The 125,000-nt window shown below is 40.6% G+C and overlaps 4 protein-coding genes across 4 annotated transcripts; 2 read left to right on the top strand and 2 right to left on the bottom strand.

The window, feature by feature from the left end:
* Positions 1-19,884: 19,884 nt before the first annotated feature.
* LOC143277914 (putative methyltransferase-like protein 24) lies at positions 19,885-34,627 on the top strand. The gene is made up of 7 exons (XM_076582884.1): positions 19,885-19,971; positions 21,466-21,759; positions 23,199-23,305; positions 24,988-25,116; positions 27,153-27,227; positions 28,856-28,994; positions 29,729-34,627. Exons 2-7 carry the CDS (start codon positions 21,571-21,573, stop codon positions 30,104-30,106), a joined length of 1,017 nt encoding a protein of 338 aa, XP_076438999.1. The 5' UTR covers positions 19,885-19,971; positions 21,466-21,570; the 3' UTR covers positions 30,107-34,627.
* A 699-nt stretch (positions 34,628-35,326) lies between these two features.
* LOC143277836 (uncharacterized) lies at positions 35,327-46,160 on the top strand. Its single transcript, XM_076582746.1, has 10 exons — positions 35,327-35,403; positions 36,940-36,967; positions 37,852-37,963; positions 38,443-38,528; positions 39,395-39,630; positions 41,113-41,206; positions 42,658-42,751; positions 43,723-43,815; positions 44,313-44,391; positions 45,580-46,160. Exons 1-10 carry the CDS (start codon positions 35,395-35,397, stop codon positions 45,667-45,669), a joined length of 921 nt encoding a protein of 306 aa, XP_076438861.1. The 5' UTR covers positions 35,327-35,394; the 3' UTR covers positions 45,670-46,160.
* An 11,660-nt stretch (positions 46,161-57,820) lies between these two features.
* On the bottom strand, positions 57,821-82,966 carry LOC143278092 (TBC1 domain family member 15-like). The gene is made up of 12 exons (XM_076583126.1): positions 82,940-82,966; positions 81,617-81,813; positions 78,427-78,502; positions 75,730-75,824; positions 74,367-74,623; positions 72,870-72,973; positions 70,756-70,888; positions 68,608-68,689; positions 64,366-64,456; positions 60,980-61,128; positions 60,144-60,285; positions 57,821-59,095 (listed from the first exon to the last, which is right to left on the bottom strand). The coding sequence occupies exons 1-12, from the start codon at positions 82,960-82,962 to the stop codon at positions 58,936-58,938; spliced, it is 1,509 nt and encodes a 502-aa protein (XP_076439241.1). The 5' UTR covers positions 82,963-82,966; the 3' UTR covers positions 57,821-58,935.
* Positions 82,967-103,240: 20,274 nt separating this feature from the next.
* On the bottom strand, positions 103,241-120,900 carry LOC143278003 (fasciclin-1-like). The gene is made up of 10 exons (XM_076583015.1): positions 120,689-120,900; positions 115,737-115,914; positions 113,850-113,956; positions 110,382-110,560; positions 109,418-109,598; positions 108,087-108,210; positions 106,425-106,569; positions 105,819-105,972; positions 104,322-104,454; positions 103,241-103,392 (listed from the first exon to the last, which is right to left on the bottom strand). The coding sequence occupies exons 1-10, from the start codon at positions 120,794-120,796 to the stop codon at positions 103,241-103,243; spliced, it is 1,461 nt and encodes a 486-aa protein (XP_076439130.1). The 5' UTR covers positions 120,797-120,900.
* Positions 120,901-125,000: the final 4,100 nt, after the last annotated feature.

Raw genomic sequence — 125,000 nt, forward strand, 5'->3', positions numbered from 1 at the left:
GAGGTAAGACAGCTTGCACGTCAGGATTTCATGTCACCATTCTCATGGGACCGCATTGCCTTTGTTCAGCATGATCAGTTACATCACTGCAATGCACACCAAAAAACATGCACTGCACTTCAACCTTGAACCACACTGACCTCATTTCACCTAGGTTGAGCAGTAAAAGGGTGTTAATGTGGTGCTGTCACAGGGTGTGGAATTAAGGTGTAGAATTTCTGTGATGTGCAAGCCTGCAGAAAGTGACGCCACTTCGTTCTCCACCCTCTTGCTTCTCCCCTTTCACTGTCTCCTCCCACAAACCTCCCCATCGCCCCTTCTTTTTCCTTTTTCTCTACTGCTGCACTATTTCCAAAACACAAAAATGACACAAAACAAGAGCACAAGTTTGATTTCTATATTATTGATCAGTTCTCTGGTTCTCCTGTCCCGGGATTCTGTATCAATTCTACACTACTCTCCTGTCCCAGAATAGCAGAATTCTGTATAAGATCACTTATATGATTCTGCAATCCCAGAATGGCAGAATTCTGCATGACTTCTGTGCCTTCTGTGCTACTGACCAGATCTCCAATTCTGTGATCTCATGACTGCAGAATTATGTTTGAAATTTGTTTCATCAGTTCCGTGATGCTGCTCTCCCAGAATGATGGATGAGTTCTGTACTGTATATAAATTCTCTGATTCTGCTGTCACTAAATGTCAGAGTTCAGGATAAATTCAATGCTGTCAATCAGTTCTGTGATTCTGCTATCCCACATAGGCAGAATTATGTATAAATTCTGTATTATCAGTTCTCTGAATCTTCTGTCCTAGGACTGTGTATGAATTCTGTACAATTATACTACAATACTATCAGTTCTGAGATTCTGTTATCAAAGAATGGTAGAATTCTCTATGAATCTTCTATACTGTCAACCAGTTCTCATATTCTGCTATCCCATAATAGCAGAAGTATGTCTGAATTCTGTATTTTCAGTTCTCTGATTCTGCTATCCTAGAATTCTGTTTGAATTATAAGTTCTCAGATTATGCTGTCCCGGATTTTCAGTAACATGTATTCATTCTGTATTATTAGCTCCCTAGTTCTGCTATGTCAGCAGAACAAACTTAACACCCTGACTCGAGGAGGGAAAAATGAAGGCTCACATTACATTTTATTGTTTCTAAGGTCAGTGCACTGCAGGGATTTTGTTTTAAATCTTTTTCTCCATCAGCAGCTGTGATGCAGTACTTTCTGTCACAGACTGATCTGGTTTCACAGATTGGTAATGCACCTAACTATTCTGCCGAAGTGAATCTACTTGTGTTACTTCCCCTTACCTAAACCCATCAGATCAGTACTGTCAGTCAGCATTGTTATGACAGACATTCGAGTAACATGCTCAGATCATATGCAGATCAAACGTGGATGGAAATACCACAGTATTTTGCCTTTATCAGAAGGTTGAAGTCACAGAAAATGCTTTCATGTTTACAGTGAGGAGTGAAACAAGTGGACCACATGTCACAAAATCCTTGTGCTGCACACTACGTGACAAGCATGGTCCCATGAAATTTGTGGCGCAGGTGGAAATGGGTTAATGTCCATTCTGTTCATAATGTGTCAAGCATTTTGTTCATGTCATGCATTCTATTCAGCATGTCATGTGCATAGGTTGTCATGTGCTCTATTCATGTCATGCCTTCTATTCATGTGTCATGCATTCTATGTCATGTTTCCTATTAATACCATGCATTCTATTCGTCATACATTCTATTCATGTGTCATAATTCTATTCATGTCATGTGTGTCATGCACTCTGCCTTGCTGGTTTAAGTTCCCAGAAATAACCATTTACTGCTAACTTTCTTACGACTGAATCAATCATGCCTTCTGATGATGCACAAGTATGTGTTCCTGATATTCTGAAAATGTAAAGAATGCATTACATGTTCACTGAGTGGGTCCCTGGGACATTATAAAAACTTCTACAGTGAACACATCATAGCACATTGCAAAACACCTTGCAAGCAATCATCTCCTCTTTACACAAATCTGACCTTGAGTTAGTGGTGGGCACTTACTGGGTATGATACCCTTTGCCTCAGGCCATACCCTTACTTAATCACAAGGTTAATTTTAGGTTTTGTGTCGGTCTTTGGTCACTGACACATGCAATTTTGAAAACCCACTGATGTGGCAGCCAGTCATTAACTTGATTTATGCATTTTCCATATTAAAATGGTTTTTGTAGTATTCTCTTTATTCTCCTACAAAACAATCATGATTTTAAAATTTCTAACTTTGAAAAATTCAAATATGATCGTAACTGTTGTTGCTCTGCAGTTCCACATCAAGCAGAAGAATATTGTGAGAAAAAAAATATCAGATCTTGTACCTAACCAGGAAAGGAAATGAGTACACTTACACAAAGGTATCGTCACTTGTGTATTGTGAACTGTGGCTGAATACCATGCCAGTTTAGCTTTATACTTTTCCACCAGTTTCCTTCATTGGGGATGGCTTCAAAAGATGTATTAAATTTCGCTGTAATAAATCATCCCCATTGCTGAGCATATTGCCAAATCGGCAAATGGAGCTGCCTAATGACAAGAAAGAGTGTTCAGAACAGTTGCAATCTCTTCCTTTCTGAAAATGTCCAGTCAGTCAGAATCGAAAGATTTCTTCAGTGTTTGTGGTAAACTTATGGGTTTACTTCGTTGATGTTATCAAAGAGTGTGGTAGATTTCCGTAAATCGAGATCCCATCAAGACACACACAAGCACACTTTCTGAGTTTTCCTGATTGACAGTTTTTATTTAGTCATTTACACAACCATACTTCATTTTCTGGATGTGTTCATATTCCCAACTTACAAGTATTGGCATAGGTAACAACATTATCTTTAAAGTGCATCATGACTTCTTCCTGTGTATACACAAGAATGGAATTAAAGAGGTCTACACATTATGCTGACAAGGTACTTGAGGAAATTTTAGAGACATTTTGCAGCTATGGAGTTGTGGATTTCCACAAAACAGAGGACATCTATATCCTAAAACACTGGTATTTGTCTAATGCATGTGACACACATTGTAGATCTGATATCTTTCAAATAAACCGCTTTGCTTTTGTTTCTACATTTTCCTGTGTATTAATTGGACCATAATGCCAGTCAGAATAATTCAGTGTCCCAGCATTGCACAGAGAGTTCATTAATGACGATGTATTTTCAGTGTTCATCATGACACAGCAAACATTAGCACTTATATACTTATGTATATTTATAACCATTATTTCACACACCGAGTGTGTTGGACGAAGCACAAAGTCAATTACAAATTTTGGGTGTTTGGGTGTGAGTGGCCTGATGGGGGTCTGGGGGCAGGAATAAGGAGTTGTTTTTCCTGACCCATTCATTTTAAAAATGACCCATTACTTTGTGGTGAAATGACCAATGGTGTCCTGAACCAAACCTAAACCCTGTCATTTAGTTTCACCGGGCGTTTCACTGGGCATTTTCAATATCTTCTTCTTCTTCTGCGTTCACTCGTACGCACACGAGTGGGCTTTTACGTGTATGACCGTTTTTACCCCGCCATGTAGGCAGCCATACTCCGTTTTCGGGGGTGTGCATGCTGGGTATGTTCATGTTTCCATAACCCACCGAACGCTGACATGGATTACAGGATCTTTAACGTGCGTATTTGATCTTCTGCTTGCATATACACACGAAGGGGGTTCAGGCACTAGCAGGTCTGCACATATGTTGACCTGGGAGATCGTAAAAATCTCCACCCTTTACCCACCAGGCGCCGTCACCGTGATTCGAACCCGGGACCCTCAGATCAAAAGTCCAACGCTTTAACCATTCGGCTATGGCGCCCGTCGGCGTTTTCAATATGTATGAGAAGTCTTCTGGTGATATCAATAGGAAACTGTTCAAATTGGATGTTTCTTTACTCATTGCTCCTCTTTCTCCTACATTCCTTCATCAATTTTTTTTCTTCTTGTCGGTCTCCCACCCACCCACCTGCAATATTACCACCTCCCTCCCCCCTCACATTATTAATTATTATTACTATACTGTTACTATCATCATCATCACTAACACTAAATCATCACTATTACCATCATCATCATTTTTCTACCCACTGTTGTGCTTCATCTATGGTGGTATTTTCCCTTCTTCTCAATCTACTCATCATTATGACTTCCTGAAAAAATGTCACTGAAGAAACGAGACCCACTCCTCCCAATCTGTCTTCCTTTTTTTTTTTTTTTTTTTTTTTAAACTGTGGGTGGTCCTAACCTCTAAAAGCTTATTTCCATGCAAGAACACACACACACACACACACAGTAGTGTCAGACATACTATCAATCAGGGAGAGGACAGAAGGGTATTAGTGCACATGGTGGCAGACTTTTGAGAAAGCAGCTGGGGATCCCAGACTGTCTGCACCTGACGGCGACATTCTTTTCCTGTATGCTGAATTACGTCCTATTTCTTGCTTCTCATTAGTGTACCTTCCCCCTTGAAAAAAAAAAGAGTTAGATTTGTTTTCAAACATTGTGAATGTGAGCCTTAAAAAACAACAACAAACGAAAGTACAGAACAGGAAAATATATAAACACACGCACACACACACACACACACAAAAGATACAGAATTAAAAGTGTGGGATTTGTAAGCAAACCTACATTACTGCTCTCTCTCCATCCCTCCGTTACCCCCCCCCCCCTACATCTAAATGTGTGTGTGTTTGTGTGTGTGTCACTGTGTGGGGCAGGGAGGGGGGAAGGGTGGAGAGAGAGACAGAGAGAGACAGGCAGAGAGAGACAGACAGAGGGAGAGAGACAGACAGACAGACAGACAGTTTACTCAAGTCTCAGCCAAGGGCAGGCAAAAATTGCTAAGGTTGGTTGAGTGACCCCAAACTGAAAAACTATCCAGCTCCTACTTTGCCTCACAATGAATCAATCCTCCACTGGTCTTTATATCAAGCAGGGTCTTTGTTACCACTGGGACACTGCAAGATCATGGTCCATCCAGAAAACACTCCACAAGGGCACATGAAAACATGGATGCAGATTTTGACCAAATTCATCAGAAAGCACTTCCATTTTATGCCAAATTCCACATAATAAAATGATAAGTCTACTACTCAGGAAAACTTTGTTGCGTGTGTGTGTGTGTGTCTGTGTGTGTGCGTGTTACACACACAACACACACAATTGTAAAGGGCACGTTTGTCTTTCAGCTCCTTGGATTGGATCATAAATTGTTTGTTTTTTTGTTGTTTTGCTTTGTCTTGTTTGCAGCTCCTTGGATTGGATCATAAATTGTTGTTTTTTTGTTGTTGTTGTTTTGCTTTGTCTTGTTTGTTGTTTTGATTCTCCAGTATGAAAAGATGGGTGCTTACTATTCAACAATTAACTACACCAGCCACCCCACCCCCACCTCCACCCCCCATGCCCGTTTCTTTCTCTAGGTTCTGCTCATTTCAAGACTCTCAAGAAATGCACAAGTGTGCCTCTCTTCTCTGATGCCTTGGAATTCCAAATCACCCCCTGATTGTGCATCAAGCGCAAATGATTCACTCACTATCAATACTGTTTTTTAAAGGTTCAGATTCCCTTGAAAAGTCTTTCTCAGGGCCTGCTGTATTTCTTTCCTTCCCTCCAAAGCTCTCTCAATGGTCGGATCGTCCTACAAACTGGATGAAATAGGTCAGCAGTTCACAGGTACGAGTGACTGATTTTTGTAATGCTGAGAAGTGTCATGGGGCCACTTAATAACAGGACTAAGTGTCTTAATACCAAAACTAAGTAAAATAAAGGATACTTTAAAATCTAATCGCTAAAATGCCAATACAGAAATCTGTATATATGGAAATGGAAATACTCCCACAGTAAACCCAACTACTACAGTGCTACTGCCACCATCTTTTCTACTGCAACAATGCTCTAACTTGTGTCTGTCTGTCAGTGCACAGATTATTTGGTTAGCTGCTTGGAAAGAGGTTTAGAAATGATTTATAGTGACCATCCTTCAAGTTTCCATGATATGGGTTGACAGAAATATAATAGTTTCAAGTTTCCATGATATGAGCTAACAGAAATAATAATAATTTCACACAATCTTAACTCACTTTTAAGTTATATTCACATCCCAGTAAAGGAATGTTATATATAGTCACTAAATCTGATAATAAACTTTTAAAGTGGTTTTTTTTTTTTTTTTCCCTCCTCTTTTTGTTTTGTTTTTGTTTTTCATTTTAAGAGCCTCTCTCTTGATGCTTTCAGCAGTTGCTTGTTATTCATTGTATTTTTTACATGCATTCTTGTTGGTCATTCTTGATGAATTGTATTAAACTGTATTGTACTTTATCATATTGTATTGTGCTACTTTTTGTTATAAGCGATTTTTCTGTGTGGATTTCAGGCTTTCTCAAAGAGTCAGCGCCACCTTTTATTTCTTTTTTTTCTTCTACCTTTTATTCTTTTTTTTCTGTCTGGTAGTGTACTCTTTGATTACCAGTGAAATTTTCTACAGAATTTTGGACAGGAACAACCCTTTTCTGGTTGTGGGTTCTATCAAGTGTGTAAATGCACGCTGCAAACAAGACCTCATTTTAAGTTTCATCTGAATGACTAGCACCCAGACTACCACGCAAGGTCTAGTGTAGGGGGCACTAGAAATCATGGTCCATACATATATATTGGGGTCTTTTATTTCCTGATAAACACTGCTTTAAAAACATGTGCTTTTGAGAACAGGTGATGTCATCACCTTAGTAGGGGACATATGTATTGGGCTCTTTTATTTCCTGGTAAACAATGCTTTAAAAACATGTGCTTTTGAGAACAGGTGATGTCATCACCTCAGTTGGGGGTGATCTGTGGAAGTTACATTTAACCACCTTTTGGGATTTGCCCTTGAAGGTCATCCTTGTATCCACTTGTCATGTTGTTTTTGTGCTGACAGCCAGACAAAACATGTACAGATACAGTCTGGTTTCTTTTAGTTTTCTTCTCCAATTCTGGAGTTGAGATTTTAATATTCTTTAAGAAAGGAAGCTATCTATTACAGAATCTAGGAGAGGTGTTAACTGTATGAAGATATGAGAACTGTATGCCCAGACTGCCTTGTGGTGGGAAGACAATGACTAAGAAAAGAAGGGATTTATCTGAATAGATCAGAATGGATCTGGCGGCCTTGGCAGGATGGTTAGCTCTGGAATTACATAGGCACCTGAAAACATTACATTTGTATACAGGCGTTGCATAATAATTCCTAAATGATTATCAGCAGTTCAGTGATGGGGTCTTGGTGTCTCACTAAAACAGCCATATATATATATATATATATATATATATATATATATATATATATATATATATAATGCATTCATGTCCTACCTCTCCCTTACCCTCTCCATCTTTCTTTCTTCCACACTCCCCCCCCCCTCCCCAACCTCCCCTTACCTTTAAATGTTGTGACAAAGCACCTGTATATTCAATACAGAATATGCATAACAATAATATGCATACAAGGTATGTAAAATAATAAAAATTTCAAAATGGATAAAATTATACAGCAAAGGTTTCAACATTTACAATGCAGATTTTTAAAATAAAATAATGTTGACAAATAAAATGGATCTGAAAAAAAAACCCATGAATTAAAAAACAACAACAAAAACATAAAAAGATAAAGGAGAAAAAAATACTAAAACACATCTCTTAATGTATGTACATTTTTTGTGAGTGAAACTGTAACTTTCTTTTTCAATATGAGAAAGTACTAATGCTATATATGCACAACTTAAACTGATTCAAATGTAGAAGAAAAAAAGTTGCCAAAATACATGCATGTGTGACTATTTGAAATATTACATTTCATCAAACTTTTTCTCAGACAACATGATACTTTTCAGCTATTTCTTTTGAAAGACAATGGATATGGCATTTATCAATCATATATAAATCATACTACCTTTAAAAAACACCTCTTAAAATAGAACACAATATAGTAACAAATAATATTTGAAGATTACATAATTTATGTAAATCAGAAACAACCTGTTTTTATTAACAATTACTTTATTCAACATTTCTTGATGCTCCACAGTGAAATGTAATGAATTACATTCTAATAAAATAAGATTGTTGCATATTATGAGAAAAATATATGTGCAAACCAATCTTCTAATTGTTCAATTGGAAAAAAAAGAAACATTAACATGATTAATACAAGCAACTTTTTCCTCAATAAAAGAAGAAAAAACCACCACAGTGCATGTTTTGTTTTTGTTGTCTTCTCATAGAAAAGACAATTAAAAAAACAGAAATAAACACATCAAGTATACAGGTTATGAAACATGCCGGCTTGGGTTGTGCACAAGGCCGCACAGACCACGGGAAAGACATCCCTTCGTAGGGAAATTAGAACTTGTTAGAGGAAAGGCTACAAGTACCTCCGCCTCCATCGGCTCGTCATAATCTTCGCATCGATTCTCAACAAAAACAAACGCACTATGGTACTCATCGCGCACTTAAAACCAACACCAACCTTTTCTTTTCGTTGTTCTGTTCACACATCTCGCCTCCTCGCCTTGCATTGCACTAATTTTTGCAGTTCAACGAACCTGCCCTGAAGTTAGTGCAAATGGAATCGGCTAAGCGCTAACTCTCTACACTTAATATTGCTTCCGCGCTGTACTCGAGTCCCCGTTTCTTCAGCTGAGTCTGCACTGGCGCAAAAAAGAGAAAAAGAAAAGGAAAAAAAAAAAAGTCTGTCTGCGCTTACGTCATTTTGTTTGGGTTCGCATGCGCGAGCCGACAAGTGTTTCAGAGTAGAATATCTTTTAACACTGACCTACGCAAACTGAAACTACGATAAAATAAAGACAAAAAGGCATCCCTCTACCTGTTTCAGCCGTTTTTTCTGGTCACCAACAGCATTTTCTGCCATTTCTGGGCCCGGCAGACTAAGGCTAACGACCCGGCGACCTCGCTATTTTTAGAACCCAAAGTTGATCTCATCGTCTGCAAAGGTTATCGGCTGCAAATTTCCAACATCAAATAACAGTTTCTTTCATGTTCTAAGAACGAGTGCATATTGTTATATAACTTTTACTACTTACGTTCAGCGTTCTTTGCCTTTTCTCAGTCTGTTGAGAAGTTCATAAGTTGCTTTCGAAAAAAATAATAGCAGACAGCAAATGTCTTCAAAAGTTGCGACGATGCGCCATCTTTTGTTGCATGCAAGGGGCGTTACTCGTGTGCTGTCGCAAACCGCGTCCAGCGATAGGCCCACTGGCAACCGAGATTGACTCGCGGCGTGCACGCGCTCAGAGAACTTCGAATGATAATTTTATTTTTCTGCAAACGACCAGATTTATTGTCTGCTGTTAGACCGATAACCTATCCATTACCTGTTTGTAGGAATATATATTTTTTACCATAAGAAACGAACCTTATTTAAAACATGCTCATTTCTGGATCGACAGTCAGAAAACGAGAAGTAGGCCCTAGTAACGAAGGAGTTGAAGAGAGCTATTGATTTTCAGTGTGGGTAAATAGGATCACTAGAAAACAAAATAAAATAAGATAAAAGGAAATAAAATGAAATAAAATAAAAACAGAGCCTGCTTATGCGGCATGGGGCTTTTCTTCACTTATTTCGAAAACGTCGATCGCCGGTCAGTCCGCGGCGATCAGTTTTTGCTCTGGTCAGTTTCACTGACGTACTGAAGTCAGTCAAGGAATGAGTCACGGCCCCAAGATAGATACATATGACCTTCAACTTGAACTTACTGAACATTTGTTTTATTATGCATTTATTTCTTACAAGCCTCAGAATTTTTACTGACATCACACGCGGCCCCACACATAACTAATTATCTGCATTAGCGTACAGTACACACACGCGCGCCATGCGTTCCCCTCCGTCCGTGTTTCTCATCATCACCAGAAATCCAAACTGACGTCGTCATGATGACAACATTGCAACCGCTGAGTCCCCGGTATCATCCTCCCGCACCCCTACCCCCTCCAGTCCGTCCGCTCCTCTCTCTCTCACACACACGCTGACACACACGCACACACGGCACACACACATACACTGACACACATATGTAAAAATATGCATGCATATATATTCATATATATCCTACATAGTGGCAGTGCCGCGTGTAGGGGTGTGTGGGTGTGTGTGTGGGTGTGCCGGTGGGAGGGATATCCCGGGAAAAAAATGTGAGGACTGGCGACTACTAGGCCACCTATATATAGCACACTGCCGCTCCGGCAGAACGACAGCACGCATCCCCAATCCTGGCTGTTGCCGGTGTCCATTCCACGTCTCTCTCTCTCTCTCTCTCTCTCTCTCTCTCATTCGATTTAACTGACTTGTAGTATGATTTCTGGTGTTTTTTTTCTTCTTCTTCTTTTCTGTTTATCTTATTATTACCATACTTACTAGACGAATATATGTAATATTGTGTCAGTGGTGGAGGTCCTGTTCAGGGCGAGGACTAGATGCAAAAAAGCGCGCCAGTGCTTTTCGGTATTATCCTCGAAAATATTGTCTTTCTTGTCTTATCTTGTCTTATCTTGTCTAATCTCTCTCTCTCTCTCTCTCTCTGACTCTCTCTCTCTCCCTGGGCGAACAGCAAAGTGAGAGCAGTATGATCAATGGTTTCTCCACTGTAACTTGATGGGAAGTCATTTAGGCCAGAGGCAAGATTGCACTGGCTCTTAGTGCTGCAACCTTCCTTCCTTCCTTCCTTCACTAAAATCCTGTATAGTGACCACAATCACATTTTGATTATTCTGTCACTGTATAGGGGATCTGCAGGAAAAGGCAATACGTCGACAAACCAAAAAGAAAAAGAAAAAAAAAAGAAGAAAAAAAAAAGAAAAGAAAAAAAAGGACCTTTGTTTTGCATATCTTGGGTGCTAGTTGGCCTTTGGGAACCTGATCCCAACGCCGACTGTCCTAAAACCCTCTTGGCCGAGAGTGTGTGGGTGTAATTTGGGCAAGACACTCTCCACTACAAACACATTCTAGACCAGATAGTCAGGACAGCAGATACCTCCTCTTCTGCTCTGGTGGTCATAGTCGGACACTGATAACTGACTATCATACAATACAATCCTTGGTTTATAATGTGCATGCTGGTTTTGATTTCTTTTATCCTTTCGAGGGCTGGATTAAAATTTAAAAAAAAGGCAATGTCTTGCTTACTGTATTCACAGGCTCAGAAAATAAATAAGATTTAATCATTTCAATTTCAGTATTCTCTCTCTCTCTCTCTCTCTCTCTCTCTCTCAGTCAAGTCCGTCTGTAACACCTCTTACCTATTTCAGTCGTCCTCACACCTGGACATAAAATGACCACCGTGACCGGACATCAGTCTTGATCGAGCCGATATCTTTCCTAATTGAAGCCATATCGAGTGTCAAAGATTCGAACTTCTGACCTTCAGTTGCTGTCGTATGGCCTCCAAGATCTGTGCTGCCATGTCTGGAGAGACGCCGAATGGGTATCAAGTGGCAGCCTGGCCGTGGTCAACATCAACGTTGTCACTGCCTGTCGTCCTGTTTGCTGTGCCACACTTCTGACGGCTGGAGGTATCACCCGAGGCTGTCCACGGGACCAGGGTACAGCTCCACATCGCCACCCGTGACAGCGGAGAAAGTATGAAGCCACAAACACGAACAACTGAACTTCCAGTTTGCTCCGCACACGGTGGTAACTCCTTTGTACATTTTCATCACAGACAGCACGCGTTTCGCCATGAAGCTGCAGTGAACGCCAAAAAGCAGTCCGCATGTTGCACAAAAACACAGATTGTTCGCAGGCATGGTCACTTTCAGTTTAAAATTTGACACCACTTTGATCATCATAACGTAGGAAATCCAGGTATACAGAAAGCAACTCGTAAAAATCCAATGATTAATGAACTAATTAAACAATAAATCCCAAAAGTGACCAACGCTTGGATCACACGTCCTTTCACCTCAGTGACTCGAGGAACTCATCCCTCACGGGATGTACGGGGCGCACGTGGTGGTTATCAAGGCAGTGTGAGGGGGGTGGGGTGGACAGGGACACAGACGTGAAGGTGAGAACCAATTCATAGCCAGTCTTCCCCTCCCGTCAACAAGAGTTCCGGCAACAAACTCCCCTGATCTAAAATTAGGCTATTTTTAGATAAGTGAGCAACCCCTCCCAGCTACGGCGATCTACAAAATATTTCCCACTAGGACAGGCAGAGTCATGTTGATTCTATTCATTTTCCGCAGTTGTTTATAATATAAAAAGCCTTTATTCGAAATTAAACGACTTTTCTTTCATAACCTATGTTTCCAAATTTGATTTTGTTTGTCCTTCTGAAACTTTTGTTGACTTTGATTTCAATATTTTCCCTGATCCTGTAAAATTCGCTGCTCCGGTTAGAAAACTATCCCGACAGTAACGAAATTCAGGTGGTGTTCTTCTATTGATTAAAAAATCGTTTGTTAGTTTTGTAACATCTATTAAGATTGACTGTTAAAATACTGTCGCTGTAAAAGTTAACAGGTGTCTCTTCAACTGTGGTAAAATATTCTCTTAATTGCGCGTTATGTTTTTCAAGAAAATGGACCTTTGTATGATCGGATTGAAACCAAAGGCAGCATTGTTAATTTAGAGGAAAGTGTTCTGCAAATAACACAAAATCAAGATCTACATTTAATGATACTTGGTGACCTTAATGCTGGAAATGCTAATAAACAATCTAGAACTGAACGAATGAAAATATACTGTCCATATTCTGATGATGATGATGAAGATGACAGCGATGATGGTGGTTGTGATGGTGTCGGTGGCGTTGACGGGAATATATGTTTTAACGGTGTGCAAAAGAATTCAAAGGATGAATGTCATGTGCTAATAATTTTGGAAAATCATTTCTGAATTTATGTTTCTGTTGAACTGTGTTATATCCAATGAATGTTGTCATAACGATGTTAATGGTGAATTCATCTACATTTCTGCTCAAGGCTGTAGTGTCATAGATTACGTGATTTTGTCAGAAGGTATGTTTTCCACACAGTATTGTGATCTGACTGCTGGTAATAGGATAGACTCATAGCATTTACCTGTTGAGTTTAAATGGAAGAATGTTTTCTGTGGCAATAATGTCCTGTTGTTGAAACAGTTAACGTTGAAGAACGTTTTGTTTGGTCTGATGAGTATGCGTCTCAGCATACCGATGATTCTAAACACAACATACAGAATAAGTATGCAGAACTCAACACAGACATTAACACGTGTTTTGAAATGATAAGATCACTGTCCGGAGCTGCAACTTGTATGATCAGAACAGTAGAGAAAGAGAAAATGAAGAAAAATGACTGGTTTGACGAAGAGTGTCGTTACAAAAAGAAAATGGCCAAGACATTGTTAAAAAAAGCCAAACGATCAGAGAAATATCTTAAAGAAAAGAGAGAAACTTACGTCAAAGAAAGAAGATGATATAAACATCTTACGCAGAAAGAAAAATGATTTCAATCAGATAAGACTAACAAAACTGAAACGAGCATCTAACGACCCGAAATTATTTTGGCAAACAATCAGATCAGAACAAAAAACATACAATAAAAGTATTATAACAACATCACTTCCGAACAATGGTACAAGCATTTTATCAATGTATTTAATGAAATGAATTCAATAACACAACCAAAAGAAATTGATGTTACAGAAGGATTAAGAGAAGAAACATCTGATGTTTTGTTTAATGACATGATTTCCAGGCAAGAGGTTCTTGCCAGCATTGGCAACCTCAAACCTAGAAAAAGTGCAGGACCGACAAAATAGTGGATAAAATGTTAAAACATGCAGATGCTTCAGTTACAGATGTCCTTAAAGTGAACTTCATTAGAATATTTGATCTAGATGTTTTCTCTGTAGAATGGTTGAAATCCATCATAGTACCCTTATACAAGAAAGGAGATACAAACCCACTAGATAATTACAGAGGTATAGCTTTATCAAGTGTTATCAGTAAAGTATATACACATATTTTAAATAAAAGACTCACAAAATGGGCAGAACAAGAGCAGAAAATAATTGAAAAGCAAGCAGGTTTCAGAGCAGGTTACAGTGCAATAGATCAACATTAATTTTCACATTGTATGCAATCGTTAGTAAGTTTCTAGCTAAAAACACAAAATTATATGTAGCTTTTGTTAATTTCAGAAAGGCTTTTGACTCAGTCAACAGAAATGTACTTCGGGCGATCTTGAGGAAAAATGGTGATAAAGGTGAAGTTCATAACGCGCTAAGAGGTGTTCATGATAACGTGCTGGCTTGCGTACGTGATAAATGTTGCTGTTCTGATTCCTCTGACTGTCTTAGAGGAGTTAAACAAGGTTGCTTATTCAGCCCTCAACTGTTTTCTTTTTTTAATTTTATATATATATATATATATTGTTGGACCACAAAATCAACTGAAGCGTTTAAAAGGGAATCAGACAGATTGTGTTTGACAGTTAACCTTGAAAGGACGAATGTACTGGTATTTAGAAAGGGGGGACACTTGGCTGGCAAGGAAAGGTGGTTCTATGGGGATGAATAATACGTTAAAGTAACAAACTCGTACGCATATTTTGGAATGATTTTTACGACAAAAATGAGTATAGGTGCTGCTTTGTCTGAGACCTGCAGAAAGGGGAGGAAAGGTTTTATAAAAATAATGAAGTCTCTTAGAAAACTTGGAATTTTAAATCTTGCCCTGTTTTGGAAACTGATTCACAAACTGAACCCATCTTAACATATGCAGCTGAAGCGTTGGATATGGAAGAAGAATGCACACAAACTGAAGTCACCATACGTTTGCCATGAAAAGATTCTTAAAGGTCCCCCTGTATGCCTCAAAAAACACTTTACGAAGAAACAGGAAGATACCCACTGCATATGAGAACATCAGTGATATGCATTAGATATTTGTTAAAACTGACTTGTTTCACTTCCTACGTCAAGACTGTGTAGACAGACATACGAAATGCTACTGCTGCAACATGAATTAATGTGGCCATTACAGTTGAGTGTCAATATTCAAGACGTTTAAAAAAAAAAATCTGTTAAAGGCTTCGGAATTGTATGGATGATCCAGGGCATCGAGTGTGAGTCCAGTTTTATCGCTGAATTCAAAGATAGACTTATTTCATGTGGACACATGGAGCTCAACCCGCGTATCACACCGCCACTTGTCTCTTGCAGTCTCAGCCGCGCGGCCAGCTGTCCACAGAGAGAGAGAGAGAGAGAGACGGAGAGAGAGAGAGCTTAGTATTGGTGTTAAGTCGCCAGCAATCCGCGCACCAATGGAGAGACTGCTTCCGAGTCATTTCGGTGGTGTTCAGTAACAGTGCTGCTGCTGGACACCACTGGGGATGCACATCAGTACTAATAATATGATCGTTTTGTTGCGGCGGAACCGGACTGTGAGCGTATAATTTCCAGCCGAGTACACTGACCGCGGCCACCACTGACTCGGACGTCCCTCCAGCAACTTCTGTTGACACCTAAGACGATGTTGATAACGCACCCTAACTCATATTATTATGCCTTGCGTCCCAATATGGGGACACTATCATTTTCACGGTTTTGTTCTACTAAGTCAGCACATAGAGCTTAGATGAGTGAGAATGTGGTAGAAGGTGATTACACTTATCTGATAAAAGCCACCAAAGGCTTGCTTAGTTTTGTTTCAAGATGGCGGAGTTGCAGTTAGCGCGTGGCGGTTTTCACACCACAATGGCCAACCGAAATAACTTGAGTAAGTGATTACACATTGAACTAAGAACAAATTTATATATGCTATTGAAGCAAGCATTAAGCTTGGAACATAATCTAAAATGTGTTTTGAGAATTTTCTGCTGTGACTCATAGTTTTCTTGCTAAGTGTGCAGAAAGTGCTGTCCTCATATGGAGACGCCAGGCACGAGAGGACACAGGTTTTTCGCATTAGTCGTACTATTTATTATTATTCATACTGACGTTTGTGTTCAAAATCCATAGACTAGTGGTTTCCTGTGAACATGCTTTGCATTTAGCATACTTATTGTAAGTATTTATGAAGAGCCTAAGGTTTGGGAGAGCAAAGAGTAAGAGGGTGAGAGGAGGTTCGAGGTCTGAGGGGGGCGGGGATCGTCAAGGCTGTAAATGAAGAGAGAAATAAAAGAGGTTGGTTCTTTTTATTGTCTACTCAACAACAACAAAATACTGATCGAAACATTACTTCACAACTCATCATCTTTCTTTAAAATTGATTTCTGCATGTTATATAATGTAAGTAAGTATGCATGTATGTATGCATGTATGTACGTACGTGTGTTTGTATGTACATATGCTTTTATTTATTTGACTTTATTTTTCAGGTATTTCCATGTCAACGAAATGCTTGGCGTTCTGGAAGATGACGCATTCTTTCAATGGCCTGCATTGTTATTGACCTGCCATTGTTGTTGACCCTGATAGATAAAGACATTGGAGAAGATACTGAAGGTAATGGTTCCGTTGGTGCCTCCACCCATCCTGAAGAACTAATAGCAGTCAGCACGCACAGTCTCCAAACGAAGAAGCTTATGGACTCTACAAAACGAAGTGGCTGTAATAACACTATTTGATCAAATCATATGAAAACTTGCTCTCTGACACCACCAAAGTAGACGCAGAAGATAACAAGAGGCATATGGTATTATCATACAGATGCAAGCACTGGTCTCACTGCGATTCCTGGAATGGCAATGGTGTGGTAAACGGGATCTCCAAAAAGGGTGTGAACCCCATCCAAACAGCTAGAAGATGGTCAAGAACAGCAACAGAACCCAATTACACCCCCAGCCATTTCTAATTACCATCTTGAAGGCAAAGAACCAGAACATTACAAACACAGAGTGGCCATCATGTCCAAGAAGTGGTGGTGGGTCATCTTCTCGAGTGGGTGTCTAGTGGGTCACAATTTCAACCCTGACCGAAGAATTCCGCCGGAGTTTCACTAAATGACGGGGATCACCTCATGGAGAACATGCAGAACCAGCTGAAGCATAGTGTGCAAATTGTGAGATACATTTTGCCAGAAGTGCCGCGAGTGTGGTATTGGTTTATTTCCACACAAAATGATCACCTTGAAAAACAAACCTAAAATTCAAAACCGGAAAATGGAAACCAGACATAGAAAAACTGACAATAGACAATCATGAACCTGTTACTATTTGTATTTTCACAAATTTGATAAATTTGTATTAACTGGACATTGACAAGATATCCCTGTATCGCCCTTTCTTATAAGTTTGGCTGGAAAATCAAAATGAGCGTCATGTCATTCTGATGAGGTCCCGTCAGTGTGCGTCACGCGCTTGGCGCACTAAAGAAAAACACAGACCCCCCACCCCACCCTCCTCCCTCCCCACACACTAAAACATAGCAACGTACGTGTTGTCTTCTGGGAAAATTATGCTGACGAAATCCTCTCTGATAGATACACAGATATATACATATGCATACGCATAAACGCCCAAGGCCTGCCAGACAAGCGGTGGTGTAGCGTATATGGATTTGTCTGAATGCAGTGACACGTATTTGAGAAATTGAAACTGAACTTTTAAGATGTTACAATCATTTTAATCTGAATATATGGTACATTGAATCGTTGTATTCTACATGTTATGAGCTAATTCCCTTTGGTTGTGTGACACAAAAACCTAAAACCTCTCGTGCCTAGTGTCCCCATATGGGGACAGTACTTCAATCACTTCGAAAACAAACAAACAAACAAAACTCAATTTTTTTTTAACAGGAAATCAATCTTCACTTCTGACATTATTTCCATCATTAATAATCATGTAAACCCAAAAGATAAAATTCAGGCATAAAAAAACAACAACAACAAATGGGCTAAGCATGGAAGTGAAGGAAACTCGAAACTGAGGTCACCATATGAGTGGCTGGGGCATACATGGCAACACTGATTCCCCCTCCAATCCCCCTACCTCCGCAGTATTAATGCTAAATGAAGATGGGGATGATATCATATCACAGTGTTGGTTTGGAACTAAATTTGAGCAATGTGAATTTGAAATGCTATAGTAGATAATACTCGACTGTGTGGCCCAACTGAGTTTTCCAATAGTTGAGCCCACAGTGCACACTGTCTAAACTTGACTAACTTGAATCCTCCAATACAGTTGTCAGCGGCTAACCACTACGCCACGACGGCTTGTTACGCATGCAATATATTTAATCACTGAGCTTGATGTAACCTATCTTAAAGTTGCATGGTGAATGAGAAAGGTTGGCATGTTTCTTTTCTTTTTCTTCTTCTTGTGTGTGTGTGTGTGTGTGTGTGTGTGTGTGTGTGTGTGTGTGTGTGTGTGTGTGTGTGTGTGTGTGTGTTTAAAGAAAGAAAATCGAGCGATACACGTACTTTTTCTTCTTCATCCTCCTTTCTTTCATTAGGTCCTCACTGCTATGGTATTTAAACCACAAAGAGAAAGTCAATGGGGTGAAGCATGGCTTTCGTCAGTGAAAGAAGTCACTCTCTTCTCACGAGGACCACGCAGGGTGGAGGCAAGGCAAGGCAAGGCAAGGAGTTTATTTCGTGTGCCCCAGGGGGCATTGAAACATTACGTTCGTTCATCCTTTACACATATCCAATAAATACAAAAAGAGTGATGTCAAAAACAAGAAGTAAGCTCATTCGTACAATCACTTAATATACACATTGACAAGTACTATTTCACTCATAATACAAACAAAAAACAACAACAAATCAATTAAAAAAAACCGTATCAACAGACAAAACATTAATAAAGAGAGCTACGAATAGCAGAAACCAAGGATTTAAGTTTAAACAGTATTCTTTTGTGTGTGTTTTTTTTCACTGAGAAAATAATAGGTCGATTTTAATGGTAGAATCGGTTAACCCAGTGTTGGATTCCGAGTCCAGTATTTAGCAGTGGTCAGGGTTCGAGGCCCTGTTTCGGCATGGTGCTAGCTCTGTCATCGGGAAAGGCACCTAACTCAAGTCGTCAAGTTGCATCAAGGAAGGTTAAATGCGGCGAAACTTGATGAGATGAGAGGATTCTCGGGCTATGGCCGTAGGAGGCCTACGGGGACCCGCTTTGATTCTTTATCCGTTTGTATGGCGGAAAACCACACTAAGGTGTGTTGTAGAGGATGCTCTATGCATGGCCTCAAATAATAAGGTAGGTATATTCTTTCAGTTCAAACTGCTGACTTAATATCGATGTGCATCTGTAATTATTTCTTTATATCAGTCCCATGTCAGGCAAATCAGAGTAGGAAAACACAAAAAGAAGATGACAGTATTAAGTGAAACTGAGTATTTGACCCTGTACTAAAATCAGTAAATGTTTGTGTTGCATTTGTATACATCTGTAACGTAAACATCACAGCCCATTAGTAAATCTTCTGATGACCCCCCACCCCTCACCCCTATGCTCCCCCCCGGCCCTCCCCCCACAAGAAAACAACCAAACCCAAAAACAACAACAACAAAACCTGACAAAACGGTGACCACTTATGTTTCAGCTCCATTGCGTCAACGATTTTTTTCCTTCATTATTTTTTTTGTACAAAGGATATCTTAAACATAGTTTTTGATTAAATAAAAAAAAAAAAAGAAGAAGAAGAGGGAATGGGCAAATGAGCTGAAGGTGGAGGATGAGATTTGGGGTGTGGGTTGGGGCCTGGCGGGTTGAAGTGGGGGTGTATAACCACCGATCTAAAAATAGATCAGTAGGGGGAGACATGGTTATTTTGTACTTTTGCTTTCGCAACTTTGATGACCTTCATTTTTTTTCATTCGGAGTGCTTCCCCTTCCTCAAAGGGCGGTCACTCTGTGGCACTAGTTGCTTTGCGCAGTGTGCGAAAGGCGAAATGCCCAACTTTGTCACCCGTTCCATGATGCGTGTGAGTTTCTCCCACGGTTTATTATCTTTTGTATGTTTTAGATAAAGATTAAAAAAAAAAATTACATAGGTACAGTCAAGTGTTTTGGAATGGACAGAATCAGCATTTGCTGACAACGTGAAAGTAATTCAGGCTTCGACAGTTGTTTGAAGTAGAAACAGACGCACTAAGACGAAATGTCAACAAACTTGCTTTTTGAAAACGGGTTGGACTGGTCAGAGACTCGAGTACCTGGAGTTGTGAGTTACTGGACTTGGAATCGTTTGACGTTGGAAGAGTTCGGAGATTGGACATTGTCGATTCCTTTGCGTTGCCTGAATTAGTCTCGGTTTCTCTCTCTCGCTTTTATTGCTCACATCGACATATAGACGACTGAACGAGACACAGACATAGAGAGAGAGGGGTAAATATATTATACATGTATAAATATATATACACATGTGTTGTACTGTAGGTTATCATCAGTTTCAGGGTCAAAATTCCCAAGACATATTTATTTAGTGATATTAAGTGCTTATTAAAACCAAAGCAGTTATTTATAACCACTCACATATACACACACACGGGCACTCACACACACACACACACACACACACACACACACACACACACACACACAAACAAACACACACTCCTTTCTCTCACACAGACACATATGTTCACACAGACACACACACACACACACACACACACACACACACACACACACTGCTATAAAATGAAATAAGAAAGAAGAGAAAATGTATTACATACTGTCAGGTAGACAGACAGACAGACACTGTCAGACACACACACACACACACACACACACACACACACACACACACACACACACACTGTATACATACATACAGCACACAGCACACACACACACACACACACACACACACACACACATGCAATCAGTCATGCAGGTTTCCCTAGAGAGCTTTAAGGGGAAAGCACAAAAAACAAAACAAAAAACAACGAGAAAACATGACACTCTTCCGTCAGCATCCCTGTCCTGCAGACGAAAAAACAACTCCACTGTCTTGGAAATAAACAAATGAATAATGCACAGCTGGTGGCGTAATCTTTCCCAACTTTATCTCATTCCTGTTGTATTTGAGTCAACCAGACCCAACTGGTGGGAAAAACAATTCAGTCAGATTTAAAGAATCTGTTGAGTTGAGAGTGTTGAAAAGTGATTGGAATGAGAGGTCTGAAGAGAAAATTACCTCTGACAATGTGTTTTTCTCAGTATTTTTTTATTATATTTTTTTTTAATTGATTTTAAGATTGCTATTATTTAATTAAATAAAAGTAAACAAATATATTCATATTCCTATTATTTTCATTTTTTTATATTATTTTTTTTCAAATTTAATGATGTTGATAATAAGATTATTGTTATTATTTTTGTTGTATTATTATTATCATTTATTGATGTTATCGTTGCTTTTATTGTTAATGATATACTTTCACTTAAATCTTTTTTACAATTTCTTGTTACAGTCCACATTTTTCAACCAGTGGTGAAACTTCACCATTGCTCTCAGTGAATCAAAGAGTACAGAATTCACAACTGCAGATCAAGGCTCCGTCGTCTCCAAGTCCAACATGCGTCGTCTGCGAACACGGCAGTGTGTGTATCTGTGTACCACCATCATTTTTGTGTTCCTCGTGGTCTATGTGTTCCTGTACACAGACCTGTCCAAGAAGAGGATGTCTGTTTCAATGGACACATTGCCTCAAATGGACGTTGAGATGGCTGGCCTTGGTCTGCCAATAGCAACAGTTAAGCCAAAGGTTAGTGGAATTTTTTTTGGTCACATATTGAACACAGCATTAAGTCCACAGAAACATAGAAAAACTAAAATTTCCATGAAATCAGTATTGATTGAATAGTTATCATTCAGATGAGATGATAAACCAAGATACCATGTGCAGCATGCTCTTAATGCATATAATATAAAATAACCCACAAAAAACAGAGGGTTGTCCTTGGAAAAATTCTTTAGAAGAATTCGTTTTGATAGTTAAACAATCACATTGTACACTTGCAGACAGAAAAAAACAGTAACAAATATAGGTGGTGATGTATTCTGGTGACATGTTGTCCCCAGGGAGAGCAGTGAGAATTTCACTCAGAGAAATCTGTTGTGACAAAAAAGAAATACACAATGCAAATTTCAATACAACACAGTACAGTAGAATACAATACAGTACATTGCAGGTTTCACAGTATCTGGGTCAGAGATTGCTCTTGACGTATGTGGCGTCAATCTTGCAAGATTATGTCAATTATGTGTATGTTTCATAATTCAAATGTATGAATGTTAATAAGAAAAACAGAATACTTAATATTTATTGCAAGGACTTAACTTGTGGTAATGATATTCAAATTAATAAGGCCGTTGAGTTCATATGCTTGAACAGTTATTTTTAGTAAGTTACCTGTGCCAGCAAAAATATCTTTTTGTAACATACACATATTTTGAAGAAATCGGAACTATGGTAATGATAATAATGATAATGAGGATGATGATCTTTTTATCATAAACAAAACTTCTATTGCAACAATATTTCTGTTATTGATACATGTTTCAGTATTTTTCAAATACAGTAGTAATGATGATACTGAGGAGGATGGTAGTAACATCAGTGGCTATTTCTTCTTGATACTGGTACTGGTAGCTGCATAAACTACTATTTCTGCATGATTAACAATGTTTAAAAAGTCATGTTAAATGAAGATGATTAGAACAATACAAGTAAAATCAAACTGCACAAATGTGAGTGCTTGCATCTTATGTCAGTCTGACATGTTTCGTGGAATTATAAGAATGAAATGAATGTATCATTTACATGTTTCAAGAATTTTTACATTTGGACCTCAGAAATCTTTTTGGACTGTAAGTATCAATTAGATTTGTTTTTGGACATAATGGTTTCAGAGTATTCTTCTGTTAGGTGCTTCTGTGTATATTTTTATTGCCTATGTGATAAAAGAAAGTGTTGCATACATTTTTCTATATTTTCAATATCTTGCATACATTTTTCTATATTTGGAATACCTATACCTCCATTTCAGCAATCTGTACAGAGTGTTTTCTTTAAATCTTGTCATTTATTTGGTTTATTATCCCATACGAACTGGTAAAATACTGGTGGTGTAAGTTTGTGTATGCATCAGGTTTGGTGTGGAGTCGTATTGAGATTGGTTGTGGTCAGAGTCTCTTTTTCAGGATCCGCCCAAACCACTGTTCATCCCCCAGATCCACGTGAAGACCTTGCCACAGCCCCGGGTCCTGATGAACATGACAGAGACTGAAGCTGAGCACAACTTCTTCAAGTGAGGCCTTTTGTGGTTTTCATCCTGAATAATTTGTCTCAGCAGTTTGTTGCTTTGAGCCCTTTTAAGTTAAGGCAGTTTGAGGATTTGATCCTAATCAAGATATTTCAGCAGTTTGTAGTAATTTTCAGCAGTTTGCTGTTTTGAACCTTGTTAAGTTTGAGGTTTTGATCCTAATTGTGTTTAGGAAGTTTGAGGTTATGAACCTGACCTAGTGAAGGCAGCAGTTTGGTGTCAATTTTTAGAAGTTTCTTGCTTTGAGCAGTGTTTAAGTTTAGACAGTTTGAAGAATTTATCTCAGTTCTATTTTTGACAGTTCAAGATTTTGATACTTATAATGTTTAGCCAATTTGAGATTCTGACCATATATAAGTTTAGGCAGTTGATCCTATGTTTTGACAGTTTGTTGTTTTGAGCCTTGCTAAGTTTGGCTATTTGAAGTTTTGATCTTAAGCGTGGACAATTGTTTTGATTTTACTTACATGTAGATAATTTGGGTTTTTTTTTCTTCAGGTTTAGGCAGTTTGAGTTTTTGAATCTGGTTCATGCATTATGAGTACTTATTCAGGTTATTGAATAGTTTTAGGTTTTTATAAAAAGATTTTTTTTTTTAGGCAGTTTTAGCTTTTGAGCTGTTTATATTTAGGCAGTTTAAGGTTTTGAGCATTTTAAGTTAGGCACTTTTAGGTTTTGAGTTTAAGTTTAGTCAGTTTTAGGTTTTGAGCTAATTAAGTATGCACATTTAAAAAAATTTTTTTACTTCAAATGTTTGGGTTAGGCAGTTTTAAGTTCTGAGCCTAAATGTTAAACTCTAATATATATATATATATATATATATATATATATATATATATATATTCAGATTCAGCAAGCATAATATTCAAATTCATTTGATGTAATGTCTGACTGTCATGTAGTTAATGGATATTTTCTTGCATGTCTCAGTGCTCAGAGTATGTAATGGCATATCATTATCAGGATTCAGATTGACCTGGAGTGCTTGTGTACAGCACTACATGTATGTCATTTACACAAGTGCATTTGTAAACAACCTAAAGCATACAAGTGATGGATATATCTCATAGTGTTAACATTTAAAATCAATAAATGTATGCAGGATGAGGTTTTAATTCTAACTTTCTTAATTTGAGGATTTGATGCATATGAAGTCTGGGATATTTCAGGTCTCATCCTAATCAAGTTTTATTCTAAATGTAACTAGTTTAAACTATATTTTTATGCCAAGAATATATGTACACTTCTATATTTGTATGGACATCCATACACTGTTTCTCACATTTGCATGCACATGCACACACACCACATACACTCACACACTCACACACTCACTCAACACACACACACACACACACACACAGAATTCATGCTTCTTGAAAAAACAACATTATATGAGATATAAACTGTCCTCTTGATATTCAAATTGTAAACGGATTACACAATCTTTAATCTGTGCATGATCTTCTGCATGCGTATACACAAGAATGGAGTTCAGACTCTAGTGGATCTGTATATCTATTGACCTGGGAGATCAGAAAAAGCTCGACACTTTAACATACCTGGACCCATGACAGGGAATTGAACTTGGAACCCTCAGTCTAGTCCTTTCACCACTCAGCTGTTGTGTGCATCAAACAGTGATGGAAGCTGTGTGTGAATTTCAGATACCTGGAGAACAAAGACGTACGATGCAACAACGATATGCGGCTGGGTCATCCGCACGATGGAGGGTGGAACGTCTGCTTGTCTCCCCCTTTCTCTCTCCTCCGACCGTGTGTTGTCATGTCGTTTGGGTCAGTGTTTCTGTCTGTATTCGTGTGTTGTCATGTCGTTTGGGTCAGTGTTTCTGTCTGTATTCGTGTGTTGTCATGTCGTTTGGGTCAGTGTTTCTTTCTGGCTGTATTCGTGTGTTGTCATGTCGTTTGGGTCAGTGTTTCTGTCTGTATTCGTGTGTTGTCATGTCGTTTGGGTCAGTGTTTCTTTCTGGCTGTATTCGTGTGTTGTCATGTTGTTTGGGTCAATGTTTCTTTCTGGCTGTATCCGTGTGTTGTCATGTCGTTTGGGTCAGTGTTTCTTTCTGACTGTATTCGTGTGTTGTCATGTTGTTTGGGTCAGTGTTTCTTTCTGACTGTATTCGTGTGTTGTCATGTTGTTTGGGTCAGTGTTTCTTTCTGGCTGTATTCGTGTGTTGTCTTGTTGTTTGGGTCAGTGTTTCTGGCTGTATTCGTGTGTTGTCATGTTGTTTTGGTCAGTGTTTCTTTCTGGCTGTATTCGTGTGTTGTCTTGTTGTTTGGGTCAGTGTTTCTTTCTGTCTGTGTTTGTAGGCTGCAATTCCTCTGTTCACTTGTATAGATCTGTGATTGGGCTTTTACATGTGTGACTGTTTTTAATCCCTCCATTTAGGCAACCACACTTTGTGTGTGTGTGTGTGTGTGTGTGTGTGTGTGTGCAGAAGTACCAGTAGTAGCAGCAGTAGTAGATGTTATAGTAGCTGTTGTAGTATTACTACTTTCATTTAATATCTTTTCACAAATGTGATATCAGAAGAAATGTTTGTGTGCATGCATGTTTGAAAGAAAGTGAATGTGCATGTTGTTTATGAGTTTTTGTACATGTGTGTATGTGATCTGCATTATAATGTTGTTATACATTGTTCTTGAGTGGACCCCAATTTTTTTTTTTTTTTACATGATAGTCAGTCATGCCCGACTATGACCATCAGAACAACAGAGGAGGCAACTGCTGTCCTGACTATCTGGGCTAGAACTTAATTATAGTGCAGTGTATTTGTATTACTGTTTTTGTCACAACAAATTTCTCAGTGTGAAATTTGGGCTCCTCTCCCCAGGGAAAGTGCGTCGCTACACTGACAGTGCCACCCTTTTTTTTAAAATTTTTTTTTTTTCTGCTTGCAATTTGTTTTCCTATGGAAGTGGATTTTTCTACAGGATTTTGCCAGGGACAACCCTTTAGTTACCATATGATGGGTTCTTTTTACATGTGCTAAATGCATGCTGCACATGGGACCATGGTTTATCATCTCATCTGAATGACTTGCCCAAGTTACATCCCCACTGTTTCAGCCAAGAGGGTTTTAGGACAGTTGGTGTTGAAATAGTTCCCAAAGGCCAGTTAATCCCCAAGGTTGCAGCACTAAGAGCTACTGCAATCTTGCCTCCTGGTTTAAGAGTCATAGTCCTTCACAAAAGACTAAGCTGTAAATGACTTCCCATTGCAGTGGAGAAACCATTGATCATACAGCTCTCACTTTGGTTTTGGCCCAACTAAATTACCAGCTGGTGTATACATAAACTCATGATGTGTTGGCTTTATGTTCGGAATTATGATAATGACTTTTCTGTGTAGCCTTTTCCTACATCTGTAACTGATACAACCAATTCTGGAATAATTAAAAAGTAAAAACTCACTATCCATAAAGTCAGCTAATGAGAGTGAAGGATTAACATCTGGTGTGTCCAGAGTTGTGATAATGATTTTTCTTTTTTGATCTTCATTTGGTCCAAAACTATGTGAGTGAGTGAGTGAGTGAGTGAGTGTGTGTGTGTGTGTGTGTGTGTGTGTGTGTGTGTGTGCCTGAGTGCATGCGTGTGTGCATGTGTGTGTTTAACTTTAAGCATATCTGTCACATATGGATAGATATATATGAATGGATGTATGAGTAGAGGAGTAGATATATGAATGGCTGTATATATTTTTTCATATTGTTTTGCAAAATGAACAGTTTTTTAAAGTAAAAAAGAACACACACACACACAGAGGACGTCATACAATGATCAGTACCTGTCAAGCTTTCCCCTCTTTCTGACAGGATTGGGAGGGACTGGCAGTTTGACGATTCTGTCGCCAAGATATATGGCTGCAAAGTGTTGGCCTATGACCCCAGGTAATGCAGGTCTTCTTCACATATATTGTTTCTTGCTTTTTCTGCTGCAGCAAAACATTTCCATGTATTGATTTTTTTTTTTTCTTATTCTTATAATCTTGTAATGGTAGTCTTCAATTTCACATCTTTCCACTTCCAGTGATAGAAGATTAGGGGGCGGAGGGGAAAGCGGGTGATAGTGAGTATATTCATGTGTGTCTGTGTGTGTTGAGGGGTGGGGGTTGAGGGGGAAGGGGAGAAATGTTTGCAGAATAAAAAAACAACAACAAAAATTGATAACATCTGTCAACTGTAACAAATGTGCTTTGGAACTGTTCATCAGTACGCAATGCAATATCAGCAGACATCTTGATTTTTTAAAAATTTTGGTAACATTCAAGAGTGCTCTTAGAATAAAAAAAAAAGATTTTGTGGTTGCCAGAATTAGGTTGTAGATAAAGGTGTTTAATATCTGTGCTAAATTTAGTAATGAAGGTGTTCAGTTTTATCCTGTAGTATAATGTGTGAGTTTGTCTCAGTTGGATGAAATCACTGCCTATTTTTGAGTCACTTGTGTAAGCAAAGTGAGTATGTTTCAACCAGGTGTTCGATTGTCTGTGTGTGTGTGTCTGTGTGTTTGTGGTAAACTTTAACATTGCCATTTTCTGTGGAAACACTTTGTCTGCCAATATGAAATTTAACTTGAACATAGTATGAAAAAAAATCTTCACAGTCATACCAGTAAATGTTGTAAGTCTCCCAAATTAAGCAGTTTTTTCTGACTCATTAATGGTTTATTTCGTTGAGGTTTGTTCCGAAATCCGAAAGTTCTAAAAACTGTTTCCCACTGAGTTAGGCCTGCTAGCAGGTAGGTTGTCTTCGAAGACATGTCCTCGTTTTTCTTGTTCACAATTAAAAGGAAAGAAATACAAATTCTGGACAGAACACATGCAGTGATACTAACTACACCATCAACATGTTTACTGCATATAAATATTCTAGAGTAGACACTGAATTAACTGGAATGAACATAAAAAAAAAATTGAATCAATCGTCTCTTTCAGCTCGTTGTAGGCCTCGACTGGTTCATGCAGATCTAGAGATTTACCTTGTGTTGCTTGTGCTTCAAGGGATAGCAAAGTCTCCTTTACTGCTGAAATAAAAGAACAATTGAGATATAATAAAACACACAAAAAACATGATTTAATTTGCGTTATTACGTTCTCTACAATCATATCTATTTGTCACACGAGAAAGAAAAGGTCAATATTCTTTTAAGTATTAAATTTAGTTGAATGACGCCAGATGCGTCGCAGTAGTGGGGATTAGTCTGCTTGCTTTGGAACTGAACATGCATGGTTTGATCCCGCTTGCAGACCCCCTTTTTTTTTCATCTTTGAATCTTATTTTAAATATCATATTTGATACAGAGCACTTTTCAACGATTTTTTAAATATCTTTTTTTTTCTCCTCATGATCCCTTGACTGGATAAAGTGCGAAGCACAAGTGAGTCTTGAAGGCTTTGCCTCTTGTTCTTTTATTAACGAAGCAGTTCAAAACTTCAATTTTCTCTTGTCAGATGATGTATGAAATTGTCTTAATTTAATCAAATTGCCGTATATATCTCTTTGTTTTTATTATCATGTAGCATTGTAGAAATGAGCAACAAGAGAAGCTCCCTGATCGAGTTCAAGAGGATTGGCATAGGTCCTAAAAACATGGTGAACACGGCCGGGTGGAAACTGAAGACACTGGGTACCCTGATTCGTGAGGAGGGACTGGAAGGGGTAAGTTATAGATGGATGGATAATCAGGTGGATAGATTAGTTGGTTGATGAGTAATTGAACAGACAGATCATGAGATGAAAGGTAAACAGGCTCGCTGATGATGTTCATACAGGTGAGAGTACTAATGTATTATACATATTTCCGCATTGGCATTATGAAAATTGTTTGTTTGTTTGTTTGTTTTTGTCTTTATTTTACTTTTAATGATTTTTTTTTTGCTTTTACTTTGTTCTGGTATTAAGACATGCACTTTGGTTAAGCAGCCCATGTGCCCTGGCCGTAAACTTTTTAGTAAAACAGAAATCAGTCATTTCCATCCATGCGTTCACTGTACTCGTTTCTTAAATGTGTAGCTTCATTATTCTTTAGTTTGTTTTTGATTTACTCCAAGAGGGATAAATGAAGTATTACTCTCATGCTGACCTCAGTTTAGATCCCTATCCACTTCCATGCTTGGGATGAGTTCTTGTCAAGGTCTTTGGTTTTGGCAGATTCATGGTGGGACTGTCATTGTACAGGGTTGTGGCGGTCTCCACTCTAGAAGAGACTGTGCCTCAATTGTGCTCCATGACTAAGTGATTGTTGTCATCAGTGCAGGGCTTTGTAGATTGTGTCCTACGTATGTTGGATCAGAACAGGTACTACCTGATATGTGTCTCGCATTTTTGGTGTTAACTGTAATCATTATGAATGTGTTACACTGTTATCATTATTTATTGTTTGTCTGTTACAGCGTCTGATCAACTATGTGAAAATCGACATTGAATATTCCGAGTGGGACGTTTTGAAAACCATCTATGAGGAAGAATCTCTGCGTAATGTTCAGCAATTTGGGTTTGAAATGCACACCAGGGAACTGTTTAGGGTTTCTAACATCAATATGCCGACCAAGAAGAAAGATTTTGTCAAGATGTACAAGCTTCTTCGACCCTTAGAGGAGAAGTTTAACTTTAGGAAGTTCAATTATCGGAGGAATCCATTCGGCGATTACAAATCAAACATCACAGGAATGTCTCGGTCGTGTTGCTATGAACTTCACTACTTGAACATGAACCTGGTGAATAAAACTGACATGATTGAGCATCATAAGGATTCTAAACTGTTCCACTGACACACACAGATTATTCTGTGGGGAAAGGAGGGTGATTTTTTCAAAATGAAAACAATAATGTGCATTTATATATTGCTTGCCCTGCTGATCTAAGAGCTTATAAAAATGCTTGTAGCATGAATAATGTACAGGAATATAAAAAGCATTAAAGATGCATATTCACAACAACAACAGAAACATTTTCAAACAGCGTAACATCACTTTTAACCCCCCTCTTCCACCTAACCCTCCTCTCTCTCTCTCTCTCTCACACATGCATCACACCCATGTACACACACACAGATGGCTTGAGGTTGGGGGAGATCTATAGTTAAAGATATTGTTCGAACAAATGTGTGTTTAGATTTCTGGAACTGATATTATTGTGGAGGAGATTTACAGAACCAATGTGAAGGAAAAGTACTTTTTTTATTTTTAAATTCATTCTTTTTCTGACATTTATTGTTTTAACTGTTCTGCCAGAGTCGATGTGAGATTGGGGGGGGGGGGGGCTGCAGTTTGGTATTTTTGGAAGCTGCTATGTTTTGTGGAATTTGAGGATGGCTTTTATCTTTCCGTGAAAAACCTATAAAAGTAGGTAAATGTATTTTTTGCAGGACTGTATTTAACTTGAGCTTCATTTTGAAAGGAGGTGTAAATGTAAGTGCTTTTGGTTTTTGTAAAGTGCATGCACATACATACATACTCATGCACCAACATGTACACATGCATATCATGTGTGCAGGCATGCATGCATACACATATGAACAATGTGCAAATATTTGTGTGTATTTATAGGGTGGCTGTCAACGCATTTAGCACGTTTGAATCTGTATGCTTGAATTTTACTTATTAGATGTAATAGTCTTTTTTCTTTAATATTGAAAACATTGATGTGTGTATGGTTTGTGTGTCTGTTGATGTGTGTGTTTGTTTAAGAAGTATTCACATTCCTTTTTTATACAGTTTTTTTGTTGTTGTTTTTTTTGGGTTTTTTTTGCACAGTGTGATATTTTTCTGAAAGAAAATGGAAGGTCCTTTTCCAGGGCTTAAAAAGAGCTGGAAAACTGCACAGGCCAAAAGAGTTAAGGGAAAGTCCTGGGTTTTTCAAAAAAACATGTTGACTGTAAAAAAAAAATGAGGGCGCAAGTCAGGGTGGCAAAGGGGAGCAGATGACCTCACACTGCTTGCTTGCTGCTTAGGTTATTTTCCTTGCATTACTTTCTTTTATGCCAATATCAAATTTGTTACTTGAGTTTTCCTGTTAACATTGGAACAACATCATTTATAGTCCATGAATTTTTATAACAAAGCCCTGGGAAAGTACCTATGTTTGTTTGTTTTTCAGAAAAAACCCCCTATGACATTGTGGATGATTCATTTTGTCTAACGAACCAGTGTTTACAAATAGGTTATTGTTTACCTCCATGACTTTCTTTCCCTATGCATTGTGATAATTTATATGATAAATTTATGGAGAGACCATGATCTGATAGGTAAACATATTCCTAAATGATTGTTTTGTTAACAGACCATATTTTGACGTGTTTTCATGCAAATCATGACAATGTTATTTTAGTAAATGAATATAAGCTGGGATCAGGTGGATATTTTTATTGTGACATGAGCTGAATATGGGGGTGTTTACAGGTACATGATTTTCTAACATATTTACAGATAAACCATGATGTTATCATCAACATACAGAGACGTATATTCATGGCATAGAACATAATTTAACAGATATTTACATACAAACCATGCCAGAAATGATTTAACAGTTATTTACTTACAAACCATGCTGTTGATTATGACTTTACAGATATTTCACAAACATACCATGACTTTACTGTTGGAAAAAAATCACACTTATATGGACTTTTCTATTTTACGTTGATAATAATGATGAAGAGATGTTTTCATGGAAACCTGTGACCTGATTATTGAGTTAATCATACCATGGTTGTGCTGCCGTCTTCTATATCATAATTTTGCGAGTGTCTGCATGCTGCTGACCTATGACCAACTGTTGAGGTAATGAAATGAATCTTGGTCCTGTAGTCAAAAGAAAGCTTGAATCATATTTGCATCCAGGGCTTTTGTCCTGTCCTTTGTCCTGTTTTTTCATCAGTAGTAATTGGCTGCATCCAATATTCTCTGCATCTTTAAGTGATTATACAAGTGGAAATGCTATTTTGTGTGTGTGTGTGTGTGTATGTATGTGTATGTGTGTGTGTGTGTGTGTGTGTGTTGTCTTCCCGCGTTCCACTTTTTAAAATGATATTATAATGAGCTTATTCTGAACACAATATTCCTTGTGACTCTGGTACACTTGGTAATAAAGACATAATTATTCTATTCTATGGTTCAGATTTCTATAAATAGAAAGATTGTGATTATTTGCTTGTGACAATTGATGAGTTTGAAAAAGGAAGAAAAAGAAAGGAATGTAAATAAGTAAATTGATGAAGACTGACAGAAATGAATGAAGAAATAATTTAAAGGCATGAAATAAACTGCAAAGGATGTGTGCGTATATTGATAATAAAGGTGTTTTTTGTTGTTGTTGTTGTTGTTGTTTTGTTCAAAAGTGAAAAGTGGTAGTTCACAAGTTAAAAAATCTTACTAACGCCAGTATGTACATGACCGTTTTATCCTGTCATTTGATATCAGTAGCAATGCTATGCTTTTTGAGATGTGCATATTCTGGGTATGAATGTATTTCCATAATCTCCAAACATGGAATGTATCGAAGAGTCTTAAATGTATGTATTTGCTCTTATGGTCATGTATGTACACATTAAGGAGGTTAAGGCACTGACTGGTCTGGACACTTAAACCTGAGAGATTGGAAAAAGACAAAACAACAACCATATCTGAAAAAAAATCTCCTCCCTTACCTGCCAGACACTGTCATGATTTGAGTGATGGGTTTCACAAACTCTTAGAATAGTCTCAGAAGTCTAGCGCCACTTGGCCATGGCAATAATTTGCAGCCTGTTATATTTAATCAACTGTGTGCACATGGAGAATTTAAAGTATTTTACCCTATTCTGTGACAACAAGTGTAAATAAATGAAGCAATTCCAGTAAAATGTTTTCTTTTTGTTTGTTGGAAACCCATTTACCATGTCATGAAATTTTATTCACCAGAGTTTTTAAATGTTTTGTGGCACATTGGAAGAACATTTAAGTAATGAATATCTTGTGATGTATTTGTCTTCATGTGTTGGTTTGTTTTATTAATATTTGATAATTGTAACATTCCAAAGTATACACAACATATTTGATTACAAACTGTATCATACCCATTTAACTTGATATTCATCCTAGATCTCAGTCTTTTTATCATGAAAACGGACATGACTAATAAAGTTCTATTTCTCAATGTTATGTTTTCTAGAGGAAGAAAAATGATTCCTTTTAGACTGAAAATGAGGCTATCAGAGAAAAAAATTGTTTGAGGAAATTGAAATGTATTAAAAGCTGTGTGTGTGTGTGTGTGTGTGTGTGTGTGTGTGTGTGAGAGAGAGAGAGAGAGGTTGTTGTTTTTTTTCCTGGAAAATTTGACAGTCAAGAATATGTTTGTCCCAGTTTCTTTCAATTTTTAAGAGTGGATCATGACCTTATTTAAAACAAAGAAACAAATATTCAAACATAAAACCTATCAGAAAAAAAACATATCATTGACTGGTTAGTGAAACCATAAACTGACCATTCATGGCACATTTTTGTTGTGATGTATGACACCGCACCAGTAAGTTATCCTGATATATATTATAAAAAAAAAGAGAAGATTTTGGGAATAATGTCATCAGTGGCATGCTTTAGTACATCAACTGAATGTGCTGGCACAAAATTTTAAAAGAAAGAAAGAAAAGAAATACACATTTTATGCACATTCAGCCCAGTGGACAAGTTCTCTATTGTTTTATTTTTTTAGTGTGGACACAAATTCTGGCTGTAATTAACCCTTTCACTGCCCATCAGTTTGGAGTACAAAATTCCCTTGTGGTATAAACACAGAAAAGACAGTGGCTAAGAATAGCTGGGGATTCTCCCTGCGATGTATAGAAAATATGGTCTACCCTACCACCGAACATTATGAGCAGTAGGTTCATGGATAACAGACCAATGAATGGTCACCTTTCAGTGACATGGGTCCTCTACCACGCCTGTGCATAAATGCAAGCTTGGCGGTGAAAGGGTTAAGACTGGGTTCTGTTCTTTTCCTTTCTGTTTGTTTTTATTTCAGTTCATTTGCTTTGTTATTGTAGAAGCTTTGTTTGAAACAGATATTATTATTTTTGAAGATAGGGAAAAAAATCATGATGTGCCATGACAGGTCATGCATTTTGATTCTTTTTCATTTTCTCTTTCCTGAAAAAAAAAAGAGAAGTGATTATTAAATTATTCAATTATCTATTTGAATGAATAAGGAGTGTGTGTTCAGATTAAGAATGTTAAGCTTTTAAGGCTTTTATGCGCAGGTTGTGTTTGTGACACGTGTATCATAATCATACAAGAATAAAACATGACAGAACAGAAGCATTTTTTGCTTTTTGCGTGTGTGAGAATGTGTGTATGTGTGTGTGTGTGAGCATGTGTGTGTGTGTGTGTGTGTGTGTGAACATGTGTGTGTGTGTGAACAAATGCATGCATGTTTGTGATGAGATATGATATTAAGAAACACAAACCCACACACACACAAATCAGCAAAGCCTGTGAAATCCATGTTAGTTGGAAACACTGAGCCTGCGATAATTACACTGGTCAGTGAAATCTCCAGGATGATTCATTGACAAATTCAACAATTTGTGCACACCCGAAAAAAGTTAACTTTCTCAGGGTTATGTATGCATAAACTGATGCAGATAATATGCATAATTCATCAACCAACCTGCAAAGAAAGCACAGGACAACATGCACTTTGCACAAAAAACTCATTGATAATCCATCACCAACAACAACACCAATGCTAATTATGTACTTGTGTACACACACACACACACACACACACACTGTGGCTTGGAGACAGTTTGAAAATATTTTTCAACTGATATGAATGGGAAGGGGAGAGCAAACAACGCGTGTCATAAACGTACTCATGAATAAAAACAGAAGAAACGCATATTAATTAATACAACACGTCCACTTTCACAACTGAAAGAAAATGGAGAGTCCGATTGGCCGAAAGAACTATGACGTCATTGAATATTGAACATTTCTGCTCAATACAGGGTAAGAAACTGTGCAAGGAAGTGACGACAACAGACATCCGGTGTTCTGGGCAGCATCGCAACAACACGATGAGCGGGGTAAGACTTCTTTCAAAAGACGAACGTACTGTGTACTTTTCACTAATTTCAGTATGTGTTGATATTGAATGCAGCTTCCGAGATGGTTAATTCAAAAATGTGCGGAAAGAGTGTCTGCATCAGACTTCTTTCAAAAGACAAACATACTGTGTACTTTTCACTAATTTTAGTATGCGTTGATATTGAAAGCAGTTTCCGAGATTGTTAGTTAAAAAATATGCTGAAAGAGTATCTGCATCAGACTGAATGACAGGCTACGATTGATTCGTTAGTCTGACAGTCATTGCTTAGTGGGACACGCTTCGAGCAGAAACACTTTGTCAACAAAAGGGACACACGTTTCGTTAGACTACACACACACACACACACACACACACACACACACACACACACACACACCCTCCCTCCCTCCCTCCCTCCCTCCCTCTCTTACACACGCACGCACACATCGCTTTTTATATGTTACACTTCTCTCTCTCAGTCTCTGTGGCTAGTCTTACATGCGCATTGATATATTATTCACACTATTTGATTCATTATGTAATATTTTTGTTAGTGGCCCACTCCTTTGTTATGGGCAGGAGGCCTAGCAAATAAACCATTGTCTTGTCTTGTCTTGTCTGTGGCTAGTCTTGAGTCTCTCTCTCTGTGTCTCTCTTTTCTCTCATACCCCCCCCCCCTCCCCTCAACCCCCCTCCACTGCCCAGTGCTTCTGTTAGTTTTCCTCTGCCCTCTACATTTCTAAATGCATTGGGTTACGCTGCTGGTCAGACATCTGCTTAGCAGATGTGGTGTAGCGAATGTATGGATTTGTCCGAATGCAGTGACGCCTCCTTCAGTTTCAGATACTGATACCTGTACATTTGTCCTTCATTTTAACCCAACAATATTCTTATATTTTGATAAATGTGTGCTTTGTGTATGTGTTTTGTGTGTGTGTGTATGTGTGAAGGTATGACTTCATTTAGTATTGTGTAGTGTAGATCCAGTGGTATTATCCCCAGTTTTTTCCCCTTGACATGGAATTAATAGTGTTTTCAACAAGACATAGACATTCACTTCACCAGTGAATGAGAGGATTGGAAGGATAGAAATGTGGATATAGTCAACCCTGTTTAGGGCAAGGATTCGATCTAAAAAAAAAGAAAAAAGTACACCAGTGCTTAGATTGATTATCCTTGTAAATAAAGAATTCAGTTTTTGTCTTTGCACTCTCTGTCTGTCTGTCTGTCTCTCTGAGTCTCTCTCATGTATATCATAAGGTTTATGAAGGAAGCAATGAATGAAAAAAAAGAAAAAAGAAATAAATCTTGCAAATTTCTCTTTGCTTCCCCCTCTGTCTGTCTGTCTCTCTCATCTTTCCATCTTTCTTTCCTATAACTTATTATTAGGAAGAATGCTTTATGTGAAATAGCTCCATATGTCATTATATGTTATCATTTTTCATGTGTACGTTTATGATTTAGAGAAAAAAAAATGTTAGTATTATAAGCCATTGAAGAAACATACATGAAAAAGCAGTTTGTTTTGTTTCAGCATTCTATTATTTTCAAGCAAGAAGCTGGTAAGTTTTTCATTGTGATATTTCTTGATGAACTTTTCATATGATTTATGTTATGTTTAACTTCAGCAACAATGAAATGAAAAAGAAATTATTATTATTTTCATCTCTGCCCCATTGGGGATGCAAGGGTCACTTTGCAGTCACGTGTTATGAATGATATTCCTGCCTTCTCAAAATGTTATGCTAGAATTTTCCTTTTTTGGTGTTAGTTATTGACAATCACATACTGGAGCAAGCTGTTGTTTGTTGCTTTGCTCTGTTACAATGTTTGTCACCTTCTGTGGTTAATGTAGAACTACAATGGTCCATTTTTATTGATGTCTTGTTTTCTCTGTCATCAGCTGAGTTATGTAGTCTTGATTTACTCACCTGATCAACCTTTATCTACCTGTTTTCAGTGTACACTGCTGGGCTACTAATCAGTGGCCAGATAATTTGTTTTTCAGCTTGGACTAGTTGGAGTTCTCTGCCCTTGTCAGTCTGTCACATTTTGATATTTGTATGATGAACCATTTTTGTTGATGAAGAAATACCTGTATGTGTTATTTAATCAGTGTTATGGACTCCGTGCTCGGTTTAAAAAAGGTAAATTTTAACTTCAGGCCAGTGTAATAGGCAGTGTTTTGATAGACCTCAAAACTTTCTTCTCTCTCTCTTTTTTTTATTTTATAATTTTTTTTATTTACGAACTATTTGTGTATGTTCATCATTCCTTTGTTCTGTAGTATAATGTCTTTTCACTGTAAAAGCACAAGCATTATATGATGACATAGTAGTTGTACTTGTAGTGTGGTGGTGGTTTTCACTGTTGAGCTTGTCCTTTTGCTTGTATCCATTCATGACTATAAAATGAGTTTGAAATGATCAGTACATTGTTTTGGCAGCCCATGATGACAGTATCTGGGCATGTGCGTGGGGCCGCAATGACAAGGACCCACTGGGGGCAGAGGTCATCGTCACAGGGTCTGTTGACGACACTGTCAAAGTGTGGAAATGGTCAGTAATTACTGTGCACATCTGTGGAGCTGTATCCTTTAGTGTATGTGTGTGTGTGTGTGTGTTTGTGTGTGTGTGTTTGTGTGTGTATGTTTGTGTGTGTGTGTGTTTGTTGAGGAAATAATGGCTTTAGACTTATTGATTGATGTTCCAGAATTACAAATAAAAAAAAAGTTTTCGTGCGAGAGCACATGCTCTTATGTGTATATGAGTGTATGCTCTTCTTTGTTTGCTTTAAAAAAAGAAAAAAAGAAAAAAAAAAGGTGGTGGTAGCCTGAGTCTGCAGTGTTCTGAAAGGGTTCATAAAGAAATGTGTGTTGTGTTCTGAAAGGGTTAATAAAGAAATGTGTGTTGTGTTCTGAAAGGGTTAATAAAGAAGTGTGTGCTGTATTCTGAAATTATTATTTATTAAAGAAATGTGTGTTGTGTTCTGAATGAGTTAATGATAAAGAACATTATGTGATGTGTCTGGCCTTCAGGCAGGAGGACAGACTAGAACTGCGTCACACCCTGGAGGGACACCAGCTGGGGGTGGTGTCTGTCGACATCAACTCTAATGGCACCTGTATCCTTTAGCCTCTGTGTGGATGGACGTGTTTAGGTGTGTATGTGCATCTGTTTTAGAAAACAACAACAAATCATTTAAACAGATGCGTTTTCTGAAAATTTAGCCCTTGCTGTTGATATGGTGCATGGAAAGAAAGAAACAAAAAAGAAAAGAAAAGGAAAAAAAAAGGAAGAAATAATTCATTATCTGTTGACACGGAAAGCCGACTACAGCCAATGTGAAGAAATATAAGTTTTTAGTTTGTCAGAGGACTTGAGTTTAGAGTTGTCTTATGAAGGACAGTTTGAAGCATTTCAGATCCACAGCATGGTGTTGCCTGTGCACCTCACCGGCGCCTTTACACTATAATCACTTCCACTCATGTTGATATACAGTGAGGGGGAAGGGAGGGAGTCAGATGTCCAAAAGTCCATTCAAAATGGCCAGTCAGAATCAACCAATTAAACATTCAATCCAAACAAACATCCAGTACAGTTAAATCCCACAAGCTTCCAACCAATAGATGCAATCATAATGTCCAGTCAGAAGAGAAGTCTTTTTAAAAAGTCCAATCAAAGTGTCCTATCAAAAGGAATGGCCATCAAAATTTCCAGTGAAAACTTACAAATGTCTGATACAAATGTCAAATCAAAATGAACGTACAATCAAATTATACAATCATAACATAAAAATATCTAATGGAATTGTAAGTCAAACTGACCAATCTAACTGTTCATCAGTAAAAAAGAACATCCAGTAAAACGCACAATGAAAACAAAGATCCAACCAAAATGTACAATATATAAAAACAAACAGAAACGTCCAACCAAAAACGTTCAGTCAAACCGTCCAGTCAAAATGCCTGACCCTTAACAGCTTGTGAGTGGCTGCATCGAGCAGCCTGGACAGCCAGGTGAAGGTGTGGGATGTAGAGAACGGCAAGCAGGCCAAGTCCATCGATGCGGGGCCTGTGGACGCCTGGACCATTGCCTTCTCCCCCGATTCCCGCTTCCTGGCGTCTGGTAGCCACACGGGGAAAATCAACCTCTTCGGCGTGGACTCCGGGCGTCGGGAAACCTCTCTTGACACCCGTGGAAAGTTCACGCTGAGTATCGCTTATGTGAGTAGACCAGAATCAGATTCTGTTTGTTCTGAGATTCCCCTGAAAATGGAGTATTGCTGTCTACATGGCAAAGTACATACACATAAATGCCCACTCACGTATATACAAGTGAATGTGGGAGTTGCAGCCCATGAACAGAGGAGAAGAAGAAATTCTCAAACCCAGCAGGTTTACAAAATGCAGTCACAAATTGAACATTTAATGTCGTCTTAAACAGTTTGAGTTTGAGAACTAGGTCCATACTGTGCCATACTGCTCTATGCATGGTTGTTTATGTGTCTGTTGTTCCTTGATCAGCATTGCTGTAGAATTGAAGACAGCAGGTTCATGTCTGAGTGGGTCAGACAGAGACATCGGTCACCAGCTGTTTTAAACTAAAGTTTGGTGTAAAGACTGGCGCAGCTGTCGAGGGATTAGAGCATTGGACTTTCAATCTTTCAGTCTGAGTGTCCTGGGTTGAAATCATGTTTTCAGCACCTGATGGGTTAAAGGTGATCTTCCAGGTCAACAGATGTGCAGACCTGCAAGTGTTTGAACCTTCTGCGTAAGTTTATGCACGCAGAAGATCAAATGTGCAGAACAAAGCTGTGTTAGTTTTCTGTGGGTTATATATAGAAACATGAAAATACCCAACATGAACCAGTGTCATCAGATTCATCAGCATTTTGGTGATGGTTGTTCATTGAAAGAATGATCGGAACATGCCTTTGATATTTCAGAGGTTGGAGAGTAATGATGGTATTTTTTAGGTTGGAGAGTACCTGTGATATTTGAGATGTTTGAAAGTAACTCGCTAACTGTGATATTTTGGAGTTTATAGAGTACCTGTGATATTTCAGAAGTTGGAGAGTAATTGTGATATTTCAGAGGTTGGAGAATAATTGATAGTTCAGAGGTTGGAGAGTACCTGTGATATTCCGGATGTTGGAGAGTACCCTTGATATTCCGAAGGTTGGAGAGTACCAGTGATGTTTTTGATGCTGACGATTGCAGAACTTGCCGTGTGTGGTGTTGGAGTTTGGAGAGTACCTGTGATGTTGTTGATGCTGACGATGACAGAACTGGCTGTGTGTGGTGTTGGAGTTTGGAGAGTACCTGTGATGTTGTTGATGCTGACGATGACAGAACTGGCTGTGTGTGGTGTTGGAGTTTGGAGAGTACCTGTGATGTTGTTGATGCTGACGATGACAGAACTGGCTGTGTGTGGTGTTGGAGTTTAGAGAGTACCTGTGATGTTGTTGATGCTGACAACAACAGAACTGGCCGTGTGTGGTGTTGGAGTTTGGAGAGTACCTGTGATGTTGTTGATGCTGACGATGACAGAACTGGCTGTGTGTGGTGTTGGAGTTTGGAGAGTACCTGTGATGTTGTTGATGCTGACGATGACAGAACTGGCTGTGTGTGGTGTTGGAGTTTGGAGAGTACCTGTGATGTTGTTGATGCTGACGATGACAGAACTGGCTGTGTGTGGTGTCACAGAGTCCTGACGGGAAGTACATCGCCTCTGGTGCTCTGGACGGAATTGTCAACGTGTTCGACATAACTACCGGAAAACTTATCCACACACTGGAAGGTGAGCGTCCCTGTGTTGGTGGAGTGTCTTAGCAGGTGTGTAAGGATTTCATTTTTAACCTAAATTGGAGGGGAGAAAAATGTGAATGACAGAAGAAGCATCGAATATATAAACATTGCGATGTGCTTGATTGCTGTTTTGTTCTGAAGAACATAAGAAGTTTTGTTTGTTTTGTAACTATTATTGACACTCTAGTACTGAAAGGTCATTGAAGCTTCAAACTCTTTTATTATGTATATTTATTGAATTCCTAATCTTCTTCCGTACCCACCTTTTCTCCAGTTGGAGTAATGCACAGGGTGATAAACAAACAAAATGCAGCATTAACTTTTTCCCTGCATGTTGCCTCAGCACTGGGCTCAGTGCCTGACGACAGAGCCACACCAGCTGCAGGCAGTGTGTTCACTGGAATTCTCCTGCTTTCATTGCTGAGGGCTGGTAGATGTATATGGTACTATAGCCATCTGGTACTTTCATTGTTAAGTGGTGGCAGATGTATATGGTACTATATTCATCTGGGACTTTCATTGTTAAGAGTTGGCAGATGTATATGGTATGCATCCATCTGGTACTTTCATTGTTATGGGGTGGCAGATGTATATGGTACTATATCCATCTGGTACTTTCATTGTTAAGGGTTGGTAGATGTATATGGTACTATATCCATCTGGGACTTTCATTGTTAAGGGTTGGTAGATGTATATGGTACTATATCCATCTGGTACTTTCATTGTTAAGTGGTGGCAGATGTATATGGTACTATATCCATCTGGGACTTTCATTGTTAAGGGTTGGTAGATGTATATGGTACTATATCCATCTGGTACTTTCATTGTTGAGGGGTGGTAGATGTATATGGTACTATATCCATCTGGTACTTTCATTGTTAAGTGGTGGCAGATGTATATGGTACTATATCCATCTGGGACTTTCATTGTTAAGGGTTGGTAGATGTATATGGTACTATATCCATCTGGTACTTTCATTGTTAAGTGGTGGCAGATGTATATGGTACTATATCCATCTGGTACTTTCATTGTTAAGGGGTGGTAGATGTATATGGTACTATATCCATCTGGTACTTTCATTGTTAAGGGTTGGTAGATGTATATGGTACTATATCCATCTGGTACTTTCATTGTTAAGGGTTGGTAGATGTAAAGAGGAGTGAGTGGTAGATGTATATGGAACTGTTGTCATCTGAGATTTGTACTATCAATGTTGGCTTATTGGGTTGTTCTGAGGTCAGTGGTTCATTGTATTATTAGCTGGGAGCTGGAGATATTGACTTTAACAAAGAACTATGGACCAAGGTGTGCATTGTCGTCATGACCTTAGTGTTGTCATGATCATTGTCATTACCACTGTCAGTATCATCCTCTTTACCCTTCTCATTATCATTGTTGTGGTTATCAAGGTTGTTGATTGATGGGTGATTGATGTTTCAACAGGTCATGCCATGCCGATTCGTTCCCTGTGTTTCTCCCCAGACTCTCAGCTGCTGGTCACGGCCTCTGATGACTGTCACATCAAGATCTATGACGTGTCAGTGATTCCTGTTGTGTTGTGTGGTGTGTTGTTCTGGAGTTGTGTTACAGTGTGTTGTGTTTGGCTTGTTCATTGTGGTGTTGATGTGTTGTGTCATGTTTTCTTGTGTTCTGTTGTTTTATGGTGTGTTTTGGTGGTGTTGTATTGTGGTGGTATTGTTGTGTTGTGGTGTTGTATTGTGGTGGTGTTTTGTTGTGTTGTGGTGTTGCGTTGTGTTGTGGCATCATGTTTTTTGTGGTGTGTTGTCCTGTGATGTGTTGTTCCATACAGTATTTTGCTGTGTGGTGTTTGGTTGTGTTGTGTGGTGTGCTGTATATGCTGCGTGGTGTTTGGTTGTGTTGTGTGGTGTGCTGTGTTGTGTGGTGTGCTGTGTTGTGGTGGTGTCTGGCTATCCCATGATTTCTACAGCGTTACGTCCGTGTCTGAATCACACAAAGATCTGTGATGCGTCAGTGGTGCCTTTGTGTTCTGGTGTGGTGTGTTTTGCTGTCACATGAGTTGTGTGGCGTTTTGTCCGTCACTGTCAATCCTGAATCAGTCATGTGTAGCTGGAGTGTTCTGCCACAGTTTGGGTGATGTGTTGCTGGTGGTGTTTTCTGTGTGAGAGTGTGTGTGTCAGTATGTGTGTGTGTGTGTGCTCGTGTATGTGATTGTGTGAGTGAGAGTGTGTGTGTGTGCTCATTTGTGTGTGTGTGTGTGTGCTTGTGTGTGTGTGAGAAAGAGAATGAGTATATATGTGAGAGAGTGAGTGAGTATTAAGAGAGAGTGAGTCAGTGTGTGTATTTGTGTTTGTGAGATGGAAGAGTATGTGAGAGAAAAAGTGTGTGTGTATGTGTGTGTGTGAACCAGAATCAGTATTAATTGTCATTAGATTTTACAGTGTGTATGTATACGTGCGTCTGTGTAATGTGTTAACCCTTCAAGCCAGTCACGACTCTCACGTTTCGTTGTCGCATGGTTCATTGCAGGCAGCACGCCAACTTGGCAGGGACACTGTCAGGTCATGGGTCATGGGTCCTGAGTGTGGACTTCTGTCCTGACAACACGCACTTTGTGTCAGCGTGAGTAGCGCCATTTTTCTCCTGTTTTTTTAATAATAATTATTATTTATTATTTTTTAGTGGCTAATCAGTAATCCTTTGTTGTAAAAATGTCAAATTCTGTCTTGACAAAGTTTTGTGATTTTATGACTAGTTTAAAAAAAAAAGGGTTCAGTTGCTTACTCTTTTTGTTATTTATGACAACTTTTTGTCTTGATACACATTTTGTGTATGCTTAAGTAGCTTATTTTTCAACTTCAGAATTTCGGTTGGTTATGAGTTGAGACAATTGTCCAGACAAAATGCGTTTTGTGTATGCATTAGTGGCTGTGTTTAAAAAAAAAGTTTGCTTATTTTTTGCTATAGTGTCTAGTTCTGTCTTGACAATATACATTTTGTTTCTGTGTGAGTAGCTATACTGTTTTTAGTTTTTAAATTTTGATGACTATTGTTTTATCATTACAAGCATGGATATACGTGATGATGTATGTGTGTGTGTGTATGTTTGTGTGCAACAGATCGTCAGACAAGTCAGTGAAGATCTGGGATGCAGGGTCCAGGCAGTGTGTGCACACCTTTTATGAACACCTGGATCAGGTAATTTATTTGTACCTGGGATCATGGTAGTGATTGTTGTTATGATTTGTCATTGACGCTGACCGTTCACTGGCTAAGCAACATCTTTTTATTAAAAAAAAGAGTGCAGGTTTTTTTTTTTTTGTCTCACATGTTTTTCCCTGTGTTCTGTATATCTGTGTGTCTGTATGTGTGTTTTTCTGTCATAAGCATTAACAAATTCATTTTCTCTGGAAATACTTTGTCTGTCTACACCAATTCTGGCTCAAGAATTGGAAAACATCAGTTCTTTCTGAAACATTTGAGTTATTTGTTTGGTGTTTTCACTTTTATTGTTGTTGTGCAGCAGGAATCATACATGAACTGTGGTTTGCCTCTTGTTTGATTTTGTATGAGTGCATTCGTATGCCCACAGGTCGCATGTATATATATATTTGTATTTGTATTTCTTTTTATCACAACAGATTTCTCTGTGTGAAATTTGGGCTGCTCTCCCCAGGGAGAGCGTGTCGCTATACTACAGCGCCACCTTTTTTTTTCTTTTTTTTTTCCTGCGTGCAGTTTTATTTGTTGTTTCCTATCGAAGTGTATTTTTCTACAGAATTTTGCCAGGAACAACCCTTTTGTTGCTGTGGGTTCTTTTATGTGCGCTAAGTGCATGCTGCACACGGGACCTCGGTTTATCGTCTCATTCGAATGACTAGCGTCCAGACCACCACTCAAAGTCTAGTGGAGGGGGAGAAAATATCGGCGGCTGAGCTGTGATTTGAACCAGCGCGCTCAGATTCTCTCACTTCCTAGGTGGATGCGTTACCTCTAGGCCATCACTCCACATTAGGATATATTATGTAAATCTGTAGCATTAAATATGGATTCCATCCCAACAAACTGGGGTTTTTATCATCATCCGACATGTAATGATATGGTTGTCTGTGTCAAAAAATAATTCAAAATAGTTCATAAAATGTACTGCCTAACGTTCTGTAATCAGGGTAATACAGATTATTTTTCCATCTGACAGCAGTGTTTTAAGAGTGTAACAGTGTAGCAAAAGACAGTAGACCCGTAGCAGATTCTGTTCAGTAACAGTTGGCAGGTGGCAGGTCTGTGAGCATGACCTGAATGAAAAGCAGATTGATAAATCTTCCCTCTCTTTTTGCCTTGAATTTTGTATTTCAACTCCTGTATATGTGTGTGTGTGTTTTTCAGGCATGGAGCGCACGTTACAGTCCATCTGGAGCACGAATCGTTTCTGTGTCTGACGATCGCGGGATTCATGTCTATGATTGTTCCTTATAACAGAGGGGAAAAACTGTTGAGCTATAAATAGATCTATCTAATTTTAAAACTATTTTTAGCTCATTGGGAAAACCGGGAGGAAAGCTTTTAGAGCGTCTGAACTCTGGGACATTCAGTATTCCTGCTGTTTGTGTGTGTATGTGGAGAGGAGGGTCAGTGGCATCACCCTGCCATGAATATTGGAAGACATTGTTTCATTCTTTGTCTGGCCTGTGTGTACACACACACACACACACACACAGAGTGAGACACACAGTCACACACCTCTGCACACATATACATACAGTATACACACAGTGTGACACGCATACACACACATACATATGACTGGAGAAAGTGTTAAGATTTTCTAATTATTCTTTTTTGTTGTTGTAACTCTTCTAAACACCACAAACACAGGCATCAAGAATGTTACACAAATTATATCTGAAATGTCAGATTTTTTTTTCTTCTGATTATCCGTTTTTGTAAATAAAATGTGAAACAAGAAGTGTTTGATTGTTTTATTATGCTTCTTTATGACGTGTGTATGTTCATGACAAATATTCTGTGAACACTGTGTACCATTGTCAGTGAAAAAACTTTTTCCTTGTAGTTGTACTCAAACAAAGACAACACAGGTTTGGCCAAACATGCACACAGTTTTCCTCCCCCTCACTCTCTCTCTCTCTTTCACACGGACACAGACACAAGCACTCTCATCTAATATCACTTTAAAAGAGTGGAAAAACATAAAATTGAAGACCTATTATACTCACACACATACACATCAAATACCACTAAGTGTAAATAAAGATATAGTGAAAAGATGTTAAAGAAAGAACAAACACACAGACACTCCTTGGATCGTTTTTTATTGGGCACACTCACACTCTTAAAACACTCAGGAGCAAATGTGATGAAATATATAAATAAAGAATAGATGTATAATTCATCATCTTGGCACAAGTGAACCTTTGTCCAAGTACAAAGGAACCTTTGTCCAAGAACAGATGATCCTTTGTCAAAGTGCAGATGAACCTTGTGCTCAAGGAATGTCTGCGTACCCTTTCATCAACACTGTTGACACAATCATTCAATCAGGACTTTTTCACACTTTCTGCTTCAATCTCGTTGTGTCATCACATATGTGAGTTATGTCTTTTCATCTGTGTATGTGAGAGACAAAGAGATATTAGGATAAACAAGAAAAGAAGAAGAATAAAGAAAATACGAGAAATAATGGAATTTGAACACCACTGCACCATCATAAAGCCCTTGACATGCAGCATGCACCCTATGTAGCGTGGTCTAAAGCCAGGCTGCTGGTTACAATCTGAAGTGGCTCAAGAACTCACCATCATTCAAACTAAGCTTTAAAAAAGCCGCTGAAAATTGCATGAGAGTTGGTTCAACAATGAGAAGGATACTTTGGTATATGTGGCAGGAAGTGCTGGCTAAGTTTGGTGTTATTCATTAAGAGTAGCGCAAGTTTGTTAACTGTTAAGTAAAATTTACAGATACTAAAAGAATAAATAAATATATCTGCTTAGAAGGATGTTTCCTGTATGATTGAATTCTTCATGTTACAAAACTGATAACATATTTCCTTAATTTTTTTCCATCCAAAGTGAAAACACTTTTCACTTCAAAAACGAAAGTAAAAAGTAAAGCAAACCAGTACAGAAAGAAAACAAATAATCTGTGAAAATAAAAAGCCTTACAATTTAGAAATGTTGACTAAGATAATTTCAGTCAAATCATACACAAATACACTCATGCATGCAAACATACACATACACACACAAACATGCATGCATGCACATACACTACACAACACACACACACACTACACACGAGAACACGCACAAATATTCACCTGAACTAACGATTTCAAAGAAAGCGTGAGAAAACATGAGCATTAAAATGACTGCTTCACCTGTGTAAGACAATCAGCCCTTATCCATGGCTTGGTTAGCACAAGGGCAAAGAGAACACGAAGAGCGTATTATAATGTGGAAATGCTGCCACGTTCATACAACTGAAAACCACCATAAAACTGAATACGGGTTGTACTACTGAAAGGTATTTGGGGGCCTGGGCAGGTCTCACACACACACATATGCATGTCATAAACACAGGCACACACAAGCAAATAACAGTTACAAACAAATATGCCTAACTATCACTCAGTCTAGCTCCGCGACTAAGCCATTATTGTTGTTAGTAGGGGGCTTAGTAGGTGGTGTCCTAAGTACGTTAAAACAGAACAGGCATCACTGAACACCACCGAAGTGACTCAGCAGCAGTGCAGGGTCTCCTCTGGTGTGTGGCCTGCAGGCGACCTAACATCATGGTTCCCTGTGGACTGCCGACGTTGGAACTGCGACGGACGAACCTGGGTGTGGCTGTGTATGGGGGAATCTAAATGAGCGGCGTGGGAGTAAAGCCACTGAAACGGCGCAGATGATGGGGCAGCCAAAAAAAAAAAAAAAAAAAAAAGAACCAAAAAAAAAAAGCCTAACTACCATTGCTTCAAAACAAAATCCAAAGAAAACAACAACAACAACAAAAATGGGTGTGTGACCTGGACAAAAGTAGAGACAGAATTTGGTCAGCAAACATCCACAGAAACACTCACACATCCATGTCAATAACCTGTTTTCAATATATCTTAGCAGATGTGTAGATGACAGAGACACAATATGATGGATGCGTAGAAAAACTTAAGTTCATTAAACATCAAATTACCACAGTAAGACAGTCCAATAAATAAAAAACAACAACAAAAAAACCTAACCAACAGCAGTTAAACAATTCACCCTCCCTGCTCCACATATGAGTATCTGTTTAACATTAGCACATGCATGATAGGTGCATGCAATCTTGAATGCACATAAACACAAAATACATACAGGTAAGTAATATACCAAACTGGTATATTTGTGAAGGGTGTCAAGTCTTACAAAGCTTCCATCAGTAATGTAACAGACTGGAATGACATAACAGTGACTGGTTCATGCATCAAAGTCATAAAAATTAATAAATAATACCGGGTAGTTACCCTGTGGTTTCGGAAAATGAACACACCCACTATTCACACTCACAACACTGGGCAAGAGCAAAGCAAAGCATGACTTAAATGGGGTAAAGTTTCTGTTTCATGTTAGATTTTAACAAGTAAAAGGTCCTACTGACTTTTCTTACAGTCATCAGAACTGAGAATTCATATTCACTGTGTCTAGGGCTCGACATGTGAAGGTGGGGCCCAGTCCTCGCAATCCATCATTCTAACCTTCTGCAACACAAGTCAGGTATGCATTCACACCTGGGTGGAGCGAGGAACATCGAAAGAGCTTTTCCCAAGGACACAAAACCATGCTGGGCCTTGAACCCTGACCACTGGTGGACACTGGATCGGGTCACCAAACCATGCTGGGCCTTGAACCCTGACCACTGGTGGACACTGGATCGGGTCACCAAACCGATCCTGCCACGATGCCTTCATCCTGTTTCAAGTGCTGTCACTAAAGAATGAACATACAGGTAAACATCATCCATTCTTTTAGTTCCAACGTCTTCACAGATCACACCTAATGTGTCTGGGCGCGCGCGTGCGTGCATGTGTGTGTGTGTGTGTGTGTGTGTGTGTGTGAGTGTGTGCGCGCATGTATGTGTGTGTGTAAAAAAAAATGTGTGTTTTTAAGGAATGTATTTCTTTTTAATCTAAGCATTATTTACTTGATATTTTTATTGTTTGGTGGATCATGCTTTTTTATTCGTTCTGTGAATGCATTGGATTGAGCTGTTGTAATATTTTCATGTTATATCTGGCTCAATGATGTAAGGTGCTTTGAGCACCATTAGTACTGGATATCGCGCCATTAGAAAAGTTATGAATTATTATCATTATTATTTACCTAAAATCCCAGCCAGAATGAGCATTGATGGGGACATTTAACAACCGTATTCAATTTAAAAAGAAACTTGTTTTTACATTCCTAAACAATATTAAGACCTCTTTGACACTGGGTAGGTGGGTGCAAAGCTTCGTGGGATATCATTATTTTGATCATTTTAAAACAGTTTTCACAGTGCTGTGACCCCATGACCCTAGAGTGTCACAGGGTCAAGGTCAGTGATGTCATGTTCATGGATTCATGTGCTCAATATGGATGACTCAATGAATATCATGAGCTTTGACACAAAAGATTTGTCAGATGTATGTCAGTTTTTGATGTTTTAAAACATTCACACAGCCATTATTTGATTGTTCTAAAAACATTTATAAATCATATGCCATAGAAGTTTTCATCATCAAAAACCTTAATCACCGAAGATGGGTCAAAAGTTTCTCGTTATTTTGATAATTCTAACTCTTAAGCCGCAATAAGTGACTTTAGTTGACCAGACACTTCACTACCATAGGTGACTTTCATTGACATGGAGAGGTCATGTTAAATTAACTGTTGTTCACATTTAACAGCAACTAACTTTTCAGCGCAATAGGAAATTGACAAACCTTCCCCCTTGACCATGTTTGAAATGAAAAAGTCCACTGTGTTCATTTGACATGAATCAGGTTGTGTGACTGAGAGCAACCAGTCTAAAATATTTGGAGCTGGGGAGTTCTTCACATAGAATCTTGGTGGCCACAGAATCAAGACATTTACACATCACAGACATTTTTTTTCTATCAAACCTTTACCACAAAAGGCAAATCAAATGTTTGTCATTATTTGATCATTTTGCAACATTTACACACCAGTGAAGTTTTCTTTACTTCAACCTTTACCATGAAAGACAAGTAAAACATCTGTCATTATTTTGATCATTTTAAAACATTTATATCCCAGAGAACGTTTATTTGATACCACGAAAGATGAATCAATTCTTTATCATTATTTTGATAATTTATAAAACATTTATACTCCACAGACGTTTTCTTTAATGAAGCTTTTGCAACAAATGATGAGTCAGTTGCTGTGACATCGTGATCATTCTGCAACATTTACACAACATAGAAAAATCCTTCCTTTACCACAAAAGACAAAACAAATGTTTGTCATTATTTGATCATTTTAAAACATTTACACACCATGGATTTCTCTTCAATCAAACATTTACCATGAAGGACTAAACAAATGTTTGTCATTTTTAAACCATTTTAAAACATTTACATGCCAAAGAAGTTCTCCTCACTCAAATCTTTACCATGAAACATGAGGAGCAGAATGTCTGTCACAATTTTGTTATTTTACAAAACAACACACCATCATGGGTGGGAATGGCGATTTTTGTAACACTGAAAAATTGGCAGCCGGGGACCAGAGGCTGTGTGACCAAACAGTGTGTCTTAATACCAAAACAAGTGACCAAATGTGTCTTAATACCAAAACAAGTGATCAAAATGTGTCTTAATACCAAAACAAGTGACCAAAATGACAAAAACAAAAATTAAATAAAAAAATAAGAGAGACAGAGAGAGAGAGAGAGAGAGAGAGAGAGAGAGAGAGAGAGAGAACTTCACATTCATGTACTATGAAAGCTTTCTTCAATCATTTTTTAAATTTTTATTTTGCTGGATTGGTTACAAAAGTTAAAGGTCCAATAGTCTATCATGGCCATTTGGGCAGTGAATTTCATGACCACTGTGTCGAGGGTTCAGATCAGGAAGGCAGGGCCCAGTCCTCTCGTTCTGTAGGCAGCAAGTCACAAAGTGGTGGAATGAGGAAAATCACTCTGAAGGATACAACACCATGCCCAAATAAGGCATGGAACCCTGAACACTGGAACAGAAGTGAATCCCTCACCAATTCGGCCATGGCACCGCTCTGAGGGACATGTTTGCAATACTGCTCACACTCATCGGTGAGCAATAACAATAATAATATGATAATCATACAATTTACGATAATAATAATTAATTTTTATATAGCGCTAAATCTTGTGCAGAGACAACCTGATGTTTGACTACTGATGATTGAATATTTTGATCATTGCATGTTCATCTTTGATATAAAACATGAAAATCTCTTTATAAATCCCCATTCCTGAAACAAAATAATGAGGGGATGGGGTGGGGGGGGGGGGGTGGGGGGGGGAGGGTGTGCAGTGGGTGGGTGTGTGTGCAGGGGGTGGGACAGATATAGGGAAAAAAAAGACGGGGCAAAAAGTACAACTCTAAAGGTTTCTCTGAACAAGATAAAGTGCTTAAAAAAAAAAAAAAAAAATCAATCTCAAAACATTCAAAACGTATTGGCACTCGGAAATTCACTACACAGAATACACGCTGGCACTGAGAAGGATCTGAGGTAACTAATGATTCATAATCATTTCTCAAGGCCTGACTAAGCATGTTGGGTTACGCTGCTGGTCAGGCATCTGCTTGGCAGATGTGGTGTAGTGTATATGGATTTGTCTGAACACAGTGACGCCTCCTTGAGCTACTGAAACTGAAACTGAATCACCGAGAACAAGGGAAGTAACTGATAGTAACAGAGTTGTGTTTCATTCCCAATCATCTAAGCAAAAAAGCACAAAGAAACAAATAAGTTGTTGTTTTTTTTGTTTTTTTTATAAGCAAAAAATCTTGTATCAAACAAACAAAATGTTTTTTTTCTGAATGTCCAAAACTGACAAATGACACAATAATAAAATTGTATTTGCCACACTGGATAGCAAAACACTGTAACTTAGAAAATAATGTTGTCTTACTGGACAGCAAAACACTGTAACTTAGAAAATAATGTTGTCTTACTGGACAGCAAAACACTGTAACTTAGAAAATTATGTTGTCTTACTGGACAGCAAAACACTGTAACTTAGAAAATAATGTTGTCTTACTGGACAGCAAAACACTGTAACTTAGAAAATTATGTTGTCTTACTGGACAGCAAAACACTGTAACTTAGAAAATTATGTTGTCTTACTGGACAGCAAAACACTGTAACTTAGAAAATTCTGTTGTCTTACTGGACAGCAAAACACTGTAACTTAGAAAATTCTGTTGTCTTACTGGACAGCAAAACACTGTAACTTAGAAAATTCTGTTGTCTTACTGGACAGCAAAACACTGTAACTTAGAAAATTCTGTTGTCTTACTGGACAGCAAAACACTGTAACTTAGAAAATTATGTTGTCTTACTGGACAGCAAAACACTGTAACTTAGAAAATTATGTTGTCTTTTCTTTCTTTTCTGTCTCTCTCTCTTGATTAAGCTTTACAAATATTAGTGGGAAAAAAGAGGAATGTGTATTTCTACTCAGCCAAACCACCAGAGAAAAAAAAGCAATCATTTTCCTAAAGTGTCTGGTGATTTTTTTTTTTTTTTCTGAAGGGGATTAATGTTTCATTCAGAAATTACAGTTTGAGCACATTTGTTGATAGAGTGAGCTTTTTTTTTTTTTTTTCCAATCATGTTCTTACAGAAATTACATAGCAGAGGAACATGTTTGAAAATGAAATAAAAACCATTTCCAATCATGTTCAAACTGTTAAGTGTCTGTAAGTTTTGTACAGTAATACTGCACTAGAATTGATGTAGTCATGTCAAGATAGAGGTCTCGATAATTTTCAGTTGTTTTTTTTCTCCATGAAGTATTGTATTGTATTGCATTGCATTGCATTGCATTGCATTGTATTGTATTGTGTTGCATTGCATTGTATGGTATGGTTTGGTACTGCACTGTATTGTATTGTATTGTATTGTATTGCATTGTATTGTATTGTATTGCATTGTATTGCATTGTATGGTATGGTTTGGTACTGCACTGTATTGTATTGTATTGCATTGTATTGCATTGTATTGTATTGTATTGCATTGCATTGTATTGCATTGTATTGCATTGCATTGTATTGTATTGTATGGTATGGTTTGGTACTGTACTGCACTGTGCTGTTTTGTATTCATCAACATACAGAAAGACACATATATACACATAAATCAAGTCTTCAGCCTGTTTAAAAATGGACAAATCCTGAACCCTGATTCAACCACAGTCAAACATAGTTAGCTCTTCATAAAATGATATTTGCATTAAACGGCGAGCACTCCAATCATCCAATACACGTGATCACATCATGACATGTCAAAATCGATAAATGCCATTTGATCAGACTGAATGTATACTTCACTGACATATTTTGTATTACGTACAATATTTTGCACACTGTACAATAGTGCATGAATGACAGTTGGAAGATGACCCATGAAAGCAGTATATGAATGACAAAATATTAAAAGCATGAGCTAGAAAAAAACAAACAAACAAACAACACACACACACAAAACCCAACACTTTTCATATTCAAAACAATGACTGACAAAGTAGAGCTGAACTTCAACAACAAATATTCATACCATAAAATCTACCTCAGAGCAAATTCTTATAGAATAACCTATCAAACAAGATTAAAAAAAATAAACACCCTTTTTTTTTTAAAGCCCTGTGAGTATGATTGAAACAAATCCAAAACAATCCCATTTCTCCTATACACAGTTCATGTCATCACCACCGTCCTTCCTACCTCCCCCCACAGCCATTTTTTTTAACTTGTCTGACATTGCTTTAAGTGAAAACATGTTAAATAATAATAATAATCATCATCATCATAATTATAATAATAATGATAATAATGGATTGTACTTATATGGCGCAAACTCCCCATGTACTGGGCTCTAAGAGGAAAAACAAATAAAACTGCACGCAGGAAAATATACACAAAAAAAAAAGAAAAAAAAAAAAGAAAAAAAAAAAGGGTGGCGCTGTAGTGCAGCGACGTGCTCTCCCAAGGGAGAGCAGCCCGAATTTCACACAGAGAAATCTGTTGTGATAAAAAGACAAATACAACTACAAATACATGAAACAACACATATAAAATAGTGCATAAAAACATACATCTGCACATGAAAAAACAACACATATATGTGCATCTTTACACCAAGAGAATAATGCGAATTGCAGGTATGAACAATCACACTCACACACACATACACAAAACAAAAAACACCAAGAGAATAATGCGAATTGCAGGTGTGAACAATCACACTCACACACACATACACACAACAAAAAACACCTGACACATGCACACACATGCTTATGCCCACACACGCGCCCGCACACACACAAACGTCCACCCCCCCCCCCCCCCCCCCCCACAAATCATTTATATTGAACTCTTATCCTGTTATAGTCTGTGTTTGTGGTGTCAGGGTGTTAGCTGGGTTGGGTGGGGGTTATTCATCTGGTCTCATATAGAGCGTGACAAAATATATGTCGTCCAAATGCAAGGCCTAGTGAATTGATCCTTCTAACAGAAATACAGCCAAGGCTGGCGAAATTTGTTCATGAATGTTTCTGTTCTTAATATGCTCATGTTTATGTTTCATTGTGTCTTATAAACTTAAAGGTTTTATGACAATAAAAAGTATTCTATTCTATTCTATTCACACACTGTATGATGATTTCAGTAGAGGGTAAAGTGGGGTGGGTAGGAGGAGGAAGAATGCAGACAGTTAGCTATGCTTCATCACACCCAAAGGCCTGTTTGAATAGGTGGGTTTTCAAGTTTGTTTTTAAAGAGGACAGCATTGGTAAGTGATGGAGATCCAGAGGAAGAGAATTCCAGACAGAACAAACACAAACACACCCACAAGCACACCCATACACCCTCCCCCCACCCAACAGGAGTACACACACACAAACACACTCACACACACACACAAACACACCCACAAGCACACCCATACACCCTCCCCCCACCCAACAGGAGTACACACACGCATACACACTCACACACATGCACACACACACACACACAAACACAAGCACACCCATACAGGAGTACACTCACACACATACGCACACACACACACAAGCACACCCAATAAATCTCCCCCCACCCAACAGGAGTACACACACACACAAACACACACACATACACACTCACACACACGCTCACACACATACACGCGCACACACACACACACTCATATCCTCAGACCTTTCATCCCTGTCAAGTCTTCTGCCTGTACGGCCTTACCAGCCTGGCATGTTTTGTCCTGGCTACATCAACGGGGAGGAGTGATTTACTTCAGTCGTAATTTTATGACAACTGCTCAACCAACAGCTACCAAACTTCACAAGATGACTGAAAAACAGTACTGACACAAACTGCAAAAGTTGCAAGAAAACGGATGCAATATCTCATCTGCACCTTTAAATTAAAGCACCAAACACTTGTTATGCAGTAAGCCTGTGACATTCTACCATAGCCGTGCGGAAAACTGGATAAAAAACAAAACACGCTAATCGTTCAAATTACTCAGTGAAACTTTGCTGAGCAAGGAAGTGCTGTTCCAGTTACTTCCCCTCCCTAGAAATTCAATGATTACTTTTGATCCGATGATGTCAGACCCCTGCCGGAGTCTGCTCTGCACTAGTGGGTCACGGTTAACTCAATCATGTTGCAGTCAAAATGACCGGGTTTCCACTGATAATCTCACTATTTTAAGCAGTTTTTAAAAAATCACAAAAAATCAACCACTCACCCTACAAACAATACCAGTGGACAGATATAACAATGAATTTGCTAAAAATGCTCACCTTAAGTGAAGGAACCACATGGCTTTGATGATACAGGTAATCCAATATGATACACATTGGCAGGAAAACAAAAAATTTTTTTAACACAGATAATCCACTTTTCATGCTCTGAATCCTCCTACACTGGTTCAGTCACACTCCTGAACTCTTGGTTTGATGTGCTTATGATACTATTTAATTTATGCATGCTGCATAAAAAAAAGATATTTGATTAGAATATATTGGAAAAAAATTAACAAAAAACTGATTGCTGCTTGCAGTCTTGAAACACACTGAAAAACATTTGCCGGACTGTACAATCATAGGAAAAAACACCACACATACACTTTTTTTTACACAATGCACAGATTGTCCTCATCTATTTCCATCTCCTCGGATTCTTCTCCATTAGCTGGAGAATCAGCCACTGCAACAAGCGCATGTGTTGGTGTCGAGTTTTGCTGACCGGTCATTCCGCCTTCGTCATCGTCAGTGTCTGCCACTTCGTCGTCGATTTTATCAGGAATATAGTTGGAATCAGAGTCCAAAATTTTGTCACCTGCATTGTCGAACAATTCAACAACAGCATCTTCATCATCAGACCCGGTTTCATGAATCAATTCAAGTGCTTGAGCCATTCTTATGCTCTGCACGAATCGGTTTCGCCTTGGTGCCGCCATGTTGAAAACCATGTGCTGTTGTGATTTCGGGTTGTCCGGTTCACGAACAAAGAAAACAATGACAGAACGAACGGACAACGGTCTAAGGGAAAGAACTCGCAAGAAAAGTGTCTGAGTTATCTAGAAATTGTGAGTTATCACCCTTAAAGTAAGATTAGTAACGTTAAAAAAAGATCAAAATCTGTTGTAACAATGCGTCTGACATGCTTTCAAGTGAGCTGAATAGCGTCGGAAATCGGCAGCCGACCAGACGTTGTTAAGTATGTGTAATTAAACAGGTTTCTTAGCCCAAATGCTGTTTGGGTTCAGGCAGAGAATAACGATCTGCAGTACCCACCAAGCTTCTGAGCACAAGATTAAACGAGTTAAAATGAATGAGAAAATGAAGAAAAAAGAGAGGAAAATTTACATCTAAAACTGTCTAGAAAGCATGCACAACCACTATAAAACAAGAAGGTATGTGGCCCCTCAGAAAAACTGCATCACTACTAACACACCTAAAAATCCAAGGATTTCTCAAACGTCAGTTTCAGTTTCAAGGAGGTGTCAAAGTGTGTGTGATGATCCATACATGCTACACCACATATGCTTCGGATAAAAAAAGAAAAAAGGAGCAGACGCTGAACTTTGGCTTTAACCACAGAAAGTGGGCAGGCCTTGAGAGCCTACCCTTGGTTGTTGTTTTTTAAAGTTGACGTAGTGGAGTGATGGCCTGGAGGTAACGCGTCCGCCTGGGCAGCGAGAGAATCTGAGCGTGCTGGTTGGAATCACGGCTCAGCCACTGATATTTTCTCCCCCTCCACTAGACCTTGAGTGGTGGTCTGGACGCTAGTCATTCGGATGAGATGATAAACCGAGGTCCTGTGTGCAGCATGCACTTAGCGCACGTAAAAGAACCCAAGGCAACAAAAGGGTGGTTCCTGGCAAAATTCTGTAGAAAAACCCACTTTGATAGGCAAATCAAATAAAACTGCACGCAGGAAAAAATACAAAAAAATGGGTGGCGACGCGCTCTCCCTGGGGAGAGCCGCCTGAATTTCACAAAGAGAAATCTGTTGTAATAAAAAGAAATACAAATACAAAAAAAAGAAAAAAAAGAAAAAAAAAAAAGAAAGACAAAATAAACCAATACAAGCAGAGCGGAGGCCCAGTGGTGACACGCTTGCTCAGAAAACACGAGAATCTGAGCATGCCACACCAAACACCACAATCGCCTGAATTTTCTTCCCCTCAGCTTGACCCTGAGTGGTGGTCTGGACACTCGTCATCCTGATGAGACAATAAACCGTAGTCCCATGTGCAGCATTCAACTGGCGCATGTAAAAGAACCTACAGCAACAAAAGGGCTGCCCCTGGCAACATTCTGTAGAAAAATCCACTTTGATAGTAAAACAAATACACTTGCAGACAGATAAAAAAAAAAAAAAAAAAAAAAGAAAAGAAAAGAAAGAAAACGAGAGTGGCACTGCACTGCGATGACTTGCTCTCCTGGGGAAAGCAGCCCACATTTCACACAGAGAAATCTGTTGTGACAAAATCGCACAAATATATGCTGTAAAATATCATGAAGGTAAACGTTGAGGACACAGCACTCTGCCAGTTCCTGTCTCATCCTTAGCACATGTAAAAGAACCCATGACAACAACAGAGTTGTCCCTGACAAAATTTTGGAGTAAAACCCACTCTAATACACATGTATGTGCGTGAAAGTGTGGGTAAGTGTGCATTTGTGTATGTGTGTGTGTGTGTGTGTGTGTGTGTATGTGCGTGCACACATGACTGAAATTTGACTGAATCAGTGAATGACACAAGAAACGAATGATGAGCACCGAAAGGCAGCTGTCAGATGGGCAGGCAGCGTGTCGGGGAAAATCACTCTGTGTCTGTAAACCACTTACAGGGTTTGGTCTCTGACTGAAGATAGGCGCTGTATAAGTATCAACGACAACAACATCAAAAACAACAACGATAAAGCGGGACGTCAAGAGCACAGCACTCTGCCGGTTTTCCTGTGTGGTCATGACGCCTTGCTGAGCAGGGAGCTGAAGGGAGAGCCGCTTCGTTTGGTGAGATCGTCCGTGTCGACCAGCTGAAAACTCTCGCTGACCGTCTTCTTGCAGTAGGTGAAGAACAGCTTCTCCGCCTTCGACAGCGTGTCGTCTAGGTCAAAGGTCAGGCTGTGGAGAGAAAGACACAGTCGAAAGGTTCAAAGTTTATTCCTTTTGGTCCCATTCAGAGGGATGTGGTGGGGGATTTATTTTCATTTCTCTTCCTTATCTGTTGATGATCATTTGAATAAGCCCAAAGAACATTTTCTAATTGTTTTCAAGCAGACAATAAAGTCTTCTGAATCTCAACTGAATTGAAACCAAATGGAAGTGACTATCAAAGTGGAGTGATGGCCCAGAGGTAACGCATCCGCCTAGGAAGTGAGAGAATCTGAGCATGCTGGTTCGAATCTTGGCTCAGCCGCTGATAATTTCTTCCCCTCCACTAGACCTTGAGTGGTGGTCTGGATGCTAGTTATTCAGATGAGACGATAAACCGAGGTCCTGTATGCAGCATGCACTTAGCGCACGTAAAAGAACCCACGGCAACAAAAGGGTTGTTCCTGGCAAAATTCTGCAGAAAAATCCACTTCCATAGGAAAAACAAATAAAACTGCACGAAGGAAAAAATATACACAAAAAAAAGGTGGCAATGTAGTATAGCGACGCGCTCTCCCTGGGGAGAGCAGCCCGAATTTCACACAGAGATATCTGTTGTGATAAAAAGAAATACAAAATACCAAACCAACTCTCCTCCCTAAAGTACTTTTCATCTATCTGAAACGAATCCAGTGTAAAACAGAATGAGTTCCAACTATCTGGGGCTCGCTCACTCAGTCTGGCTCCGCAACGAAGCAATTATTGTCATCAGTATGGGGCTTAGTAGGGGGTGTCCTGCGTATGTTAAGTCCATACAGGCACTACTGAACACCACCAACGTGACTCAGCAACAGTGCAGGGTCTCTTCTGGTGTGTGGCCTCATGGCGACCTGACATCAATGGTTCCCTGTGCACTGCCGACTCAGAGACTGGCTGACAAACAGGGGTGTGGCTGTGTGTGGGGGACGAGGAATGAGCAGTGTGGGAGTAATGCCACTGGAATGGTTCACATGGTGGGGCAGCCAGAAAAAAACAAGAAAAACAAAACAAAACCATAACAAAAATAACCAGCACTGACCTGTTGATGAAGGAGAAGATCATGCCGGTATCGGTACACTTTGCTAACTCGTCTCGACACTCCATCAGAATGGCGGCACACATGAACACCTCAAAGGTGTACTCTTTGGCATACGCCAGGTTGGTGGATCGCACATCACCACCTGGTGGGAAAAACGAAAAAACAACAACAAAACACGTGGATTACTGATCGTCATGATGACATTCGATTTTCTTTCCACCTGAAATTCACTAATAAATCAGCATTTGTTCCAAGCTTCATCAGTTGATGATTAATGCATATTAACTCAGAACTTGTAAGTGGCCCAGAACTCAAGAATCATAATCAATGAGTTATTAACCAAGAACTCATGAGTTATAAGCCGATAATCTATGACTTATTAACTAAAAACCTATGAGTTATTAACCCTACAACTTAAAAAGCTATCAATCAGAATTTATGAATTATTAGCACAGAAATCACAATATATTAACTCAGAACTCAAGAGTGTTGGGAAACTGACCCAGACCTCACAAGCCATGAGCCGAAGAACTCACGCGAGTTGGCAAACTGATGCAGAACTCACAAACCATGAGCCCGGAACTCACGAGAGTTGGCAAACTGACCCAGAACTCACAAACCGCGAGCCCTGAACTCACGAGTGTTGGCATACTGACACAGAACTCACAAACCATGAGGCCGGAACTCACGAGTGCTGGCAAAACTGACCCAGACCCCACAAACCCTGAGCGAAGAACTCACGAGTGTTGGCAAACTGACCCAGACCCCTCAAACCCTGAGCGAAGAACTCACGAGTGCTGGCAAACTGACTCGCAAACCCTGAGCGAAGAACTCACGAGTGTTGGCAAACTCCTTCATCTCCTCCATCATGAGGGCACGCTCAGCGGTGATGCTGTGCAGCTCCAGGTGGTGACTGGAGAGGATCTCAAAGCAGCGCAGGGAGTCCATGAAGCTGAACTCACGCTTGAAGCCCAGCAACATCCACCTGCACACAGACATGTCAACCCCTGTCAGGTGAAGCTAACATCCACCTGTACACCGACATGTCAACCCCTGTCAGGTGAAGCTAACATCCACCTGTACACCGACATGTCAACCCCTGTCAGGTGAAGCTAACATCCACCTGCACACAGACATGTCAACCCCTGTCAGGTGAAGCTAACATCCACCTGCACACAGACATGTCAACCCCTGTCAGGTGAAGCTAACATCCACCTGCACACAGACACACCAACCCCTGTCAGGTGAAGCTAACATCCACCTGCACACAGACATGTCAATCCCTGTCAGGTTTTTGTAGGAACAACGGGTACAATAGCCAAGTGGTTAAAGTGTTGAACTTTCAATCTGAGGGTTCCAGGTTCGAATCTCGGCAACGGTGCCCAGTGGGTAAAGGGTGGAGATTTTTCCAATCTCCCAGGTCAACATAAGTACAGACCTGCTTCTGCCCGAACGTTAAAGATCCTGTAATCCATGTCAGTGTTCGGTGCATTATGGAAACAAGAACATACCCAGCATGCACACCCTTGAAAACAGAGTATGGCTGCCTACATGGCAGGGTAAAAATGGTCATACAAGTAAAAGCCCACCTGTGTACATTTGAGTGAATGTGGGAGTTGCAGCCCATGAACGAAGAAGAAGAAGGTTGGAACATTCTGAATTTGACAGGACCACCCAGACTCTGAGCCACATCAGCAAAAGTACATTTTATCTACAAGGCATACAAACCAAAAGTGCATTTTATCTACAAGGCATACAAACCAAAAGTGCATTTTATCTACAAAGCATACAAACCAAAAGTACATTTTATCTACAAGGCATACAAACCAAAAGTGCATTTTATCTACAAGGCATACAAACCAAAAGTGCATTTTATCTACAAGGCATACAAACCAAAAGTACATTTTATCTACAAGGCATACAAACCAAAAGTGCATTTTATCTACAAGGCATACAAACCAAAAGTACATTTTATCTACAAAGCATACAAACCAAAAGTACATTTTATCTAAAAGGCATACAAACCAAGTGCATTTTATCTACAAGGCATACAAACCAAAAGTGCATTTTATCTACAAGGCATACAAACACTTCATAGCTTAATCCACCAGGCACACACTGTTTGACCGAGACGCAACTTGATTCAGCCACGTTCTCTCTTGTCCGGGCAAACGATTAAGCTGACTGGTCCATTCAATGCTGTTTCAATGTTAACACGCGCGCGATTACCTGAGCATCATCATGTGAGAAGTTAGAAGTGACTGTCCTGGCCTCATGATCGATAGGTCCAGAGCGTATGGGTAATGTTACGACAGGAAAGCATGTGACCATGCTATGTAGTCAAAAATGAACTTATCAGAACTATTTTGACGTTGGCGTAACGTCGGAACAAACTGCTATCGAGTGTAACAAAATACGGTAAAATTGTAACATTTGGCATCTCTATGCACAGAGCCATCACCACTTGCTTTCAAAACAGGACATTTTTTCCTGAAATCATCTGTCATCCAACACACAGGATGGACCCAGCACTAATGTGCCTGTCTGGGAAGCAAGTGTCCATGGATTTGAATCCCATAAACAGACTGGGATTCTTACTCCCTCCCCCCTCCACCAGACCTTCAGTGGTGGTCTGGACTCTAGTCATTTGGATGAGACAGTAAACTGAAGTCCTGAGTGCAGCATGCACTTGGCACACGTAAAAGAGCCAATAGCAAGAAAAAGGCTGTCCCTGGCAAAATTCTGTAGAAAAATCCACTTTGATATTAAAGCAAAATAAAAACTGAAATTGCAGATTGGGTAAAAAACGAAACAAAAAACCCCAAAAAACAAAAGGGGGTTACATGACATCGTGGCGGCCACAAATTCACACAGAGAAATCTGTTGTGACACAACATAATACAGTACAGTACCACAACTGTACAGCAATGAATGACGTTGTACAAGGCCTTGCTAAAACAATCCTCCATGGATCTGACGTGTGAGGGAGATGGAAAGAAAGACAGAAAAAAACCCCAAAGGACTGAAATTAGTGAAAACATTTCGTAATGGACAGGGAACCATTTGTAGAGACCCAGGCTTTGACACAAAACCCACAGACCTGGAGGAATCTGGTGAAACCCTCCAGGTGAAACCTTCAATAATAATAATGGTATTTATATAGCGCTGAATCTTGTGCAGAGAAAAATCAAAGCGCTTACGCACCAGTCATTCACACGCATGCATAACTCTAAAACTGGAGAAACTGAAGGCAAGGAAGAGGCAGGGAAGGGAGCTGAAATATTACTGACAGTGAGCTTTTGTGCTGAAATATTCTGTGATAGTGACTGTGGGTGTTTGGGTGGGAGGGTGTGCGTGTGGGTGTATGTGAGTGGTTACATATAGTATTGGGTTGTATTGTGGTTTTCTCGAGCCAATGTGTTGCATCATGTTATACTATGGTGTACAGCACAGTACGAACTGTACCACACTCTATTAAACTGCAACCTATCACATCACACCATACAATACTGTATCGCATCACACCACACCATACAATACTGTATCGCATCACACCACACCATACAATACTGTATCGCATCACATCACACCATACAATACTGTATCGCATCACACCACACCATACAATACTGTATCGCATCACACCACACTGTATCGCATCACACCACACCATACAATACTGTATCGCATCACACCACACCATACAATACTGTATCGCATCACACCACACCATACAATACTGTATCGCATCACATCACACCATACAATACTGTATCGCATCACACCACACCATACAATACTGTATCGCATCACACCACACCATACAATACTGTATCGCATCACACCACACCATACAATACTGTATCGCATCACATCACACCATACAATACTGTATCGCATCACACCACACCATACAATACTGTATCGCATCACACCACACCATACAATACTGTATCGCATCACACCACACCATACAATACTGTATCGCATCACATCACACCATACAATACTGTATCGCATCACACCACACCATACAATACTGTATCGCATCACATCACACTGTATCGCATCACACCACACCATACAATACTGTATCGCATCACATCACACCATACAATACTGTATCGCATCACACCACACCATACAATACTGTATCGCATCACACCACACCATACAATACTGTATCGCATCACATCACACAGCAGCACACAGAGTCACAGACCTGTGACAGAAGAAGAGATTTCCCAGTTCCTGTTCCTCCAGACGTTTCAACAGACCTGAGTCGGTCTCCGTCATCAGATGACGCACCAGCTCTGGAAAAAGACACACACACCAAGATGCCACACACAGTTCACTGACTTCAGCACATGTGGAAGTACTGGCTTGAGAAAAGACTCACATGAAATATGCATGTTAAAGATCACATATTACAATATTACAGTGTGCGTGCGTGCATGTGTGTGTGCGTGGTGTGGTGTGGTGTGGTGTTGTGTGGTGTTGTGTGGTGTTGTGTTGTGTTGTTGTGTTGTGTGTGTGTGTGTGTGTGAAAGCTGTCTTAAAGTCTTTCCATCAACAGTGCTAAGAGAAAATAAAAGTGTAAGGGGGGATGGGTGGGGGGTGGGGAGGGGGGTGGGAGGTGGTGAACAGGAGAAAAGGAGAGTGGAGGAGGGAAGTGTGACTATGTATACATGTCCGTGTGCACACATGCAGTGTGTGTGTGTGTGTGTGTGTGTGTGTGTGTGTGTGTGTGTGTGTGCATACTTGCATGTGCATGCGTGCACACGTGCGTGTGCGTGCATGTGTGTGTGTGTGCGTGTGAGTGTGCATTTGTGCGTGTATGCATGCATGTGCATGCGCGCCAGTGAACTTTTATGAGGGAGTGATAGAGAGAGAGGTGAGGAGAAGAAATAGAGGAGACACAGTGAACAGCAGAGATCAGGATGCTACATGACAGATGGTCAGGCAATGGACGCATGATGCAGTGTTCACCAGTGATCAGGATGCTACATGACAGATGGTCAGGCAATGGACGCATGATGCAGTGTTCACCAGAGATCAGGATGCTACATGACAGATGGTCAGGCAATGGACACATGATGCAGTGTTCACCAGTGATCAGGATGCTACATGACAGATGGTCAGGCAATGGACGCATGATGCAGTGTTCACCAGTGATCAGGATGCTACATGACAGATGGTCAGGCAATGGACGCATGATGCAGTGTTCACCAGTGATCAGGATGCTACATGACAGATGGTCAGGCAATGGACGCATGATGCAGTGTTCACCAGAGATCAGGATGCTACATGACAGATGGTCAGGCAATGGACGCATGATGCAGTGTTCACCAGAGATCAGGATGCTACATGACAGATGGTCAGGCAATGGACGCATGATGCAGTGTTCACCAGTGATCAGGATGCTACATGACAGATGGTCAGGCAATGGACGCATGATGCAGTGTTCACCAGTGATCAGGATGCTACATGACAGATGGTCAGGCAATGGACGCATGATGCAGTGTTCACCAGTGATCAGGATGCTACATGACAGATGGTCAGGCAATGGACGCATGATGCAGTGTTCACCAGTGATCAGGATGCTACATGACAGATGGTCAGGCAATGGACGCATGATGCAGTGTTCACCAGTGATCAGGATGCTACATGACAGATGGTCACGCAATGGACGCATGATGCAGTGTTCACCAGTGATCAGGATGCTACATGACAGATGGTCAGGCAATGGACGCATGATGCAGTGTTCACCAGTGATCAGGATGCTACATGACAGATGGTCAGGCAATGGACGCATGATGCAGTGTTCACCAGTGATCAGGATGCTACATGACAGATGGTCAGGCAATGGACGCATGATGCAGTGTTCACCAGTGATCAGGATGCTACATGACAGATGGTCAGGCAATGGACGCATGATGCGGTGTTCACCAGTGATCAGGATGCTACATGACAGATGGTCAGGCAATGGACGCATGATGCAGTGTTCACCAGTGATCAGGATGCTACATGACAGATGGTCAGGCAATGGACGCATGATGCAGTGTTCACCAGTGATCAGGATGCTACATGACAGATGGTCAGGCAATGGACGCATGATGCAGTGTTCACCAGTGATCAGGATGCTACATGACAGATGGTCAGGCAATGGACGCATGATGCAGTGTTCACCAGTGATCAGGATGCTACATGACAGATGGTCAGGCAATGGACGCATGATGCAGTGTTCACCAGTGATCAGGATGCTACATGACAGATGGTCAGGCAATGGACGCATGATGCAGTGTTCACCAGTGATCAGGATGCTACATGACAGATGGTCAGGCAATGGACGCATGATGCGGTGTTCACCAGTGATCAGGATGCTACATGACAGATGGTCAGGCAATGGACGCATGATGCAGTGTTCACCAGTGATCAGGATGCTACATGACAGATGGTCAGGCAATGGACGCATGATGCAGTGTTCACCAGTGATCAGGGTTTGAGGCCCTGCTTCAGCATGGTGTTGTGTCACGGCCATCAGAGGCTTTGAGACCTTTAACCTTTGTATTTGTATTTCTTTTTACCACAACAGATTTCTCTGTGTAAAATTCGGACTGCTCTCCCCAGGGAGAGTGCGTTGCTACACTACAGCGGCACCCATTTTTTTGTATTTTTTCCTGCATGCAGTTTTATTTGTTTTTCCTATGGAAGTGGATTTTTCTACAGAATTTTGCCAGGAACAACCCTTTTGTTGCCGTTGGTTGTTTTATGTGCGCTAAGTGCATGCTGCACATGGGACCTCGGTTTATCGTCTCATCCGAATGACTAGCGTCCAGACCACCACTCAAGGTCTAGTGGAGGGGGAGAAAATATCAGCAGCTGACCCGTGATTTGAACAAGCATGCTCAGATTCTCTCGCTTCCTAGGTGGACGTGTTACCTCTAGGCCATCACTCCACATTTTAAATCAATGGAGTGGTGACTGGGAGGGATGGCGGGGTGGAGGGAAAGACGGAATGAGACTGAGACAAAGCAGGATGGGGGGGGGGGGGGGGAGACGGAATGAGACTGAGACAAAGCAGGATGGGGGGGGGGGTGGGGAGACGGAATGAGACTGAGACAAAGCAGGATGGGGAGGGGGGGGGGAGACGGAATGAGACTGAGACAAAGCAGGATGGGGAGGGGGGGGGGGGAGACGGAATGAGACTGAGACAAAGCAGGATGGGGGGGGGGGAGGGAAAGACGGAATGAGACTGAGACAAAGCAGGATGGGGGGGGGGGGGAGGGAAAGACGGAATGAGACTGAGACAAAGCAGGATGGGGGGGGGGAGGGAAAGACGGAATGAGACTGAGACAAAGCAGGATGGGGGTGGTGGTGGAGGGAAAGACGGAATGAGACTGAGACAAAGCAGGATGGGGGGGGGGAGGGAAAGACGGAATGAGACTGAGACAAAGCAGGATGGGGGGGGGGGAGGGAAAGACGGAATGAGACAAAGCAGGATGGGGGGGGGGGAGGGAAAGACGGAATGACACAAAGCAGGATGGGGGTGGTGGTGGAGGGAAAGACGGAATGAGACTGAGACAAAGCAGGATGGGGGGGGGGGGGGGAGGGAAAGACGGAATGAGACTGAGACAAAGCAGGATGGGGGGGGGGGGAGGGAAAGACGGAATGAGACAAAGCAGGATGGGGGGGGGGGGGTGAGGGAAAGACGGAATGAGACTGAGACAAAGCAGGATGGGGGGGGGGGGGAGGGAAAGGCGGAATGAGACTGAGACAAAGCAGGATGGGGGAGGGGGGGAGGGAAAGACGGAATGAGACAAAGCAGGATGGGGGGGGGGGGAGGGAAAGGCGGAATGAGACTGAGACAAAGCAGGATGGGGGAGGGGGGGAGGGAAAGGCGGAATGAGACTGAGACAAAGCAGGATGGGGGGGGGGGGTGTGTGGAGGGAAAGACGTAATGAGACTGAGACAAAGCAGGATGGGGGAGGGGGGGAGGGAAAGATGGAATGAGACAAAGCAGGATGGGGGGGGGGGGGGGAGGGAAAGGCGGGATGAGACTGAGACAAAGCAGGATGGGGGGGGGGGGGAGAGGGAAAGGCGGAATGAGACTGAGACAAAGCAGGATGGGGGGTGGGGGGGGGGGAGGGAAAGACGGAATGAGACTGAGACAAAGCAGGATGGGGGAGGGGGGGAGGGAAAGACGGAATGAGACTGAGACAAAGCAGGATGGGGGGGGGGGGGGGGGGAGGGAAAGACGGAATGAGACTGAGACAAAGCAGGATGGGGGGGTGGGGGGGGGGGAGGGAAAGACGGAATGAGACTGAGACAAAGCAGGATGGGGGGGGGGGGGGGGGGAAAGGCGGAATGAGACTGAGACAAAGCAGGATGGGGGAGGGGGGGGGTGGAGGGAAAGGCGGAATGAGACTGAGACAAGCCAGCAAGAGAGAGAGACATGGCCGACCTATTTTCCGAAGCATCCCCTCCTCCATGAAGTCCATCTGTACAGTGTCCATGTAGCGCTGAAAACACCAAAACGTCTCCACCTGTCCACAGGTAAAAATAAATCATGACAAAACACCAAAACGTCTCCACCTGTCCACAGGTAAAAATAAATCATGACAAAACACCAAAACGTCTCCACCTGCCACAGGTAAAAATAAATCATGACAAAACACCAAAACATCTCCACCTGCCACAGGTAAAAATAAATCATGACAAAACACCAACACATCTCCACCTGCCACAGGTAAAAATAAATCATGACAAAACACCAAAACGTCTCCACCTGCCACAGGTAAAAATAAATCATGACAAAACACCAACACATCTCCACCTGCCACAGGTAAAAATAAATCATGACAAAACACCAACACATCTCCACCTGCCACAGGTAAAAATAAATCATGACAAAACACCAACACATCTCCACCTGCCAAGAGGAAAAAAATAAAGAAAAAAGAAATCATATCTGTCAGATCACTAACTTACTGACCAACAATCAGCAAACATGTACATCAGCCAAGTCTTAGTTTTAGTTCTGTGGAGGTGTCAAACAGACTGTTTTACAAAACAAAACAAAATCAAAAAAAGTTAAAGAGACACAAATACACCCATGTTTTGCATGCCTATGAAAATGAAGTGTGGCTGCCTAAAGGGAAAGAAAAAAAGTCATACATATCATACAAGCCCATAAATGGACAGAAGTGCACAACAGAACAGGTACATACAAAGAAAATGATTCACATCTGTGATGGTCGGGAAAGTTGCTTACAGTTGCTGTGAACCAATTTTTAAAACTGCAAACCCAAAGAAGTTGTATCAAAGAATTATGCGACACTTCCTATGACTTCAAACTAACACAGCATAATGCATATTAACTTTTTTTTATCATTTTATTTCAAAGTCTACAATAAGTGTAGATTATTACATTAAATCTTTTTTTAAATTTTTTTTATCATGTGCTGACTTCAGTTTATCATACTCCTTGTAAAATACATAGACACACACATGCCCAATCTCCCACACACAATCTTTCCATCTCTCAGACTGGAAGTCAATGCCAAAATCTTTTTAACTGTGTTTATTTGTATGTAAGTATGTAATAATAATAATGATAGTATTTATATAGTGCTAAATCTTGTGCACAGACAAATGTAAGCGCTTTCACACCAGTCATTCACACGCAATCATAACTCTAAAACAAAAGAAACTGAAGACAAGGAAGAGGCAGGGGAGGGAGGCTATCTTGTGAAGAGGTGGGTTTTAAGGCCAGACTTGAAAGAGCTGAGTGCGGAGACCTGACGAAGCGAAAGAGGAAGTTCATTCCAAATGAAAGGTACAGAGACAGAGAAAGAACAGCGTCCAACAGTGAAGTGTTTGAATGTGGGTATGCATAAACAGAGTGGATCCGAAGTTGATCGTAGAGATGTGGGGGAGTGTGGGGAGGGGGCAGTTGTGGGGGTATGGGTGTGGGTAAGGAGCCAGAGGAGCATCCAAACCAATGAATATGTGTCAGCATTAGTCCACAAGTTACGAAAAACAACAACAAACAAACAAAAAAGTAAAAAACCGGTCTGGATTTCCGCAACAGTACCCAGCTCTACTGATGGATACCAGTGAACAAAGACATTTCAGCCCATGAACAGACGAAACATTACGGCACCATTTCTATTTCTACACAAGAATGTGGGAATTACAGCCAGTGAAGAGACAAAATGTCACTTTGGTATAGTTCTTCGTGTCCTCCCACCCTCTGCACTCCCCTTGTGTCCCCCCTCCATTGCAGTATTCCTGTGGTCTGTGTGCTTGTGGGTCGGAGTTTAAGCGCACGTGTGTGTGTGTGTGTGTGTGTGTGTGTGTGTGTGTGTGACTGTGTGTGTTTTGTGTATTTTTCTAGTGATTATTCATATATCTGCAATTTGCAGTATAGTATTGGAGGACACATATTTTGTTTTCCACTTCTATGTCTTCATGTGCTCTTGTGTGGAATTATGCACTGCTATATATGTAACATTTCATGTGAGACGCTTAGAGCCCATCTATGGGGAGTTTGCGTCACCATATAAGTACAATATATCATCATCATTATTATTATTTCTATCAACTGTACCTCAGAGCCCAGAACGTAGAGGAAGCGAGCCAGGATGTCGTTCATGCCCTGAGCGTAGCCCAGCTGGTCGTTGTAGCAGGCGAATGTCGCCAGGATGTCCCGGAGCTGGGTCAGGTGAGGGTTGGCGTGACCTCTGGTGCACAGGTAATTATTATTATTATTATTATTATTATTATATTTATATAGTGCTGAATCTTGTGCAGAGACAAATCAAAGCGCTTTCGCACCAGTCATTCACATGCATACATAACTCTAAAACTGAAGAAGAAACTGAAGAGAAGGAAGAGGCAGGGGAGGGAGGCGATATTGTGAAGAGGTGTGTTTTAAGGCCAGAGTTGAAAGAGCTGAGTGTGGAGACCTGACGAAGTGAAAGAGTAAGTTCATTCCAACTGCAAGGTCCAGAGACAGAGAAAGAACGGCGGCCAACAGTCGAGTGTTTGAATCTGGGTATGCGTAAACAGAGTGGATCTGAAGCTGATCGTAGAGAGCGAGATGGAGTGTAGAGGTGAAGGCAGCCACAGAGATAGGAAGGGGCAGATATGTGAATACATTTATAACATAGAGTGCTGATCTTGTACTTTATTCTGTGTGAGACAGGTAGCCAGTGGAGACGTTGCAAAAGAGGAGTGATGTGCTCAGATCTTTTCTTTCTGAGGACGAGTCGGGCAGCAGAGTTTTGTATGCACTGTTGTATTTTTTTTCTGCCTGCAGTTTTGTACCGTTCCGTAATGTATTGCATTGTATTCCATTGCACTGTACTGTATTGCATTGAACTGCATTGTATTGTAATGTATTGTATACATTTTTGTTGCAACAGATATATTTGTGTGAAACATGGACTGCTTGCTCCTGAAGACAGGGCGTCACCACAGTACCGAGCTACCCACACCTTTGTTCTCTGTGCACAGGTAATGGCTAAGTATTGTTATCATTTGTATTGTATTGTATTGTATTGTATTGCTCTCTGTGTGTTGTATTGTATTGCACTGTATTGTACCATGTTGTATTATTTTTTTGTCACAACAGATTTCTCTGTGTGAAAATTCGGGCTGCTCTCCCCAGAGAGAGTGCGTCGCTACAAAGCAGCACCACCTTTTTTCTCTCTCCTTTTTTCTGTCTGCAAGTGTATCTGGTTTCACTATCAGAGTGGGTTTTGTCACAGATATCCCTTCCGTTGCTGTGGGTTCTTTTACATGTGCTAAGTGCATGCTGAACCTGGTGTGTATATGGGAATCAAACCCATGGATGCTTGCTTCCTTGGTGGGCGCATTACCACTGGGCCACTGGTCCATGTTGAGTCACCTGGACCCAGCAGCACTGACCAGAACAGCACTCAATCAGACAGGAGCCAGACATGGGTAGTAGGGCAGTATTGATGTTTGGAGTGTGGTGTTGTGGCCGAGTTGCAACACGTCCACCCAGGAAGCAAGTGAATCTCAGGGTACAGGATCAAATCTCACCCTTGCTAGGTTTTTCTCCCCCTCCACTAGACCTTGAGTGGTCGTCAGGACACTAGTCATTTAGATGAGATGATTAGTTGAGGTCCCATGTGAAGCATGCAACTTGTGCATGCAAATGAACCCATGACACCAAGAGAACCGTTCCTGGCAAAATCTGCAGTAAAATCCACGTGTGTATGTGTGTGTGAGTGAAACCTGTCTGAATGACACAGGAAATGAATGATGAGTGTCAAAGGCAGCTGTCAGATGGCCCAACCCAGCTGGCAGCCTCTCGTTGAAATGATTCCAAAGATATGCGCAATATAAGTACCAGTGATAATAACTGTGGCCTTTGTGCACATAGAAGTGGTTCAGATTCATTGCTGTTTGTTGTCTTCCAGCCTAAAACTGCGTTCAAAACACAACGTGTGTCCCCAAACTCCCAGGTGACTTGAAACAACACAATGCACTTGTCCAATAATTTTGACACTGGCATAACGTCAGAGCAAACTGTGACATAAACTGTGATTGGTCGTAACAAGACACCACAAAATGAGGACAATTAGCGTTATGGATAAAGACACCACAAAATGGGGACAATTAGTGTTATGGATAAAGACACCACCAAATGGGGACAATTAGCGTTATGGATAAAGACACCATCCCACAACTCACTTGTAATACTCCACGTCTCTGTCTGTGCGAGGAACGTCCTTGTCGATGATACGTAGATACGACCGTAACTGGTTGATGTCGATGCGCTTTCTGTTCACGTATACCTGTAGAATGACAAAAAAAACCCATCACCCTGTAATCATGAATGAATTGCAATTTAAATGATTGAATCCTGATTTTCAGTGTTAACCCTTGACTGCTGCTGTTAAGTATGCTCATTAGTGAAGGGCTGTTGCCTGCCTGAGATAAGAGAGAGCTTACAGATCAGGATATCAGTGAAGGGCTGTCACCTCACTGACATAAGACAGAGCTTACAGGTCAGGATGTCAGTGAAGGGCTGTCACCTCACTGAGATCAGAAAGAGCTTACAGGTCAGGATGTCAGTGAAAGGCTTTCACCTCACTGAGATAAGACAGAGCTTACAGGTCAGGATGTCAGTGAAGGGCTGTCACCTTATTGAGGATCAGACAGAGCTTACAGGTCAGGATGTCGGTGAAAACCCCTAATAATCCCCAGCCATCTTCAACCCCCACCACCCACCCCACCCATCCCTAACCCTCCCCCAATTACCCCCCTCCCCATTACCCGCCCCCCTTCAATTACCCCCACCACACCATCAACCACCCCCCAATCATCCCCACCACAACAATCACCCCCACCACACCCATCCCAACACCACCACCCTTCACCCCCACCACACCCATCCCAACACCACCACCCCTCAACCCCACCACACCCATCCCAACACCACCACCCCTCACCCCACCACACCCATCCCAACACCACCACCCCTCACCCCACCACACCCATCCCAACACCACCACCCCTCAACCCCACCACACCCATCCCAACACCACCACCCCTCACCCCACCACACCCATCCCAACACCACCACACCCATCCCAACACCACCACCCCTCACCCCAACCACACCCATCCCAACACCACCACCCCTCAACCCCACCACACCCATCCCAACACCACCACCCCTCAACCCACCACACCCATCCCAACACCACCACCCCTCAACCCCACCACACCCATCCCAACACCACCACCCCTCAACCCCACCACACCCATCCCAACACCACCACCCTTCACCCCCACCACACCCATCCCAACACCACCACCCCTCACCCCAACCACACCCATCCCAACACCACCACCCTTCACCCCCACCACACCCATCCCAACACCACCACCCCTCAACCCCACCACACCCATCCCAACACCACCACCCCTCAACCCCACCACACCCATCCCAACACCACCACCCCTCACCCCACCACACCCATCCCAACACCACCACCCCTCACCCCACCACACCCATCCCAACACCACCACCCCTCACCCCAACCACACCCATCCCCCACTCCCAAATCACCTCCACCCCACCCATCCCCATGAACCCCCCCACCCCCCCATCTTGTATCAACTCCCCCCACCTTCCACTGCCCCCCCACCCCCTCCCCCTCCCAACACCCCCCCCACACCCACCCTGGCCTGCAGCTGCAGACACTCCACCCTCTGCTGCATCTCGGGTGTGCTGCACTGGGCGGCCAGGTCGGCGTGACCCAGGCCAGCAAAGTCGATGGACCCTGCCTGCACGGCGGCGGCCTGGGAGTTGAGGTGGTCCATGGCCCGCTCCATCACCGGCTCCTGCTGCTGCCACGCGTCAGGACTGCGCACCTCCGCCTTTTCTGGGGGGGCTGGGAGCTGGTACCGCGCCAACAGGCCCTGCTCCAGAGCGGTCTCTGGGAGGAGGTGGGGGGATGGCGTTTCAAGCGAGAAAAAAATGGGAGTATAAAAAGAATGTATATTTATTATCATTATTACTGGTAATTACATAGTAGCTGTCTTCTGTCAGACGAGAAAGACAGAGAAGAAAAAAAAAGGTGCACCTATACCATGGCAGAGATTCCAGCAAAAAAAAAAAAAAAAAAAGAAAAAAAGAAAAAAAAAAGTGCGCCTATGCCAATGCAGAGATGCCAGCAAAAAAAAAAAAAAAAAAAAGTATCTATGATGAGACATTGAAGCCAGAAAAAAGGGAAAGAAGAAAAAGAATCCAAAAAGAAAAAGATGTGTACTGACAACCTGGTAGAGAATCCATCCAACAAGTTTTTTTTAAAGACGTGTACATTTAGCAAAAAAAAAAAGAAAAGAAAAAAAAGTGCACTGACAGACAGCAAAGAAGGGGAAAAAGTGTCCACTGTGTTGTGATGCAGAAGCCATCAAAAACAAAACAAACACATAAAAAACATTCAAAACAAAAATATAATGCGCACATACATCACATGGGAAAAGCCACCACAAAGTATTTGTATTTGTATTTGTATTTCTTTTTATCACAACAGATTTCTCTGTGTGAAATTCAGGGCTGCTCTCCCCAGGGAGAGTGCGTCGCTTCACTACAGCGCCACCCTTTTTTTTTGTATTTTTTCCTGCATGCAGTTTTATTTGTTTTTTCTATGGAAGTGGATTTTTCTACAGAATTTTGCCAGGAACAACCCTTTTGTTGCTGAGGGTTCTTTTACGTGCGCTAAGTGCATGCTGCACACGGGACCTCGCTTTATCATCTCATATGAATGACTAGCGTCCAGACCACCGCTCAAGGTCTAGTGGAGGGGGAGGGAATATTGGCAGCTGAGCAGTGATTCGATCCAGCGTGCTCAGATTCTCTCGCTTCCAAGGTGGACGCGTTACCTTTAGGCCATCACCCCACAGTAAAGAATAATATGCACTTGGTGTACTTACAACTGACAGTCATGAACACAGACACACTTACCCCCAGCCACACACAAACACACACACACACACACACAGAGAAAAAAACAAGACAAAAAACAGACTGAGAACTTACGGCCTGGGGGAGAAGCCAGCACCAGCAATGTCTTCCATCGTGACTTCAGTTCATTGTACTTCACCACGTAGTCCAGCAACAGGGCCTCCCGCTCTCTGTAATCACACGTCACACATAATGTTTCTTCATGTCACTTGCTGAAAAAAAGAAGAAAAAAGGGTGCCATAAGTAACATTACAACATACTGTCACCAACTGGAGAAGACAGACTCCAGCAAGGGTCTGATTACTATAGAGCAGTCAATGCCCTGTCCCTTGAACAAATCCAGTATGACAAATAGAACTGTGCAATCAACATCCATCTACCTGAAGATCTAGTCATCAGTCCAATCCACATGTAATATGCGGCTTCTGTTCAAATGTGTGTGTGTGTGTGTGTGTGTGTGTGTGTGTGTGAGAGTGTGTTTATGTGCGCGTGCATGTGTGTGTGTGTGCAGTGCATGCATGTGTGAGCATGCACAGGTTTTTATATTGATATACATATTGATATGTATCCTAATTTCTATTGTATCTGTGTTTGTGTATGATTTTCGATTTATGTTCGTATCTTGTTATGTACTATCTCCCCCGATATTCCCTGTGACCCCGGTACACTTGGTAATAAAGACATATTCTATTCTATTCTATAATAATAATTATTATCATTACTGATACTTACATGGCACCCATTTTTGGTCAGAGATCAAACTCTAAGCTCTTGACAAACATGGCATCATTTGCAAAACAGAAAGCCTACCTGGGTAGAGCTGACTGACAATTGCAAGTCCTTAGGTGCTTGACATTCATTTCCTATGACATGCAGCCAGGCTTCAGACTTCAGTCACTCACAGATACACACATGTATATTGGAGCTGATGTTGCTTCAGAATTTTGCCAGGGACAACTGTTCTGCTGCCCTGGGCTCTTTTCTGTGTGTAAAGTGAACGCTGCACATGAGTGTCCAGACCACCAATCAAGCCAAGGAAGAGGAGAAGAAAATTATGGTGAGTGTGGGATTCAATCCTCCAGCCTCAGATTCACTTGCTTCTTTAATAGATGAGTTACCACCAGGCCATCACTCCACACCATTCCTGTGTAAAATACTACTCCGCCCAACGGGAGAAACGGAAAGTAATTGTGGCTAGTAGCCTCCCTCAGTATATCACCTCCCTTCTGTATTACATGTGTATACATCGTCTTTTTTGATGGCAGCCATCTTCCATTCCTGCTGCCTGTGCTCCAAGTGGCCAAGTTTGATTAAAGGAAGGTCAAAGGTCCCACAGCCTGTTACAGACATAATTCATACGTCTAATATCACTCAAAGTGAAAAGATGTTAAATTAACTCACTCCCGACGATGGAATGTTATAGCATTCCTGACGTAAGGTGTTCTGGACAACGGAACGCTATAGTGGTTTCGACAATTAAAAATTTGTCCACATTTTCCTCATGGGGTAGCATAAAAATCGCAGTAACATCAGGCATTGTGAACGTGTCATGGGTCGAATGGAAAATTTCTTTGTGAGGTTTCCGTGACTATACACCCGACAGCCAGCCACTGACCTTGGTACCCCACATGACAAGCTAGTCTGCATATGTATTGAAAATGGCGTCGCAAGCGATACAAGTGGAAATTTTTGGAGCAAACTAGATCATGATAGCAGCTTTTTACTGCTGCTGAAGTGACTGAAATGCTTCAAACTGAAGGTTTTGACATCGATGAGGATGATGAAGATGTTGAAAAAAGCATCTGCAGTGAAGAAAACTACCAGCAAGAAGGTACTGACAGTGACTCAGCTTCTGAGGGCTGTGAAGAGAGGGAGGGGTGCGGGCATACACATGACATTAGAAGAGGGGTCAGGGGGTCAGCACAGGAGTTTCATTCTGTTGCTTTATGTTTTGTATTTTTTGTGATTTTTCTCCTAACCCTAACAAATGGGTCGCCTGCATGGGCAAGCAAGGGAGAGAACTATTTGTCCGGAGTGAGTTTAAGGAAGACAGAATTCATCATATCCACTGTGTGATGGGCTCAACACAGGAATATGTGCGGGGCCCAATCATTTCCTTCAACTGTTTTAACCTTCCCCAACCAAAGCCAGGTATCCGTTCTGATTGATGCCTGAGTGGAGTGAGGAAAATCAGCGTAGAGTGACTTCCCCAAACACACAACACCATGCTGAACAGGGCCTTGATCTCTGATCACTGCCGTTCACCAACAAACACACACACGTCGTCACACACACATGTATCTCCATTCCTTCAATTTTTCATCAGAGGATTGAGAAATGTACTAAACTGTGATATTTAGATTTAAAAAATTGACAAAAGCATAAACATAATTATGAATAAATTAATACATAAAATGGGTTACTCAAACATCCAGGGTGCAAACATAGAAAACAACACTGTAAAAATGCCTGATTATCAAGTCCAGTAAAAAACAAAAGATATTCAACGCTATGCAGATTAAAAAAGAAAAAAAGAAAAAAAAGTATTGGTGCATGAACCAGCAAGGCAGAAAATAAGAAAGGACGAGACACAGAAAGAAAAGGACAAAGCCAGAAATAAAGACGGTGACAGAAAAGAGGAAACTCCAGCCACAGAATTTCCAGAAGGGGGGGACACCACTTATAACTGACAGAGCCCTTGATACCCTATGGAGAAAAGGGGGTGGGGGTGGGGAACTCCAAACAGTATAGAAATTAAAGAAAGAAAATCACCTGGCAGTGGAGGTACAAGGGTACAGACCGAAGAGGAATCTCCACACTTCTTTGCGGATACATGGCTGAACGCCCCCTGAAAGAGAAGAACAATGATCATGAATGTAGTATAATGCAATACAGTTCAATACATCTTTATGAATCCATTTGGAAAGTGCTGTCTTGGAAATCACTGCGAGCATACTCTTACTCTCGTGCATACATGTACACACACATGTACAAATATGAACCTGCACACACACTTGCATGTGCGTATGCATATGCAAATGCTCTCACATGCACACAATGAACATACACACACACACTTGCATGTAAGCATACACACACTTGCTCATAAACACACATGCACTCAAACATTTACACACAAACACATATACTATACACTTGCACACAAGCAACACACACACACACACACACACTCATGTAGATTCACTTCGTCTAAAATCACAAATGTGGATAGACGTTAAGCAAAAGAACAAACGAATGAATGCAGACTCACATAATGTGTCTGTATGTAAGCGTGACTATGGGGTGATAACTGTGACTCTGTATGCAAGGAGAGGCAAAGGAATTAAGAACAACAATAACAGTTTTCATTTCAAACAAAAACTCCATTAAAAAAGCCCACAGAGTTGGTTGATGACTGTTTTTCTCACCAACTGTCAAATGTCTCTGGTGTCTCCATCTTTTCTTTGATAGTGCTACCCAAGGAGTTGTTCTCAATTAGTGACACAAAATAATATGACAATATCATGTCTTCCATCTTCCTTTCCAGTTTTACATCATCTTTTTATAGAATAAAATAGAATATGTCTTTATTACCAAGGGTACCAAGGTCACAAGGAATACTGGGGGGGATAGTACATAACAAGATAGGAGCATAAATCGAAAATCATACACAAACACAGATACAGTTGAAATTAGGATACATACAAGTGCATATCAATATAAAAACTTGTGCATACTCACACATGCACACACTGCACACACACACACGCACACACACATGCACGCATGCACACACACACACACAAACTCTCTCTCTCTTTCTCTTTCTCTCTCACACACACACACGCGCGCACGCACGCACGCACACACACACACACACACACACACACACGTTTGAACATAAGCTGCATATTACATGTGGATGGGGCTGATGACTAGATCTTCAGGTAGATGGTTACTGATTGCACAATTCTACTTGTCATACTGGAAGAAAGATTTTGAGCTGAAACTGACAGCTGGCAATCATACAAGCATATACTACATATTGTCAATGCTGTAACGGAGTGCACAGGATACTGTCCAATCAGTAACATCCCCCGCTGTACAGGACATTACTTCCTCTTGGTCGTTATTATCTTCAACCGTCAGAAAGACCACACTTCCTCCAGAGTTTAGTCCCTTTTCTTCTGTGTCCAGATCACATGACTGTTGTGTGAGGTTTGTCAGCACAGAGAAGCAGATTCCCAACAGTGTTTTGAACAAATACGTCACACTGCAATTTAAATGATTGAATCCTGATTTTCAACTGGTCTCAGTAATTCTGAAAATTAATTGCTTGCAGCAACATAGGTGCAATACCCAAGTGGTAAGATTAGAGCATTGGACGTTCAATCTGACAGTCCTGGGTTTGATCCTGATATCAGTGCCTGGAGTATTTAGGGTCCTCATATTTTCAATCTCCCAGGTCAACATACATGGAGACCTGCCTGTGCCACAATTCCCTTCAGTTCACTGTATGCATGCAGAAAATCAAATAGCATATTAAAGATCCCATATAATTCATGTCAGTGTTTGGTGGATTATAGAAACACAAGAATACGGCTTTACCCAGCAGGCAAACACTCAAAATCAGGGTGTGGCTGCCTACATGGTGGGGTTAAAAAATAGTCACACACATAAAAGCTCCCTCATATGTATGAGAGAATCTGGGAGTTGCAGCCCATACACAGAAATTCTGCTTCTCTTTGGGTTAGTCTGTTAAAACTATAAGGTAATTCTGACACACAAATTCATTCATTTCAGCAAACTCATGGGTGTGGAGGGTGGGTGAGTGGACTGAAGTGGAAAGTAGGTTGGGGGTGAGGATGGGTTGAGAGAGAGAAAAAAAAAAGAAAAAAAAAAAAAAAAAAAAAAAGAAAGAAAAAGAAAAAGCAAGCAACAGGACTGTCAACATAAACAAAGTCTTCACGAAACACAAATCTAAAAACATTCCCTTTCAAGCAGTCTCTACATAATTAAAGCACTCCATTCCAGGTGTGTATTTCATGGATCCATGAGTATTTCTTTCACTGCGTTAGCTCTTTCCGGACGAAGGAATGCTCACGCATTCCTACACAAATCGTATTCGGTTTCGGACGAAGGAATGGAATAGCATTCTCCGAAAGTAAAATTCCATCATGCGCTGTACAAGTGATTTTGTGATTAGCCAAGCAGAGTGCGCTATTCTGGGTCACTCCACAATCGAACAGTATGATTGGTTAATATGGGATGTGTGGCCTGTCTCGCACACACGCTGACAAAGTCACTGACCGGTCATCTGCTCGCGTGCCAGCCTGTTAGCAAAGCGGCCTCTTCTTGGAATGTTGTGAAGCGAACAAGGCAGTGATGGCAATGTTTTAGGGTTGCCGAAGTACTTGAAATGCTACAAACTGAAGGGTCGGACATTGAAGAGGTGGATGATGACGAAGAAGAAAGCGAATTTAATGCAGAAAGCGAGCATGGGTATGGTGATTCGGGTGAAAAATTGGCAGTATTTTCTACATATGGCAAAACTGTAAAAATAAGATGAGAAATTTGATTTTTTTACACGGAATAAACCAGTTCTGAAAGTTTCATTTTCTTACACAGTATTTTGTATTTTTTGTAATTTTTTTCCTAACCCTTACAAATGGGCCGTCTGTGGGGAAAAGCAAGGGAGAAAACTTGTCGTCCTGAGTGAGTTAGTGCATGTGCGTGTGCATGTGTGTGCATGCATGTGTGTGTATATGTGTGCACGTACATGTACGCACATGTGCGTATTCGTTATCTCTAATGTATCACTGTCAATAGTAAAGAGCTTTGAAACGTTTGAAAGCATTATTGATGTATCATCATTATCATCATTATTATCATCATCATCATAATTATCATCATCATTATTATTATTGTTATCATCAACGTCATCATCATCACAAGCACCTACCCAGAAACACGGCCTTTCGCAGCTGATGTTCGCTCACCAGTCGCCCATCCTTGTCGAGCATGGACTCAAACTGCTCGCGGGTCAAAGGTGAGGTTCGTGGGCTGACAGGGACGTAGGAGTTGAGGTCGACATTGGGGGGAGGGAGGTTGGTGGGAACAATGTCAACTTGTTCAAACGACTCATCGTCACTGCACGGCCTGTTCAGAAGTGACTGGTGATTGTTACAAAGTTAATGATACATAGATCAGTGTTAAGTATCTATCTATCTATCTATCTACAATCCACAAGTATACTCACACACAAAAAATGTTTGTCTAATATCAAATAATGTGAAAAGTAGTTGAATAATAAGTATTACTAATAAAACTTGTAAAGGTACCTCTACTACTTAAGTACAGTATACATAATTATATGCACAGTTTTCACACAAACACACAGCATGGGCTGCATTTGCTGTATTTTCTATAGAAGTTTTACAGAATGAAGTCAAACATTCCAGAAAAAACACTTTCTTCATTTTATTGCAGAAAAATCAGGCCATAAACTATAAATTCAATTTGCTAAACCTGCTTGTGTATATACTTCATACATATCTATAGTTGGTTTTGGAAATGGTTTTCCTGGTGTTATTCCGAGACAAAACTTTCAGATACTGTTTTTCTTTGTAATGAAGTTCTGACCATAAGAAAATCACCCATGATATACTGCTCAACAAGTCAATGATAATCTCTTGGTAGAACTTGGACATTTATATCATTGTAAATTCAGTCACTAAAGGAGCAACACAGCACAACAATTAACATGCACAAGTTTAATTTTCAATAATTTCATTTATTTATCTACTGTTCTACAACATGACCTAAATTGGCATATTCTATCTTCAGCATGCTTGAATATGACCTATTACATACCCTTGTGTACAGAGAGAGAGAGAGAGAGAGAGAGAGAGAGAGAGAGAGTATACAAAAGGGATCCTTATTAATATTATGATTTTTTTTTTGGGGGGGGTCATGAAATTATACAATCTACTCATTTTAACACGATGATTATTTCGCGATACGTACATACTGCTTTAAGAACATACATGTACATAAACGGAGAAATGTTTGATAGATCACCAGTGACTCATATGGCTGATATCATTACTTAAGTCTGCTGTTGATCATAATGACACAAAATCTGTCACATTTTTACAAGCAAATCAAACACGTTTCAGAACACGAAATTCAGGGATTAAACAAAGATAAAACATTCAGGTACTTCGTATACTTCGGACATTACCGTATACTTCTTCGGACTGATGGAGTCAACACAAAGTCTTACCTTTGGATCAAACGATGAGACATCTTTACAACAGCAAGGCTTGGTTTGTTTTTCTGTGTAAGAGTAGCTTCCCTTCAAAGGGGCGGCAGTTCACCTCCATGTGCTTTATCTTCCTTGGTGTTTTCGGTTTTCGTCGCCGCATGCGTAATTCATGTCATTGTTTTGCAAATCGGACTGATTATTACATTTCACGTTTTCCTTTCTTCATCTGATTATTTCTCACTTTGTTTCTGTCGTTTAGATATTTTTGTTCTTGCTCTATAACCGTAATCTTGTTATTGTCATGAAGCACTGTTTAACAGAAGTGTTCACGAGAGTAACGTCATCAACAGAATTCCAAGGCTGATCGTAAAAAAAACAACAACAAAAAAACCAGGAAAATAATGCCGCTTTCAAACATGTGGAGGAGAGGACCCACTAATAAAATCCAGAGAGAGGAAAAAAATCCTGCCATCATCCCATTCTCACGGTTTCTTCACGTTTCTGGGCAGCAGTGCATTTTAAGACTTTATAAAGCACAGGTAAGACCAGTATTAGAGTATGTAAACACTGTTTGGTTCCCAAAATTAAAGCATCAGTCTGCTGCAATCGAAGGTGTACAAAGACGAGCAACAAAATTAGTCCATGAAATGAAGGATTTTTCTTATGAAGAACGGCAAAAATATCTTGAGCTCCCCAGTTTAACTTAAAGCAAGAAGGGTACGAGGTGACTTGACACAAGCGTATAGAATATATAATGTTGATGACATTGATAAAGCATGTTTCTTTATTGATCCACAAACTAACATTGTCACCTGTAACAGTACTGACAAAATTCAGAAGCAACATTATAGTAGCAACATTGGAAAATATGTTTTCAGTTACAGAGTTAGTTAGAGAGTTGTGGGCTTGAAACAGCATTGTGTGGTGTTCAGAGCTGGCATTGGCTCTAGCTTGCTGGGACGACTGGCACTGCAGCCATTGGTAGCTTGCTTACAGCTTGTGGAGCTGCACTGAAAACAGCTTTTGAGAAATTTAATTAAATAGGTCTTTTTTTTTCATCACTAAAAATTATCATGAGGTAGTTTCAACAACTTCTTCCACCCAATGGAAGGACTTTACCACTGGCCCACAAATCCAACTGGCTTTGATGGATGTCTCTTTCATTTCTTTTCTTCCTTTTTTTACGTTAAAAAATATGATAGATTTCCTCCATTTTGAATTGTGTGTGTATGTAGCTATGCAGGTGTTGCCCGAATGGTCAAGGCACTAGATTCTTGCCACTGTTCTTGGTTCGATCCCCAGTTTTGCTGCATCTGGTGGGTTAAGGGTGAAGACTTTTCGGTTCTCCCAGGGTCAACATGTACAGATGTGCTAGTGCCTCGGTCCCCTAAACATGTGATTATGCATGCAGGAGATTACATGTGCACATTAAAGATCCTTTCGTTCATATGAGGATACAGATGATGAAGGAAACATGGAGAATGCCCAGCACAGGCCAACCACGGCCATCCAAATTCATGTTGGTTATGTAACAGAAGAACAAATAAGAACATGATACTTGCATGCGCCATGTGCATATCAAAATGTTTGTGTACAAATGGATGGATAGATTGATTAGATTCTTGTGTATCTGTAAAGGTGTGTGTGTGTGTGTGTGTGTTTGTGTGTTGATATTTAGTGAGAACAAATTTTATTGTCATGGAATATTAAGGTTTATAAGACACAATTAATAAATAAGTAAATAATCAATTAACATCATAAGTTTGAGCAACATCCAAACAAAGTTTCGCTACCATGTTTGAAGGTATAAATCATCTTTTAGCACCAACGGACTGGAAATATTGCCTGTGCTAATCAAATTTTGAATATCCTTAAAAATTGTTCAGTTATGATGTTATATTTAACACAATGATCAAGCGGATGGATTTCATCTTCCAATATTTACAACTGCAACACAATCTAGCTGTGTGTGTGTGTGTGTGTGTGTGTGTGCGCACAAATGTTTTATTGATCAGACCTCTGGCCCATGTCAAGGGGAATTTTGTGTGTGTGTGTGTGTGTGTGTGTGTACGTATAAATTTGGATTTGTATGTATTCATGTGCATCTGTATACTGTATGTGTATGCATTTGGATCTTTATGCATACATGGGAGTGCATATATGTATGTGTGTGCATGGGTATGTGTGTATAAATAAGAATTTGTTTCAGTAAGCAATCGTGTGTATAAATTTGTGTGCGCATTCGGATACTTATGCATACATGTGTATGCATTTGTGTATGCATGTATGTGTATGTGTGTTTGTGTGTGTGTGTGTGAATCCACGTTTTTGTGCATGCATGATTGCATGTAAGTGTGTGTCCATTAACCAATGTTTCTATGATTCACGATTTTCAGAAAAAGAAGCACATTATTCTCTTTCTCACATCACTGACTAAAAACACCAATGATACACAAAACATGATATTTAATATTGACGCACAAATGCTGTATCAGTCATGGTACATTTTTGAAAATGGGAATGTTTTTTTGATAAAAACATTACATTGTTGCACTGATGAAACACACACGAAAAACAAACAATAGAACAGAAATAACAGGCAAAAGAGAAAAAAAAGAAAGAAAAAAAAAAGATAGAAAGAAGAAAGATAAAGAACAAAGAAAGGGAATGTTAGGGTGAAAGTTCAATCATTTATCAGTGTTCTCTCTGTATAAAGCTAGGCCTGAAATAGTGAATCTCAAATCAATGTTCACACTGAATGAAGTTGGTTGACCCCCAATTTCAAACACAAAACAGGGCACACATGCTCATACTAATACACACAGCTTGGAAGCAGAAGTTTAAGAATTAATGTATTTACATACAAAGCTACTCAGCATTTATATCATGTTGAACAGATATGGAATCTCAATCACAGCAAAAACCCTGGTAACATTGAAGATGAGATATATTGTGCAATGCAGATCAATACATTATATATGATGAATAGCAGGGCAAAATATGAGAGAATGTAAGAAATGGTGTAGTGTTAAAATTCATGACAGATTTGAGTGTGTGTGTGTGTGTGTGTGTGTGTGTGTGTATGTGTGTGTGTGTGTGTGTGTGTTTGCATGTGTCTGTGTGCATGCCTGCATAAGGGCTTTGTAGGTTAACACACAATCATGAGTGAAATTCAAGTATATATTCAAGCATGCGGTTGTACATAATTCCAGTGGATATGTGAGACAGAATCCAATTTTTCGTGCACACACACACACATGCAGGCACACACATTCTGGATTTATGACACAATGAAAATAATGTTCTTACATGCCTCCTAAATATTTTATAGGCCATACTTTGATTTTCTTGCTTGGTTCTTTATCATTTTTTGTTTTGTTTTGTTCCTAGGATACAATACAGTGAGTATACTGCACTCATTTATTTGAAATCAGTACCCCCGAAAAACAACAACAACAAAAAAACAAACAAACAAAAAGACCAAAAAAAACCCAACAAAAAAAACCCAACAAACAAACAAACCCCCCCCCGAAAAATGAATACAAAAAACAACACACAAACTGAAATTTCAAATGAAATCATCATGTGAGCAGAAAAACAGTGTCATGTGCATACTCATCTACATTTTCTAGTCTCCTCCCCACAACCCCCGTCCCCATCCCTCCCTCCCATCCTTCATCTTAACCATTTCACCGCCAGCCAATTCAGAGTGCAAAATTCCCTTGTACTATAAACACAGAAAATATGGTGCCTAAGAACAGCTGGGGATTCCCCCTGTGATGCGTATAAAATATGTCCTATCCTACCACCAAACATAAAGAGCAGTAGGTTCATGGATAACAGACCCATGATCTGGTCACCCTTCAGTGACATGGATCCTCTACCTAGCTGCTGCATAAATGTGAGTTTGGCAATGAAAGGGTTAATGCTGACATAATCATAACACCACGACTGCTGATACACTTCTCTTCGTTTTCTCCCTGCCACTTTAAAGTCTTTTACTGAGTGAACATAACTTGAAGATAAGGAAAAAAGAAGGGAAAGTGATGAATGCGGTGGGGTGAGAGGGGGGCGAGGGGGATGGTAGAGACAATGTGAGGAAGTGTGTGTGTGTCAGGGTGGGGGGTTGGGGGTGGGCGGGGGGATGGTAGAGACAAGGTGTGGGAGTGTGTGTGTGTGTGAGGGGTGGGAGTGGGGTGTGGGGGGGATGGTAGAGACAATGTGTGGGAGTGTGTGTGTGTGAGGGGTGGGAGTGGGGTGTGGGGGGGATGGTAGAGACAATGTGTGGGAGTGTGTGTGTGTGAGGGGTGGGAGTGGGGTGTGGGGGGATGGTAGAGACAATGTGTGGGAGTGTGTGTGTGTGAGGGGTGGGAGTGGGGTGTGGGGAGGATGGTAGAGACAATGTGTGGGAGTGTGTGTGTGTGAGGGGTGGGAGTGGGTTGTGGGGGGGATGGTAGAGACAATGTGTGGAAGTGGGTGGGGGTGGGGGGTGGGTGGATGATAGAAACAATATTTGGGAGTGTGTGTGTGTGAGGGTGGGGGGGCGGGGGGGATGGTAGGAACGATGTTTGGAAGTGTGTGTGTGTGTGTGAAGGGTGGATGGTTGGGGGTGGGGGTGGAGGGATGGTAGGAACGATGTGTGGAAGTGTGTGTGTGTGTGAGGGTGGGGGGTTGGGGGTGGGGGTGGGGGATGGTAGGAACGATGTGTGGAAGTGTGTGTGTGTGTGTGAAGGGTGGGAGTTGGGGTAATGGGTGCAGGGAGGGGGTGGGGTGTGTGTGTGTGTGGGTGGGGGGGAGGGGCGGGGGGGTTGTAGAGACAATGTGTGGGTGTGTGGGGGTGGGTGGATGGGGGGTGGGGGGGTTGTAGAGACAGTGTGTGGAAGTGGGTGGGGGTGGGGGTGGAAGGTATGCAGGGGGTGGAGAACACAAGAAACGACAAAAACATCCCACTACTCCCTTTTACCTAAATCTGCAGATATTCAGTATAAAATGAGATCAAACATGAAGCTGGAAGCCTTCACTGTTTATCAATCAATCAACCAAACAATGACAAAACATTTCAGCCACGGAGACAAAACATTTCAGTGACAGAGACACAGAGAAAGAGAAAGGGGTTGGTGGAGAGAGAGAGGAGAGAGAGACAGTCGGAGAGGAGGGAGATAGAAAAGAGAGAGAAAGAGGGGTGGAGTGAGAGGGAGAGAGAGTCAGAGAGAGAGAGAGAGACACAGACAGAGAGAATGGCAATGAAGCCCTTGGGGCACAGGGGCATTACAAATAATCATGAGCACAATTCTAGAAGAGAGAGAGAGAAACAGACAGACAGACAGAGAATTACTGTGTTTTACAAAGTGATCCAAACTGTACAAATGTATTATCATGATTTCTGTTTTGTCTGAGAACTCTTGTAACACATCAACACAAAAATGCATACATATATTATTTCTGTATTTTACATATTCTATACTGAAGCTATGCTTATTTCAGATACACAGAACTCCTGGATATATTGTGATAAAAAACAAGAGATGAAAGTAGATAAAGCATTAAAATAAAAGGGGATAAAATCAAATAAATTTATTAACAAAGCCTTACAAACTTTAAAACATTAAAAAGAATCAAGTATGACCTTGTAATGGTGTTGAAAAAAACAAAGATATGTTAAAAATATCAAAGCAATTTCCTTTATGATAAATATATCTGGTACGTTTATAAAATAACCGCTTATATGCTGCTTGAAAAAAACAAAAGAATCTGTTTCCACATTTCCATTGAAAAATATGCTTCAAAATATGACACAAACACACACACACACACACACACACACAGAGTTAATTATAAAACATCTTTACATTTAATTAACAATTCACAAAAAAACATACATGGAGAGAGAATCCTCTGAGAGTTTGTACAACCTTTCTTTTCATGTTAAAGAAACAAATCTTTCATGAGTGAGATGTAAGAAACACAAAAACACACATCTCTGAACAGTGTAGAAAGTCAAACACCGATATGTTCAAGCAGTTTAGAAAGGTAAAACATGATATGTACACACAGTTTTCTAAACAAGGCAAATGTTGCCATATTCATACAAGATTGAAAATCACTTCATTATATGTCCATATAAAATTAAACTAATCATGATTTGATATGTTTCTAGCAAACAATTTAAAACTTGATATGTAGACATGCAATAAAAAATAAAAAAAGAAAAAAAAAAGAAAAAGAAAAAAGGGGCAGATCATATTATCTTCAGACAATTAAGAAAGATACTTCCCAATATATTCACATAAAACTAAATAATTATGATCTGATATGATTCTTGTGAAGTTTCATATATTCTTCTGCAAAAGCAATCAGATTAAAAAACAAACAACAACAAAAACAACAAAAATCAGCAATAAAATATTCCCAAAGCACAATCAGCAATCAGTCATAAAAATCAAATATACCATATTTCACAGACTACAAGGTGCTTGGAATTATAAGGTGCACCCTAAGCATTAAAAACAACTGATTTTAACAATACAGAAGGTGCAGCACATTAAAAGGCACAAGAAAGATGAAAAACGAAAAAGCGATACATTCAAATAATCCAGTGAGCCTCAAGCAGACAATGCTATTTCCTTTGATGGCTCACAATGCCAATCACAGAGCGTGTTTTTGTGCGACCAATCATAGAGCGGCTTTTTGTTTGACCAATGAGAGAGTGGGTTTTTGTTTTGAACAATCATAGAGCACATTTTTGTTTGACCAATCATAAGAGCAGGTCATTGCATTTGAAGAAAACAGCATCATCCAGATGGAGCTCCTTGACACAATTCACAGCTTTGTTCAGACAGATTTATGCCGCTTATTAATCGCACTACAGGGGTGCTTGGGTTGAAGTTAGGGAAAAAAAGTGTTGCTTTATGGTCTATAAAAAAACATACACCCACAGCATAATATTGCATTAAAAAAAATGTCCACAATACAGACTGGAATGTTGACCTGGAAATGGAGCAACAACAACAACAACAACCAACAATACCTCGCTGTTTAGAAAAATCTCTATTTCCCTATTAGATCACTGTTTAAGTAGTCTTACTGAATATTCACATGAACTTTACAGTCCCCAGTGAACATTTACATGAAATTTACATCCCAAAATGAACCTGAAATGGAGAGACTGCCATCACAGCCATTCCAAAGTGTGGAAAGAATATGTATTACAATTCTCCCATACAATGATTGAGAACTTGTTCTTGTTGCTTAGACTGCACAGGGCCATATGAGGACTGTCAAACTAAACAAATACTCAACCGGGTTAACACAAGACTCTCACATCTACGAAAAATCATGAAGACAAATCCACAAAACACAGTTCATGACATAATATCCCAACCATTTAAAGCAAATAAAACTTATGGCAAATAAGACTAGGCCATGCTGAGGACACCAGACCTTCCGCTTAATTTATCATCCCCAGATTACAAAAAATCGTAAAAAAGGAAAAAAAACAATACTTCAAAGCCAAACAAAAAATACATAAAAAAGGCCATGTAGGCACATAACACTGCAGAATGGGCAGCTAGTGCCCATCCCAGTGTTTACATCTCACTACCAAATCGCCAGAGAAAAAAGCACAGACAGGGGCATCACAGACTGGTGAAACGAGAAAACAGTGTCAAGGCTGCTTTAAAAAGATAGGGGAACGGCTTGGGAAGACAGAAAAAGGACGGGCAACAAGAGAAGAAGAAAAAAAAGGGCAGAAACAAAGAGAGTGACAGAAAAGAGGAAATTTCCAGCACAGAATTTCCAGAAGGCGGGGATGCTATTTATACTGAAAGACCCCCAGCATCCCCAAGGGCGGAACTGACTGAGAAGAAAAGAGCCTTCTTTGCAAAGGAGGGGTCAGGAAGGGGGCGAGATGGGGGAAAAAAAAAATCCTCTCCTATACTGCACATCAAGTGTGCATCCACATTTTTTTTTCCAAACACACAAAAGTCTGGAATAAACATGTCATACTTCTGTCTAAAAAAAAAAAAAAATGTATCAGTTGTCTTTGAATGTGTGTCTAATAAACAATGTCTAAAAAAAAAATCTATCAGTTGTTCTTGAATGTGTGTCTAATAAACAAAAAAATGGATCCTGAACTTCATACATTATGCTTCACAACAAAGACAAATTATACAGTTGCCATTTCTTTTCATTTCAAAGAAAAAAGTATCCAAAAAAAAGACAAAAAACAAACACACACAATAAAACCAACTACTAGGGATACAAATTTAAATTTTTAAATTTTTTTTTTTATACATTTTTTTTGTTGCTGAGCCTTTTCTTGAAAAAAATCTCACCCCCTTTTTTCTAAAAAACACGAAACTAATCCCCCCCAAAAAAAAAACAAAAAGAAACAAACAAAAACAAAACACACAACCCCCCCCCCCCCAATCCCCCCAAAAAACAAAAAAAATAAAAAAAGCTTTAAAACTTATAAAATGAAAAACCAGGCCGGGCCCCTGCAAAAAACAAAACCCCAAAACACATGGGGGCATAAATCGGGAAAAGCTCGCCCCCCAGGGGAAATCATCCTAAGGGGCATCCAAAAAAGGGGAACCTCATTATGTTTTAACGACCCGTTTGTGGCACCAGGTCAAAATGTAAACTTTCTTTTTTCCCGGGGTTTATAAATATGCACTGAAACAAGGGTGTATCACAAAAAATTTAAAAAGTTTTCCTTCAAAAAAAAACCCCGGGAAAATTTTTACAAAAATTTTTTAAATGGGAAAACGGCAAAAAAACCAGGGACGGGGAAAAAAAAAATTTTTAAAAAAAAGGGGAAGGGGGGGGGGGGGAAAAAAAACAAAAGGGTTTTGGGAAAAAAAAAAGAAAAAGAGAGATAAATTTTGAAGAGGAAAGAAGGGAAAAAAAAAGAAAGGGGGAGAGAGGGGGAGAAAGGAAAAAAATAAATTACAAAGGAAAAAAGGGGGGAAGGGGAGGGAAAGAAGAGAGGGGGAATCAATATTACAGAGAAAAAGAGGGGAAAAAAAAAAAAAAAAAAAGGAAAAAAGAGAAGAAAGAGAAAATCAATATTACAAAAAAAGGGAGAGGGGGGAAAGGGGGAAAGAGAGAGGGGTCGAAAACAAAGAAAAAGGGAAAAAGGGGAAAAAAAGGAAAAAAAGGGAGAAAGGGAACAGAGAGCAAAAGGGAAAGAAAAAAAAGGGAGGGAAAAGTGGAAGAAGAGAAAGAAGGAAAAAGAATATTTACAGAAGGGAAAAGGAAAGAGAGGGGAAGGGGGAAAATCAATATTAAGGGAGGGAAGAACGAAAAAGGAGAGAGAAAAAAAAGAGAGAGAAAAGAGAGAGAGAAAAAATCGAATTTTTTAAGAAAAAGAAAAAGGGGGAAAAGGGGAAAAAAGAAAAGGGAAAGAAAAAGGGGGAAAAAAGGGAAAAAAATAAATATTAAAAAAGGGGGAGGGGGAGAGAAGAAAAAAAAAAGGGGGGGAAAGGGAAAAAAAAAAAAAGGGAGAGGGGGAAGAGAGAAAAGATAAAAGAGGGGAAGGGAAAAGATGAAGAGAAGAAGAGAAAAATAAAATATTATAAAGCAAAAATAAAGGGGAAAAGGAAAAGTTTTAAAAAAAAAGAAAAAAAGGGGAAAAAAAATAAAGAAGAAAAAAAAATTTAAAAGGGGAAAAAAAGAAAGGGAAATAAAACGGGAAAAAAGGGGAAGAAAAAAGAAGAAGAAATGTTAAAAAAAGAAGAAAAAAAAAAGGGAAAAGAAAAATTCAGAAAAAGAATAAAAGGGGGGGGCCCCAAAAATAAAAAGAAAAAAAAAAGTAGAAAAAAAAACGAAAATTAAAAAAAAAGGGGAAAAAAAAAAAAAAAGAGAAAAAAAAAGTAAAAAAAATAAAAAAAAAAAATTTTAAAAGAAAAAGAAAAAAAAAAAAAGACTCAAAGAAAAAAAAAAAGGGGGAAAAATTCGAAAAAAAAAAAAAAAGGAAAAAAAAAAAACAAAAAAAAAAAAAAAAGGGGAAAAAAGAAAAACCCCCAAAAAGGGGGGGAAAGCCCCAAAAAGACCCCGAAGGGGGAAAGGGCGGAGGAAAAGGGAGGAGAAGACCCCCGGAAAGGAAGGAAGGTTTTTGGAGAAAAAAGGAAACCCCAAATAATTACAAGGGGGAAAGTGGGGAACAAAAAACCAAGTAAAAAAAAATTAGGTCCAGTGTCCAAAATCCTTAATTAAAACAAGGGGAAATAAGTGAAGGTCCAAAAAATAAGAAAAGAAAATGAAGGGGAACAGGAAAAATAAAAATGTAAAAGGAGAAAATAAGTTTTAAAAACACGAAAAAAGAAAATAATTAAAGGTTTAAATTAAGCAAAAAAGAAAAAGAAATTTTCCAAAAAAGTCAACAGGGAAAAATAAAAAACCCAACAAAAATTAAAAGAAAGAAAAAAAAAAAGTAAAAAAAAGAAAAACGAAAAAACATTCAAAAAAATTTTAAGGGAAAGAAATTCAAAAAAAAGAAAGAAGGTAAAATTTTAAAAAAAAAAAAATAAAAAATTCAAATTTTAGAACAGGGAAAAAATAAAGGGTTTTTAAAAAAATAAGAAAAAACCCTAAAGGAAAAAAAAGGGAAAAAAAAAATTTTAAAAATGAAGGAGAAACAAAAAGGGGAAGGAAAATTTTAAAAAAAAAAGAAAAAAGAAAAAATGAAAAGGAAAAAGAAAGGAAAGCCCCAAAAAACATTTAAAAAGGGGGAAAAGTCCGGGGAAAAAAAAAAAAGAAAAAGGGCAAGAAAAGAAAAAAAAAAAAGAAAAAAAAAAGAAAAAACACCCAACAAGAAAATGGGGACTTTAACCCCCAACCCAAAAACTCACAGTTCCCGTTTAACTTCCCTGCAAAAAAAAATTTCCCAAAATTTCCCCATTAAAAGAACAAAAAAATTTTGGCGGCCAATTTACCCGTAAAAAAAAAGTAAGTAAATAAACTTAAACGCCCCCGGGCTACGGGAACCCCAATTTTCCACACGAAACCCCATGAAAAAATTAAACCCCTTTTTAAAAAAAACCCGCCACCGGGGAAAAACTTTTTTTGGGCCCTTTAAAAATTCCCCTGTCACCCCGGAGAAACGTCCCAGGTGAACAGGCCTTAACATTACACCGTCAACCCCAGGGGAAACCCAGGTGAACATTCCAAAAACATTCAACGTAAACACCAGGAAAAGTCACGGGAAAGCGTCCTTAAATTTTTAACCTGCCCAAAACCCCAAAGGGAAAAATAAAGGGTAACAGGCTTAACATACACCTGTCAACCCCAAAAAATGGTGAAACGCCCAACCCCTGAACACGGGGGCGTCTTTAAATTCCCAACCCTGTCACCCGGAAACCCACATGAACAGCGTCTTCCAATTACCCCTGTAACACCAGGAGAAACGTCCGGGTGAACCTCCAACATTACCCTGTAAAAACCCGGGAAAACGTCACAGGTGAAACTCCTTAACTTACCTTACCGTAAACCCCAAGAAAAAACAGTGAACAGCGTCCTTAATTTTACCCCTGTCAACCCGGGAAATGTAAAGGGTAAAACACGTCCTAAACTTACCTTACCCCTGTCAACCCCGGGAGAAACGTCACGGTGAACACACCCTTACATTCACCGTCAAAAACCGGGAAAAACTCACAGGTGAACAGGCCTTAACTTCCCAACCTGCACAAGGAAAAAACCCCAAATAACCCCCCTTTAAAAATTTCCCTTTTAAAAAACCTTAAAAACCCAGGAGAATCACGGGAAAAAACAGCCCTTAACATTCCTTACACCTTCAACCAGGAAAACACAGTGAACCCCTTAACATTACATGTCTTCACATGGTATCCCTCAAAAGCTTTGCCCTTAAAAATAGTGAATGTCCTTAAAAAAATGCAAGAATTGCCCTTGGGGGGTTGTCTTCAGCCAAAGTTTTTTTCCCCCTAAAAAAGCCCCAATAGGGCTTTGTCCTCGCACAAGCTTGTCTTTAAAACCTTTTGGGTTTTGCCTTAAATTTCCCATATGTCCTTTCTTAAGCTTATGCCTTAAAATGCAAAGTACTTTCAAGGGGCATGTCCTTAACTACAGTGTTTCCTTACCATAAAAGCCCCTTATTATACAAATCCTTATATTGCACTTTGCCCCTAGCCACAGCACTTGCATTAACTGTAGTCTTTCCTTTACTACAGCATCTTCTTAGCCAAAGCTTTTTTCCTCATTTAAATGCCCTTCATGGGGTTTATATGTCCTTAATTTTCTATGTCTTTATTTTATCCTTAACACCACTTCCTTAACCAAAAAAAAATGCTTTTCTTGTCCTTAAAAAAAAGGGTTAATTTTGGGTCAAAATTAAATTTTTGGGACACAAAACCACACACATCCCCAACAAACACACACACACCACACACACGTTTTCTTCTGTTCCCTTTCCTTTTTTTTTGTCCTTAAACAAAACACTGCATAAAAAAAACAAAAAAAAAAGTAAAGAAATCAAATCACATTTTGCCGCGTTTAACGTTATCTAAATGTTTTACCTTCGGTTTCAAAGAACTCGATGGCTTTGCTTTGGGGATAAGAGGGTAAACCCACAGGGGCCCTCCAACCTACACGTGAAGACCCCTGTGAAAAAACATATAAAATCATGTTTTTTAGAATAATAATGTTAACTAACAAAACAAAAAGAAAAAAACAAATAGACTTCATTCCAAGTTCCCGGGGTCAAAAGGATTTGCTGGGGGGGAGGCGGGATGTACAAAAAAATTAAAAACAAAAACCGAAAATCTACAACAGACACAGAAGAATTCGGGACCATACATGGCACATCAATATAAGAACTTGTGTTAACTCCATCACACTCACTGCACACTCACACTTTTAACCCCCAACACACTTTTAAACATAAGCCACAATCCAATTTATACCCCCTCCCAAAAGGGGGCCGTACAGGGCTGAACACCTGTCTTTCGAAAACCTCAAAGGAAAAACAATTTGTCAAAAATAAACGTAACAAACGGAGAAAAACCCAGTTCACACGTGTCTCTCTCAGTCTAAGCAAAATTAACTCAAGTTAAAAACACTGAAAATAAGATAAAAAGACCAGTTCACCCACATTATTGCTCAGTCCAAGTAAAATAAAAACAAGTAAACCCCCCCCTTGATTTCCTTGGGGAAAAAAAAGTGTCCGGGGGAAGTTTATGGGCAAGTTTAAAAATCTAACGGGTGTCGTGGCTGAATGGTCAACTGTGATTTTCCCCTGTTTTTTGACCCCAGTTGGTACATCTGGGGTTTTACGAGGGAGACTTTTTGCTTTTCCACATAAACACGTGACCCTGTCCAAAATCCCTTGTGTGTAAAAGCAAAACCAAATACACACTTAAAGATCATTTTGGGGGGGTATGGGGCAAAATTCTAAGCATGCACCCCCCTGAAAACAGAGCATGGCTGCCCACACGATGGGGTAAAAACAGTTATACACTTTTAAATACACTTTAAGCCCCTTTCATTTTCTTTGCTTCCTCGTTCACACGGGGGGTTTTTAGTGTTTACCTTTTTACCCGCCTGTAGGAGCCATTCTCCGTTTTGGGGGGGGTTTCAGCTGGGATGTTTTGTTTCCAAAACCCCCCGAAACCCGACTGGTTCAGGGTCTTTTCGGGTAATTTTATCTTTTCTTGCATTAACACAGGGGGGGGTTTAGAAAATAGCGGTTGCACTTTTTGACTGGGAATCTTAAAATTCCCCCCCTTTACCCACCGGGGCCCCCACCATGATTCAAACCCAGGGCCCCAGATGACGTCCCCAAACTTTAACCAACCGGGCTATTGGCCCCCGTCACCCACTTTTCATAAAAGTGAACATGGGACTGCAGCCGTGAAAAAAGGGGAAGAGACTTAAATCCTTTTTTTTTTTTTTTTTTTTTTTTCTGCCCCATCTCCAGTTTTTTTGGGGATTACTCCCACGCCGCCTTTAGAATTTCCCCCTTTTCAAGGCCCCACCCAGGTTTGTCTGTCACAGTTTCCCCGTCCAATCCGCGGGAACATCAAATTTTGGCGCCAGGGGGCCACACACAAGGGGGGAAACCCCCAAGGGGGCTAGCACTTTGGGGTTTCAGGGGGTGTTTTTATTTTAAAAATTAGGGGACCCCCTCTAACCCCCTATTTAAAGACAATAAAGGGTTTGGGGCCGGGCCAGATGAGGGGGACGTTTCCCTCCCAGGGGGGCCGCCCCAGTCCCCCAAAACAATCCCCCCATGAAATGCCCACAGAGCATTGACCCCAAACCCCCCCAACCAGAAGGGAGGGCATCAAAAACTGATCACCGAGAGCAGGGGATGAACCACTTTGAGATTTTTTGTCTATTTGATGGTTTATGGGGGAAGATGACGTGACAATGCGATGAGAGCGCCCTGGAGGTCCCATTTTGGTTTTGGGGCGGACAAGGCTGTACTCTATCTTTTCCCGTCATTGTATCCTGGGGTTAACCATCACAATGAATCCCGGGATTAACCGGGTAGAATCAAAACCCTTGCGTTGGGCAAGTAATTTTCAGCACACCCCAAAAACACTCCTTGAATGGATACCGATGTGTGTCCCGTCTCCCCATTTAGCCAAAGCACATCAATCGGGGGAGCACCACGGGGTGAAAAAAAACCCACCTCCCTGGGGTTTGAACCGATTTTTCCCAGCCATCATCCGCGATGCAACCACCCCACGGGGGCTGGTACTTATAATCTTTTGTCTGCATCACCAAACATTTCAGTGATAAACTGCCACATAAATCTGCCGAATACAAAAAGTCCTATGACGAAAAAAAAAAAAAAAAAAAAAAAAAAAAAAAAAAAAAAACAAAAACATTCCACAGACAACTACACTACCCCCCCCCCCATGTTTATTTTTGCGTAAATTGGGGCTGGCCCAACACCACCGGGGTTGTACAGGGGCTAGCTTGTTGGCGGTTTTTCCGCATGAGTTTTCGTCCCGCACCTTCAGTGTTTGGGAAACTTTTGCAAAATATTTACTCAAAATAATTATATCTCGCAAGTAAAATTTTAACATTTCCCCAGAAGTTAACTCATAATATTTGGGGTGGTGGGGGGTTTTTCCATCGGATCGGGTGTTCCATGTTTTATCCCCCTGGGGGATGGGGGGATGGGGGGGGGGGTGGGGGGGGGAGTCTGAACTATTGAATGGGAATGGTGAAAAGTCCAACTGCCAAAGAAAGTTCGCTGACTTGGGGGGACAAAAAACAATATATTTTCGGGGGGGTTGTTTGCCCGTGACTTTCGGGCCCCCCTTCTGAACACTGCAGGCCTGTTGACCTTTTCAAATTGGCGCCTTTGTGCACACAGGGCCATTTTCAGGTCCCCTGGAAATTCCTCCCCGGGGTAGGGTTGTATCCCAAACGCTTTAAAGAGACTTTCAAAAACCTTCTTTGCCCCCCTTTTTATCTCCTTTCCCCTTTTGAGCTCCCATAGAAGAGCCTTTTGGGCACCGATGGTTCCCTGGGCCACGGGCCACCCAGGGAAACTGGGGTCAACAGGTGGTAAGATGCGGGAAGGGGGGTTTTGCGAGCAAACCCCTTTTGGGCTGGGGTTCTTCTTTTCCTTTTGTTTTACTTCCCGAGGCTTTTTTTTGGGGAAATGGTTCCTTCTGGCAGTCGTTGGTAAAATTCCAATTTTGCAGGGTACGTAGGTGGGGAAAACTATCTCTGTAACCGTTTAAGTTTTTCTGTTTCAGACATTTGCACGGGTCCCAAAAGTTGCGCTTGCTTGCAAACCTGATTCATTTTGTCGTGCCATTTCTTGTGTGTGGGTCCCGTATGTAACCCCCACCCAGGTCTCTGAGTTTTTTACGTGGTTGGGTCAATTAGGTTTTCCCGGGGTGGTATGGAGAACTTTTTTTTCCGGTGATGGGAACTGAATTCCCGCTGGGGTGGCAAATTTTCACGCTGGTTGCATGTCGCTTCAATCCAGCTTGGGGCACAAACATCGCAAAAAAAAGTCTCGATGATGTTTCATGACCTTCGTTTTTGCTTGAAAACCTTTGAGGTAAAAACTTGCATTGTTCGGTACTTTAGGCCGTTCCCCCTTCGCCATCTTGGGAAAGGGCCCGTAAACATTCGAAACATGAGGTAACATTTTGGAGCCAGGACCGCCTTTTTGACACCATTTGTGACAGAAAAAGGGGCAGTTTTGCCATTGTCCCGGATCGGCCTGCAGCCTTCAGGAATTTGGTGACAAGGGGAAAAAATTCCGAGGGGATCCGTACTTGGCATGAAACTTCCAAATCCCTCTCACTCAGGTGGAAAGGGCCCTTTGGGGGGGTCGAATAGGTGGGGAAAAATCAACATTTTGCTCCTGACATTTTTCTTACTGCCCTTTCGCAAACACCCTGCGGGGGTTCACGCTCTTTGGAATCCACATTGGCTCTCAGCAAATGACCCTTTGGTGTGTGTGAGGCGGGTTTTTGCAGGGTCCTGGAATATCTTTCTGCGATGGGGAACAAGGAAACCCCCGGTTATCACAGCTTGCGGTTCCCCTTTTGCTTGTACAAAGGAATGATTGTGTCTTTGAAATCCTGGGGGGTCGTCTCTCTTTCCCAAAGGTGAGTACAGCTATGGAATTCTCAGCAGCACAGGCTCCATCCTTGTAGACCTTGTGGAGGGGTCTGGCCTCTTTCCAGGTAGAGTGGGTTTCTTTCTGGGTCTCAAGAAGGGGTTTGGGGGGGTTTCCGGGGTTTGTTATGGGGGCTTTTGGAAACGTCAGGCTTATATTATGGGAAGGGCATTTTAAAACACTTGAAATCTCGCCCCTTTTGAAATTTTTTCCTTCTCGGGGTCAAAGGTATTTCCCCTCTGAAGGGGGGGATGATCCTGAGGATGTGGGGGTAGATTTTTTTAAGGATCTAGAACCTCTTTTTTTCGCCGTCAATATCCCTGGATCTCATCGCTTTGTCACTCAGACTTATCCCATCTGGCTAAATTTTGGAAAAGTCCTGGGATCATCGACCTTTCCTTTTTTTTATGTGGACTTTGGGGTTTCGGTAGGCTTTATGCAGACGGCGTTTTCAACCCAAAACTCTTGATTTCATCCAGTTTTCTCAAAAACCTTTTGGCTTTTTGGTCTGGGTCCCCCGGGGCTCGAAGCAAAAATAGCTCAACAGGGGGCCTCCCTCAATCCCATTGGTTTTCCAGAGAGGGGGGATTCCAAAATTTTTCCGCAGTCCCCAAACTGTTTGATGGTGTTTTTATTTAGTTACGTGTTGACCGTTTTGGGCCTTTTGGGCCCTTGGGGCGTCTCTTGGGCTGGTTGAATATTTACTTCGAGACTACAGCGTGGTCTTCCAAATCGGCGCGCCTGGTCTTTGTTACATGTTCATCTTGGGGTTCCCTTTTCCCGAGAGAGTAATCGTGAATGCCAAAGCTTTGACGGGGTGCATCTGGTCTTTTCGGGTTGGGGGAAAAACTGTGTTCTTATCCTTTTGTGCTTGCCATCTGAAGCAAAAGCAATCCTTTGGGGTTTGGCCCACCCCGTGTTTCCCAAACACTCCATCCCAGGGATGTAGTCAGAGCCATCTATTAAAGTCCCCAAGAATGTGGCTTGTTGCTTTAGGGGGTTGGCAATGCGGTGGGTCCTGTGAACTTCGCCTCCTTCATCGGGTTGGTATGGGTTGGGGGTTGGAGACGATGGTGGGTGCTTTGGGCCCAAAGCCAGCGGAGTTTATGGTTAAGCCTATGTTGCTCCTTTGGGATTCAGTGCTTTTGAAAGTTGTTTTTACTGCAAAACCAACCCACCTACTGCTCTTCCTTTCCCCGTCCATCCAGAAGAAGGGTAACCAGATCCCCTTCACAAGCTCGCCTTCGCCCCGCAAGCCGAGTCTCATCAAGGCTGCGATTCCCAAAGTTGTATCTGGGATTCGGTGAATTTGGGGGTTCTCCTTTTGGGGGGTCCCCTTATCTTGTCCCAAAGTCCTTTGTTCAACACCAAAGGTGAGAGGGAAAACCTTTTTTTTTTTTTTCTTTCTTTTGTTTCGACCCCTTTATTAGGGGCCCCCCACTGCGGGATCTGGCCAGGGGTATGGAGCAGGCTTTTTAGGGACTTTTTTACCCCTTTTTCGCCAGGGAGGGGGGAGCATGCATTCCTAAGAGGGTCTCAGACCTCAGGGTGCCGAGTCCATCGTGCCCTGTCACGAAAAAAGACCCTATGGCCCAGCCCTGCGGCAGGTCTTGGTGCGACTGCCATTACCCACACCCTTTGTTTTGTCGCCGCCGTCGCCCCAAAATTGGGGGGGTTGAAGGATTTAAAAATCATTTTTGGGTGATGATGATTGCCTTAGTTTGTTAAAAGGAAAAGGGGTTGCGCAACTCGCCTCACTCTTGGGGTCCCCAATTTCCAGTGGCAAGACTAGTCAAAGCGACTGGGGGTGAGCACGGAAGGGAGACAATATCCTTTTTTGGGTTTTATCTTGTTTGCACTCCACAGTCGTTTCGTTAAAGCCTCCTCTCCGTTGAAAACCGATAGGTTTTCTTCCGAAGATTCTGCCGGATCCAGACTTCGCATGCATGGGGTAGACACACCCCGGGGGCCAACTGTGTGTGGCATGCACACAGCACAGTGGACGCTAGATGGCTGTCGGTGGCTCTCCTGAGCCGACGCCCCTCTTTATGGATCTCCATAAGGGTGTCTAGCCACTCCGCCTCACCAGTCCCCGGAAGGGGAGCAGTGGGAGTGCCGGTTTAGTCGCCGGCAACCCGACCCTGAACAGGTTGTACTGGATTACAGGTTACCAGTAGCAGATCTAATGACCTGACCTGACACGACATACCATGATTACTTCCCCTGTGGACCACGTACAAGTATTCTCATACCAACACACTTTTCTAATTTCATATGTTCTTGCTCGGTACAGTTGGCATTCTAAGCTGAACCGTTTAGGGATTCCCGAAGCATGAAAATGAAGCCTTGTTTGACCAATTAAATAAACAATTCTAACATGCACATTCAGCCACTCACACTAGCCAGTCTTCACACACATTAACATGCACATTCAGCCACTCAACAAGCCAGTCTTCACACACATTAACATGTACATTCACCACTCACATGAACCACACACATCAACATGTACATTCACCACTCACATGAACCACACACATCAACATGTACATTCAGCCACTCACACGAGCCACACACATTAACATGTACATTCAGCCACTCACATGAGCCACACACATTCACATGTACATTCAGCCACTCACACTAGCCACACATTAACATGTACATTCACCACTCACACTAGCCAGTCTTCACACACATTAACATGCACATTCACCACTCACATGAGCCACACACATTTACATGCATATCCACCACTCACATGAACCACACACATCAACATGTACATCCACCACTCACATGAACCACACACATCAACATGTACATTCCCCACTCATATGAGCCACACACATTTACATGCACATCCACCACTCACATGAACCACACACATCAACATGTACATTCAGCCACTCACATGAACCACACACATCAACATGTACATTCACCACTCACATGAGCTACACACATTTACATGCACATCCATCACTCACATGAACCACACACGTCAACATGTACATCCACCACTCACATGAACCACACACAACATGTACAATCAGCCACTCACATGAACCACACACATCAACATGCACATTCAACACTCACACTAGCCACACATTAACATGTACATTCACCACTCACATGAACCACGCACATCAACATGGACATTCACCACTCACATGAGCCACACACATTAACATGTACATTCACCACTCACATGAACCACACACATTAACATGTACATTCACCACTCACATGAGCCACACACATCAACATGCACATCCACCACTCACATGAACCACGCACATCAACATGGACATTCAGCCACTCACATGAACCACACACATCAACATGGACATTCAGCCACTCACATGATCACACACATCAACATGCAACATCCAGCCACTCACATGAACCACGCACATCAACATGGACATTCAGCCACTCACATGAACCACACACATCAACATGTACATTCAGCCACTCACATGAACCACACACATCAACATGTACATTCACCACTCACATGAACCACACACATCAACATGGACATTCAGCCACTCACATGAACCACACACATCAACATGGACATTCAGCCACTCACATGAACCACACACATCAACATGGACATTCACCACTCACATGAACCACACACATCAACATGGACATTCAGCCACTCACATGAACCACACACATCAACATGGACATTCAGCCACTCACATGAGCCAGTCTTCACAGAAAATGGTGTTGGGCACATCACGGCTCGGTGCCCCGGGCACGGCATCAATGAAGTGGACGAAGCCGTTGGTCACAGCGATGTCCGGTCGTACCACCCGGGCTTTCACGTACCCCGACTCCACCCACGTTTCTTGGGGACAAAAAGTGCCATTATTCGTTAGGTAAAAGTGTTCCATATATATATTTTTTCTGAATTTGTGTGTGTGTTTTTTGTTGTTGTTTTGTCTAGTCGACCATTTTGTTGCCATATTTGTAAAATTTTGAATAAAAAGGTTTAAAAAAAGAAAAAGAAAAAAAAGTTAGAATATTCAGGACACACTCTCAAACATGGACTGGTGCATTTCTGGAAACAACGGCAAACCAAGAACTGGTGGATGCTTTTCACATGCTTCATTAATAGCCAAATTCTTTGTACACAAATGCAGATTTGACACAGTAAAGCCAATACTGCAACTGTTCATAAAAGACATCAAACAGATCACAACTGATGTGAAACGAATCTCACCATTGCTTTAATCAGTTAATCACTATCACAAGCTGGTTGCCTATCTGTGGAGTATTGAATTAGTGGTAACACATTCACCTAGGGAGCAAAATAATCTGGGCACGCTAGTTTGAAACCGACAGTATTTGGCATTTTCTCCCCCTCCACTAGACCTTGAGTGGTGGTCTTGATACCAGTCATTTGGATGAGATGATAAACCGAGGTCTTGTGTGCAGCATGTACTTAGCGCATGTAAAAGAAGCAATGGCAACAAAAGGGTTGTCCCTGGCAAAATTATGTGGAAAAATTCAGTTTGATAGGAAAACAAATAAAACTGCAAGCAGAAAAAATACAAAAAAATGTGTGGCGCTCTCAGTGTAGCGACGCACTCTCCCTGGGGAGAGCAGCCTGGATTTCACACAGAGAAATCTGTTGTGACAAAAAAGTAATACAATACAAAACAATACAATGCAATAAAATACAAAACAAAAGAAAACAATACAATACTTATGTTGTTTTAAAAACATGAATTAACCAGTTAATGACAAACACAACTGTCGTAAAGAGAATCTCACCGTTGCCTTGACTGTAGATGATAACCGGGCGACGGTAGTACTGAGAGACCAGCGTACGTCGTGCCGCATAGTCGCCATTCACTGTGGTTACAGGATACCTGGTCCCTTGTTCCAGGAGACTGAGTTCGACGACCTACAACAGTCAATCATGTCTGTTGCACACAATGTTTCTTTTCTGAGTTCAACGATCTATGACAGTCATTCCTGTCTGTTGCACACAATGTTTCTTTTCTAACAGAATTCACAATCTGTGACATTTGGAATTGTCTGCTGCATACAATGTTTCTTTTCTAACAGAATTCACAATCTGTGACATTTGGAATTGTCTGCTGCATACAATGTTTCTTTTCTAACTGAGTTCGATGATCTGTGACATTTGGAATTGTCTGCTGCATACAATGTTTCTTTTCTAACAGAATTCACAATCTGTGACATTTGGAATTGTCCGCTGCATACAATGTTTCTTTTCTAACTGAGTTCACAATCTGTGACAGTCATTCCTGTCTGTTGCATACAATGTTTCTTTTCTGAGTTTGATGATATGCAAGTCATTCCTGTCTGCTGCAAACTATGTTTCTTTTTTAACTGCGTTCGACGATCTGTGACGGTCATTCCTGTCTGTTACATACAACTTAAATTTCTTTTTTTCCTCATATGACTGTTAGCGTCCACTGCCTTTAAGCTCATTCAGCCCTGGTGTCACAATACATTTCATCAAATGGTGTACATGTTCCTACATAAGCATAACCTGCAAGTAAAGGGAACTGAATTCTACAGTATGATGGCTGTGTCCCCATGTGTCAACCAGTTGACTTCAGTATATGTTCTTTGTTTTTCCGCATCAGTGTGGCAGAGGAACTTACTGAGGCTGCCATAGTTGAATGGGTTAACCTTCGTTGTACATCGTGTGCCTGTTCATAGCTCTCTTTTTTTTCTCGTCTGATATCATAACAAGACGTTACACTAACAGGTATGAGACTGGGAAATTGTGATTGAGTCTGAAAGGTGGAGGCGGAGGTGAAAGGTCTGAAAGGCAGAAGGCCCCCAGTGGGGGTCCATGGGGCAACGCCCCTGGTGGGGGTCTGGAGAAAAAGGAAGAAAAACAGATATCACACACAAACGCACAGACACACGGCAGGCACACATACATGCAAAAAGGTAAAAAAAACCAAACAAACAAACAAAAAAACCCCCCAAAACAAACAAACAAACAAAAAAAAACACCCTCAAACAACAACACTTAAACACACATGCATACGAACCCAGACAGACAGATGAAAAACAACACACACACACACAGAAAAGAAAAAAAGAAGAAAAAGAAGAGAGAAACACACATGTAAGATAAGATAAGATAAGAATAACTTTATTATCTCATGAAGAGAAATTGCACACAAGCTCGGACAGACAGACAGACACACACACACACACACGTACAAACCAAGACAGACAGACACACACACACACTTACAAACACACACGCACAGATGAACATACCCTGTTGATGAGGGACTGGTTGTTGTAGAGGTTGTAGAAGGAAGGGAGATTAACGAAGGCGTCATTAATGGGGACAAACACAGTTACCCCCAGTGGGTTGACGAAAATTTTCTCAACATCTGTGCGGGTCTGACTCAGAAGGTCTTCAAACTGTCTGAAAAACAAACACACACATAAAAAAAATATCAAAAGAACACACACATAAAAAAAATATCAAAAGAACACACAAATGCATACACACACACACACACATAATAGTCTAATAACACTTATAGTGAACAGATGTTAAACTGAAGATCTCACACACACATACACAGACACAATCATACACAACACACATTCTAACACACACACTCTAACAAACACATACTAATGTACACACACAAATACACACATGCACACACACACACAAAAACCACAGAGAAACACATGCACACACGAACACACACACAATCACATGTGTACACAAACAAACAGTTCCTAATACACACACACATTCCAATACACAAACACACGTACACACAGATCGCACATGCACACCCACTGATACACCCACACCCAAACATACTGTCTTGCCACTCAGTCTCCAAAGTTTTTGGCACCTACTGGGTCTGAGGGGTGATGTCAATCTCATCTCTGGCCGTGTTATAGACGTACTCCAGGAGGGTGTCGATAAAATGAACGGCGCCGTTTGTGCAGGTTATGTTACCTCTGACAATCTGTGCTGTCACCCCTCCACTGTTAACAAAAACTGCACAAACACACACATTGTTTATTTTATTTTATTTTATTTTATTTCATTTTGTTTGTTTGTGTGTGTGTGTGTGTGTGTGTGTGTACATTTAATATAATAATAATAATAATGGATGCTTATATAGCACACTATCCAGAAATCTGCTCTAGGTGCTTTACAAAAACGCTTTTGATAACATAAAACATTATATCTATGTTACATACACACACCAAAATGTGACCACACACACACACGCACGCACGCACGCGCACACACACACGCACGCACACACACACACACACACACTGCATACATACATTTTAACATACATGTGTATCTAACAGCTACCCTAACAAATACGCACACATAGGCAGGCACAAACTTACATAAACACACGCACACACAATACACATTCATATACATGCATGTAGTTGTGGACCTGCCACAATTGAACTTATTGCTGAGGGAAAAGGTGAGTTTTGAGACGAGATTTAAAAGATGCGAGGGAATCAGAATGACGGAGGTTATCAGGGAGCTTGTTCCACGTCTTTGGCGATTGAAAAGAAAACGATCTGTGTCCATAGGTCTTACTTCTGACGTGAGGTATCCTGAGAAGTCGAGTATCAGAGGAAGAACGGAGCTGGCGAGACGGGGTATAGATATGGATGAGTTCAGAAAGATACTTGGGGCCAGATCCGTTGACTGCAGAAAAGGTCAGAGTGGATAGCTTATAGTCTATTCGATCAGAAACAGGCAACCAGTGGAGAGACTGAAGGAGAGGAGAAACATGGTCAAATTTAGAAGCTCTGCAAATGAGTCTGGCAGCGTTATTCTGAATTCGTTGGAGTCTGTCTAACAGGTATTTGGGAAGGCCGGCCAAAAGAGAGTTGCAGTAATCCAATCTTGAGAGAACCAGAGAGCATACAAGTGTCTTGGTTGCATCGGTTGAGAGATAGTGGCGGATAGAGCTGATTCTACGCAGTTCCAAATAGGCAACTTTACAGATATTCGAAATGTGCTGTTGGAAGGAAAGAGACTGGTCCAGGATTACACCAAGACTGCGAACAGAGGGAGAAAGTGAAACAGGTGTGCTATTGATCAGAACAGAGTCAGGAAAGGAAGGATGTTGACGAAACTTCTTTGGACAGGTTATCATCAATTCAGTCTTATCATCATTTAATTGCAGCTTGTTGAGAGTCATCCAGTCCTTTAGGCCAGCAATGCACTCCTGTGTTTGAGTCACCAGTGCATCAAATTCAGCTATGGATACATTTATGCATGCATGTTTGAGTGCATCTGCATTTGTGTTTGTGTGTGTGCGTGCACGTGTGTGTGTGTGTGTGTGTGTGTGTGTGTGTGTGTGCAAAGCATAATTTGATGTGATGATTTCTATTTGTAATCTGTACTGGTGTCTTGCCACTCTTGACAAATACTGTAAACAGATCACTTGTTCATTATTTTTTTCTTTTTTCATCACAATGATGCATACAAATTTTTGGCAAGGGAGGGGAAGGTTACTCAGTATGGTTCCTGACCTGCCTCCCTGGCCATGTTTTTCCGGAAGATGATCTGCCCTTCGCCCATGGCGTTGTGGCCCTCGTTGTGGTAGAGAAAGGACGTGTACAACACCTCATTCTTTATCACGTGTTGCCTGGCAACCTGGTCACATGACACAACACCTTTTTCATTATCACATGTTGCCTGGCAACCGGGTCACATGACATAACACCTTGTTCATTATCACGTGTTGCCTGGCAACCGGGTCACATGACACATCACCTTGCGCATTATCACGTGTTGCCTGGCAACCTCATCACATGACACATCACCATGTTCTTTATTACATGTTGCCTGGCAACCGGGTCACATGACACAACACCTTGTTCATTATCACGTGTTGCCTGGCAACCTCATCACATGACACATCACCTTGTTCTTTATTACATGTTGCCTGGCAACCTGGTCACATGACACAACACCTCGTTCATCACCACATGTTGCCTGGCAACCTGGTCACATGACGCAACATTCCATTGCCTTCCTCTTCCAAGGAAAAAAACAACAAAAAAAACAACAACAACAAAAAAACAACAACAAACATACATAGACATACAACACAAGGACACACAAAAAATGCAGGCTTATAAAGCGCAATACCCCCATCTCAGATGGGATCATCACACTTTACAATAACATATGCAAATCTCAGACTAACTGATGTACAAATATGTACAAAAAGAATAAAAAAGGACATCAAAATCCAGGGACATCTTCGGTGGTGTTTTTTTTATTAATAAATTTTTTTGTTTTTTAAAGACAGCATTCTATTGTGAAAATCAATTCTTTATCTATATGTCAACAATCCCCAGCACATGTGTGACAGGATACTGAGCAGCTACTCCCCATGGTACCTCAGTTTGGATCCCCTGTTACTTCAGTGCTGAGTGAGTCATGTCAAGGTCCTTGGTGTTGGAAAATCCATGTGGGACTTGTTAAATGGACATGGTGGTGATCTCCACCCTGGAAGGGCATGCTCACTCAGTCTGGCTCTGCAACTAAGTGATTATTGTCATACGTTGCGTCAGAACAGGCTCGACTGATCACCACCGAAGTGACTCAGCATCAGTGCAGGGTTTCCTCTGAAGTGTGGCCTCCAGATGACCTTACACCAATATTTTCCTGCAGATTACAGATGCTGGGACTGCGACAGACGAACCCGGGTGTGGCTATGTGATGCCACTGAAACTGTGCAGATGGTGGGGCAGCAAAGCAAAGAAAACAAAAACAAAACAAAAGCATCCACCTCCAAAACAAAAACACACATGCACACACACACACACACACACACAAATCCTCCTCCTCTTACCTTGTTCATTTTCTCCGGATTGCTGAGCAGAATTTGCATCTTGTCTGCGGGGATTCTGGCGAGAGCATCCTGTGTTGGTATGAACACAGTCATGCGGAGCTGGTTGTTGTTGAGTGGCTGGACAGTCATGTCGTAGTTCTCACCCACGATTCTGCTCAGTATCTGAGTGTAGTACGCAGTGCTGAAAACACAGCCACACAATTGTTCAGTGTGTGTGTGTACATGTACGTTCACTGGTGTAGGTTCTCTGGACACAAACACTACAGTTTCCTGTCTTGGTATCATCAGGCCACCACTCCACCATGCATATATATGTATCCCATGATGCTCTTTCTCAACCTCTCCCCACCCTATCAATGACAGGTTGAGACAGACCCCATGTCCACCCACTTCGCTTGTTTATAATTATATATGATTCAGACGTATTTATCATCATAACTCATACACCAACCTCTAAGTGCACACAAGTTACAAAGTCATTTGCACAACAGGCTGCCTTCCTGGGTAGAGCCGACTGAGAAATGCTTTCAGGTGCTGATCATTCGTTTCCTGTGTCATTCAGTCCGGCTTCAGTACACGCATGCACACACATGTATATCAAAGGTTGTCCAATCAGATTACTCCTTCTGCATTCATGGGCTGCAACTCTTCTGTTCATTCAAATGCATAGGTGGGCTTTTTTATGTGTATGACTGTTTTTACCCTGCCAAGGGAGTTCAGGCACTAGCAGGTCTGCACATTTATTGACCTGGGAGACTCGAAAAATCTCCATCCTTAATCCACCAGGTGTGTTCAACTGGGGATTGACCTGAGACACTCAGGCGAGAATCCAGCACTCTAACCATTCAAAGACGATTCACACTGGCTGGTTGGACTGCCCCAGAAAGAAAGACTGACAGAAAGAGAGACAGAAAGACAGACAGAAAGAGAGAAAGAGAGAAAGACAGACAGAAAGACGACTCACTCTGGCTGGTCTGCCTGGCCCTGCTGGGAGATGTAGCCCAGGATGGTTTTGTCGGCAGGCACCTCCAGCACCCTGTCCACGATGTGGATGATGGAGGACCCCGCCTGGATGTTCGGCTTCAGCAGCATGGCACCGTTAGCGTAGTACTCCGTCGGGCCTATCAGCCCACTTGCGGTGTCCTGGAACACGTGCACACAGTGAAGTGTTGGCCTTGAGGTAATGCATCCGTCTAGGAAGTGAGAGAATCTGAGCGCACTGGTTCGAATCACACCATTAGTCGCCAGTATTTTCTCCCCCTCCACTTGACCTCGAGTGGTGGTTTGGATGCTAGTCATTCGGATGAGGTGATAAACAGAGGTCCTGTGTGCAGCATGCATTTAGCACACGTAAAAGAACCCATGGCAACAAAAGGGTTGTCCCTGGCAAAAATTCTGAAGAAAAATCCACTTCAATAGGAAAACAAACAGAAATGCAAGCAGAAAAAGTTTTAACAAGAGAGGCAAGGCCTTCAAGACTCACTTGTGATAAATTACATCCCCTAGCATTAATTACAGAGTAATTTTTTTTTTTTACTATCTGCACAAAAACGTTTGCAAAATAAATAAAACTTCCATGCTTAGCAAAAGAAGTTCCTGTTTGAATAAAAAATGATAATAATGACTGCTCTTGTTGTTGTGTCAGAATATCACACCAAAGTGCCAAGTTTAGAGAATACAAAAAATATAAATATAACAGTAAATGCAGTTTGCATATAATTAGGTTTCATTTTTTATTTTTTTTGTGCCCATCCCAGAGGTGCAATATTGTTTTAAACAAGATGACTGGAAAGAACTGAATGTTTCCTATTTTTATGCCTAATTTGATGTCAACTGACAAAGTATTTGCAGAGAAAATGTCAATGTTAAAGTTTACCACAGACACACACACAACCGAACACCGGGTTAAAACATTGACTAACTTTGTTTTCACAAGTGAGTCAATAATGGACATTTATATCGCACGTTTCTCCAGAAATACTGCTCAAAGCGCTTTACATTTCGTTCCTCACTCCCCACCTCCCCACCAATACTCCTCTCCACCCACACGTTCCCCACCCAGAAAACACACATAACTGAACATTGGAAACCACCCACCCATCCAGAAAATGTCACATCCCTGCAACACGCACTCGACACACACACACATACAAACGCACGGACGCTCACCAGCACCCCGCCACACCCAACCCTCTATTTCTGCAATTTCAACCTTCCCCAACCAAAGTCCGGTACTCATTCACAAGTGGGTGGAGTGAGGAAAGTCAGAGTGAAGTCCCTTTCCAGGGGACACAACACACTGCTCAAACTGGCATCAAACCCTGATCACAGGCGAAAACATGAGGATATGAATTAGTTCTATCGTTGTGTGCTTGGATGTTCTATGCCTTAGTCACTTGGACTTGGTTGTGTGTGGTTAAAAAGAATTACAGTTTTGTTTTGTTTTCTTTTGTTTTATTCAATTACTGACTTCACCACCATATTTGTTCAATTTGTTTGCACATATATCTGTGTCTATCTATCTATCTGTCTATCTCCAAAAGAAGTGTGCATGGGTGCGTGTGTGGTTTAAATAGTGGAATGATATTTTTATCAGACTTAAAAAAAAAAAAAAATTATTAAACAAAATTTTTTTAGTGAGGCCTCCAACCTCCTCTTTTTTCCCACTTTTTTCTTTTTTGTGTGTGTGTGTGTGGCCTCCATCCTCCTTCTTTTTTTCCATATCTTTCTTTTTCTTCTTTCACAGACTCATATTTAGCTTTCATGCACCACTTTCCCCCACACACCTTAACTAATCACTTTCATTCTTTCCCCTATCGTCTGGCACAGCAGTTGACCCAGCGTGTCTTGAGGCACGCATTTTAAGAATATTCGATGTCTGTGTACATGTGCCAGGGTTTTTTGATGTTCTAGTGTTCTGATGTATGCATTCTAAACATGTATGACAAGTGATTACATCTGTCTGGGTTTACTGTTGCCCTAGTGTGAGTTGTTTGTTTGATATTGAAGCTTTTCTGTCATCCATCCTCTCTCTCTTCCTCCTCTACCTTAACCCAATATATAAACAAATAAATAAATAAATGAATAAAAGATCTGTCATCTATATCATAACAATGGACCGACCCTGTCTTCCCTTTTAATGATTACATTTGTTAACATGCCAGTGGTTTTGTTAACCTCGTGCATGTATGTAACAGTGTATGTGGAGTTAGAAGTGGTAGGGCACATCCTTTCCATTGAGCATCTCTCCCAGAAGGCGCAAATCAATCATATTCTTCTGATTGCCAAAATGTGCATCAACATATATAAGAAAACTGAATCAAAATTACCATTGTCAATGATATTTGAAAATCAGCTTAGATATCGTAAGATTTGTAAGATTTCATAATATAAATTGCTTGCATGCATGCATGCATGTAAACACACAAAAACATACACGCATATGCATATACATGCACGCACACATACACGCATATCCTGGCAAGTGTTGGCTTTTTTCCCCTTGCTGGGAAGGGAGTGAATTTCTTGCCACTTTAAACCTTTCCCATGACCACTCTTCCTAGCTATCCCTTGTTTGCTTTACCATTTTTATCAGGCTTGATTTGCTCTGACTCTGTTGAATGTGGTTTTGTCATAAATGTTATTTTGCCAAATTTTACTGTTTTACTGTAATCTGTGTGCATCACAGACCTGAACACACTCAGTTTGTCTTACTGAGATAACAGAGTTATTCCGACTCTGATTATCAGGATAATGCTAGTGACCTGCACAGTACACAATACCAATACTATCATAAATTATTTAGTATACTACAACTGTTATTTGAAAAAAAAATCTTATTTTCTATTTCTTTTATGGCTGAGTCTATTTTTTTTACTTAACTCATTCCACTCATCTCTCTCTCTCTCTCTCACACACACAACTGCACAGAATTGAACGATTTATGACAGAAGTGTTATATTCCTAAAAAATACATGCTTTATCCACTGATGGCTGGATTTCAGCGTTGATACAAGACGAGCATTGCCTCCATGACCTTGGTTGATCTACATTTATCATGCAAACTGATGCCGTTAACGCTTTTTCCCTTTTCTTGACTTTTTCTTTTGAAGATTTATTGGCATTGTTGGTTATGTTCATACTATACTATAAGAATGGTTCACTCTAACATTGTCAGCATGATCAGTTGTAATGGGTCATATTGCCTATACAATTCTTGCATTCTTACATTCTCTCTCACACACACATGTAAACACACAGACACACACACAATTTTGTCTGAAATCACAGTATGTGGATAGACATCAAACAGAACACATACAGACACACACACACACAGACACACACACACCCACACACACACACACAGACACACACACACACACAGACACACACACACACACACCGGAACTTGAGACATTTCATCACTCACCCCTCCCCGTCGCACTCTCTTGGTGAGGAAGATCAATGAAGTGTATGTTGAAAGACTCTGTTCTGGCTCACTTTCTCTGAAGTAAGATGTCAGTAACTCTTTATTCACTGCAAAATGAAATAACAACAGCAAAACCCCACGTCATATCAGACATTCATCAACATGTCCTTCAGGTATGAAAGAACCTGCTATAATTGTTCCACAAACAACATTGCTGATGAGCTTCCACTATTTGTTTCTGTACCCATGGTAACATGATGGATGTCCTCTGGCTAATTTCTGTTGAAGAATTCCAGTGATAGGTACACAAAAATACATGCACACACTCAAGGCTGGAAATAACATGTTGGATTGAGCTGCTAGTACGGCATCTGTCTAGCAGACATAGTGCTCATGGCATGCATATGGATTTGTCCAAACGCAGTAATGTCTCCTGGAGAAACTGAAACTGAAACTGAATGTTTCTTTTTTGATACTGTGTGAGGAAAAAGGCTTGTTAATGTATATCTGCTAGTTTGCTTGAGTGGGCCTTTTCTTTGCTTAGTTTTTGACAGTCACTCTTTCTGTTAGTAATGTGTGTGTAAAGTTTTAAGTGTGTAATGTCCCCAATCCCCCTGGGGGCACCGTCTTGCCCTGCCCTGCCCTGCCCTGCCCCTGCCCTGCCCTGCCCTGCCCTGCCTTGCCTTGCCTTGCGACTAGTCTGCCAAAATGCGCCCTAACATCAAAAGCCTTTCCATGTGGATAGATCTATACAGGATGGAATGAACTGCTTGGAGTCCCATCTCACACAAATCAAGGTAAGGTAAGTCAAGGCAAGTTATGTCAAGGTAAGGTAAGGAAAGTCAAGGTAGTCAAGGTAAGTCAAGGTAAGGTAAGGTAAGGTAAGGTGATGTCAGGTAAGGTAAGTCAAGGTAAGGTGTGTTAAGTCAAGGTAAGGTAAGGTAAGGTAAGGTAAGATGAGAAATAATCACTGTATTATCTCATCAAGAGGAACGACATCTGGTGCAGCAAAGGAAACACCGACAAGAACTCATCACAAAAACGTTAAACATGACTTAATTAAAAAAGAAGCAATAAACATAAGGCATTCATGGATATAAAAGTATTGCATATATTCACTTAAAATGTTGTAATCAATTAATTGTAATCATTAATTGTAAACACGTTGAAAGACACCGAGCTTCTCAGATACACCTTCGCTGGAGCTCTTCCAGGCTTACCTGGGTCAGTTTATTGGCTCAGCTAGGAAAAACTAACCTGCAGCGCCACATGCACATAGTTTTAACCTTTCAGACCAGGTTATTTCTGAGCTATGGGCCACCCAGTTAGCTCATCAGGACCCAGTTCAAGCCAAGGAAGAAGTAGAAGGAAGGACAACATCATTAACATTGCACTCATCATATTGCAAATTCGTTCTGCATGTCATCACATTTTCAGCTTGAAACTATTAAAAATAGCTTATTCCAGAAAATGAATCAAATTACAAACTGTTACGTATGCGCTTTTGCATGTACCCCCTCTCTCTCTGTGGCATATTGCTGCTATATATAATTCAAAGTATCAATTTCTACATTTAGATGTTATCCTCAATTAAGGACAATTAAAGAAAATTACTTTATGGTCTTTGTAAAAGGGAAGGAGATGCAGGAAGAAGAAGAATGTGGAGGAGGTGAAGAAAAATAAGAAAAATACCCTAATGATGATATAAAATCAACTTATGAACTGACGATTCTCATATTACTTAAAACAACAACTACAAATTATCATGTTCATGCATGCGTGCAGTTTAACTCAAGCTGGACAATAACGACAATCCACTGTTATGATCTAAAATGTTAAAATAGTATCAAACACCGAAAGAAAGTGTGTTCATGAAAAAGTACTCACATGTAAAGGACTTGATGAACCTTTCACTCTCAGCCGTGGTCATTCGCAGCAAAGCGGATCGCCTGGAGGGAGGCAGGTTGTTGAAGGCTGTGTCATTCGGAGCAAACACTGTCCAGCGTCGAGTCTCACGGTACTGCTGTTTGACCTCGTAACTGCAGTTGTTCAGTATGGCCAGAAACTGAAAACACAATATGAAAAGCACATGTGTCTTTTCCAAAACAAAAATCTGCTTTTTGTTTTGAAAGAAGAACTCAAGCTAAGGAAATGAGATGTTATCACAAGATACTGAACACCAGATACACTGATCACATCACCAATGATTCAAGTGCACCTAACCATCAAGCAGCATTTTGAACATCAGCTCCGGAAAGAAAGCTACGCTGCTATAGCCATGTAACAAGACCCAGTGGCCTTGCTAAAACAGTCCTCCAAGGAACTGTTGAGGGAGGGAGACAGAAAAAAATGATGGACTTGCAACATTGCAGAATGGACAGGAAAACGATTTGCAGAGACCCAGGCTTTGACACATACCCGACAGACCTGAAGCATTTGGTGAAGCTGTTCTGTGTGGTGCCCCAATGACTCTTAACAGAATTAAGGAGGAGGAGGAGGAAGAAGAAAGAAGAAGAAGAAGGAGGTGGAGGAGGAGGAGGAGAAGAAGAAGTTCAAACACCATACTCCTGCATTATTTCCCACAGCTTTCTGACTAGCTGACACCATCATGGCCATGTCACTACAAATCTCCACCGCTACTCAAATACTACAACAGCGCTGCCATTATATCTTGTCAAGTGACACCAACAGAATTAGGATTATCACTGTCACCATCACCCATGTCACTATAATTCATATCATCAACCGAAAAGTAACAATTTTTGGCTGGCTGCCAATTTTCTCTCAGCCTATGATAGGTGCCACCAGTAAAGTCTACGATGGTGTGAATTATCTCCACTGCACAAGCCACCGTGGTAAAGTGGTTAGCTTCGCAGGTGATTTGGAGGATGTGGGTTTGAGCCAAGGTTACCAGAGATGGGTTTTTTTCTGCCAATGGCCAGTTCCTACCCAGAGTTGAGAGTGCAATAAATCAAATGGAGAGACCGAGACAACACAGTTGCGGGCCATCCATTTCATGGGATGTGTCTGGCAGTGTTGCTCAAATTCCCTGCTTCCAACATGCAGGTGTCTGTGTCTCTCAGGCCTGACTGATGCTGGGGTATATCATGAGAGTACAGTCTTATCAAGCAGTCCCAAACCTAAATGGACCTCCACAGCAACATCGTCATCACCTCCACCATCATTCAGCACCACAGAACTAGGAATATAGAATTGGAAAATAGAAATTTCCAATTTGTTGGGCACAAAACAAAAACCCGAGCACTATAAATGCTACTTGAAAAGGTAAACAACAACAGAGGTGTCATTTGTCAGTGACACTGACAGAAGAGCGAGAGATCTATACCCTGCCAACAAAATATACACCAAGTCTATGTGCACTATTCATTGGCAGTGCTCAACCTGTCAAACTTGCCAGGTTTATGGAAGTCTTAAGTGGTGCAAGTGGTGTGCTTGCATGTGTGGGAAACTCTCGTCTAGTCCACAGTTGTTTGGTCTTTATACAGTCCTATAATTATCCGGATTCCTGTGGCAAATTTATGACTGTCGATCCTGGGAACGTTCGGTGTGTCAACTGCTTAGTTAAAAATGCAAAGCTGTAGGATGTGAAACTGAGTTTTTGCAGGTCTGCTTCTTTGTTTGTTACCATTGTTCAGTCTCTTCAGGTTAAAGAAGGTGTCAAACTATTTAGACAAGTGTTTATAAAAAACAGATTAAAATACAAAAGCAACTGATGCGTATTCATCACTTCACTAAGAAGGTGTCAAACTATTTAGACAAGTGTTTATAAAAAAACAGATAAAAATACAAAAGCAACTCATCACTTCACTTCCAAGTCCAACTGTTCAACCTTTTAAATTTTCAGCTTTGATTTATTAATTATTGTCAGCATACTATCATACAGCAGGATTTAATCTTCCCTCAAATTATGAGTGTTTTCTCTAGTTTATTATATATATTAAAAAAACAACAACAAAACTGAGACTGAGGCAGGATGGGCAACCAGATGGAGAGAGAATGGGGAGGAGGGTGAGAGGGGGTGGAGACAGGGCTTATAGAGTAAATCAATCATTTTATCAACTTCATTGCTATTTGAACTCTAACCTCCACAGAATTGAAGAGAGAGAGAGAGAGAGAGAGAGAGAGAGAGAGAGAGAGAGAGAGAGAGAGAAACAGAGAGAGAATGAGTGTGAGAGAGAGAAATGAAATGAGACAAATTCTATTTCAAGAGGGTGGTGGAATGAGCATCACCACTTTTTTCATCATCTTCTTCTTCTTTTTTTTTTTTTAAACACCCAGCCCTTTGAGCAAAAACAAAAAAACAAACAGAAAAAATACATTAAATAGTAATCTACAGGTAATATTCCTACAGGGAGAGAAGAAGAAAGGAGAGGAGAGAGAGAGAAACTGAAACCGAAACTGAAAAATGTTTTAATGCCATTGACATTACAGTCCTATTGGCATGGGACACATCAGAATAATCGTTTAACACATAAAAACAAACCAAACAGCATGAATATATGTATCAAAGTCGCAGCAACAAACCTGCTGCAAGACAATAGAAAACACTTATGTCGAAAACGGCTATACCCACGTTCGACAAACTCACGGCGTGATCACCCTAAAAGAAAAGAGATAGAGAGAGAGAGACTGAGAGAGAGAGAGAGGGACTGAGAGGGACTGAGAGAGAGGGGGGGGGGGGGAGAGAGAGAGAGAGAGAGAGAGAGAGAGAGAGAGAGAGAGAGAGACTGAGAGAGAGAGAGAGGGGGAGGGAGAGAGAGAGAGAGGGGGGAGAGAGATAGAGAGAGAGAGACTGAGGGAGTGAGAGAGGGACTGAGAGGGACTGAGAGAGAGAGAGAGAGAGAGAGAGAGAGAGAGAGAGAGAGAGAGAGAGAGAGAGAGGGACTGAGAGAGAGGGGAGAGAGAGAGAGAGGAGAGGGGAGAGAGAGAGAGAGAAAAGAAAGTGAAAGTAAAACCTGTTTCAATTGTTTGGTTCTAACTTTTTGACAGTTACATGTGACTAAATGCCTACGTTGACCTAACTACGCCACTGGTCAGTTCGATACTACACATAGTTAGTAGCGGGTTATGACCATATTAGGCTCTTCCGTCCAATCAATGCAACTGGCTCCAGGCCCATAACAACAGAAGTGACAAAAAAATACAGTGGTTTACTGAATATAAGTTATAACGTTTCCACTAGCTAAGATCCAAGAGGTGAGGACAATGAAAGGCGTCTGTAATATTTTAAGCAATGTGAACTCATATCTCCAGTCCTTATAATTTGGACATATATAAAACTTCAAAGAAAGTGGATATGATTTAATTTTCAGTTGCACTGAAACAAAAACACCATTGACTATCAACATTGTTTGATTCTGAAAGTTCTGCAAGTAAGTATGTTTAATTAGGGACACACCCATGGATTTCATGCTTTGTATGGTATGTCATGTTTCTGAGCTAGTGTAAATAGGCTTTAGTTTTAAAGTTATAGTTCGGTTGAAACTTGCATTAATTTGATTTTTGAAAGAAATGACTTTTGAGTTCAAATGGCAGTACTTGACAGAAGAAATATAGTCTTTGTTTAAATTCTGAAAGAAATATTTTCGCATTCCCCATGTCTTGTGCTTCCCAAACAAAGCCAAAATCATTTATATAAGTAGGTGTAGTAGTCTTCAATTAAATGTCTTCCACTTTAAGTGATATTAGATGGAGTATTTATATAAAACATTATAATATACATGACACACCCACGTAACCGGAGTATTTATATAAAACATTATATACATGACACACCCACGTAACCTGAGTATTTATATAAAACATTATAATATACATGACACACCCACGTAACCGGAGTATTTATATAAAACATTATATACATGACACACCCACGTAACCGGAGTATTTATATAAAACATTATATACATGACACACCCATGTAACTGGAGTATTTATATAAAACATTATATACATGACACACCCACATAACCGGAGTATTTATATAAAACATTATATACATGACACACCCACGTAACTGGAGTATTTATATAAAACATTATATACATGACACACCCACGTAACCGGAGTATTTATATAAAACATTATATACATGACACACCCATGTAACCAGATCTTGGCTATGCTTTGCAGTGATAGCAACATATTGTAAGCTTTTGGAGGGATATCCATATTCATTCAATGCATACTAATCACAGCCAGAATTCAACACACCTTCTACAACTTTATAAACATTGATACACTGATTAACAAAAAATGTGTTCCTTTCTGTAGCTCTATAAAAATCAAGTGTCTTTGTGACTTTGGATTCACATCCACAAAATGTTTTCGTGCTGATAAATGCACACCCCCCCACCCCCACACACACTCTCTCTCTCTCAATACATAAATTCTTGAATATATACATTCTTGGTCAACTGACAAATCCCATATATAATGTCAGATCAGTACCAGACAGAGAGAGAGGAAGAGAGAATGTTTTTGAATTTTTTTATTTATTATTATATATATATAGTATAAAAATAATATAGCTACAGACAAATGATGAAAATGTAAAAGAAGCTGTAATTTTTTCTCGGAGGGAGATGGAGACAGCGGTACAGAGACACTTTGAACTAAATATCGACAGGTAATGTTTCCGGAAATGAATTTCACATGCCATGGGGAAATGGTCTTGGTATACGTAAACCACGCGCCCGATAAAGTTACGTCACAAAAAACGTACATCACAAACGGCAATACCCGCGGGCACCAACAACCATCTGAACACGACCAGAAGGCACACAACCCCCTTTCACTCTCCATCAAATTCAACTCACCTGGCCACAACCCAAGGGTTGCAATGCATCGTAGATAGTTGTGGGTGTCCCAACACAGGTGACAAAGGTAATTCCGAAGAATATCCACACTTTCAAAGCAGAAGCCATTTCATGTTATGTGCAGCGGGCACCGATCACTACCTGAAGCTATCGGATCGCTGGATGTTCAGCGTTCTGGTTGTCGTTTCGCACAGATTATCGCCCTTCCGTCACCTGCGCTTACCTGTCACCAGGTTGCGCTGTTTGAAAAAAAAGGACGAATGAGAAAGAAGCTAGTTATTTTTAGGCTTCGCGTGACATCTCTCCAGCCTCACCCCCACTGTCAACACTATTCCATTTTTAGATCAGACAGGTTGTGACTTGAAACAGCAGTGTTTCAATCATCATTATTGACTCACTTGTGTAAACAAAGTGAGTCTATATGTTTTAATCCGGTGTTTGGTTGTCTGTGTGTGTGTGTGTGTGTGTGTGTGGTAAACTTTAACATTGCCATTTTCTCTGCAAAGGAAGAACCACGACGCTGCAGCCGCGAACCCAGACCAGACTTTCCCTTGCAACCGCTGCGGCCGACTCTGCTTTTCCCGCATTGGCCTTGTCAGCCATGAGCGTGCCTGCATCAGACGTGTACAACGCCCTTCCTAGATCTTCGTCAGCGAAGCCAGGCCATGTGTCTTTGTCAGTTGACACCAAATTAGGCATAAAAATAGGAAAAATTCAGTTCTTTCAAGTCATCTTGTTTAAAACAATATTGCACCTCTGGGATGGGCACAAACTGAAAAAAAAAGAAAAAAAAAGAAAAAAAAGAAAAGAAAAAAAAGAAGCCAAATTATATGCAAACTGCATTTACTGTTATATGTATATATTTTTTATTCTCTAAACTTGGCACTTTGATCTGATATTCTGACACAACAACAGCAGTCATTTTTATCATTTTTTGTTCAAACAGGAACCTCTTTTGCTAAGCATGGAAGTTATATTTATTTTGCATGTCTTTGTTGCAGATAGTAAAAATGGGAAATTAATCTGTAATTAATGCTAGGGGACTTAATTTGCTTTAAACTGATCTTTCTCAGCTTACACATTCCATTTTGAAATTATACTCAATACATAAAAAGCTTGTGTGTTTTACTCTCTGTGTACAGGCCTTTCACTATGATCATTCGCCCAAGTGGTCTTTTTCGGAAAATACTAAAATCAATACGACGAGTGGGCTTTATAGATCTATTGGCTGCGCCCTGAAGGTCATGGGCAAAAATCAATTGCGTACACATATTTATACATATTCAAAGCGCGTGCTCATATCGTTCTTCGCGAACGCGAACGATGCCATTTTGTTTCAAGTTGTTGACCTGCCCGTTCAATCCTATATTCAATCGACAATACACGATAACATGTGATGGAAAGTTGGAGAGGGATCCGTTAAATATTTATTCAGAGAAAGATTAGTGAACGCCTCATCACTTACTGGATTATGCCCCAAACTGCCATAAAAATATTCACAGAATCAGTCGGAATTCACAGTTAAAAATAATAAACCATGAGAGTTAATGCCCTTGAATTGATGAAACGTAAAAATTTCCAGTCTTGGCTTTTCTCCAAATGAAGTCCTTTTCACTTCATACGACGTTCAGAAGTACTTGTACTTGGCTCTACATGTTATTAGTTTAACAAAATACTCAATTTTCATATCAACTTTAAAACTATAAAACTCAATAGAATGAACATAAAAGAGAAACTGAATCGACCGTGTCAACCGGGTGTAACTAAACTTCTATCTAGATCCAGAGAAAACCGCTAAATGTTGCAGTGTGATTGCAGCGATAGCCACGTCTCCTTTACCGCCGGCTTAAAAATAATTTATAATTGCCCTTGAAGATTTTTTGAATCCCCAAGATACACCAGAATAATATGATTTAAACAGCGTTCTCACTGCGAAAACCGCAACTGATTTATCGCCCTTTTAAAAAGCATGTTTAAATATTATATTTTTGAACGTCAGTTAAGGAGCCACGATAATGTAATGGGTTAGACAGTTTCTTCTAACCTGAACACGCGGAGTTCGAATCTGCCGTTAGGACTTTTTTTTCTTTTTCTTTTAACCCGAAGCATTATTATAATAACAAACACAGAACACATTTTATCGATTAGATTTAAAAATAAAAGTGTATCACAAGTGAGTCTTGAAGGCCTTGCCTCTATTGTTATTCTAGTTTCTGTTTTTCGCCGGAGTACGCAGTGATCGTGTGAGCTGTGTTCTCTCTCTCTCCGCTCTCTCTCTCTCAGCTCTCTCTCTCTGTGTTAGTTGGTCACTTAATTCAACGTCTGTTCACTAAAGCGATTTAAGACGGAAAAGTATGTGTGCAGTATACGTTTGTAATAAAGTGTTTTTGATTTGATTTGATTTGTATATATACATACATACATATATCTAGTACATACATACATATATATATATACAATTGTGTGTGTGTGTGTGTGTGTGTGTGTGTGTGTGCGCGCGTGCGCGCGCACGTTTGGGAGAGACTGAGAGCGTTTGAGAATCAACGACGGATGCGTGGAAGGCCCAGCAGAAATGCATACGTATGGGAGGCTATCGATAAAACCTGTCTCTCTGCCATAGTCACTGCTTTGGTTTGCTCCCTTTAGCTGAAAAATGGGGAAAATCCACATCCTTTCACAACATCCATGGGAATCTCTCTCTCTCTCAACGAAACTATTGTACAACAATTTGCTTTATATTTACATAGAGCATTTAAACAACGCAGTGCTTATGTAACCGTAATTTTTCTTAGTATTGATATGCGACTTTATGTCAATTCCACAGGTATGGTCCCTTCTAAAGGGCTATGGCATATGAATAAAACGTCTATGTCTATGTCTACGTCTCTCTCTTGATTGCACTGCACACGCCGGCACTGATACGTATATGTTTGCACGGCAAGCATACCGTCGCTCATGCGATGGAAAGGCTGATTTCCTTACGCTGCCTCATTCTCCGGGTTCCCGTTTGAATTTCTGTTCACCCTGGTGAGTTCAAAAACACATTTGACTGACATCGGGACGATTTCCCCCCATCCTGCCTTGCCAGCCCCACTTCAAGCCTGTCTGTCTCTCTGTCTGTCTAAGCACATCTATCTCCCTCACCGCCTCTCCCCATTTCCGGGTCTCTCTCTCTCTCTCTCTCCACTCTCTCCTTTTCAGTCCCTCATCATCTCTCCCCCTCTATGGGTCTCTCTCTCCCTCACCGTCTCCCCCTCTCCCTCATTGTCAGCATATACTATCATACAGCAGGATTTTAATCTTCCCTCAAATTATGAGTCTTTTCTCTAGTTTATTACATATATTTAAAAAAAAACTGAGAAAGAGAAGGGACTGAGGCAGGATGGGCAACCAGATGGAGAGAGAATGGGGAGGGTGAGAGGGGGTGGAGACAGGGCTTTATAGAGTAAATCAATCATTTTATCAACTTCATTGTTATTTGAACTCTAACCTCCACAGAATTGAAGAGAGAGAGTGAGTGAGTGAGTGTGTGTGTGTGTGTGTGTGTGTGTGTGTGTGTGTGTGTGTGTGTGTGTGAGAAATGAAATGAAACAAATTCTATTTCAAGAGGGTGGTGGAATGAGCATCACCACTTTTTTTCTTTTTTTTTTCTTTTTTTTTTAACACCCAGCCCTTTGAGCAAAAACAAAAAATAAATAAAAATGCACACACAAAAAACAAAACAATAAACAAAAATGCACACATACACACATACACACACACACAAATGCACACACACACAAACAAAAAATAAACAAAAATGTGCACACACACACACACACACACACACAAACAGAAAAAATACATTAAATAGTAATCTGCAGGTAATATTCCTACAGGGAGAGAAGAAAAGAGAAGAGGAGAGGGGAGAGAGAGGAGAGGGGAGGGGGGGAGGGGAGAGTGAGAGAGAGAGAAACAAAGAGAGAGAGAGAGAGACTGAGAGTGAGAGAGAAAAACAGAGAGAGAGAGAGAGAGAGAGAGAGAGAGACTGAGAGAGAGAGATGAGACACAGAGAGAGAGAGAGACAGAGATAGGAGAGGAGAGAGAGAGAGAGAGAGAGAGAGAGAGAGAGAGAGAGAGAGAGAGAGAGAGAGAGAGAGAGAGAGAGAGAGACAGACAGACAGACAGACACAGACAGAGAGAGACAGAAGAAAGTGAAAGTAAAACATGTTCTAATTGTCAGAGCTCAGGCCCATGACAACAGAAGTGACAACAAAATGCAGTGGTTTACTGAATATAAGTTATATTGTTTCCCCTAGCTAAGATCAAAGAA

The sequence above is a fragment of the Babylonia areolata genome, chromosome 35, assembly GCF_041734735.1.
Source record: "Babylonia areolata isolate BAREFJ2019XMU chromosome 35, ASM4173473v1, whole genome shotgun sequence".
Lineage (NCBI taxonomy): Eukaryota > Metazoa > Mollusca > Gastropoda > Neogastropoda > Buccinidae > Babylonia > Babylonia areolata.

Bases quoted from the DNA above. Each gene is read 5' to 3' on its own strand.
- LOC143278003 (XM_076583015.1), bottom strand. From the start codon at position 120,796: ATGGCTTCTGCTTTGAAAGTGTGGATATTCTTCGGAATTACCTTTGTC. The intron at 108,211-109,417 runs GTAAGAGGAGGA...TCATGTGACCAG, and splicing joins ATCCGGAGAAAATGAACAAG to GTTGCCAGGCAACACGTGAT. The intron at 106,570-108,086 runs GTCAGGAACCAT...GTGTTTGTGCAG, and splicing joins AAACATGGCCAGGGAGGCAG to TTTTTGTTAACAGTGGAGGG.
- LOC143277914 (XM_076582884.1), top strand. From the start codon at position 21,571: ATGCGTCGTCTGCGAACACGGCAGTGTGTGTATCTGTGTACCACCATC. The intron at 27,228-28,855 runs GTAATGCAGGTC...ATTATCATGTAG, and splicing joins GTGTTGGCCTATGACCCCAG to CATTGTAGAAATGAGCAACA. The intron at 28,995-29,728 runs GTAAGTTATAGA...TGTCTGTTACAG, and splicing joins GTGAGGAGGGACTGGAAGGG to CGTCTGATCAACTATGTGAA.
- LOC143277836 (XM_076582746.1), top strand. The intron at 38,529-39,394 runs GTATCCTTTAGC...ACAGCTTGTGAG, and splicing joins CATCAACTCTAATGGCACCT to TGGCTGCATCGAGCAGCCTG. The intron at 41,207-42,657 runs GTGAGCGTCCCT...ATGTTTCAACAG, and splicing joins ACTTATCCACACACTGGAAG to GTCATGCCATGCCGATTCGT.
- LOC143278092 (XM_076583126.1), bottom strand. From the start codon at position 82,962: ATGTCTCATCGTTTGATCCAAAG. The intron at 72,974-74,366 runs GTGGGTGTGGGG...GTCATTCTACAG, and splicing joins GTCTGCAGCTGCAGGCCAGG to GTATACGTGAACAGAAAGCG. The intron at 59,096-60,143 runs GTCAGTGCTGGT...TTCTCTCCACAG, and splicing joins ATCTTCTCCTTCATCAACAG to CCTGACCTTTGACCTAGACG.